Source organism: Globicephala melas, chromosome 6 (assembly GCF_963455315.2).
Source record: "Globicephala melas chromosome 6, mGloMel1.2, whole genome shotgun sequence".
In the NCBI taxonomy this organism is placed as follows: domain Eukaryota; kingdom Metazoa; phylum Chordata; class Mammalia; order Artiodactyla; family Delphinidae; genus Globicephala; species Globicephala melas.
This window is the reverse complement of record NC_083319.1, coordinates 47,898,993-48,043,171: the sequence shown is the minus strand read 5'-3', so window position 1 is coordinate 48,043,171 and position 144,179 is coordinate 47,898,993. Positions and strand designations below refer to the sequence as shown.

At 39.8% G+C, this 144,179-nt stretch overlaps 1 protein-coding gene across 2 annotated transcripts; it reads right to left on the bottom strand.

Moving 5' to 3' along the window:
• Positions 1-26,426: 26,426 nt before the first annotated feature.
• CEMIP2 (cell migration inducing hyaluronidase 2) lies at positions 26,427-107,295 on the bottom strand. 2 transcript variants are annotated; one of them, XM_030877012.3, is made up of 24 exons: positions 106,793-107,295; positions 90,477-90,819; positions 85,778-85,918; positions 84,611-85,172; positions 80,865-81,034; positions 76,911-77,099; positions 74,846-75,015; positions 73,573-73,782; positions 73,056-73,261; positions 72,846-72,915; positions 69,406-69,534; positions 67,116-67,204; positions 56,339-56,470; positions 54,859-54,894; positions 53,942-54,097; positions 51,221-51,398; positions 48,806-49,021; positions 45,136-45,344; positions 41,880-42,062; positions 38,897-39,116; positions 36,113-36,211; positions 32,736-32,890; positions 31,335-31,438; positions 26,427-30,981 (listed from the first exon to the last, which is right to left on the bottom strand). In XM_030877012.3, exons 2-24 carry the CDS (start codon positions 90,805-90,807, stop codon positions 30,785-30,787), a joined length of 4,152 nt encoding a protein of 1,383 aa, XP_030732872.1. In that variant the 5' UTR covers positions 90,808-90,819; positions 106,793-107,295; the 3' UTR covers positions 26,427-30,784. The 2 variants fall into 2 exon arrangements, with proteins under 2 accessions (XP_030732872.1, XP_030732877.1); XM_030877017.3 differs by lacking the exon at positions 90,477-90,819.
• Positions 107,296-144,179: the final 36,884 nt, after the last annotated feature.

The window sequence follows — 144,179 nt, the reverse complement described above, 5'->3', positions numbered from 1 at the left end:
TCAGGAGAAAGACAGGGAGAAGCTCAGGGAGGAATGCCTACTGACCTCTTTTTCCCTGATTAAATGCTGGAAGGTATCATCTGCTGAGAGTTTGGGTGCTGCTGAGGAAGGCTGGATACTGGGGAAGGTTTGGGTAGTTACTGTGGACAAGCCAGAGGCTGCTAATTGGAAATGTGCAGAAACATTACTGGACATTTGTATGTAAAAGATACTGCCGGCTTGAAGCTGCTAACAGCTGACTACTACCTATGGGCTCCTATTGCTGGAGTTCTTCATGTTTTCACAGCATCTATATGAATAAAATAGTTGATTTGGGGGGATGGGGGGAATGGGGAAGAATCTTCTGTGTGTAACTGGTTTATAATAATTATGTATATGAGGGAAAGAACACATTTTTTCCACATATTTTTTACCTATGTTCTATAACCTAAATAAAAATACATGACAGATTATCTTTTTAAAATCCAAGTATCCAAATATCCAAGTACTTACCACCTATATTGAACAAAAGTTATTTTTGCCATATTTTCACCATTTGTTTTAAGAAATAAACATGACGTGGTGGTTACCAGGGGCTGGGGAGTGGGGGAAATGGGGAGATACTGATCAAAAGGTAAAAACTTCCAGTTATAAGATTAACAAGTTCTGGGGATCTAATATACAGCATGGTGATTATAGCTAATAATACTGTATTATACACTTGAAACTTGCTTAGAGATCTTAAATTGTTCCACCACACACACAAAAAAAGGTAATTATGTGATAGGATGCAGGTGTTAGCTAATGCTAAGGTGGTAATCATTTTGCAAAATATAAGTCAAATCAACATACACATGTACACCTTAAACTTACACAATGTTATATGTCAACTATATCTCAATAAAGCTAAAAACGAAAGTAAGAAATATGACAGATATCATTGAAGACTCTTGTTACCTCTCACTTCCTCTCTCCCCAGAAATCACCAGATTCTTTGACTACCCTCCATGTTTTCATAATTTATCACCATGGCACATTATCTATAAGTAATATTGATATTTACTTGATACCACAGTTTCTGGTAAAAAAAACATATGGAATACATATGGCATTGTTTTGAAAGTTTTGTTTAAATAACTGTCATCTTACTGTACATATTCACCAATTTGCTTTTTTCACTTTACTTTTTGTTTTTGAGATTTACCATGTTAATACATGTAACTGGAAAATTAGATTCAGCATTACAGTTTTAAGTTAATGTTAGAAGCACTAATTTATCCTACTTGAAAAAAATCTTGTTGGGCTTCCCTGGTGGCGCAGTGGTTGAGAGTCCGCCAGCCGATGCAGGGGACACGGGTTTGTGCCCCGGTTCGGGAAGATCCCACATGCCACGGAGCGGCGAGGCCCGTGAACCATGGCCGCTGAGCCTGCGCGTCCGGAGCCTGTGCTCCGCAACGGGAAAGGCCACAACAGTGAGAGGCCCGCGTACCGCAAAAAAAAAAAAAAAAAAAAAAAAAAATCTTTTTGCAGGGAGGAAGGTTTTAATTACACTTTCCTAATTTAACTGAGCAGTTTTTATATACTGGTTGTATTAATTAAAACAAGAACAGAGCGACTAACATAGTTTATTTCTTTCAGTAATAAACGTAATTCTCTATTACAAATATTTGAACAAATGTAGTTTCTTAAACAGACTGTCTCAAGTTTACAAGTCAACAGTCTTTGGACAATAACTATTAAATAAACTTTTACATATTATAGGAAAGTTCTTTGCCCTTTTAAGTAAACAGACTTATGTAGAGACAATTCTATGATAACAAAATACAAAAAAAGAGTAGATTAATTTTAAAATATGATTACTGGAATGTAAATATTATTCAGCCTTCTGTGTTATCATTCTAATCTTCACAAAGAATAATGGCTAACCCAGTGCTTCGGATTCTCAAAATCACTTACGTCAATACATTTCATTGAAGTTTCTTATTTATCACTGAAACATTATAGTTTCTACTGTAGTATTAACTGATGCTGATTCAAGGTATTTGGGGTTAATAATGTTGTATAATATAAAACATTAAAGAATCTGTAGGTAGAATTTATCTCTGCATAGTACCAATTAATTCTAATTCTTTGGAGTACTCCATTTTATGAAAATCCTACATTTTTATCACTCCCTAGTGAAAGAATTAGGTTATTTCCAGCTTTTCATTATCACAAGCAATGCTTCCAGAACATTTATGCACACACCTCTGTACACACATACATGCAAGAGTTCCTCTGGGTTCCTCGTAAGCAAAACTGCTGGGTCACAGAGAATGTGCATCTTTACTTTGATATAACATGAGGATTATATCCTTACTAAATATAGTCAAATTGTTCTCTAAGGATTGTTATCAATGCACTCTCTCACCACCTTATGTGTGAGACTTCTGTCTTGTTTCTTCACTTTCCCCACTCACATTTAGAATTATGAGACTTTTAAGTTTTCACCTATCTGTTGGGTATGAATCCATGTCTTAATTTTGTATTCCCCTGGTTAGTCGTGAGACTAAGCACTTTTCACACGCTTACTTGGGCAAACTGCTTTACTTTTTTGTGAATTGCCTTCATATCCGTTGCAAATGTTCTCAGGTTTTGTCTTTTTGTTTGCAAAAGTTCTTAATATAGTCTGGACATAAACTCTTTTTCAATTCTATGTGTTGCAAAGACTGTCTTTCTGTCTATGGGTTTAGTTCTACCATTTTAACTTTTGCTTACCAATTTCTTTTTCCTCCTTATTCTCTTATGTTTTCTCCTAGCCTGCCTTCTGTTGTACTGTAATTTTTTAACCTATGATTTTAAAGTTATACATAGTTTCTATTCTATTATCGGTCACCCTTAATTTTTTGATCTACAGAGTCAGCTACATTATTTTTCTAATCAAGTCTGGAGGACAGGTTCTAAAAGTGTGGACTCCAGGCCAGCAGTACAGGCATCCTCTGGTAATTATTAGAAATGCAAATTCTCAGGTCTCACAGACCTAATGAATCAGAAACTCTGGGGATGGGACCTACAACCTGTGTGCACCAAGCGATTCTGATAGATGCCACAGTTTGAGAAACACTGGCCTAGAATTATTTAACATCTCTATCCACCTCCTAAACAACCAAAGTCTTCTTTTTCTACCCAATGAAAAGACCTTGACTCCCACTTCTGCCTCCACCCTCTTTCTTGGTATTCTTATCTAGAATTTTGACAGACAGAGAGAGAGAGAGAGAGAGAGAGAGAGAGGGAGGGAGGGAGTGTGTGAACAATGTCAATGGTTAATTAAAGATAACAGCACTTTAAGAATAAGTTTCTCTTATTTTTTGCATCTTGATCCTTGCATATGTGTTCATGGTTCTTTCATTGAACCATGTGGTAAATTAAGTGGTAAATTTTTCTAATGATGTCTGAAACTGTCTTTATAAGGTCCTTATTTTTGAGTCATAGCTTAACTGGATTTAGAATTCAATGTTTGCAGTTATTTGCTATCAGCACCTTGAAAACATCTGCTGTAATCTGGCATCTGTTGCAGATGAAGAGTCTGTTGTTCATCTATGGGTATTCATTAACAGGAATTCTGTTTTTCTCTCTTGTGGCTTTTAAGACCTTTCTCTTTATGCTTAGAGTTCTGCAATATTACCATCTTGGATCTACATGTGAACTTATTTCTATTTTTCCTTTTCATTATTCTTTGTGCTCTTTAAAATGTGAAGATTTGTGAATTTCTTTAAACTCTGAAATGTCTTCACTCTCCTTTGAATATTTTTTCACCGTCCCTTTTTTCTTTTGAACTTCCTATTGTATGTATGCTGACACCTCTCAATCTACATCTTCCAGGTCTCTTCCCTGCTTTTCCTATTTTTTCTCTTATTCTCTTTGTGCTGCATTCTTGTGGAATTGCTAATACAACTGTCCAGAGCACTATATTTTCTTCAACTGTGTCAGCCTAGAATATATTGTGTCTCTTATTCCACTGCCTACATTTGTCATGTACAAGATTTTTATTTCATATGCATCTTTTTGTTTCATTTCTGCCTGTATGAAAGTTTTTCTTTCATTTACTACTCTCATGATCCTAAACACATGTATCAAAAGACTTTTTCATATTAATCTATTATTTTAATTGTACCTAAAATGAATGTCTCAAATTGTTGGCTGTCCTTCTAAGACTAGATTTCTTCATATGTTTTAGAGTTTGTAGTTCAAGCTCATTTTGGTAAAATGTCTTTTTTTTCCTTCCTTTCCAGCCACTCCCAGGTATAGTCGCAAACAGCAACTGCTTCTCTTCCCCTATGTCTCTGATGGTATTGCAGATATTAAAGATTTGCCATTGTGTGGGGCTTGCCTCATTTTCAGGTTGTGAATGTGTACAAAGTATCTTTCTTTCCTGGGCACTAAGTTCACAGAAGTGACAGCCCTAAGGAGCTCTCCAGCCTCCTTTCTTAACCAGGAGAACCCCACTCAAGGTCCTAGTTTGAAGAAGCTTCTGCCTGCTTTCAGACATACCTCTCAGCATGGTCCAGCACTAATCCCCAATGATAGCTTTGTTGTTTGTTGTGCTTCTGGTACAGGGAAATGTTATTCTTTTTTATTAGTATATCTATTACTTTCATTTTCTCTTTTTAAACTGCTATATGTTTCAATCAAAGGTGGAACTTCAAAAAGTAAATTTATAATGCCTCCTTGACACACAAGATCCGACAAGGAATCTGCTTTGTTATCTTTTTAAGACCCAGTAAAGTATACAGAATGATGTGGACTTAAAGTCTCTGGTCCAGCGTGTAAAGAGTTTGAAAGTTGCCATACCATCCTAACAAGTAAAATGCTAAAGTAAAATAAAAATTGACAATTCTTCTTATATTTATCAGAGAAGTGAGGTCACAGGGCAAACCACTGCCCCCAAACTGGAGAGACAGACAGGTAGATACAAAGAAATCACAACTTAACCAGAGCAGAAACCCCACAGGAACCAATACCAGGGTAGGAAAACCTAAGCTGTAATTGAAAAATTGCTGGAGGCTCAGTCTGGACAAGTCTGAGAGTTAAACCTCCAAGGGGACCCAGTCATCAGGAGGGCCTGACACTTCTGTGAGTTCTACCTACCAGGTTCTCACAGTGAATATTGGAGAAAAATTCTCTCATGCTTCTAGGGAGGGGAAAGGGAGCCATTCTGAAATACTCTATTCTTTTCTTAACAAGGCTGCCCTCAGGAGAAACTATTTGACCAGAGCCTAACAAATTGGGAGAAGGGAAATATCCAACTCCAGCCTACTCTGGCTGTCCTGTCCCACCTATGGGGTAGAGCTGGGGAACTGAGAAGCCCTTGTGAAGTTCACAGTCCAGAGGCACAAGCTCACTAAAAGACTGAGACTTGGGCTTCACTGGTGGTGCAGTGGTTGAGAGTCCGCCTGCTGATGCGGGGGACACGGGTTCGTGCCCCGGTCTGGGAAGATCCCACATGCCGTGGAGCGGCTGGGCCCATGAGCCATGGCCGCTGAGCCTGCGCATCCGGAGCCTGTGCTCGGCAACGGGAGAGGCCACAACAGTGAGAGGCCCGCGTACCGCATTAAAAAAAAAAAAAAAAAAAGAACAGATGAGTAACATAAGCAGAGAGAGTTGATTCTAAGAAAGAATCAAAAATAAATGCTAGCAATCATAAACACTGTAACAGAAATGGAGAATGCCTCCAATTAGCTCATGAGTTGACTGGACATGGCTGAGGAAAAACAATCTCTGAGCTTGAGCATATGTCAATAGGAACTTCAAAATCTGAAGCAAAGAGAATAAAGACCAGAAAAAACAATAATAATATCCAAGGACTGCAGAACAACTACAAAAAGTAACATAAGTGGAATGGGAATACCAGAAGCAGAATAATGTATAATAATCAAGTTTGCATTTATATGACCAATCAAATTTCATCTTCTAAGCAGTTCTCTAGGAAGATAAGACAAGTACTCTCACTGTAATTCTTTGTGAAATTTCTTCATAACTAAATTATAAGCCATCCAAGAAAAGCATCCTTGAAGTCACATCTCATGCAGCAGGGACCAATATAGAAACTGTAAAGACCGTAAGTGTAAAGTAGTTTTCATAAGGTGTAAACAAGTGTCGGCAAACGCTCAGCATACACACCATGGCTGATCTAGGTAATTAATTGCTGTACTCTTCCCCACTGTGCCTCGGCAGTACCTCATGACCATTCTCAATGCAATGCACTGGGCAGTCACTTCCAATTTCCTGGAGTTAGCATGCAAAATGAATTCTGTTCACCAACATTTCTTAAGGTGTTTATGGGCAACTTCCTTCTATAAAACATTAATTGGTGAGAATAATAAGGTCAAGTGAATTTTAAAATACTGAATCAAAATTATACAAGTTTTTTTTTCTCAGACTTAACACTATACATTATAAATTTCTATTTTCTGAACTTCCTAAACCAGGAACAGCTCACAGAATTAGTGTTCCCTGAAACATACTTTGAGAAATAGGGCTCCAGGAATATTCATGGACATACTGTTTAGGGGAAGGTAGAAAAGTTTAGCGGTAGAGAAGGGATCGGCAAATTTTCTCTGTAAAATGCCAGATAGTAAATATTTGGGACTTCGCAGGCCAGATGGTCTCTGTCACAACCACTCACCTCTGCTGTAGTAGCAAAAAAGAAGCCATGCTCAACACTGACTGTACCCGTATTCCAATAAAACTTCATTTCGAAAAAGAGGCCTTTGGCTATAGTTTGCCAACCCCTACTATAGAGGAAAATGAAGATGCTTTGCCACAAAACATTCCTTCATTCAACAAATACTAACTGAGTGCCTACCATGTGTGTTCTAGGTCCATAAATATTGTTGGATGCCATAGTGTTTAGGGCACAGAGACTACAGAGTCCTGGAACCTTCATAGTTTACATTTACATGTGGTTTTTCACTTCACTTTTTTTTTTAATCAGTATTTTTAGTATCACCATTGCACAGAGGAGGACACTGAGAACTTCTTTTGGTGGCTGAGCCAGAGATGGCATCTAGGAATGGTAGGTGCATAGGCATACCCTCAGTATGGCATTTCTAAGTCACTTATGCTTCCTGTGTCAACTTGACATTGCCCCCAACTTATAGTGTAAGTCCTGAACTACTGAACCACAATAAAAACATGAAATATTAGCTTTTTCCTTAGGCAGCAGAAATCAATCCAAACCTGCAGTGTTTTATGTTCCAGGATGGGATAGATTCTTGAACTGCTCAAAGAAACTGATTGCATCTTTTTCCACATCCAACTCACTACTCCTCTAACTGAATTCAAAACCTGGCCAGAAGCAAGGAAAGATAGAGGCACCCTCTGCTTTTTTCAATGTTTTGTTTTGAAATCCTGATAGAAAAGCTTTATTTAGATATGGCTAGCCTGCAAACTTTCCAAACAAAGGCTTCACAGCTTGGTTCTTTTCCAGGTTCTGTTGACTCCTGTAAATCAAGTTAACTTCAGGCGTGTTTGGGCTTTGTTCAAATCACCAGCAGCCTCCACGTCCATGCCTGTTTCCCATGCCAGCTGTTTGGACTACAGCATTCAAATATCTGCTTCCCCCCGTTACACTCTGCCCTTCCTAAGAAAAGAGAACCCAAGAATATTCAAGCATTTAGCATCTGACAACTACAGAAGCAAGGAAAAGGAAGCAGTTTATAGTGAAAAGAGAGTTTGGCGCCCATGATCACTTTCTCAAGCTCTGTTCCACAATCTTTTCTAATTGTAACCTTTTTTAATAAATGCTAGCCTGTATTTGACAAAAGAAAACACTGATGTCCCCACAGCACTATATATCAAGTTGCTGATGTGACACAATTAGCATTATGTCCAGACATAGGACTCCAATTTTAAAAAGAGCTATGCTCCTTGAAATTCCTTAGGTTTGGCTGCCCTGCTGGCCACAGACCCAGCCACTGGAATGTTTAATAGAGCAAATGTTGCTCTCTGCCTAAGCCATTTGTTTCTTTTCCTAGGTTCCCTATGGAAATTTTCCTATGAAACAGATTTGAGAGACAGGATGAACAAAGAACCTCCTTTTGAACAATTGACTCCCATTCCCCCACCCCTAGTCACACCAGATGAAAGCAAAAAATGTTCTCAGATTGCACAAGTGAAATTTGGGCCTTACAGGACTTATAAAAGCTAGAAAAAGTGGGGGCCATTCTTCACTGGGTTCAAATGTCTGATCTACATGAAAGCAAATTTCTGGGATTCCCTTTCAGCTGCCATCATTCAGTATAGCTGGTTCCCAAATAAATGTACTGCTACTACATCTGCCTACACGGATTGTCACCACTCATAAACATCTGTAGATTTAACTCACACTAGGGCTCTGAAGAGTGGGAAATCAGGCATTAATTATTTCCATAAAACAAACCTACCTTGACCCAACAAGGGAAAAAAACAAAGCAAAGCAAAACGAAATGACAAGAGACAGGTGTGACTAATGGAAGGCAGAATACAGAGACAAGGGAGGGGGTTTGTTCTTGGAAATGTGTAATAGACAGTAACGAATGCCTGACCAGCTTTTAGAACCATGCCTTCTTTTAAAGCCATTGAACAAGGAGACCATTAGGCCAAGATGGTTCTAATGCTCTGGTGGCCTATAGAAGCAAACCAAATCTAAGCCTACATTTGCCTCAAGGTTACAAAATCAAAATGCTAAGGACAACCAATCACAAATGGCCAACTAGGCTTTAAGCTATAGCCAATCGGTAATTTCCTTACTTTGCTTCCACATTTTCTCTACGAAAGCCTCTCCCAGTTCCTGTCAGTGGAGCACTTCTAACCACTTCTGGTTTGGCACTGCTTGATTTAAATAATTATTTGCTCAAATAAACTCTTAAAATTTTTAATATGCCTCAGTTTATCTTATAACAGTTCTGATGTCAGAAGAGGGGACTAAAGAAGCTCCCCCACCCCACAGTGTCTACGGGGCAATGGGCAATGAGGCGGAGATACCTGCTGAGTCCCTTCAGCTTGCTGCTTTCTCGCTGCCTCTGGAGGTGGTGGGTAAGTCCCTTTCGGATCCTAACACCACGCTTTTTGCATTATGAGCTTTCGAACTTTATTTGACCGTTTCCTTTTCTGAACTGGGTCTGACTGAGAAATCAGGCTGAGTCTGGGGTCAGACTGAAACCTAGCAGGACTCTGCAGGGCCCTCCCAAGGACAAGTCCCTCCATGTCCCCAGCTTCTTATTTGCCCTTCCCAAGAAGCGAGGGAACACAGAAACAAAGGAAAAGGAGTCGAGCAAGAAAAGTAATGATAGCTTAAACAACAGTTCAGCAGTAAAACAGAGTCACAGGACACCTAGTTCATCCTCAAGGGATATACATAACCGTCTGACCCGTATCTTTGAGTAGTTCTGCAGAAACTAAGATCCCCATCCAGGTGGAGGATGGTGACTACATGCTGACCACAAGCACACAGACCCCAGACTAGTTGGAACCAGAAGGTTGATGATTAAGATTCCTGAAACATCACCTGTTACCTCACCAACAAGCAACCAGAAGAATGTCCATGAGCTGATCACACACCCTGCAACCCTTACCCCTAATGTCATCTTTAAAAACCCTTGCCTGAAAGTCATCAGGGAGTTCGGGTCTTTTGAGCATGAGATGCCCATTTCCCTTGCTTGGCAACCTGCAATAAATGCTGTACCTTCCTTCACTATAACCCAGTGTCAGTAGATTGACTTTGTTGCACATCCAATGAACAGACCCAAGCTCAGTTCAGTAACGGCAGTGGCTCTTGGTCTTGGTGTTAGGGGAAACATTGACTGAAACTGCCCACCCTGGCCAGGCAAAGACAGTAACAATTTGCATGAGTTACTTTACAACAGGAGCTCCTGGAAGGAACAGAGAACTAACAAGCCACCACCAACCAGAAGAATACAGGAAAGGTCAAAAAGAGAGACAAGACGCCGGTCCACATGTCCTAGCAACCACCAAGAATCCTCCTCACTGGAATCCATCTTGGCTTAGTGGTTGCACGCACCACCAGAAAGGACCCTGAGTCAGAATGATTGGCCAGAGACAACCCGAAAACTAATCCCATCACCATAAAACCCGAGACTGCAAGCCATGTGGCAGAGCAGTCCTCCTGGGTTCCCTTACCCTCGTGCTCTCCACCCGGGCGCCCCTTCCCAATAAAGTCTCTTGCTTTGTCAGTACGTGTGTCTCCTCGGACAATTCATTCTGAATGTTAGACAAGAGCCCACTCTCGGGCCCTGGAAGGGGTCCCCCTTCCTGCAACATTTCGAGGATAGTATCTTCAGTACTTCTTTGGGAAATGCCTCTTTCATTCATGAGGTTGTTCAACACTCCAGGTATATTAATTGTTTGTCCTGGCTTAAGTCTGACAAGATATTCAAAAAGATTTTTTTTTAAGTAGCTCTATAGCAAAAGTTAGCCAAATTGGAAACTGATATTCAGAACCTGAGAGGAAGTTCTTTTTTAGGCCTTCTCCCCTAAACTAAATGAAACTATGTACCCAGAGAGAAAGAAAAACATTCCGAAGACAAACAGCTCTAAATCTAGAACATAGGAATCTTTTGATTTCCATCTTAGTTGAAGCTCTCCCTTATATAAAAAAAGCAAATTAAAAATGATGTAGTTGAATGAATCAGTCAGCCTTGCTACCATTCAGGTTGCAATTCAATTCTTCGAGGAATTAAAAACAACTGTACTTGCCTTACAAATCTAGTCTTTACAAGAACATAAGTTGCCCACCTAACCTTTCTACTAATCCCAAAATCTCCCCTATTCACTTCAGAATTCTTGTAGGTATTTCAAAATTCTGGATTTAGGAAACAAAAGTCCTTCCTGGAGGAACCTGCATTCTTTCCCTGTGCCTTTGAGATGTAAATGTTCTATCCAGTCTTCTCTAGGAGCTGTGGAACATCTTTTTGATATGCAAATTTCAAGAGGTAATCCTTATCAGAAGGGAAGAAAAAGAAAAAATGGGGAAAGACTATTTGAAAACTAGACAAATGAAAAATCTTAACGAAAGCTGAAAGATCTCTGTTTTCATCTGTCTATATATTTGTGTCTGTGTACACATGTTATGGATGTGTTATATTTTTCTACCTCTGGATGGTATTGCCAAAACTAATTTACTGTTTTTGTTCTTTTAATTTTTGTTTTATATTGGAGTATAGCTGATTAACAATGTTGTATTAGTTTCAGGTGTATAGCAAAGTTATTCAGCTATACATGTATCTATTCTTTTTCAAGTTCTTTTCCCATCTAGGTTATTACAGAATATTGAGCAGAGTTCCCTGTGCTATACAGTAGGTCCTTGTTGGTTATCTATTTTAAATATAGCAGTGTGTACATGTCAATTCCAAACTCCCAATCTATCCCTCCCTGCAACCCTTCCCCACTGGTAACCATAAGTTCATTCTCTAAGTCTGTGAGTCTGTTTCTGTTAATTTTTAAAGAGCTCTATTTGTTAGGGAACCATCGAATGAAACCACCTGTCTCAGCCAGGTATGACAATAACCACTGGCAAGAGTTGTCTCACAAAGGAGGTCCCAATAAGGAACACAGGGCTGCCACTGACAACTAACCAGGAGAAATCATGAGGGACCAAAAGGAGGCAGGAGACCCCAGCCCATAATATGTCCTGCCAACCTTCTAGAAACCCTCACACTAGAATCCATCTTGGCTGAGAGATGCGCGTGCCACCAGGAATGACCCTTGAGTCAAATCAAACAAAGGCAAGATGACTGGCCAGAGACAACCCAGAAACTAACCCCATTACCATAAAACCTGAGACTGCGAGCCATGTGGCAGAGCAGTTCTCCTGGGTTCCCTTACCCTACTGCTCTCTGCCCGGGCACCCCTTCCCGATAAAGCCTTTTGCTTTGTCAGTACGTATGTCTCCTCGGACAATTCATTTCCAAGTGTTAGACAAGTGCCTACTCTCGGGCCATGGAAGGGGTCCCCCTTCCTGCAACTTATTTAATTGGCTTAAAGTCAAACAAATGCTACGTAAATTAAGTATGCTCTCAGAACTATAAACAGTAACCCAAACGTTTTTCAAGTGCATGTGATCTAGGATAATCTTCAGTAAATAAAAGCTAGTTTCAGTTTGTTGCTTTAATTAAAACAAGCATGTCTTCAGAATTACCAGCATTAAATTTAATGCAGACATGCAACTTTTATTCTCCCTGGATTTATTAGTCAAATAAGTTATCTGTTACAAAATTTGCCAGCAAGAAAATAACTTTTAAAAAGATGATAGTTAGCTCTTTAACATCTGGTAGAATTTTCTTGACTAATGTAAACATGATTGCTACGAACGTGTAAATCAAATAGATGTAAGTGGAGTAAAAGTTTATAAAACTTTTCAACAGTGATGAGATTTTATAAAATATGTCTACTTAAAAATAGTTTCTAAAGTCTTTTGGTAACTTGGAAGCTTAGCGTTTCACCAAGTTAAGTGATGGAAATTCACTGACTGTCTAGGTCATTTTCAAATAAGATAAAAATACTGAAACATTGATTAATCAATATAGGTTTATCTACTTCTGGCTCCCTATTACAGAAAAAAGAGTGGTTATAATTAAGTTTGAGGTTTATTTGAAAATTTTGATTACCTATTTCTGTAAAAATTTTAATTTGCATATTTCAGCAATTCTAAGGTACACTTCTTTTTTTTCAAATTTAATACATTGAACTTGGATTTTCTTACAATCCAAGGAGTTGCATTCACAATCCCTGCCAGCCAGGCAGCGTCACAACTGAGCTGTCATTGCTGGCATATGCCCCATTGGTCACAGTTGTTCATATGAATGTCATCACCTCTGTTGAGTTATATGCAATCTGGCACTACAGTACTGAATTTAACTGCTGTCTAAACGTTTTCAAAAATCTTTCACTACGATTCTGCATTTAAACAAAATGTTTGGAGAATGCAGAAAGGCTCAGAAACACAGCAGAGGAATATAAATTTGACATGAGTGAAACAAACAGTCTATTGTGTATGCAGAAAGACATGGAAACTAAGCAGAAAATATTCCTTGTAGGAAGAATGACCACGCTTCCATATTTTCTTATAAAGGAATAACTGAGTGCTTTATAGGAACTAAGAAAGAAGATGTTTACAAGTAGATAACGTCGTATTTCATTACTTAAATGTGTGCAAAGGACTAGCTGTCACAAGTCAGTGAATACCAATGGAAGAAGGAGAAATTGCCACACTCAGAAAAGCTGAGACATTTCAAAGCAATAATTGGCTTCTGAACCAATTCATATGGAGTTGTTCCTTTCTTTTTTAGTAGCACCTAAAATAATGGTGAGTCTTGCAATTATGGAATCCTAAAGTTGATGAACTATATCTTCATCATGGCTGAGTATCAAGTAAACCTTGATAAGAGTTTGAAGTAATATGTTGTACCGTACTTAGGACTCACGCACAGAATCTCTTCCTCTTCTTCAAGACCTCCAGGACTACAAACCCTCAGAGCCATAATACACACGTCCAATCTTGCAAACCATCTGAAGGGACAGTGTGCAAAGCATACCTATGCCTAGCCAGCTACATGGGGAATTGTGTGTTGCCTTTCATGCCTCAGGCCTAGCGAGCTTCTAGAAAACAGGTTCAAGTCATCAACCAGGTTTACTTACTTAATGCAAGAGATGAGTAGAACATATCCACCCCATAGCATAGCCTAAAAGTCAGCCTGGAAGAGCATTAGGTGCTACAAGTGAATTCCCCAACCTCACAAATCAGATTAATCACTCTTACTCCTGTGCAGAGAGTGGCGTAACTGGAAATATTATTCTAATACTGTTCCCCCTTGAGAAGTGGAGCACAAGTCTGCTATTAATTTTCTAGGACTACTATTAGAAATTACCACCAGTTTAGTGTCTTAAAACAACAGTAATCTGGCAGCGTGGGCGGAAAGAGGCAAGCAATTGGCGCAGCGCCAGAGCAAGTGGAGCGCTCAGGCCCGGAGGGCCGCGAGAAGGAGGAAGCTATGTCCAGCTCTGGCTCAGGTCTCCCGCGCGCCCAGACCCAGGGCCCTTGCATCACACCAAGGCCCGGCCACCAGTGCCCAGCTCAAAGGGTCGCAAGAGGGGACAGGGGAGGGCTGCTGGGTGACCCTAGTGGACAGGGCGACGTGTACAACTGGGAGGTGGCCATTTTCGGGCCCAACACCTACCACGAGGGCAGCTACTTCAAGGCGCGCCTCAAGTTTCCCGACTACTACCTAACTCCCGCAACCACCGCCGGACTTTCGTTTCCTGACCAAGGTGACATCTACAATGACATCTACAAGACGGTGACATGCGCGTCTCCAGGCTCCACACACCGTGTCAGGTGAGGAGCCCCGGGCGGGCAGCTGCCCTCAAAACACCGGAACCGCACCTGAGCCTCAAGACCACCCTCCTGCGGGTCACCTCCCTCCTCAAGAACCCGACACCTCCTCACCAGCTGTCATGATGTGCAGGAAGTGGAAAGAGAGCAAAGGCAAGGAGCCGGAGCACAGAGGCTGAATCATCCCGAAGCAAATCCTATGACCAAGATGGACGCGGAGCGCGGCGGCACGAAAGTCTCTGTCACGCCGGCGGTGAGCGGGGCGTGAAGACCAAGGCGCACGCGCACGCGCAGTCGCAGGAGGAGGCTTTGAGCTCTTACGCCCGCCCCCATGCTGCGAGGACCGCGAGGCCGAGGCCAGGCCCAAGGCTGCTAACGGCAGGATGAAGATGACTCCGCAACCAGGAGTCCTGACTCTGAGTCCTCCACCAAATAAACTTACAAGTTTTACCTAAAACAAACAAAACAACAAACAGAAATGTACTTTGAAAGTTCTAGAGTCCAGAAGTCCAAATCAAGGTGTCAGCAGCATTGGTACCTTCTGGAGGCTCTGAAAGAGAATCCATTCCTTACCTTTTTACTACTTTTTTCATGGTTGATAGCAATCCTTGGCATTCCTCAACTTGTAATTACATAACTCTAGTCCCTGCCGGCATCTTCACATGGCTTCCCCCTGTAACCCTGTGTCAAACCTCCCTCCCCTTTCTCCTACAAGGATACCAGTCATTGGATTCATAGCCTATCCTAAATCTTAGATAATCGCATCCCAAGATCTTTAATTTAATTACATCTGCAAAGATCCTATTTCAAAATAAGATCACATTCACAAGTCACAAAGACTTGGACAGATCTTTGGGGGGCATACTAAACAATCCTTATGGAAGCATGAGAACAGGATTCTCCCCCTACCTCTCTTTTATTCCAGGAACTGTGCCAGGTACCAGAGATCCATAAATTCCCTACTGCCAATGGCCTATTAGAATGGTCTCCTAATTTTTCTCCCAGCCTCAAGTCTAACTGATCTGTCAGATCTGAAACAAAATGAAGCAAGACAAAGAAACCCTATAATAGCAGAAACAGGCAAGATTTTGCTACAATAACCACTATATCTCAGTGTCTTATAACAACAAAGATTTGTATCTTATTCATGTCTGTGACAAATAGCTGAGGGTTTTCTTTATGTCATTCTCACTCAAGGACCAAGGTTCATGCTTCCATAAGACCTAAGGCAGGAAAAGACTCAATGGCAAATCAGATAGTGTCTCTTAAAGTTTCCGTGCAGATGTGGCATACATTAGTATTGGTCACAGTAAGTTATGTGGCCATGCCTAGATTCAAAGGCAGATGGGGAAGTACAATCCTAATATAGGCTTAGAATTGGGAAGAACTGAAAATATTTGGTGAATAGCTCAAATAACTACCATAATCATGCTACCGTTTAAATATTTTTAATGGATTTATCTCACCTACCAGCTCAAGTTTACACTCTTTAGTGTGGCATTCCAGGCTCTGTAGAGGGATCCCAATCTCGATTTTCAGCCTCATTTCTCCCTCCTTCACTGCCACATATATATGCTCCAGCTACACTAAATTTGACTACTCACAATTCCCTGCCATGCCATGCTCTCTCTAGTCTCCAGGCATTTGTTCACACTGTTCCCTTTACCTGGAACAACCTTTGCCTTAATTCATTCTCCAAGTTTTTTCTTAAAGGTGTCTTTCTCTTTGAAGCTGTCTCCTTAGGTAGAATTAATCCCTCCATCTGCGAACACATTTCATTTTTACTTATTTCATTCCTTCACTGATTTATTTACTCAAGAAGTAAATCATGTGCCAGGCACTGTGCTGCAATAAGAGAAAAGTACATAGCTCCAGTCCTGGAACAGTTATCATGTAGTGGGGGAGAAAGAAAAGTAACAGGCAATTACAACTCAAATTTGTACATGCCACTCTAGGAGAAGTATGAGGTGCTATGGGAACCCCTGGCACAGTGGCAGTTTCCCAGAGGATAGGATGGTTGAAATGAGATCAGAGGTATTATAGTTAGCCAAGAAAAGGAGTGGGGAGGAGAAAGATCTGGGTAGAGAGAAAAGCCTGTATGAAGCTCAAGAAGAGAGAACACATGGTGAGTTTGGAGAACTGAAAATATGTACTTAAAAAATACAGGGGAAATATGTGGCATACGCTGTAAAGCAAATTGAAGACCGAACCACAGTTCCTGAATTGGAGAACAAGTCAGTGCCTATTTCCTGCTTTTGTGATTCAACATGGGGATTGTTTCCTTAATTTAGCTTCCTTAACTTATCAATTTTTCTAAAAGAGATATTTCTCTTTGTCCCTTAATGCTACCTCCTATCATTATGTTTCCTTCTTTTTTCACTTTGCATTTTCTTGCTTAGTATTTTAGTAGTATTCTATTAATATTATTCAATATTAATATTGTTACATCAACTTTTTTGTATATAATTCTCTTTTCATTTTTAATCATTCCATATCATTTTGTGTAAGGCATACCTATAAATAGTTTATATTTTATTTTTTTAACCAGATTTTTTAATCCAGTATTAGAAAAGTGAGTTTAATCTGAGGCTATTTACTGTAATTATTGATATATTTGGATTTCTACCATCTTACTCTATATGTATATATTTTTTAATTTGGCTGCACCAGGCCTTAGTTGCGGCACGTGGGATCTTTGTTGCTGCATGCGGTATCTTTAGTTGAGACATGTGAACTCTTAGTTGCGGCATGTGTGATCTAGTTCCCTGACCAGGGATCGAACCCAGGCCCCCTGCATTGGGAGCATGGAGTCTTAGCCACTGGACCACCAGAGAAGTCCCTATGTCTTATTTTTTGCTATTTATTTCTACTTTTTTGCTATCTTTCATTAAATAGATTTCTCAAACTTCTTTCTTTTTGCTTTCCAGTTTGGAAGTTATGCATTTTGTGCTTTTTTTTTTTTTTTGCGGTACACGGGCCTCTCACTGTTGTGGCCTCTCCCGTTGCGGAGCACAGGCTCCGGACGCGCAGGCCCAGCGGCCATGGCTCACAAGCCCAACCGCTCCGCGGCATGCGGATCCTCCTGGACCGGGGCACGAACCCGTGTCCCCTCTATCTGCAGGCGGACTTTCAACCACTGCGCCACTAGGGAAGCCCCTGTGCTTATTTTTTTTAGCAAGCATTTATAATATGATGACAAAGCCAATCAGTATCTCTTTTCTCTACTGAAAAAAACAAAGACCTTAGCACATAATAACTTCCTCTGCCTCATAACTTCCAAGTTATTATGTGGTATTTTATTTCTAGTCTGTTTTCAAACACAAACACAAATACGGTTATGCTTGTTACTTTATGGAAAGTATTTTTTATAATTATATTCTATGTTTTACTGCTTCCTTTGTTTATCATCACTTCTTTTACCCCATAGCTTCACTCTACAATCATTTTTCTTTTTCCTGAAGTATAGTCCGCATGGCTATTTAGAGTACCACCCTCAGACCTAGGTATATGGCCCTGATGTCTGACCTAGCACTTTAAAGGGTCCCTCTGGCCCTCCATCCAGTGTGCCCATCTTTAAGAACTAAGGAATCCAGGAGCCGAAGAAGATATAGCCATCTGGGCACATGTACCTCTTGTTTTCTTCTGGACCATTTTCCAAAGATTCAGGACCCTGGAATTTCTTGCCTGCCTGGGTGGCAAATGTTAGGGGCAGACTTCTGGTCCCCATGGAACTTTAGCTCCTGCTCTTTGTTACTAGTTCCTTTCCAGTTTCCAATATGTATAAGTTTTCCAGTATTCATTTTGAGCTCAGCTGTGTGTGTATGTGGGGGGGGGGTGTATGAAAAATATGTTACTTAATAAATCTATATGTTCTGAGTAGAAGGATTGTGGAGGGCAAGGGGACACTGGACTTTGCAAGTGCTAAGTGCACTTCCTTAACCTTAATTTTAACATGTAAATTAAGTGTAAAATTTAAGTGAAGTAAAATTAATTGAAGCACATTGATTAATTTAAAAATTAAATTAAATTGCTATACATTAAGTAATCCTCTTACTGTGGCCCAAATCATACCTTGGACTAGGTATGATTAACTGTATGACTTAGGGCAAATTACTTTATCATTCTCAGCTTCGGTTTCTCTTTTCAAAAAGGAGATTGGTATGAGCTGCACATCATGACTTCCTTCCAAAGAGTACAGCATGGAAAGAGGGGACAAAGGGATAACTTTACAGCTGAAAAACCTGACAAACACTATTTCTACCAGGTGATCAAGGTTACCATCAAAGGTGATAACTAATGTTAATAATAGGCACTCTTGATACAACATGATGAGAATGGTACTTTACCTCTATGGTCTTCTTCTCCAAAACCGAATCTAATCATGAGAAAAATATCAGACTCCAATGAGGGACATTCTACAAAATACCTGACCAGCAACTCAAAACTATCAAAGTCATAAAAAAACAAAAAGTCTGAGAAACTGCTACAACCTGGAGGAGCCTAAGGAGACATGACTAATAAATTTAACGTAGTATCCTAGATGGGATTCTAGAACAGATAAAGGAATTAGTTAAAAACTAAGATAATCTGAATAAAATATGAACTTTATTTAACATATTAGTTCATTAATTATAGCAGATATACCATACTCATAGTGTAAGATGTTAATAATAGGGGAAACTAGATGTGGGGTATATGGGAACTCTCTTCACAAATTTTCTATAAATCTAAAACTATTCTAAAATTAAAAGTTCATTTTAAAAGATTTTTTAAAACCAATAAAAAAGGAAAAGATTGGATGAAATAATAAAGTATGAATGATAAAGCAATTTTAGCCTGAATATTGATATCAAAATATAAAATAAAAAATCTCCAAGGTTAGCAAGAATAGAAAGAAAACCTCTTGTTAGAGATAGGAAATTGGATGGTGCAACTTCAACAATGTTTGTATCCATAAATATTGTTATTGTTTCATATGTATCAATTTGTACCTTGTCTACCCAGCATTAGATGTACCTATACTGATACACTAAGACACAATTCATTCATTTTGACTGGAGTATGGTAGTCCCATGTATGAGTATACTATAATGTATTGATGCAGTCCCTCAATGATGAGCATTCACGTTCTTCCCAATTTTTCACCCATATAAGCACAGCAATAAATATCTCTGCACGCCTCCTTGCACATATGAACAAGAGATTCATAGGCACATATATAATTAGGATAGCATACACACAAAGCTATTAGATACTGCCAATTTGCTCTCCAGAGTGTTTGTACCTGTTTATATCCAGCCAACGTGTCCAAAAGCTTCATTTATCTGCATATTCATGAACGCTTTGAATAGTATTTCATTTTAATTGAATTCCCCTTAAATAATAATACAGTTAGACATCTTTACATACATGTATTTGCCTCAGATTTCCTGTTCTATGAGTTGGATATGATTAAAACCTGCCCATTTTTCCCTTGGTTTGCTTTTATTTTTCTTAAATGATTTAGAGAAGTTCTTAGGTTCTGGTTATACTTGTTAGAAATATCCTATCTGTTTACTGCTTATGCTATTTTATGTGGCGTGTCTCTTGACTGCTTATGGTAATTTTTGTCACACAATATTAGTAAATTGTAATCTAGTAGAATTCTTTTGTTTTTTAATGATTTGCATTTTTCATGTATTTAAGGTCATTCCAACGTCAAAATTATATTCTTCTATATTTTATCTAAATGTTTTATTTATTTATTTATTCTTTGGCCATGCCATACGACTTGCAGTATCAAACCCGGGCCCATGACAGTGAAAGCGCTGTCTCAACCACTGGACCGCCAGGGAATTTCCACTCTCTAAAAATTTTAACACTACTATTTTCCACATTTAAATATTCAATCTACGTGGACTCTTATTTTTCTTCATGGTATAAGGTAGGGATCTAACTGCATTTTTTTCTATGTGGAAAATCAACTTTTCTCACATTATTTATTGAATAGTTTATTCTTCACTCATTGATTGTAATGCCATCTTTGTTACAAATTTATTTCTGGGTTCTGTGATACATTCCACTGGTTATGTCGCTTATTTAAATGCAGACTTCTGGGTTTTAAGCAAAGATTCTAATTTAACCCATCCAGAACGGAACTCATGAATCCAGTTTTAACAGTAAACCCCATGGTTCTGATGGAAACGGCCCACAAAATGCATTTTAAGAAGGATAGGGCTTCCCTGGTGGCGTAGTGGTTCAGAGTCCGCCTGCCGATGCAGGGGACATGGGTTCGTGCCCCGGTCTGGGAAGATCCCACATGCCGCGGAGCAGCTAGGCCCGTGAGCCATGGCCGCTGAGCCTGCGCGTCCGGAGCCTGTGCTCCGCAACGGGAGAGGCCACAACAGTGAGAGGCCCGCGTACCACAAAAAAAAAAAAAGAAAAAAAAAAAAAAGAAGGATAATCCTGTACTTTGGGGAACAATAGAGAATGGCAGAATCCAGGACAGGGATTCCTTCCTCTTTATTTATTTTTAAATTAATTTATTTATATTTTATTTTTGGTTGTGTTGGGTCTTCATTGCTGCCCACGGGCTTTCTCTAGTTGCGGCGAGCGGGGACTATTCTTCATTGGGATGTGCAGGCTACTCAGCGCAGTTGCTTCTCTTGTTGCGGAGCATGGTCTCTACCACGCGGGCTTCAGTACTGCACCACACAGGCTCAGTAGTCGTGGCTCACGGGCTCCACAGGCTCAGTAGTTGTGGCGCACGGGCTTAGTTGCTCCGCGGCATGTGGTATCTTCCCGGACCAGGGCTCGAACCTGTGTCCCCTGCATTGGCAGGCAGGTTCTTAACCACTGTGCCACCAGGGAAGTCCTGATTCCTTCCTCTTTAAAACCTGTTCTTTTTCTATGTGGTATCTGAAACCTTTTCATAATTCAACAGCCCATTTCAAAGCAATTTGACTCACAGAAGTCTAATCAGAGGGAAAGGTTAAACCCTCTTTCCCTAGTTCTAAACTTAATACCAAGCAGGTGAGTATATCTAAATAGCTAACTTCCCCATGGTAATTAACCGTAGACTTACCTTCACCCTTGAACCACTGACAAAGGCTGTGTCCTTGACCAAGCTTGAATCAGGCTCCTTTAGGTCCTTTTTCTGATGAGGCCCCTGACCTTGGGCTCTGTCCTTGGTCTTTTTAATTCAGTTTTCACAAAACTCCAGTTTAGTGAAAACTCCCCATCCTTGATATCTAATCAAATTTCTCATCCCCCCTCCCTGTTCTCAGGTATCTTATTACCCTGGGCCACCTGCTGCAAAACTCCCTTCAAGCCAGCATCCCCCTACCCCTGCTGTTTTCTTAGTCATTTTACATCCACCAATCCCCACCCTGCTCCTTGGGTATAACTCCTCACTTTTCCTTGGTGTATTTGGAGTTGCACTCCATCTCACTCCCCTACTACAAAACTCCATTATAATAGCCCCCTTGAATAAAGTCTACCTTACCATCTTTAACAAGTGTCCTGAATATTTCTTCTTTAACACCACACTCACAAGTGTAATATTCTCTTTGTAGCTAGCCCTCACCAAAATGATGATATTGGTACAATGAATAAACTTTCAGACATATGAGAGCAACACACACACACACACACACACACACACACACACACACTCTAACAAGGAGGGCAGGATTTGTTTAAAATAGTATTATCTCACTAAGCAAACTCAGAAATTCAATGACTAGATAGATTCTACTGGCTCTGACTTGCTAACTTAAGTATGGAAATAGTTAATGGAAAAAGTTAAAGAAAGCCAGGGTGGAGTCATTCTTCTCCCTCATCATCCTTTACTTCCAAAGTTACTAATCTTTAAGTCTTTCATTGGTTACCCTCATGCTTCATATTCATCATTTACCTTCTGTAAACAGATAAAGGACCAAATAAAATTTAAAGGAACTCTCAGGTTATTTCAATCAAATAGGTAGCAACCATATAGGTATTAAGTTGATAAATTAGAAGTTGACTGTCCAAAATACCCAGCAATTATACTTGTCAGTAGATTTTAAATATATTTTAGATATCACATTAAAAATTTATAACTGAAATCAAATTAACTCATTGCAAGGAATTGGAAATAAGACACAGTAAGTATACATCATCAGTATAATAAAATCATACTCCCACCAGCAAAAAAAAATAATTGGGGGTTTGTAATTGACCTTTTTCCTCTGGATAAAACTGCACAGGAAGCCCCCAATCCTCATGATTCCTAATCTTGTTTATGTATCATCTATCCACTTGTATTCTTACTTAACCTTGCTGGCATATGCTTTCAATATAAAGCTGCAACAAAGGAAAGCTATAATTACCAAATCTCTTCCTTTCAGCTATTGAAATAAGGTGATTTACAGAAATGCAGGACACCATAAACAAAAGGGATTTTCCAGTGCTCACAGAGCACAGCTTCCAGGAAGATGCTGGAACAAACACACTTTTTTGCGGCCAAGCCCCTGGGCCTGGAATCCAAATGGATTATGTTTCAGAGCCAGGTAGAGTTACTCATCTAGTCTCCATGTTGAGAACATTGCTTAAGCAGGAGGAAAATCACAGTATTATTCATAACCTTCCTGAAGATGGTCAAAAGGGACTCTATTCAAATACAAGTGCTCATATCCTGTAGATGGTAGTGACTCCATTACCCAGGGAATGATTATCCAGTTTGTTAATTTTCCAGATTTGTAACTTCCTCCAGGCTTCAATGGAATCAGCCTCATATGTAGGTGAAGTATGTAGGAGGGCAAAATTGCCTTAAAAACTAACCAAATCAGATAAACAAAATTTCCAGCAACATATTACTTTTAGCATATGGGCACTGTGGGCAGATATTAAAATGGCCTTGCTGCCTGAGAGGGAATATGTTTCAGACAAGAGGACCAATCTGACTTTGAATTAGTTTACAAAGGGCTAGCTAAGGATGCTGCGGATTGGACATGGAACACGTGAGCGATGATGGGGAATGAAAGGTACAAAGAGGGCTGGGAACATGGTCTTGCCCAGTGTGACAAGGCTGCAGCAGTGGACCCTGGGCAGTGATGAGGAGGTGGGGGTGTGACTAGAAAGAAATGGGGTGCAGAAACATAGGAAGATTTGTTGCCAAAGGCACTCATTTTCCAAGTCCTCTAACTCAGCTTCAGCTCATCATATAAACCTTCACTCTGAACCATTTCATTGCATTGTTAGCATTTTTCCTACTTGGTAAGAAGGAAGAATGAAATGTGGGTAAAGTACCGAGAGAAAACCAGAAATGAGTTGTTTGCATTCCATGTTAAGTTTTCCCCAAAAGGAATTGGAAGAGGCAAACCATGAACTGCAGTTTTCCCTCACGAGAATGGAGAGCAGAAAACTGCACACACCAGCTGCAGAACAGGGTGCAGCCACATGTTTTCACTTCATAGTTGTCTTTCCACATTTCATAGCTTGAGTCCGTACACAGCTGTTTGCTGAGTTACGGTGCTAGTGCAAGGAAGGGCCTAAATGCAAACCTCATTCTGGATGCTCAAACCAATTCACTAAACAAGCACTGCCTGGCCTGAGGGCCTCTTTTCTAGATACAAACAACTTAGTAAGGGAAGTCTGTTAAAACTAGGAAAACTAGGGCAGGGGCTTTCATAGGGCATTCTCAGTGGTTCCCAAATCTCGCACTATCTCTGAAGTTTGTTTAAAAGATACAGATTCCCTATAGCAGAAACTAACACAACATTATAAATTAACTATACTCCAATAAAAATTAATTTAAAAAATAAATTCCCTAATCCTTAGCCCTCAAAAAAAAAAGACTAAATTAGAATACATGGTATAAGCAGATAAGGTAGGGGGTCCTGGGAGAAAGAGAACCAAGCATGGCTTTCTTGACATAAGAGAAGCCATTTTGGGCCTGTCATTTTGTGATCTGAGCCTGTCCACAAAGCTTGGCCTTGAACAGGTCTCAAAAATAATGAACTTAAGGGAACAAAAGAACTGTTATCAGGCAAGAGAAGTAACAACAGCAAAGCTAACAAATCAGTTGTAAAAACTCCCAGATTTGTTTCAATGGTGAAGACTAGCCTGAAGCACTTTCTTGAGTTGTTTTGCAGACATTAAACCCCTCTCAGGCACTCAACCTAGGTCAACTGGAACCTACAGGACCATGATGTTGACCTTCTCTGACCTTTGTGACTTCAATTAAAGCTGGGGACTCTTGTCAGCCGCCCAAGCCTCTTCATGAATATACATGTACCCTTAGTTTAAAACTTCCCCAATTTTGCTGTTGGAGGAGACACTGCTTTGGAAAAGATCCCCGGTGTTCTCCTTACTTGACTCAAGTAATAAAGCTTCCTTCTCCCATCTTTAGCTTGGTTGTGTCTTTTAGCTCAACACCCGGCAAGAGGCAAACCCAGTCTTCGGGTAACAAATTGCCTGGAAATCCGATTTTCTTTGTAAACAAAGCACCCAGGTTTGTTGGCTACTCTCATTTGATCCCTTTTGTAATTTTACAAAAGTATTAGTAGTCCCATTTTATATATGAGAAAGCTGAGGACCAGAAGTAGGAAACTACTTGAAGTAACACTGCTAGTAAAGAGCCTTAGGTGGCATCAGACAAAACACCCACCATACCTTCAGCAACGAACTGCATTAGACACTTCACTCTGTCTGGAATCTAACTACTCACTGAGCCATTTTCCTTAGAAGAAGACTGTTCACATGCACATTTTTGAAGGAAGCAACAAGTTCTGGCATGGTCTTTCCCTTGTGAGAACTCCCTCCTCCTCCAACCCATATGGAGCTAATGATGTTCCTTGCCTCCTGAGTTTGCAAAGCCGACATTCCCCCACATAGAAACCTATCTGGAAAAAAAAAAAAAAGAAAGAAAAGAAACCTATCTGGCCAAAGCCTTCCTCCCACAGGAACTAGGTGTTCTGATCAGTGCAAGCTGGTGGGAGAAAGTGGAAAAAGATAAACCTCCCATGCCCTCCCAGAGTGTACCACCCTCTTTCCTGGCAAGGACCAATTTCATTATCCCCCTAAAATCCACCCAGCCCCTCCCACCCCCTCCAAGAAGCTCATGTATTAAAAGGCTTTTGTGTACAAAGCAAATTGCTTATATAAAATAATTCATTCTACCTTAAAAAAAAGTAGACCTGCAATTGCCAATCAATACTTCGATAAATGTGAAATAACTAGGGTGAATGCAGTTCCATCCAAAAGCAAAGAAACTTATGTTGTTAGTCTGTGCAGCCTGATTGTGGCTTATTGTACATTTTCCTTTAAACTCCTTAAAATAATAAAAAGAACTCACAAGGATGGATGGGATTTCATTGTAGGAACAATTGTAGCCAAAGGAATAATTCAAACAGAATTTCAGACAGTGGAGAGATTTCATGGGCTCCAAACTTCTGCCCCAGAAACAGCCAGGTACTGTGTTGTGCACCAGATCCGCCCTGCATTAGTGACCAAAAGTTGTGGGGAAGACAGTGTAGATGGAGCTGTTCAAGTTAAAAAAAACAACATTCGCATTTGTTCAGATGTATTCTGTTAAAGAAGGAGAGAGATAACAGGGGCTTACTGCATGCTATGGGATTCTCAAATGTTACTGCTCATAAGAAACACCTGGGGAGCTTGTTATACCATTATATTTCCAGCTGCAATTCCCAGAGATGCCAATTCTCCGGTCTGAGTTGGGGCTTGGGATTCTGCATTTTCATCAAGTACCTCAGGTGATTCTCATGGAGGTTTTTCCCTTAACTTATTATTTTAAAAATTCTCAAGCCTTAGGAAGGTTCCAAGAACAGTACAATGAACACCAATATACCCTTCAGCAAGATCAAGGGTCAGCAAACTCTTTCAGTAAAGGAACACTGTTCAGGCATACATAAGAGATACTTCAGGTCTGGTTCCAGACCACTGTCATAAAGCAAATATCACAATGAAGCAAGTCACACAAATTTTTGGTTTCCCAGTACATGTTATGTTTACACTATACTGTAGTCTATTAAGTGTGCAATAGCATTGTCTAAAACAACAATGTACATTCCTTAATTTAAAAACTTTATTGCTAAAAAATGCTAATCAACATCTGAGCCTTCGGTGAGTAATCCTTTTGCAGTGGTTAACATCAAACATCATTGATCACAGATCATGATAACAAATATAATAAAAATGAAAAAGTTAGAAATATTGCAAGAATTACCAAAAAGTGAGACACAAAGTGAGTAAATGCTACTAGAAAAATGGCACCGATAGACTTGCTCCACGCAGCACTGCCCCAAACCTTCCATTTGTAAAAAACACCATATCTGGGAAACGCAATAAAGTGAAGCACAATAAAACAAGATACACCTGGAAATATTTTCAGCTTTGTAGGCCATACAGTCTCTGTGGCAACTACTTAAACCTGCCATTGCCATATGCGAGCCATAGTCAGTATGTAAGCAAATGAGCATGACTGTCCTCCAACTAGACTTTATTAATAGACACTGAAATTTAAATTTTACATAATTTTCTCATCATAACATATTACTCTTCTTTTGACTTTTTCCAATGTGTTATATTTGAAGATGCGAAACCACTCTTAGCTCAAAATTAGTATATAACCAGTCTGGGGGACAGGTTTGTCCTACAGGTCAGTTTGCCAATTCCTGACTTATCAATTTTGATTATAAAGTCTAAGCTTTTCTGAGGATGAATTTTAAATCTGTTATTGCTTTTCATATCCAGAATAATCACAATATCCATCTTAGAAAATTTTTAAAAATGTATCTGTGAAGTTGCCTTCTGACCCACTATTGGATTTTCAGGTATAACATTTTCACATCTTGCTGTGGCTAACATTTTTGGATGCCCTGTGGGACACAGTTCCTCATTTAGAAATCATCATAGTTCAATCAGTCATCTCTAATTTTATCACATAAAAATAAAGTGGTGTGTGCCCTTCCCTACAACACCAGTGCCTAATTAGCATCCTTTTTTCAGCTTCTCTCTCATACTGAAGATAAATATGAGTAAAAGACCTTCAATCTTCCAAATGATGCCAAGAGTCCAGCAAGATGTGAACAGCATTTTGCTATTTGTGAACAAGGGACTGGAGATGCCTTTTCTTGATTTTTTTTCCTCCCTGAATTTTTGTTGAAAATGAGCTCCAATCCAGAGTGTGTGCTCATATTTCTAAAAGACTGGGTTATTACCAAGTTAAGACCAACTACAGTGATACAATCTGTTACCCAGTTACTCCCATTCATGGTCTTCACTTCTAGGGGAATTTCTCAAGTTATTAAACATGAATTCATAAGTATCTGAAAGCCAAACAAGAATTCTGGAGGGTAAACTCCAACTCTGCATCATGAAATCAACAAACATTGTCACAATGGAATCTAAGTACTTACCTCTTAGGACCAAATGAAAAAACAAACAAACACGAATCAAGCACATTCCTGCTTATTGAAATGCCTTTCAACTGGACTTATCCAAACATTACTGCATCCCTTAAGGAATGAAAACTTAGTTACGTGAAGCATTCAAGTCTCTATCCATCACTTCATTGCCCAGCCCTCCTCCCAAACCAAGTACTCCATTTAATAGCATGAGGGTATGTTCTCTTCTGATCGAGCCAGAGAACAGAGAAGTCATAAATACCTCCTCCCCACACCCAGGTCTAAACATCAGTTTAGCGGCTGCTTTGGAGTCATATTCTACAAGACCGTGAGCCTGCCTTTCATCTTCTCACAAGCACTCTCTTCCAGCCTCTGAAGATAATATACGGCACACTGATTCAGGTGGAGAGGCAGAAATCTCACAGGAAAGACTTAAAACCCAGGTCTGTCGACATATGAGAAGGCCCTGCGTTTCTCATCAGCTGGCTGATTTGTGCACGGCCACATTTCTGGAGCTCAACCAATTGCCTCCCCTGATGGAAAATGCTTACGAACTTATAAATCATCTTTGAACACATTTTCTCAGTAAAAATAAAACAGATTGCTAGCTCCCAAGTGCTGAAACGTGGCTATCAACTTCGATAACCAATTTAACAATTTGAAACAATTAAGGACTAAAAATTCTATTTGAAAGTTCGATTAAAAGGAGACCATAGCGAAGTGCTTTGTTTAGGGCTGGGAATTTTGTAAGTAATATAGGAACCGCAAATAAAAAGAATAGATAATCTTAATTTTGTTTTCCTCACAAAAAAATTATAGACTGAAGTTAAACAGTGGGCCTATTATATGAGTGCAGTGGTTCTTAAACCTGGCTACATGTTATTAGCATCACCCAGAGCTTTAAAAAAAACTGCAATGCCCAAGCTGCACCCCACGCCAATTAAATATGAATGTAGGAGCTGGGGGGTGGGGCCCAGGACTTCACAGTTTTTAAAGCTCCTCAGGTGACTCCAATGTGCAGCCAACATTGAGAACCTCTCCATTGGCCTTATGAAGATTACTTATTAGTTTTACAAAATCTACTTAGTGGAGGACCATTTCCCTTCCTTATGTCTGCCCATAGGTTCTTTACAGCTGGGATAGGGAATAAAAAATGACAGATTAACTGATTGACTGCTTGCTAGATAAATAGAGTCACACACACATATAAAAAAATATACATGCACGCATATTTTTATTTATTTTACTTAGGCCCTGATCATTAGCATATAAAGCAGAAAAACTGAGTGCCTTAGAACGTACATATCCTCTCCAAATCTTTAAAGAGCCAAACTCTAAAAATCACACATAAAAGATATTGGTCATAAAACACACACACACACACACACACACACACACAAACTTTAATCACCTTGAGGAACGATGATCCAATAATATATTTAATAGGTAAGATTTCATTCATTGATATACAAAAAAAAAAAAACACCCCAAAACCTAAACTTTAAGACATGTGCCCTTAGCAAGAGCACTTACAGTTAGAAAGGTTTATCGGTAGCACTTTGAGGTAGCATATTTTATAAAGTAATAGAAGTCACAGAGCTGCTCTGCAGTTTCTCTTGGACAGAAAAGGACAGGCCATCAGCCATTGCTCTTGGTAGAGAAAAGTGAATTTGTCTGTACTCACTGCCAAAGTCAACCTGAACATACTCCCTCCCGTCTTGCCATGGCCATCCCTCCACTACACTTCATGCATTGTGGGTTTAGGAAAAGGTAAAGGCATTACAATGCTTCTTTCCTCTTGGTGTGGTGACATCCCAGGCTGTGGCAGCAATCTTTTTGCCACATGCAGTGCTCACTGGCAGGAGATGCATGCACCTAGGGGGAAGAAAAATATGGCATCACAGTGTCTTTTTTTAATTGGCTCTAACAATTTAGTTAAGAGTAACGGATTCCTCTAAGGCTAAAAAAACGTTTCTGAATATTCCCTCCATGATTCTGGCCCTTAAAAGGCTCTCCTTTTTTTCTCCCCCTGAGTACAATATTTTGTGGGTATCATTAAGCTTTCTGCAATTGTCCTGCCAGGTTGGTGAGCAGTAAGGCTTAAAAAAAAATCCACACACAAAAACAACAACAAAAAAAAACTGGGTGCAGGAGAAACTCCAAGAACAGACTTCCTTTGTGCAAGTTGAAACGACCCAAGTTTATAGTTCAGGAAAATGGCCTGCTTCTTTTTTAAAAAAATGTAAATACTTAGCTCAGCTCTGCATTTTAAATACAAATATACAGTCAAAACAGGCTAAAGATTAAAGCTGCAAAAATGGCCCCACCAACATCAGACCATGGTGCAGGTCAAATTTTTTCCCAATGGTCACAGATTAAAGGGATGTCTAACTCCTAAAAGCCCTTTGTCCCAATATATTCCATACTTCTTGTTTGAAAGTTGAACCCTTAGAAGGAATCAATATACAAATGAATAAAAATAGCACATGTCCAGGCAAAAAAGGGCATGAGCTGGGCCTGAGTTGCCACTTAAAACTCTACCATTCAGTATCATACCAAATCCTCAAAGGCTGCCTGGAACCAGGGCCCAAGGCATTCCTGAACATGCCAGCCACGCAGGTCAACTGCTGACCCAAAGTCAACAACACAACTGAGCATTAGACTTCAAGTATCCAAGGTGCTACAAGAGCTGGTCCTCTCAAGGACTCAGGCTGACTCTCAGAAGCCCCCTCCCTCCCCCAAGACATCCCATTGTACAAAAGGTGAAGCACTGCTTATGGTCACTACAAAACACAGGAGTGGGAGGTGAGGAATAAGAGAACTGATCTCTGAAATATACCAGCCTAACAAATACAAATAAATTCTTTAACATTTTGTACAACTAGAAGGTGCGTGAGCCCATATTCAAGCAATCACTTTAAATTCTTTCTTTTCTCCCCTTTCTGTATCAAACAGGAAAATAGTTCCGTTGGGTTAACAGTGTCATTTTAAAATGCCATAAATTAAATAAGTTAGTTCACATTTTTTCCCCCAGCTAAGTTATAGTTAGTCTCTAATGTGCTTTTGAAGTTTGCTTCAACAGCTCCAAGTCTCTTCGGCGGACCGTGCCAGCTCTGGGACAACCATATCCGTCCAGCTGCAAAGGTACGAATTGTTCAAGCAGCCCAAGGCCCTCTCTAGCAGGACTAGTAAACAGCTTAGTCCATGATGGTTTGAAGTTTCCACTGAATCCCAAAAATATGGTACTCCCTTAAAAAAAAGAAAAAGAAAAAGTTCAATTTGTACCTCTACTAGTTCCATGCAAGATAATGTGGGAGGTGAAGTGGAGGTGAGCAAAACAAAGATGGCTGTGAAACAAAAACAAAAAGAACTGTACTTCCTTACGTCAGAGAATGAACTCTCACCACCCACCTCTTGCCCCAAATAACAAGCCACGTCCCAACACACTTCCTCTACAACTGTCTCCTGATTTAGAAATTATTTTCATGATACCCACCCCAGCCAAACAAGCTCATGAAAACAGTCTGGTAGCTATACTCCACCGTAAAAATGCATATGTTGCTGGCCTCCTAAGAACTTCACAGAAGAATACAAATACAAACCTTTGTTATAAAGATTGGCTGGTTTGGCTAATCCCAGAGATACTAACGAATCTGAAATATTCAACTGCTTTATCTCTCCTCTTGTGCTCAACAGGACAATTGACCTGTGAAAGTTAGAAAATCAGAGCAAATTTCAGTAATTCAGCATGTATTTACTGAGTACCGTTCTGAACTAAATACAGTATAGAAATACTAGATAAAAGCAGAACTCAAAAAAACAAACAAGGGCTTCCCTGGTGGCACAGTGGTTGAGAGTCTGCCTGCCGATGCAGGGGACATGGGTTCATGCCCCGGTCAGGGAGGATCCCACATGCCGCGGAGCGGCTGGGCTCGTGAGCCATGGCTGCTGACCCTGCGTTTCCAGAGTCTGTGCTCCACAGCGGGAGAGGCCACAACAGTGAGAGGCCCTCGTACCACACACACAAAAAAAACCCCACATTCCTTTTCATCCCTGCTATTACAAGTGTCCCCTTCAATGCCCCACCTAGAGCTTATGTTGCTATTACAAGGGGTCTATAAATGTAGGGAAAGCAAAAGTCATTTAGGTCAGTGGACCTAGTGGATGGCTTGGGACACAGCTCTGTCATGGAACAAACTATTTTAACAGAGGAGGTTAGTTTTGTTAGTTTCAGATGCTCTATATACCTACTTAAGTTCTATTATCTACTTACTAAGTAAATGGATAAATGCCAATTCTAAAAAAAAAATGAAATAAAATCTGTTCTCCATGGTTTGGTTTAAATTGCTACTTTTATTGTGAGTATATCAACATACACATTCAGATCTTTTTGTGGATTTTCTCTTCTGATCTCTCTATCCTCTGCCACTACTACACCGGCTTATTTACTATGGCTTTACGGCTTATTTTAATACCTTTTGTGTCTGCCCAACAGAAAAAAAGGAAGATTTCTCTCCTGTGAACCTTTGTTCAGAGACTAACAAAGAAAAATGAATCAGACTAGGGCTCTTAAAAGAGAGACCACACACTCATTCACTTAAAAATCAATTTACTCCTGGGGAATTCCCTGGCAGTCCAGTGGTTAGGACTCCACACTTTCACTGCTGAAGGCGAGGGTTCGATCCCTGGTCAGGGAAATAAGATTCCGCAAGCCACATGGCGCAGCCAAATTAAAAAAAAAAAAAAAAAAAATCAATTTACTCCTTTCCAGTCACTTCCAAGTGACCCAGGTGACAACCTCCTATATCACAGTCATAGCACAATGCTGTCTGAGGGTTCATCAGTGGGAAAGATGGCTGTCTATAAAACTATCTATAAAATTGTTTTAGGAATCCTAAATACCCTAAAAGGGTAAAAGGGCAGGTAGACAAACCAAAGCTCAGAGTTAACCGGATGTCATCTTTAAGGTAACTTATCCCTCATACAGAGCAAGCTTCACCTACCTTGGAGGGATGCTTGTTTTTAAATACTCTTCCATGAGACTGACATCAGCAAAAGAGAAAACCTTTTTCTCCATCAACCGGAAGGGAACACTGCAGGCATCCACAACCAGGAGGAAGACGCCCTCACTTCGGAAGGTAAAGTCAGTGCCGTTGATCTGAGAATACAAAAACATCTGCGGTCATCACCATTTCGGCATTTCCAGGATGACTCGTCTTTCCAGCCCCTTTCCCTCTGTCTTCTAAACCCATGAATCAAATAATAATTCCCAAACTCAAACTGTATATTCCATTACTCTTCCTCTGCCAACATTTGAGATTGAGCCTGTGTTCTCACAGACTTTTGCCTTCACTGGTCTTTTCTGACTGGCTAAGTTGCTACAAGCAAGGCATGGCAGCCCACACTCAGCTGAGCAGGGTGACTCTCTCTGCAGGCTCACGGCCTTCATTCTTACACACGTAGTCTCTCAATGGGGTCAGAGCTTTCCAACTCAGTGATCGGGTGGCAGCCTCTATACTGCAGCTCAGATACTGTCACATTGGTTCAGGAAAAATACATGTATCTATATGAAATAGATATCTAGTCAGATAGATAGATAAATAGATAGCATGCTTTAACCCACATAAACCCCCCCATTATAGCTTAGATTTAGAACAACAGAGGAGCCAGATTGCTTCATCTCCTTTGTTCCATATATAGCTCTCCTTTAAAATCAAAATGGAAAAATGGTAATTTTACCAGGATTTAAGCCACAGGGTATTACTATATCTTGTTCACCATTACTGTGAACTGAAATTTCCAGTTGTCCTCTTTAAATTAATGGTTTGAGACCTTTTCAAGAAAAAGGAATTCCAGATACATCCAAATCTCATTAATTCCTCAACCAAAAAGGAAGGGAAAAAAACTTATTAGACTGAAAAATGATTTAACATTAATTTAAGTCATAGGCACTCTTTCTCTTTAAAATGTGTGAAATTATAAACTATGTTAAAAGCTAACAAAGGAGAAGGGCTTCCCTGGTGGCGCAGTGGTTGAGAATCCGCCTGCCGATGCAGGGGACACGGGTTCGTGCCCTGGAGCGGCTGGGCCTGTGAGCCATGGCCGCTGAGCCTGCGCGTCCAGAGCCTGTGCTCCGCAACGGGAGAGGCCCCCGTACTGCAAAAAAAAAAAAAAAAAGCTAACAAAGGAGAGATGCTCTCTTCACTACACCTGTCCTTCCTTGGAGAAGTTATACTTAAATTTTATTTCTAATCACTAATGATCTCATAGGAATACAAAATGGCTTTTTGCCTATATTTAAATAGCCCTGTCTAGAGAATAATTCCAGAAGTGCTTGACATAAAGTGCCATTTTATATTTAGAAAGACTGAAAGTGACTCACTTATTTTTAAAAATCTGGATACTTAGAACTGAGACACATTTGATAAAACATATACATAATGATCCCTAACACACCCAAACTGTCCCCTTGAAAAGTACCCCCCCCAGAAACCTGTTACTTAAAGGAAACACAAAATTTTCCGTAAAAATTAAAGCAAGGCCATGTCCAGCAAAGACTCTTCAGGTAATGCATGTGAAAAGTATTGGAGGTAAATGTGACAAAACACAGTCCTCTGTGATCTCTTTTAGGGTCCCAGGCACCCAGTGTGCAGCAATGGAGTCAAACAATGTCTACAGACCCAGAGGAATACCCTACCTGAGACAGTCTGGGCAAAACAATATCTTCTTTAATTATCTAGTGAGCTAGCAGAGCAGAGAGACTCAGCACCAACTTGCTTACCTTTGCAACTGACACCCATCAGATTCCACGCAAGTAGGCTGGGATGGGTTCCTCATACAGCTGACTGCATTGAGATGTTGAGCTAACAAACTTCATACCAATAAAATTACATCATGAACATACTACAAAATGAAGAAATGCTAATGCAGGGCAATAGGTATATATACTTGAGAAATCTTTGAGTTACATAGGGATCTTTCACTCTTTCTCTCTTTCTAATTGTGGTAAGAACACTAACATGAGATCCATCGTCAAACATTTTAAGTGAACAATATATTACTATTGACTACAGGGACAATGTTGTACAGCAGATTTTGAGAGTTTATGCATTTTACTCAACTGAAACTTTATGCCTTTTGATTAATAACTCCCCATTTCACGCCCCCCCCTTAAGTAGCAGTATTTTTAATTCAGGGTTGTTAAAAAGTTCTTAATTCAGAGTTAAGTTCTAGAGATGGATGGATAATGGATGCACAACAATATGAATGTATTTCATACCACTGAACTATATAAACTTACAAATAGTTAGGATGGTGAATTTTATGTTATGTGTATTTTAACACAATAAAAGAGATTGGGAAAGAAAAAAAAGAGTAAGATTTAATTTTGCTCACATATATGGGGATTTGTGAATGTGTTGTCCACCACTTAAAAAAAACCGATCTCCTAAGGAGACCACATGAGACTGAGCCCAGACCCTAGCTGGGTATCAGCTGGATGGCTAGATACCTCCTACCCAAAGAGCTCTTTATATAGATGCACTCGATTTTGGACAGGCCACATGCCTAGAGCTGGTTACCTTGCGGGCTAGCTTGGCTCTTAGCCCAAATTCCAGTATTGATATGAGGCTAAGGCTTTTAACTCCCATTAACCTACTTAAAAAAGACAACTAACACTTTGCATCTTCACTTTCTTCATCGGAAAAAAATGGGAACCAGGCAACTTCAAAATAAAATGCCGAGGAAATTTTAAAACCTTCACTTCCCATATTTTAAACAAATAACTGGGGAACTTCTTTTAAGCTTCAAAATCCAAGGTTAAAATTTCTGCATATTGATTATCTGTGACAATTTTTTTTTTTTTTTTTTTTTTTGCGGTACGCAGGCCTCTCACTGCTGCGGCCTCTCCCGCCGCGGAGCACAGGCTCCAGACGCGCAGGCTCAGTGGCCATGGCTCACGGGTCCAGCCGCTCCGCGGCATGCGGGACCCTCCTGGACCGGGGCACGAACCCACGTCCCCTGCATTGGCAGGTGGACTCCCAACCACTGCACCACCAGGGAAGCCCCTATGACCATTTTTTTAAACCAAAAACGCCTTGTCTCCTACAGAAAAGAAATCTGAATAATTACCTGAATAATTTTAACATTCGCCTAAAAGTAATCAATAAACATAATTGACTGAGAAAAAAATTTAATAAATTTATCTTATTTATTTAAAACGCAAATGTTTAGGAGGTATTTACACCTCTACTGTATTGCTCACCACTAATAATCAAAATGTGATTATAAACAAGTGAATGTTGCCAGAGAGAATTCATGTTACCAGGATAAAATGTAAAACTGAGAAGCTGAGGCAATGTACACACCAGATGGTACTCACAGAAATAACAGACAGGTCTCCACGCTGAGTCTCTGCTTGACTGGGTGACTGGAATTGCACAGGGAGGTAGCTTTTATGAGGATCACTTGTAAACACCACCTAAACAGGGAAGAAGTTCCATATCTATGTCAACTGCATCTTCCTCCAAAAAGATCCTTCAAAATAAACTCAACTATACCAAAGCCAGTGAGTAGGTTTTTGTTTTTATTTCTGTTTTCTCTGAACTTTCTGTACGTATTTCATGACCTGGAATTCTATCTTTTGATACAGGCTTTATACGAGAAGTGTATGTTCCTAACTTTCTGGAGCAATCTCAGTTTCAAATCATTGTAATCTTGTTAATAAAATCAGTTCTACAAATGACTACATAAATATGCTTTATATCTAAATCTTTGTAAACATTTCATGCAAAAACAGTCACAAATCTTTTCAAAGGTCCTTTTCAGACTAGTTATTCTGAATTGGGACTCAGTCACTCCAGGACTGAGGAAAGAAGTGTAGATGACAAGGACTACCCTGTTTAAAAACTTTCAGGGGTCTGTACATCACCAGGTCTAAATTCCTCCACCAGACCTGCAAAATGTTCCACGAATAGAGTCAAGTCTTATACACTCAGGACCCTATTTCCCACTATTCTATCACATTCAACATGCAGGGCAGTTCCCTCACTTTCCCACAAGCACTTTACCTCCTCTTCTGCTACCCTGCCTTTTCCAATGCTGTTCCCTTCCCAAGAACACCCTTCCCTTTTTCCTTCTACTCCAAATCACTGCCAGTCTCCAAACCCCAACACCCACCTCCTCCCTAAAGGCTGTCTTTTCATTCAAAAGCACTCTTAACTCTTCACACAATTTAGCACTTAAAAGCATATGCCCTGGGGAATTCCCTGGTGGTCCAGTGGTTAGGTCCAGCGTTTTCACTACCATGGCCCAGTTTCAATCCCTGGTCAGGGAACTAAGATCCCGCAGGTCACGCAGCATGGCCAAAAAAAAAAAAGTGTATGTCCTTATAAAGCGATGTCAACAAGAGCAAATAATCATGGCAAGAGCAGATAATCATGATATTAAGCACTCAGAAGCTGGACACTGCTTTGAAGTCTCAGGTCTGAAGTCAAAAAATTCATGTGAATTTTCCTACTTATTTCTAATACACATGTGTTTTTGACATTCAAAACAAAAATTCCCCTCAAATTTCCAAGTAAAAGTGATGTCCCCAGATGCTTCAAATACTTCTCAACTGCCAGGTCACTAGTCGATACAGCTTTAAGAAATGAATCCTGATCAATGTTTTAAGCCCAAAGAATAAAGAACGCTAAACGTCAATGCATGGAACCATTTAACAAGATAGGCCCAGAATAGTTCTGAAGATGATTAAATTATTTTATAAATTGTAGTAATTCTTATAATAATTATAAATTATTTGAAGTCTTTTCAGTAATGAAGGACTTTCTTAACAAATTCAACTTAAGAATTAGGCTGGAAAATTTACTTCCCCACAAAGACTATCTGAAAATTTCACTTTAACAGTCAAAACATTACATATGACAGGCAAGGATTCACGTAAACTTCTTCATGTACCTGGTTTATTTTTTGGTCTGTTCGTTGGTTGGTTGGTTTAGTTGAATTGGAGAATAGAGGTGGCTCAAGGGTATGAGCAACCAAGACTATGACAGTGAGTTGTCATCAGAAAAATACTTACAATATATCACGATAGGAAGCCTAAAACCCCCTTCCTTTCCCTGTTCTTACTGCCTCCAATGGACAGAAACAAGAAAAATTAGAAATAAAGAACCTGTGCAATGGAAGAATTTTTGTTTTCTCAAATCACTTATAATGATAAGAAATAAAGATTTAGAGGTTTTCTCCATATTAATAGCAAGCATTTCTGTGGCAATAAGGACTTTTTAAAAACTCCTCTAGGCCAGTGAAACTAAAATGTGAACATGTATCAGAATGATCTCCAGGGCTTGTTAAAGCACAGACTGCTAAGCCCCATCCCTGAAGTTTCTGATACAGTAGAACTGGGTAGGACTCAAGATTTAGAATTTTTCATAAGTTCCCAGGTGATGCTGATGCTGCTAGTCTGGGGACCACAAGTTGAGAACCATTCTTCTTGACCCATGTTTGTTTATATAGAGGTTAAAGATCAATTAGGGCAATATTAATTCTGTATTTCTTTTTCACCTGGAATTAGTCTGACTTCCTTCGGAAACCCCATGCCTGATTTTAGCTCATACTTTGGATTTACTTTCATTGCCATGTTTTCTCAAGATCTAGAAGGAGACCATCTCATTAAGAATATGTCACAAGAAGCATTTCACTTCTAGCCAAAGTCAGTTTGTACTTTTAATTACAGGTAAACATAATAGCACATGCTTCAAATTAATGGCTTTTCATCTTGAAGGAAACAATTTTCCTACAAGTGCCTTTTCTGAAGATAAATTTCACACTTCCAAGAAAACAAATTATTTTTTGATATCACTGACATGCAAACGAAATAGCGATACTGTAATGGAATCACATCTGAGAAAGAAAAGATGACAACCAATAAATCCACAATCATCCAGGGCAAACTGATATATCACAGGGGGAAGGTGGTTTTATTATAAATTTGGACTGGTTGCTTCTTATGAGCATCACATTCTAGAATGGGCCAAAATTCAGGGGAAACCATGCAATATTTATAAATTGGCAGCACAGATGTTTCAAAAAAAAAATGTGCTGATTGCACAGAACCTTTTGACTTTTTCTCCTGGACCACAGACCACTTTTATTCCCTGTTTACCTGATGGGTTCCGCAGCCCTGACAGAGTCCCTTGAGCATGGATGGCATCGGCTTGAGTGCTGATGGCTTTCTGTAATACTGGGGATACGCTTTGGCCATGCAGTTACTGATGTCTTTGGAGTCCGTTGCTGCCTGGATCTTGACTCTTTCGCATCCCTGAGATGAACAGTAACTGTGACCATCCCTGTGGCTTTTGGCTTTTAGATACAAAAACAGCAACCTGCACAAAACAGAAACCAGTCCAACAGATGTTAGATTAACTCTCAAAAACTTACAAAAATTCCTCAAATAAGCTCACGGCCAGAAGGGATATTCATCCAATAAATTAAAATTTTTTTAAAGAAAAATAAACTACAAAACCAATAAAGTTGTTTCTCTTTCCTTTCTACCCTCCTAGGGTTCTAAGTCAAATGCAATACCACTTTAGAAAATATTTTGATAACCTGATTCAGTCGTTATGGGCAGTATCAAAGTCAATTTCTGGTTTGAATTAGTTCAATTGGTAATTTAGGAGGATGGAATTTGGCTTGGCTCAAGAATTACTTGGAAAACTTTACACTTGAGTTTAGGATTTGGTAAATTAGTGTGGTTTATTCTTTTTTTTTTCTTTTGGTTTACAAATTGTTTTGGTTTAAGGCACAAAACTGGAATAATTAAAACACCAACTGTGAGACTTGTTTGGTTAAGGCCAAGATATGGTATCAAATCAATTCCTGTGATATTTACTAAGAGCAGATGGGCCTGGGGTCCTTCTGTCTGTACTTTGGCCAAAATCAAGCGAAATGAACAGTCCTACCCATTCTGAATTCTCCTCCTACTGCCAAGATGAATGGAAAAGCAAGTTCCAGGCAGTAGTCCAATGTCTGTCAGCAAACCTAGGCCTTCTAAACCAAAGGAAGTCAAGATTCTAAAAAGGACTTGATCAAATGCGATTGATTACTGGAGTTCAAGAGTTCACATTTTATTTATTTATTTGTTTGTTTATTTATTTATTTATAACAGTAAACTTTTATTGAGGACGTACAACATCCCAGGCCCTATGCTGAATGATTTGCATGAACTGTGTGCTCTTCAACCTCACAACCACCATATGATATAGCGTTTTTATTATTCCCAAATAACAGATAAGGAAACTGGGGCACAGAAATATTCACTAAATTGCCCAAGATCACACAATTAAGTAAGGCAGAATATTATATAAAGTCAGGCAATCAACTGCAATTCTCCAATTGCAGTCATGAAGAACCTTCTATTTATAAACTCAGCTCTGCTTGGCAAAGTAAGAACCAACAAAATAGAAGATCACCCTGGATCAGTAGAATTTCCTGGTAATAATTGCTTTCCCAGAGGGGGACCCACACTAGCTCAACTTTCAGAATTGAGGAAGGCAATGCAACATCTAAAGTGCCTGGTTTACTGAACCCTTACATGACAGCCCATAGCAGTCCTTTCTTTGGAGACATCACTCTTAAAGAGTTCACATTTTAATATGAGGTCAGTGAACAACACAAAGTTGTGATGAGGTGAAAATCAGCCACTGTTCCAACATCCAGTAATTTTAACATATATATAAGGAATGACAGGGACTTGATTAGGCATGGGACTTTTGATATATAATTTAAATCATCAAAATGAATAGAATTAAAAAAGAATTTGAACCTCAAAGGCTGAAGGACTCTAGAAATATCCAGATGAAGAAATACTTCCCATCCTTTTACATATCAATCATTAATTTGTGATCACCAGACTGTCCTTACAAATTTGGGCGTTCCATTTATTTTTGTGCAAAATCAACTGAGAATGTGGCAGTTCTATCATCTATAGAATAAAAGCCCAACTAGGTTGCTGAAGTTGAAATCAGAGATAATGATGATAAAAAAAAAGACTTAAGCTGATAACACTGGCTGCAGCACCAGCTCTGAAGGGCAAATGAGTTGCATCTTCTTCAAAGGTTAACAAGACACTTGACTGAACCCTAACCTCATTCCCCCACAGTCAATCTTGCCACCCTTCTCTCCAGTAGGAAATTTTGTCTTTCCCCAAACATGCCGTGCCATGTTCTTCATGCCTCCATGCATTTATCCACACTGTCCTTGGAACACCTTCCTCCTAGTCACTCCTCAAGAGTCAGCCCCAGTGTTATCTTCTTGGGTTGTCACTGGCCACCCAAGGCTGAACCTCTGGGTTACCTCAAAAGGCACACTATAGGACTTGCAGCATTTAAACCTTTCGCGCTCTGACTACTTGCTTTACATGCCCACATCCTTCAATGGACAGTGAATTTGCAGAAGAAATGTGCCTTATTTACATTAGTATCTTTATAGTACCTAGACAATGACATAGAGTAGAAATGCCAGGTTAAGGGATGGATAATGAAGGAGCATGCTACTTTCTGGAAGAGTACAGGAGAGAGAGCCTACCATAACCCAAAGGCTGAGAGACTGTAACTGGATAAAAGCAGACAAAGCCAACAGGACCCCAGGTGAACAGGATTAGAACTAAAAAGTGGAAAGATGCAGGCTAGAGAAAGTTGAAAGCAAATATGCCATGGTTACACAGTGATTTTTTTAAAACCCAAGGTCAACTTGAGAGATAGTCTTAAAGGAAGAGAAAAATGAGCTTTCACTAAAATATGAACTATATCATATGGAAATAATCATCTTTAGAGTCATTATGGAAAACACTATTTTAATTTTCAATTGGGCCTACTGGTTCTTTATTGACAAGGATAATTTCTCTTTCTAAATCGCCTTAATAGGTAAACAGCAAACATCTCACTCGATTCCTACTGCCAACTGTAATTATGAGTCATTCTAGTTCTCTTCTAAACCTCTAATGGTGATGAGCAGAGAATTACCCACATCAGCTGCTTTTCTAAGCAGCCGTCACATCACAATCTATTCTTAGTTACACTGAAGAACTAGTAATTTCACCACTAAAGAAAAACAGCAATAATTCTCATTCACTGGTTGCCCTGAATTACCCCGTGCTGGAGTCAAAATAGAATTTCCTCTCAGACTGTTTCCTCTGCAATTCCTCCAGCGAATGCAAGGGCTCATACTCTTCCATTTTGGATAATGAGCCATTATGCCGCTGTAGAAAGCCAAAGGTAACCTGAAAACTTGTGTTTGACGGATAGCAGAGCCCAACTCGAATCCAGTCATTCCTATAAAGGAGAGACAATAAAAACATGAATTCACATTTGAGCCAGTACATTTTGAGTATTACAGCATATGTAAATTTTAGCCATGGTCTTCTCCTTAAATTTCTGCTGTGTATGGAGCCACTAACAATGCAAGTCCTGAATCCTAACACACTAATGAATCATCGACTTTTACATGTTACCCAAATTCCGCTCCTCAATATATGTACAACAATGATATGGCTTATAAAAAATTCTTGGTTTCAACAGGACTTCAGGGAATGTGAAGAGAAGCTGGATAAAATGTACTTAGATACTGCAAGCAGATAATAAAATTGAGACAGTTGGGTATGGGTATACTAAGATGGAAGAAACACTAATAGCCTGATAGTGGAAGCGTACGCTGGTAAAATCTTTCCAAAGAATTTTTTAATTCATAAATATATTTTTATCTTTTATAATTACATTAGGATAAATTGTTAGTGGTAAATTTGCTAGAGATAAAGGTGTATGCATTTTTAAAGTCTTTGATGAATATTACCAAATTGCCATAGTGTTGTTTCTTACCTAATGTTCTAAGATATAAAATTAATACTTTTTGAAAACCATTAAGAATATTTTCCCCTTTTTTATCATTTCTTTTTTTGGCATTCTTTAAGTTATGGCAAAATATACATGTGGTAACATATAAAATTTACCATTTTAGACCTTTTTTCACTTTACAGTTTAGTGACATTAAGTACATTCACAAGGTTGTACAACCATCACCACTATCCATTTCCAGAACTTCTTAATCATTCAAAACAATTTTAAAACAATATGTAACAATGCCTTAAAATTGTTCACACAGATTTCATCCAGTAATCCCACTAAGAAATTAGAAATACAGACCAAAAATGTATAAGAAAAGATGCTCTATCCAGTATCATTTGTAATACCAAAAGGGGGAGAGGGGCAGGAGAAAAATAATCTAAATGTTCATAGGGGAAAGGAGTAGTTAAATAAATTTTGGCATATTTATATGCTCAGAGAACACTTGAGGGTGGAGAGACACGAGAACCCTATAAATGTTTATAATGCCTCAATTTGATTAGAAGAATTACAGGTTATTGTAATTTTTTAATGTTTTTCTGTATTTCCTTATTTTGTTTAATGCATAAGTACAGCTTTTATAACTTTTAAACTGTTATTTTCATAAGTGCCACTATGACAAAATCCATGACCTCTCTATAATTATATTAAATTTGGAAAAAAATTATCCATCTCCTCCTCTTGCCTCTGCCCATGATGTAACTTTTACAAACTTTTAGATAATTAAACAAGGAAAGTTGGACTGAATTTCAAGCCCATATAGAGTTTTGAAACTTCTGAGCTCATCCTTTTTTTCACTTTAAAATCTTTTTACTTTCTTAGTATTTATTCAAAAGTTATGCCTTGTATGTGCAGAACTCTGCATACCATTTGATTATAATACCTCACCTCAGATTCATAACCTGCCAGATATAACTTTTTGTATTGCGGATCACTCTTTCATATATCTCCTCCACCCTCTCTGACAATCGTTTGTTCCTTCATTGACTTCTAGGCAGCTCACTGATGGGGGTGACGATATCAGATTGGCTTTTAGAACCCACACCCTGGACACAATGTGGACCAAGGATTGAAGGTGGAGGGAGGTGGGGAGACCGAATAGGAGGCTGCTGCAGGGATCCAGGCAAGAGAGGCTAATGACCTAAACGCAGTCACAAGCAGTGACGGTGGAAAGAAGTGGAGAGATTTGAAAACATTAAGCACATAGGATCAACAGGGCTTGGCCACTGATAGGATGGAGAAATGAGAGAAAAGAAAGAGGAAAGGATGAGTCCTGAGATTTTTTTGGCTTGGTTGACTCAGTAAGTGAAGGTGCAATTGTCCAGCAAGGGCATAGAGAAGCAGCAGCCAGTGTTACAGGAAAATAGTAATGGTTCAGTTTAGAGCATGTGCCAGAGGCCTATCATCTCAGAATAAAAGCATCTACCATGATGTTCAGCCATCCTTGGAGGGGAATTCCTATACGTTCTATGTCCATCTCTGTTCATTCCAATTGGGTATTTTAAGAGAGTTCTGACGAGTCAGCCTTTATGAACCGTCAGGTGAACAAACCAATTTTTCAGGTACATATCTGAGCAGTTTCATGGAGTCCCATGGGTTAACCATCACACGTCTAGATAGTCCCAGCTCTTGTTTCTAGTCTCATCTTCTGTAACTTCCCCCACCTACGCTCCCATCACACTCAATCTATCAGTCCCTGAGCAGAACTAGCCCTTTCCCAACTCTGCTGCTTTTGTAACAAAACTGATCGTTTGTTATCACTTCTCAGTGCAGCCTGGCCCAACTCCCTTAGGCAGAATAGCTGCTCTTATCTTTTGTCCTTTAAAAAATAGTACTGGTTTATTTACTTAAATTTTGTTCTACCTGTATACTGTGAGCTCCTGAAGGGCAAGTACTTCTCTCAGTCATCTTTATATCAACTGGCACACAGTAAACGCTTAAATAAATTAATGTAAAAATAGAGCCCTTGATTGAAAGTAATATTATTAGAGCAGACAACTGAGAAATCAAGGGATAGAAAGGTGCTTTCACATTCTGGCAGGGATGGCAAATACCCGGCATTATCCATGCCACAGTTCTTCCACTTCTTGCCCATTGCTGACATGAATAATCAGTCATACTACTCTCCTCTGTCAAGTCTAAACTTGGCCTCAAAAATCTTTTTACTTTCTAGGTAACCGAGTGCTCAGTTGGAACACCAGATAAAATTTATTCCCATCCCAGCTACAGAGAATTAAAGTATTCAGCAGACGGTATTAAAACCTACCGTTAAATGGCTTTCTGCCCACAATTCCTTGACCATAGGGAAAAAGACATGCTTTTAATAGGACAGAGTTCAATTTATACAATCTCTTAATTCCATCAATATAACATATATAGCCTCCCCACAGGAGGAACAAAGTACATAAAGTTGAAGTTCTTTACTTGCTACAAAGGAGATAGGTTGTTTTTCTCCACTAAATTATTAATTGCCCAACTATTTGAAATAACAGTAATAGAAGCATACTTGTTGAAGTTTATGAGGTATAGAAAAGCAGTCTTCGGTGCTGGCCCATTCCAATGGATGGTGTAGCCCTTCTCCAGCATGATCACAGGCTGGTACTGTGGAAAGGTTGCCTTCTGGTTAATTCCCCGGAGCACCATAGGGTAGGCTGGATACTCATCTCGTGTGATGGTCATAGTCAGATTCTGAGTGCTCCATGTCTGCACATAGACCTTCAAAACATAATTAAGGATTAAAGGGAAGAGAATGAAAATTTAAATAGCTAAAGAAAACATATCTAGCACAAAGTCAAACGTCTCTACTTTCAAAAGAGAGATTCTATGATCCGTGCCAGACTGACTGAGTAGTAGCCAACTTCATCCTAAGCTCCACTTACAATGAAGCCTGCTTAAGCTGAAATAGTAAGAACAGACCATGTGTTCTGGTAGCCAAGATCTTCATCATCTCTTCCACAACAGGCCAGCTTATTCGTTAGAATATAAAACCTTTGTGGGTTTACATAGCCTGTCAAAGAAATCCCTCAATCTGAAGTACACACATACAAAAAATTAGTACATTAATGTGAAAACTGATACCCTCTAGTCAAATCTGAAAGACTTTCCTCTGAAATAAGAGATGGAAATTTAAAATATCTCAGAGCTTTGGCTTTCAATTTTCCATGACCTACATCAGCCCAAGAAGTCATTTTCCACCCATTAAAAAAAAAAAAAAAGTTATAAAGTGTTCTGCAAAAACTGGAAAAACATATTAAACTGAGGCAAATTTGAAAGCCCTGAATTTATTCCAGTGGCATTTGAGCCCCATACTGTGCCAAAACAAAATCTTCCCCAAATGCATCCTCCAAAGAACAAACCTCAGAACAATTTCCTAAAACAAATCAGTATCCTGTAACAGAATCCCCCAGAAGTATTAAAACATTTGCAGAATGTTGCATTTAATCCACGCTACTTCTCTATGTTTTCTGTTTCTCTGATTTCTGCAGTTTTATCCATATTGATTCCTCAATTATAAATTCTTTGAGCCAGAAAGTCTTCTTAACTCTCATTCATGTTTGACTATAGTACTCTTCTCTACTGACACCACTTAAAGATTAAAATAGAGATAGGAATTTATTGATTGTTTGATTGATTGATTGGTACGTGGGCCTCTCACTGTTGTGGCCTCTCCCATTGCAGAGCACAGGCTCCGGACATGCAGGCTCAGCGGCCATGGCTCACGGGCCCAGCTGCTCCGCGGCACGTGGGATCTTCCTGGACCGGGGCACGAACCCGTGTCCCCTACATCGGCAGGTGGACTCTCAACCCCTGCGCCACCAGGGAAGCCCAGGAAATACATATTTTGAGACTACATTTAAATATATATGCTTAATATATTATATTTATTTATTCTTTATTTAAATGTTTATATTTGATCTGTATTTCATTATATAATAGGTTAAAATATAATAGAATACACCCCCGCACCAAACACATACATATATATATATCCTGCCTTCTTCCAAATCCAAGAAGGATTTGAGGTGGCACATTCTCCTTATGTTACCACCTTTCTCCCTGAGCACCTTTACCCTTGGGTCAGCAAAGAGCAGACATCCCATTAAAATATATTTACAGGGCTTCCCTGGTGGCGCAGTGGTTGAGAGTCCGCCTGCCGATGCAGGGGACACGGGTTCGTGCCCCGGTCCGGGAGGATCCCACATGCCACGGAGCGGCTGGGCCCGTGAGCCATGGCCGCTGAGCCTGCGCATCCGGAGCCTGTGCTCCGCAACGGGAGAGGCCACAGCAGTGAGAGGCCCGCATACCGCAAAAAAAAAAAAAAAATATATATATATTTACAAATAGCTAAAGAATGATTATTCTATCTTGAGATCCAGTTGCTTCTATCTTTTGTTAAAAAAATACAGTATTATACATCATCCAAGAAATAACAAATGGCTACATATCTGGGCTCCCAGCCCAAATTCTCAGGAGAAAATTTCTGTCCTACCATTCCCAGAGCCGCCTGGGCAGTATTAGACACTTTTTTCTTTCTTCATCTTCAAATAAAAATAGAATTACTACTTTGCTTTTTAAGTTAGAAGTTATCAGGTTCACATTCTCAAATACCTTAGAAAATCCAAAGACTATATAGAGACATTTATAATAAAATATAAAGTTTTCATGAGTGAGCACATACCACTTTAAGACAGATACATGTACCTCTGAATACACATGGCTAGCAATTTAACTAAAACTGTAGCTACTAAAGAATTAAAAGCTTTTTATCTTCTAATTCTAGAATTTCTATATCTTCTTAGGCATTAATGAGTCAACTTAATTTTAGAGGGCAATTCTGGTTAAGAATAAAACGAATGGAAGAAGAAATCACATTTTCAACCACATTCTTCTTTATTTTACTATAATTATTTCTCCATCCTTTTCTTGTCCTTCCCAGAACTTAGGCAAGTATGACTCCTCTCGCTCCCATGGGGATGAGAAATCCCACAACAAAGACGCTAATACGCCATTAAAATAAACCAGAAAAAGCTCTCTAATCTTTACCCCTCTTAAGCCCTTTGTCTTGTCTATACCACTGAGCCACCAGGGAAGCCCCCCTCTATTCTTTTATCTCTCTTAACATCTATTATTAAATATGACCATGTAATTGTCTAAAATATGGAAATAAAATTCTGCTCTCTTCAAAATTCTGGGCAACTGGTACCTCCATTCTGCAATCTGTCATCCATCAAATACCACTATTAAAATCATCTTTGCAACTTAGAGCCCTGCTCTTCAAATAATACTAATTGCAGCAAGCACTTCACTATGTGCTAGGCCACGGGTGAAATGCTTTACCAATACTCGTGCATTCTATCCTCACAACAGCCACGTACGAGAGGATCTAATATTACCCTCACTGAGCAGAGGCACAGAGCAATTAATTAACTTATCCACCTCATATTTAAGGAAGTAACAAAGCCAGAATTCAAACCCATGCAATCTGGTTCTGGCATCTGTGCTCTTAACATACTACCTCCCTAATTATTCCATCCTCTTATACTGGGCATCCAGTTAATAAATTGCACACTAGCTTAATGTTTTCAAAGAAGTGTTTCCCAATCTATATCATCCCCTTCATATTTTCATAGACATTATATCATAATATAATTTGCAGAATTTCCTTGGATTCCTTCCTTGTCCACTCATTCCAATTCCTAGCTCTGTTTCTGAGAACATCTCACTTTCCGTGTGATCTATTGATATTCTGCCTCACAAGTCAGAGTCCCTAATTTAGAGATAAAATAGAGATAATAACCCTGAAAGCAAAGAGTGAAACACTCTCTCAGGGGACACAGCTGTAGCACAGCAAAAAAACCTGGTCTAGGAACTCAGGAAATATGGGTTCTCACCCCAACTACAATCCAACCATATTTAACCAAGAGCAAGTTATCTTACTTCTCTTGGGCTTACTTTTTCACTTTTAAATTGGTTTGGAGTGGGGGAACTTTAAATAAAATTCTGTGAGTCTGTGATTCCTAATGAATTTTTTTCTTTTTTTTCCCCTAAAGAACCCCCCCAAAAACCCATGCTTTGGAAAGTATCAATCATCCCGAAGAGCTGAAGAGTACTCCTCACAGAAGCAGTGCTGTCAGGAGCTGGTAAGGAATCAGGCATCACGATGTGCTCTGGCCTACCTGGGCATAGTTCCCACTGCACACCACTGCATTCCATTTGGTAACATTTACACAGCTTGGATGGCGGATCAGGTAGTTGTCAATTCTTCCCACGTAAACATCCTTGTATCCTGTCACAGAGCCATCAATGTCATGGAATATGGAGTTCTTATCACCATCTAGCTCACAATCTTCAAACCAGGGACCAGGCTTTCCAAAGAAGACATTGAGAGACACCTGAAAACAATGAAAAACAGGGACATCATAAAATGAGGGCTCCTGACATGTTAGCCAGCATTCCCTGCAAGGACCCAACTTCATATCCATTACAATTACTTTAAGGTTAAAGCAGTTCTGAGTCACAGCATAATTGTCAACCAACATTTTTGATTAATTATGACATGCACGGGGAAAAAAATTTCCCAAAGCCTTGTAGAGTTCAAGCAGCAAGCGTTCAATTTCATCTTCAGTGTTTTCCCTTTTTTTAACTTAAAAACTATTACCTATTCCCCAGATAAAACTAATCCATGGCAAGAGAAACTAGAATAGTTGTGGGAAGGGGAACTATGCAGTCATATGTATTTGTTAAAACTTATAAACTTTATACTTAAGATCTCTGCGTTTCCCTGTATGCAAACTATACCTCAATTAAATAAAAATCTATTATAAGTTCTATCTCCTGAGCTAATCATTTTATTTCACTCCAAATGCTTTAGTTAACTTGTTAATGACTCCTCCCACCAAAAAGTAAGTACAGTTCCAAACTAAAACACAATCTAAGTGTTGCCTTGGTATGGTTGCATGACTCACTACAACTTGTTGAAAAGTGTGTGTTATCTTCTCTCTCCTCAACGTAGACCAAGTCCAGCTCAGTAATTTTCATGTCGGGTAATGTTAATTCAATGCCCTTATCGAACACATAGTACACAGCTGCAAAGCAGGCTGCAGGTTACATGCTTTATTACCTTTAGCTGCTTCTTATTAGTGGTAAGTTATTAATGTTATTCAAGCCATGCAGATACACCTCTATAATGCTTTTATTGGGAAGTTTTAAAATCAGCTGAACATCTAAATGATAAGCAGCTCAATGGAAAATCAGTGATGTGTGGGACAAGTGGCTCTAAATTCTTAGTTCTAGGCTCTTTTCTCTTTTTCCTTATACCTCTTATGGTTAAATCTAAAAGAAGTATAGGGCATACTGTCCACCTCTTTAGGATTAACAAATATGACAGACCATTCCCTTTATGAATGGTTTCAGAGCATTGCCACATTAGAGAATTCTAGGCGGATGAAACACTAAACTTAAACAGCATGGATTCTCTTAGGCTGTTAGAACTCTAGAACTCTGCAACAAACGAAACATCTAAAAACTTTTTTTTTCAGTATGACCATGTCAGTGATCACCAAACTCTGTGCATGGGGAGAGCCACGTGGGCAGTAAGCGAACATCTAACCTCTACACTGGAGAGGTAATCCAAGAACCACCCTATTTATTTACGTGGGACCCTATCCACAGTGTAGCTCTTCCTCTTCCCCTGGAGTTATGTGGCCTAGAAGAGAAGCAGTCAACCAAGCTGACAACCCAGCTTGCACGTGGGCCTCTGTTCCATGCCTCAGCTATTCATGAAAACCACATATAGACTTTGGTAAACTATCTTAAGTTCTCTTTAAACTGGGCAACCACAGAGTTTGCCTGTGGACGTGAATGAGAGAACTACGAGCCACTTTCCAATTGTGGCTGTGTCTGTGGGAGCAGAAAGCAATACGGTCTGAGGCTCAATCTCTACACCACTGTCATCTTAGAAGTGGAAAGATGGGGCGAGGCTGGGAGTAATAATCAGATTGTCCTGTGTTTTAATGGTAAAGAGGGTACTGACGAAACTACTAAGAAAACTATTTCTGTGGCCTACGGCACTGTAAACAATTATCTCTAAGTCTTCTTTGCAATCTTCATAAAACCCTTCCAATAGTTCATATAAGAAATAACCTCATTTGTTTCATATCACCCCACTATTCCTCTTCTTTCCCAATCTTTTATCCTCTAGTTCCCCAGAAGAATAGACCCCAGGAAAGTAAAATACCAGGTAAAACCCAAATCTCTTCATGGATTATTATACTGAATTTCAACAAATTATATGTCCTCTTGTTCCTATGAAATTCTACAATTCCCATCCCTGTGTCATCACTTTAAGTCATTTTCCCTTTGAAGATATCACCAGAATATCAGAAATACCCCAGGTCACATGGGACTTCTGTTCTCACCTTGAACTCAGCAGGACAGAGTACCTGGAATTAGGAGTTGCTCTTGCATAGATTTCTCCTCCCAATCGTAAAAACTCAGTGCGAACCCTTCGTTTGTGTTTTCGTCTTTGGAAATGTGCCATCCCTCCTCTACCCACCATACTCACTGTGTAGGAACCATGAGAACATACTTACATGTGGACCAAACTTCACAAGGGAGATGTTATTCCTGGGGGTTATCTGCCAAGAATTCTTCATGAGGAAGCCAATAGCACTGGTATGCCTATCTGGAGTTGGCACATATTGTTTGAAAGTGCACCTGGTGACATGAATGGGCCCATCATAGATCTGAAAGCCTCTAATTGGGAATGTCCTGTTGAGATACAAGATTTTGTTTAATGCATATGGGCCCGTCCCTTTAACAGCACTTCACTTGCGTACTTGTTTTATAAATACTGTTGAATATCCCATATACACCAAGCACAATCCTAGGATACAGTGGTAACCAAGCAAGATCTCCAATCAAATGAAACCTACACTGCAGTGAGAAAGGCAAACAGAAAAACAATGGACAATTTCAGATAATAAGTGCTTGAAGAAAGTAAAGACATAGTAATACAATAGACTGGGTAGAAGAGAGATGCTATTTTGGATAGAATGGAGGCTTGTCTAAAAAGGTGACTTGGCTTCCTTGAATCAACTCGGTTAAGATCTTTTCTTTGATAACTCATACATTTTAGCTTTAGTTCCAAAATTTCTAGCATGAGAACAAAAGACAAATCTGTGCTTAAACAGAGAGAACCTCCTTTCAAGCCACTAGATGATAGTAAGGAGAAATGATATGCTTAAAAGTACAAAAGTGTAAGTCTGCAAGGCTTACTATGTCAAAGGGGATGGCTAGATTGAGAAATTCGTTTTATTCATTTTACTCCTTTCTGTTCCAACACAAACTCCTTAACCTACTAATCATATATTATTAACCGTAATTAATGTACAAAACCCATAATATTCTGGATCCCTTAGGTTTTTCCCCTATTACACTCTTAATGGCATTGCAGAGGACTTCTATAGCAACTAATTAGTTTACAGCTTGGTGGTGTTTTACAATAAAAACATAGATGCTAGCAAGCAAATCAAATAGCCTACTTAAAAATCTATGCCTCTAGACATATATACACTACCAAACGTAAAATAGATAGCTAGTGGGAAGCAGCCGCATAGCACAGGGAGATCAGCTCGGTGCTCTGTGACCACCTAGAGGGGTGGGATAGGGAGGGTGGGAGGGAGGGAGATGCAAGAGGGAAGAGATATGGGAACATATGTATATGTATAACTGATTCACTTTGTTATAAAGCAGAAACTAACACACCATTGTAAAGCAATAATACTCCAATAAAGATGTAAAAAAAAAAAAAATCTATGCCTCCTGATGTTTTTCCAAGGATACATCACAAAACGGTCCTCTGCCATAGAAAAGGTTGTAAAGATACAGTAAAATAAAAACTGGATCCATTGACCAACTAGGAATCTTCATTTCAAAAATTCCTCCTTGGCAAAGAAGCAACAGCATTTTGAAATAAAACTAAAGGCCAGTGTAAAATAAAAATAATGGAATTGAATTGGCCACCACTTTTACTGCAGCCCATACCCAACTAATACAGCCTTTTTTCTTTAATTTACATATTAGAAGAGGCAGCTTTAGCCTAATTGTAAAGAGCAGAGCACTGAAGCCAAACTAACAGGGTTCGAGTCCCACCTTAGCTATTTTTAGTAAGTTACTCACTTATGAAGCAGGATGATGACAGCACCTACCTCACTGGGCTTTGCAAGGATTAACTGAATAATAAAGTATTTTAGAACAGGGCCTGATACATCATAAGCATTTAATAAATGTTTGCCATTAAAAATCCATGAAGTTCCTTTCCTAGTGGCTTCCACGGTCTAACAGGAGGTCTACACATAGCATAGCATATAGTAAAGACGTTCAATATTTCCCAACAACAAACACAGGCGAGAGGAGCCAAGCATAGGCTGCCCTTTGCCAGAAGCTAGTTAAGCCCTTTGGCCAACACTCATTACCTGTCCCCCAAAGCCAACTATGTTTGCCCCAACCCCCTGACCTGTCCTAGCCCAATATCCAGACACAGGGTATAGCTTTAAGGGAATTGATGTTTCATAAATTCTGACATTAGCTCCAATGTAAGGCCTTTAGAACACTAGTTTTTCTCTACCTGGTTTTCCTGCGAGTAAAATGACACCTCCAAACTGTGTCTCAGAACTGAGGTACAGATTAATTAGGTAATAGTTCCCTAAAAGTTCTGAAGAATCTTTCTAGTACTAAGTACTATTTTAATGCCTGTGATTATTTTGGAAGAAAACATGCCAAAAGTCTACCCCCATAACCTTTCAACATCTGAAACACTGTTAATTATACACCTGTGGTTAGGTTTTGAGTCAGCTTTGGCATCTATCATCTCATTTTCTAGGACTCTTTTCAATAGGTAATTTCCTTTTTCCAGTGGCTATTTCTGAAAACTAACATCACATATTGAGGGAAAACCGACTCAATGGCCATAGTTTATGGTTTGGCAGTTCTCTCAAGAAAGAAAAAAAAAAAAGATTACCAGCTTATATAAGGCCTTATACAGGAAGGATAAACAAGATAGGTTCCTTCATTATAAAATTGATAATGAAATCTATAAAGTGTTTAATAGTTAACGCTCCAGAATTCCAGAGAATACATACAATAGTAATAGCAATAATAACAACAAGAATAATAGTTTTAATAATAATAAGGTCGGAAAAGTGTCACAGTGGGAACCAATCGATACAGGATTATTACAGAAACTTTTGTAAGGGGGTTAGGTTTTCATTTATTGTTTAAATTTAACACTCCTCTGATAAAGCAATGCTCACCTGTTCCTGGGTAACGTCCGAGGCTTCTGGTCTATTCCTCCAGTGCCTACATACTTGTTCTGACCACCCTGAAATCCGTAATTCCTGCTCTCCCCAATAAAGAGAGATTCAGATACCTCTTGGCTGGAACCTTCATCACTTGGGAAGCTTCCGTCACTGTTAAAATGAGAATAATCATTAACCACACATCTCTAGGAAATTTAAATTGACCCTCAAATGAAGGCAAGCTATAACTTTAAAAACCTAAAAATTTTCAAAGTAGCCAGTAGCTTTTTCTGATACATATTAGTGAGTCACCAAAAGGTGCCTCAAAATTGAACATACCTCTTATAAATTAATATGTGCTTGGCAAATTAGATTTAAACAAATGAGATTTAATTTACAGGAACAACTAATTTTTTCAGTCCCAAGCAACAATACTGCAAATGAGGAGAATAAACTTGCCCTGTACAATAATTAGAGGACAAGCATGTTTAAGACGGCAATGAGAATAACTGTTATCTGGAGAAAAATATATAACATAAAAAGTTTCATTCTTAAAGACCACTGTGAAATTAGACCAACTTCTAAGAAAGAAAATATTTAATCTGCTCCCAACTTTTACTCCCTTCCTCTTTATTCCCCTGTTTTTTAAGATCTTTAATCTAAAGATCAAGTGTTTTCTTTTAAGCAAAAAACATGGTGGGCCTACCCTTCTGTGTAATTCCAGCTAGATTCATCTCCTACTTTGGTATAAATTCAATTAATCAATAAAAATGTATTTTTGGCCCTCAAGTGGCATCAGGAAGTGAGTGCTAATTTTTTTAATGTTAATAAATGATATAACATTCTTGTGTTATCAAAAAATATATATCATGGTTATTCTACCTTACAGCTTTAAAATAATCAGGTAAGTATTTTTAAAAGTAATTACAAACCTGGCAAAGGTCAGTCCTATTCCATTATCTGCAAATCTATAAGAAAAAAGAGAATGAGGGAACATTTTAATTTATCACATCATATAAGAAGAGGTAATTCGCTCAAAATATTTAATTGTCATAAAATCCAGGAAGTTCCAGTAATGTTTACTGTCCAAGACTACACAAAAATTTCACTTTCCAATAATGAAAAGCATAGGCTCCACAGTGAAGGCACCTGGTTCCAATCTCAGCTTTGCCTATTACTAGCTGTGTGACCTTGGGCAAGTTATTCAACCTGTTTGCCCCTCAGTTTTCTCACCTAAAGGTTGAAATAATAATATAAGCTTCCTCATAGGATACTTGAAAGCATTAAAATGCTAATTAGTGTCAACCATTTAGAACAGTGTCTGGCACAGAGTAAGCAGCAGGTGTTAGCTATAATTATAATTTTTATCATTATACTTGGCCCCCATATCTTTGGGTTCTGCACCCACAGATTCAACCAACTGTGGATCAGAAATATTAAACAAAAAATTCTGGAAAATTCCAAAAAGCAACACTTACATTTGTCCAGTGCTGGCAACTATTTACATAGCGTTTACATTGCATTTACAACTATTTAGATAGCATTTACATTGTCTTGGATATAATAAGTAATAGAGATGATTTAAAGTATACAGGAGGATGTGTGTAGGTTATATGCAAATACTATGCCATTTTACATAAGGAACTTGAGCATCAGGATTTTGGTACCCATGGGGAGTCCCGGAACCAATCCCCCACGGATACCAAGGAACGACTAATTTTTAATAGTTAGATCATGGTATTCTCTTCAAAACTTTTCAACATTAATACCCAAGCTATTTCTACAGATTTTATACAATATCCATTTTTTTCATGATAAAAGTCAGAGATGATGGTAAAATGCCAAGCAGCTAATGTCAGTACCAGCCAGAAAAAAACATTTTTCTAGACTCCTGAACACCAAATCTTACCTCAACATACATCAGACTTCTCCTAAAATCATACAAATGGAAAAGAAGTGAGATGCTTACTGCCTCAAGTCATGTTAACATAAGTCAACAGACTTATTAAGGGAGAATTCAAAACTTTTGTTTTGAATGGCAGTGGAAGAGCATCAGGAAACTGAGTTTCCAAAAGGAAGGAAAAAAATGCAGGTAGTTTCAAAATCTTTATTTAGCGCTCTGACATAGACCATGTTTGTTACATAAAGTTAAAGTCCCAGTTTCTGTTTAATCTCATCAAAAAGCTCTCATGTCACCAGACAAGTTCAGTTCCAATAAAAGCAGCAGAATGAGACGATTCCAGACATTTGCAGTCAGTTAATGCTGGCATATTTCCTCAGAGCTTTTCTATTAGTAATGATACTATGATTCCAGAAACCCCACTGTACTTTCAGTCTACTGGGTTTTTTAAAAAGCCTTAAAAAGTAAATACATCAGTGTCATCAGATAATAATTTCATAGACAATACCCACGCTGAATTCTGAACAACAATGTCTCCTCCTCTGACCCAAGCTCCGTTATCATTATTTTTAAAAGCAATGAGCCTGTCAATTAAAGCAGCAACACGTGGCTTTTCAGGGTCTGCATCCTGATGAGGCCGAAACCTTGGGGTTAGGAGGAAAAAAAAAAAAAAAGGACTTTTAAAAAGAGTAATGAAAAGGCAATGTAAATAAGCTACTTACGATTATAAACTTAAGTGTCAAAAAGCAGAATTTAACTTTGAACAAAACTAAACTAAAAAAAAAAACTCCTTAAGACACAACTTAATTATTTACATTTCAAATATTGAAAAAAATACAAATTTGCAGAGAACCGCTTTCATATTTCAGTTTATTTTTAATCAATATATATTATAAAAGGGACATTACAGAACACTCTAAGCACTGAAACCATTTCAAAAATAAACAGAAAAACCTCAGACCAGGAAATACAGCATGTTTTCACAAATTCTCAAGCTACATGATATTAATATAAACTTACTGAGTAAATTAATCATATATTTCAACATACATATATGTGAAGCAGAGTATTATTTGAGTTGTGTGCTGGTGAAATGCTTTAGATAGAGAGAAAACTGGATTCAATATCTTTAAAAAGCCTAAATTTTAAATAGATTATACTTATGGAATATTACTCAGCCATAAAAAAGAATGAAATTCTGCCATTTGCAACGTGGATGGTCCTAAAGGGTATTCTACTTAATGAAATAAGTCAGACAGAGAAAGACAAATACTCTATATTATCACTTATAAGTGTAACCTAAAAAATAAAACAAACAAATGAATATAACAAAACAGAAACAGACTCACAGACACAGAGAACAAACTACTAGTTACCAGTGAGGAGAGAGTAGATGGGGGGGCAACATAAGGGTATGGGATTAAGACATACAAACTACTATGTATGAAATAAATAAGCAACAAGGATATATTGTACAGCACAGGGAAATCTAGCTATTCTTTTATATAACTTTAAATGGAGTATAATCTATAAAAATATTGAATCACTATGTTGTACACCTGAAACTAATATTGTAAATCTACTATAATAAAAAATATAAAGAAAAAATGTATCAGCACTTAAAAAAAGATTGTATTTCATTGACTTATTAATTATAAAGACTGAATGTTACTTTTTCTTTCTTGTCCTTGTAAAATATTTACAAGGACCTTATTGAAAAGGCAAAAAAAAATTGGTATCAAAAACTGTTAACCAGGGGCTTCCCTGGTGGCACAGTTGTTGAGAGTCCCCCTGCTAATGCAGGGGACACGGGTTTGTGCCCCAGTACGGGAAGATCCCACATGCCACGGAGCGGATGGGCCCGTGAGCCATGGCCGCTGAGCCTGTGAGTCCGGAGCCTGTGCTCCACAACGGGAGAGGCCACAACAGTGGGAGGCCCGCGTACCACAAAAAAAAAAAACTGTTAACCAGGGAGATTGGTTCAAGATGGCAGAGTAGAAGGACGTGCGCTCACTCCCTCCTGCGAGAGCAACGGAATCACAACTAACTGCTGAACAATCAATGACAGGAAGACAATGGAACTTACCAAAAAAGATACCCCACATCCAAAGACAAACGAGAGGCCACAATGATACGGCAGGAAGGGCTCAATCTCAAGAAAATCAAATCCTATAACTGCTGGGTGGTTGACTCAAAAACTGGAGTACACTTATACCACAGAAGTCCACCCACTGGAGTGAAGGTTCTGAGTCCCACGTCATGCTTCCCAAGCTGGAGGGCTGGCAACGGGAGGAGGAATTCCTAGAGAATCAGACTTTGAAGCCTAGCGCGATTTGACTGCAGGACTTTGACAGGACTGGGAGAAACAGTGACTCCACTCTTGGCGGGCACACACAAAGTAGTGTGCGCACCAGGACCCAGGGGAAGGAGCAGTGACCCCATAGGAGACTGAACCAGACCTACCTGCTAGGGTTGGAGGGTCTCCTGCAGAGGCAGGGGGTGGCTGTGGCTCACCGTGGGGACAAGCACACTGGCAGCAAAAGTTCTGGGAAGTACTCCTTGGCGTGAGCCCTCCCAGAGTCTGCCATTAGCCCGGGTAGGGTTTAGTGTTGGGTTGCCTCCGGCCAAACAACGAACAGGGAGGGAACCCAGCTCCACCCATCAGCAGACAAGCAGATTAAAGTTTTACTGAACTGTACCCACCAGAGCAACACCCAGCTCTACCCACCACCAGTCCCTCGCATCAGGAAACTTGCACAAGCCTCTTAGATAGCCTCATCCACCAGAGGGCAGACAGCAGAAGCAAGAAGAACTACAATTCTGCAGCCTGTGGAACGAAAACCACATTCACAGAAACAGGGACAAAATGAAAAGGCAGAGGACTGTGTAACAGATGAAGGAACAAGATAAAACCCCAGAAAACAACTAAATGAAGTGGAGATATGCAACCTTCTAGAAAAAGAATTCAGAATAATGATAGTGAAGATGATCCAGGACCTCAGAAAAAGAATGGAGGCAAAGATATAGAAGATGCAAGAAATGTTTAACAAAGACCTAGAAGAATTAAAGAACAAACAACTAGAAGAATTAAAGAACAAACAAACAGAGATGAACAATACAACAACTGAAATGGAAAATACACTGGAAGGAATCAGTAGCAGAATAACTGAGGCAGAAGAACGCATAAGTGACCTGGAAGACAGAATGGTGGAATTCACTGCCATGGAACAGAATAAAGAAAAAAGAATGAAAAGAAATGAAGACAGCCTAAGAGACCTCTGGGACAATATTAAACGCAACAACATTCACATAATACGGGTCCCAACACGGGAAGACAGAGAGAAAGGACGTGAGAAAATATTTGAAGAGATTATAGTTGAAAACTTCCATAACATGGGAAAGGAAATAGCCACCCAAGTCCAGGAAGCGCAGAGAACCCCACGCAGGACAAACCCAAGGAGAAACACAATGAGACACACAGTAATCAAATTCACAAAAATTAAAGAAAAAGAAAAATTACTGAAAGCAACAAGGGAGAAACAACAAATAACATACAAGGGAACTCCCATAAGGTTAACAGCTGATTTCTCAGCAGAAACTCTACAAGCCAGAAGGGAGTGGCATGATATATTTAAAGTGATGAAAGGGAAGAAACTACAACCAAGATTACTCAACCTGGTGAGGATCTCATTCAGATTTGAAGGAGAAATCAAAAGCTTTACAGACAAGCAAAAGCTAAGAGAATTCAGCAACACCAAACCAGCTCTACAACAAATGCTAAAGGAACTTCTCTAAGTGGGAAACACAAGAGAAGAAAAGAACCTACAAAAACAAACCCAAAACAATTAAGAAAATGCTAATAGGAACATACATATCGATAATTACCTTAAACGTGAATGGATTAAACGTTCCAACCAAAAGACACAGGCTCGCTGAATAGATACAAAAACAAGATCCATATATATGCTGTCTACAAGAGACCCACTTCAGACCTAGGGACACATACAACTGAAAGTGAGGAGATGGAAAAAGAAATCCATGCAAATGGAAATCAAAAGAAAGCTGGAGTAGCAATACTCATATCAGATAAAATAGACTTTAAAATAAAAAATGTTACAAGAGACAAGGAAGGACACTACATAATGATCAAGAGATCAATCCAAGAAGAAGATATAACAATTATAAATATATATGCACCCAACATAGGAGCACCTCAATACATAAGGCAACTGCTAACTGCTATAAAACAGGAAATGGACAGTAACACAATAATAGTGGGGACATTAACACCTCACTTACACCAATGGATGGATCATCCAAACAGAAAATTAATAAGGAGATAGAAGCTTTAAGTGACACAACAGACCAGATAGATTTAATTGATATTTATAGGATATTCCATCCAAAAACAGCAGATTACACTTTCTTCTCAAGTGCACATGGAACATTCTCCAGGACAGATCACACCTTGGGTCACAAATCAAGCCTCAGTAAATTTAAGAAAATTGAAATCATATCAAGCACCTTTTCTGACCACAACACTATGAAATTAGAAATCAATTACAGGGGAAAAAAATGTAAAAAACACAAACACATGGAGGATAAACAGTATGTTACTATATAACCAAGAGATCACTGAAGAAATCAAAGAGGAAATCAAAAAATACCTAGAGACAAACTACAATGAAAACACGATGATCCAAAACTTATGGGATGCAGCAGTTCTAAGAGGGAAGTTTATAGCAATACAAGCCTACCTCAAGAAACAAGAAAAATCTCAAATAAACAACCTAACCTTACACCTAAAGGAACTAGAGAGAGATGAACAAACAAAACCCAAAGTTTGTAGAAGGAAAGAAATCATAAAGATCAGAGCAGAAATAAACGAAGTAGAAAAAAAGAAAACAATAGCAAGGATCAATAAAACTAGAACGTGGTTCTTTGAGAAGATAAACAAACTTGATAAACCATTAGCCAGATTCATCAAGAGGGAGAGGGCTCAAGTCAAAAAAATTAGAAATGAAAAAGGAGAAGTTACAAGACGTCACAGAAATACAAAGCATCCTAAGAGACTACTATAAGCAACTCTATGCCAATAAAATGGACAACCTCAAAGAAATGGACAAATTCTTAGAAAAGCATAACCTTCCAAGACTGAACCAGGTAGAAACAGAAAATATGAACAGACCAATCACAAGTAATGAAATTGAAACTGTGATTAAAAATCTTCCAAAAAAAAAAAAAAAACTTCCAACAAACAAAAGTCCAGGACCAGATGGCTTCACAGGTGAATTCTATCAAACATTTAGAGAATAGATAACACCAATTCTTCTCAAACTCTTTCAAGAAATTGCAGAGGAAGGAACACTCCCAAACTCATTCTATGAGGCCACCATCACCCTGATACCAAAAACAGACAAAGATACTACAAGAAAACAAAATGACAGACCAATATCACTGATGAATATAGATGCAAAAATCCTCAACAAAATACTAGCAAAGAGAATCCAATAACACATTAAAAGGATCATGCACCATGATCAACTGAGATTTATCCCAGGGATGCAAGGATTCTTCAATATACGCAAATCAATCAATGTGATACACCATATTAACAAATTGAAGAAGAAAAATCATATGATCATCTCAATAGATACAGAAAAAGCTTTTGACAAAATTCAACACCCATTTATGGTAAAAACTCTCCAGAAAGTGGGCACAGAGGGAATCTACCTCAACATAATAAAGGCCATATAAGACAAAGCCACGACAAACATCATTCTCAATGGTGAAAAACTGAAAGCATCTCCTCTGAGATCAGGAACAAGACAAGGATGTCCACTCTCACCACTATTATTCAACATAGCACAGTAATCAGAGAAGAAAAAGAAATAAAAGGAATATAAGTTGGAAAAGAAGTAAAACTGTCACTGTTTGCAGATGACATAGAGAATCCTAAAGATGCTACCAGAAACTACTAGAGCTAATCAATGAATTTGGTAAAGTAGCAGGATACAAATTTAATGCAGAAATCTCTTGCATTCCTACACACTAATGATGAAAAATCTGAAAGAGAAATTAAGGAAACACTCCCATTTACCACTGCAACAAAAAGAATAAAATACTGAGGAGTAAACCTACCTAGGGAGACAAAAGATGTGTATGCAGAAAACTATAAGACACTGATGAAAAAAATTAAAGACGATACAAACTGATGAAGAGATATACCATGTTCTTGGATTGGAAGAATCAACATTGTGAAAATGACTATACTACCCAAAGCAATCTACAGATTCAATGCAATCCCCATCAAATTAAATGGCATTTTTTATAGAACTAGAACAAAAAATCTTAAAATTTGTATGGAGACACAAAAGACCCTGAATAGCCAAAGCAGTTTTGAGGAAAAAAAATGGAGCTGGAGGAATCAGACTCCCTTATTTCATACTATACTACAAAGCTACAGTAATCAAGACAATATGGTACTGGCACAAAAACAGAAATACAGATCAATGGAACAGAATAGAAAGCCCAGAGATAAACCCATGCACCTATGGTCAACTAATCTATGACAAAGGAGTCAAGGATATACAATGGAAAAAAGACAGTCTCTTCAATAAGTGGTGCTGGGAAAATTGGATAGCTACATGTAAAAGAATGAAATTAGAATACTCCCTAACACCATACACAAAAATAAACTCAAAATGGATTAGAGACCTAAATGTAAGACTAGACACTGTAAAACTCGTAGAGAAAAACATAGGAAGAACACTCTGACATAAATCACAGCAAGATCTTTTTTGATCCACCTCCTAGAGTAATGGAAATAAAAACAAAAATAAACAAATGGGACCTAATCAAACTTAAAAGCTTTTGCAAAGCAAAGGAAACTACAAACAAGATGAAAAGACAACCCTTAGAATGGGAGAAATATCTGCAAACGAATCACCAAAGGATTAATCTCCAAAATATATAAACAGCTCATACAGCTCAATATTAAAAAAACAAACAACCCAATCAAAAAAATGGGCAGAAGATGTAAATAGACATTTCTCCAAAGAAGACACACAGATGGCCAAGAAGCACATGAAAAACTGTTCAACATCACTATTAGAGAAATGGAAATCAAAACTACAATGAGGTATCACCTCACACCATTTAGAATGGGCATCATCAGAAAATCTACAAACAACAAATGCTGGAGATGGTGCGGAGAAAAGGGAACACTCTTGCACTGTTGGTGGCAGTGTAAATTGATACAGCCACTATGGAGAACAGTACGGAGGTTCCTTAAAAAACTAAAAATAGAATTACCATATGACCCAGCAATCCCGCTACTGGACATACACCCAGAGAAAACCATAATTCAAAAAGACACATGCACCCCAATGTTCATCACAGCACTATTTACAATAGCCAGGTCATGGAAGCAACCTAAAAGCCATCAACAGACAAATGGATAAAGAAGTTGTGGTACATATATACAATGGAATATTACTCAGCCATGAAAAGGAACGAAAGTGGGTCATTTGTAGAGAGGTGGATGCATCTAGAGACTGTCATACAGAGTGAAGTAAGTCAGAAAGAGAAAAACAAATATTGTATATTAACGCATTCTTGTGGAACCTAGAAAAATGGTGCAGATGAACTGGTTTGCAGGGTAGAAACTGATACACAGATGTAGAGAACAAACGTATGGACACCAAGGGGGGAAAGCGGTGGGGGTGTGTGTGTGTGATGAATTGGGAGATTGGGATTGACATGTATACACTGATGTATATAAAATGGATAACTAATAAGAACCTGCTGTATAAAAAAATAAAATAAAATTCAAAACTTTTTTCTTAAAAAAACCCCAGAAAACCCTGTTTACCAGAAATTCCCTGGCAGTTCAGTGGTTAGCACTCCGCACTTCCACTGCAGGGGGCACGGGTTCAATCCCTGGTCAGGGAAGTAAGATCCCACATGCTATGCAGCATGGCAACCCCCCCACCAAAAAAACAACAAAAAAACCTCTGTCAACTGTAACAACTCAAATAATTCCATAAGGCCACCTAATTTTTAAAAAGATCATTTCTATCATAATCTTACAGAGCTGGGCAGGTGGGGAGAGAAAAAACTACACAGCTTTACAAAAACCATTTCAGCCAGTTGAGATTTTCAATCATACGTGAAAGAAACATCATTTGCACAAACATCACTATGAAAGTTGCTGGCACATGGTAGGTGCTCATCAAATATGTATGGTTTGAGAAGCAGCTATGCCCAGAAGACAGCAAGTGCAAAGGTCCTTAGGCATGAGTGAGCTTAGCATATTCAAAGGACAATAAGCAGATTGGCTGGTAAGTACGAACCAAGAGGGAGAGGATAGACAGGAAGGCATGTGCCAGGCAAGGGTGTGGTTCTTTATTCTAAATGCAAAGGTAAAAGTAGAATGGTGGTTGCCAGGGGCTGGAGGGAGGAGGAAATGGCGAAGTGATAGTCAAAGGGGCACAAAAGGTTTAGTTATGTAAGATAAATAAAGTCTAGAGATCTACTCTACAGCATAGTGTCTATAGCTAAAAATACTGTATTGTATACTTAAAATTTGCTGAGAGTAGATCTTCAGGTAAGTGATCTTTCCACAAAAAATTTAATTTTTTTTAATTAAAAAAATAATGACCATAAAGGAGGTAGAAGGAAACTTTGGCAGGTGATGGATAAGTCTATGCCCTTGAGAGTTCATGGGTGTGTACTTATCTCCAAACTTACCGAGTTCTATACATTATATATGCACAGCTTTTTACATGTCAATCATACCTCAATAAAGCAGGTGGATAAACAAATAAGTGTGATGGAAAGTCTTCAGAAACATGGAGTCAGGGCAGTGATATAACCAGATTTCACTTTTTAACTGGTCACTAGCTGCTACTTGGTGAAAGGATAATGGAGAACGAATGGTAAGGAGACCAATCTAGAAAGCGCTACATCCACCCTTAGATTGTGTACATAAGCCCTTACACTAAATGGCTCTGACCTAAGGGGTAAAAAGTCTGACTCTGAGCCATCACCCACTCTTCTGGCATTGTAGTTGCTGCCAAACAGCTTTGCAGTCATCACATAATATCAAGCAGATGGAAGAGTTCTGGTAAGGAAACTACACAATGTTCTAAAAGAAAGCCAAAAAGAAAAAAAAAAAAAAGTACAGTAAAGCAACATCTGATTTTCTGCTGTAGCCATCTCATTTTTTCTGAAATTTCTATCCATATAAATCACTGACCACTTGCTCAGATAACCTTTATTTTTCATCCTCTTTCCCACTTGGTATGTAGAAAATGCAGTTAATTTTCTATCACCTTCATGTATAAGCCTTCAGCACACTTCCCAACTCTCCCTTAATTGTCCTCTGCACTTGTTGGTTCTCATGCTCTTTTACCCTTTTAGATGAAATTTCCCAATCTTAAACTGGGAGCTTTCTGGATTTAAAATATCCCATCTTTGGATTCCTGTAATTTCATATCTTGAAGACACAAGGAAAGGCTCATCTGATTAACTATTAGGTCAACTTCCCCTTTGTTGAACAGACTAAATATCTTCTGGATCCCATGAGTCTGATGTTTAATTCATGGGCTGGCTTATTACTCATTTGTGTTTGAGTTTTATCATTTTTACTCATGTCTGAACTGCATGAATGCATGAGGGCATATCTTATACATTAGTTCATACAAAATTAAATGTATATACTAGCTGTCAAATGTCTTGTTACTCCTCTCCTATAATCAGTTCTTTTCAATAACAACTTCCAAATGGAGTCTAATTCCTTACCAATATGTATGTATTTATAAACTAGTAACAAAAGTAACAGAGAGCAGAGGAAAGAATACCATTATCATAATATCATACACTCACACACGGTAAAGAACTTCTTAGGCCACTATGAACAAGTTGTTTTATTGTCAAGTATAATGAAAATATCAATAGATTCTGAAATATATTTTCTCATCCATCCATTTATACACACACATGTAATTTTTTAAGGCAGATAAGAGAGTCAATTGTGCTGTGTATAAAGATTTTTCTGTTAATACTAACTTAGCAAAGTACACATTATTAGTTCTACCAGTTATAACAAACTCTTTTAAAAAGCAGCAGCAATCTTCTAGCAAAGATTTGTTTTGTCAGTTAATATTCTCTTTTTGGTTCATAATTTGTTGTCATCTGTATGCTCCTTTTTCATCTCAAGTTTATCTCCTCTTTTTCCATGTCATACCTTGCCCAGCTATTAGGTGTCCAGTACCTTCCTTGTGTTTTATTTAAACAATGCCCACAATTTCTCCACTTGTCAAATGTTTTCTGATCATTGCTTTACTATATTTCAGGCTCAACTTGCCCTTTAACAATGACTAATTTTACTTACTTATTTGCCCAGTTTTCTCCTGACCTTTATTACTGTGTCACAAGGATTCTTTACTAACCTCCATTGTGACTCCTACTTTATTCCCTTGTGAACAATAGCGCCTGTCATCCTTTTCGTAAGTAACTGTCAACAGAGCCTATTAAATCTAGAACCCTTTCAGATCCTTTAGTTGGTCAATCAACTTGAAGTATAGAAAAATAACATGTACACAGCTTCTACTGAATATGACCTTAAGTTGCCATCTTTTCCAGAAAATTTTGTTTCCATTGGAGATATTTTATTTATTTTGGCTCATACACAGCATGTAAAAAAAAAACTTTGTTGAAATGCTGATCCATATCCTAACCACATTTTGTGGTTATAAAGGAGAGTAACACATAGCCCAGCTATGATATGAATCTGAGACTACGAAGAACTGAACCAGAACTAGCTTAATCATCAAGTTTGAGACTTTTCCCTTTGAAATAGATTTAACGCGACATTCCACTTTGACCACTAACAATAAATTATATATGCCTTGGTTTTCAGGGATTATATTAAAACATCTTAGCTTAACTTGTTTTTCAATGAATCATGTTCTACTTTTGGCCAAATTCTGAACCCTTTTTCAACATATCTCTCTTCTTTTTCTTTCTCTTTCTACAACTCTCTCTAACATCAATTTACAACTGTCAAAAAGAGAAAAAGCATCAATTTCTTTGGCATCTCAATAAGATGAAAAGCCCAGCCACAGGACCTAGAACAGCAAAATAAATGTTTTTCCAAAACCCTCCTACAAACCCTGAAAACTTCAGTTTAAACATGTTACTGGAGAAAGAGCGCAACAGCTTAACTCAGAAAGTTTTACTTTGGCAAGATATGGCTTGAGCGTGATTTAAAAGGACCAGTTCTACCTTGCACTGTTATCCAAACAGAGGTACTCCCTTGGGTCAGCAGCACTAGCATTGGTTGTTTTGACACCTTTGTCAATAAATAAGCCAGCCTGGAAAATATAATAATGGACTGAAATGAATATGAATCCCAAGTTATAACTATATATATAATGATTCATGAAATAAGTTTTAGCTTATCACATCTACCAAAAAAGGAGGGAGAAGGGAATAAACAGCCAAGCAAAGGTATTACAAAAAGAGCTACTTTACTGTATTTTTTTAATACTTTTACTCATTCGGTCATTCAGCAAACATTTATTTAGTGCCCACCTTAGGGTAGGCACGAAGCATTATACGTCAACCAGAAAACTATGGTCTTTGCTGTTACTGACACATAAACTAGCAGGAAGACATGCAATGAAATAAACAATTACCATCCAATATGATAAGCATATAACAAAGGAAGTAGATGATGCTTTGGCAGCACATAAGAAAAGCACCAAGATAAGACCTTTTGTGAAGGTAAGAGAGAGAGAATTCAGGGAATGTCTCCAAAAAGAAGTGACATCCTAAAGCTGAAACTTAAAGGAACTAACCACACAGAACAGGTCAGGGATGAAGGGCAGGGAGTGGGTGGGAAACAGTTGAAGAACCCAGCGGAAAGTACTCAAGGGAATCATTTGTACAAAACATCTGGGGATGAGAGAAAGCATGGCACATCTGAGGGAAAAAAATCTTAGCTGGACTAACAGGAAATGTATAGAGGGAGGAAAGGTAAGGAAGAAGACTAAAGAGAAGCAAATGCCAGATGGTGCAGAGTTGATACGCTAAAGAGTCAAGACAATGGGACGTTTAATAAAGGCAATGGAATCAAGTGCATTTTAAGAAAGAATACTGTGGCTACAAGATGGATAATGAATTAGAAAGGGGCAAAAAGAGAGATAAGAGAAAAAATAGGAGCTGACTACAGTAATCCAGAAGAGAAATAAAGGTGATCTAGACTCGTGACAGTAGTAACAGGTAAAATAGAGTGAGAATTCTTTACTAGGTAGAATTGATACCATTTGTAATTAATAAAATGTCTAAGGATAAGGGAAAGGAAACAAACAATAAAGGTTCATATATTTCTAGTCTGGGCAATTAAGTGGCTAATGGTTCCATTCACTGAAACGAAGACACAGAAATGGGTCTGGGGACAAAAATAAGGATTTTCGTGTTGAACACATTTTACTTATGTGTCCCTGAGACACCCAGCAGGCTGGATGTCTGATATCACTCTGGATAGTCAGTCCCAAATTTAATAAGTTAAAACCTAATAATCCACTCATTATTTAGATCTAATACCTTTTATTTTAAATTGATACAGTAGATTACTACATGTCCTCATGGTATATGACATTTAAAAAATTAATTAGAATAAGGTGTTTTTTGTAATACCACTTATAATTAGAAAATTTTGAGGATTTCTGCTTTGAAGTGCTGCTTTCAACAGTTACTAGCCTTAATCAACTATTCAGTTCATAAAAACCACAATTCTTTCTAAGTTTTTTCCCCTCTCAAGTCTTCATCAAGTGATTCTAAGCTCTTCAAAGTACATCACACTTAGGTTTTTAAAGGATCCTCTGAGTATCATAAATGGAAAGTATTAATTCAACTTTGATGGGCACATCAGAGTAAAGAATCTGGGCATTGTATCACATGATGAAAATATCAAGATGCCTTGGGAGCATAAAATGAACCAGATGCATTTATCACCAGGGAGGTGGGGACAAGTGCCAAATATCATGAAAGTTAGAGTTCTTAAATGGCCTTTCGTCTCCTTGACCTATATATCATTTTAAATTGGGTCAAATATTCTTAAACAATATTTCACTATTTACATAACTAGTATTAAGTGTCCAATAGGATACCCTATTAGCACTGAGAAGAGAGAAAATATGCTTTTTAAGCTCCAGAAGCATATAATACACTAATGTGTACATCCTTAGAAACATGTAATGATATTAAAGATTGGAAAGAAGGCAAGGGGAGGGAAGGAAGAGGATGAGGATTCATAGGTCAAGTCCATTATTATAATTATTCAGATTGCATGTACATGTGTGCCGTAGCATATATTCCTATGTGTGTATAAACAGAAAGCTGTCTATACATCCTGAATGTGGCAAGGTTAGGAGTCTGCTTATTTAATCACAAATTACTTTCTCTGATGACAAGTTCTACCTAATATTAACATTTCTCAGTTGTAATCACAGTAGTCCATCCTTTACCCTGCAAATCGTTATATACTGATTGTTAAAATTTAGGAACCTACCTTAAAACTTGAATGGACCCTGTTGTTATAAAATATTCCCAATGGAGTGAGTTCTGGTTTTGCTAAGAGCTGCAATCCACTGGATTCCCCCGTAGGTTCCTTGTGGAATAAATACCATATTCCAGCATCCTATAATTAAAAGGGCAAGATTATTAAAAAGCCTCCTTTTATAAAGCCACTCTATGAAACACTCTCACATAACCTAAGCATTTCACAAACAAGTTTCATCTTTTTAACACTAATTATTCATTGGTTCAGGTTCAGAATTGACTCTAAGAGTTGTGCACTCATCTAGTACACTCAAAGCAGTATATCAGGCTTAAAAAAAAAAAAGGCATATTTAACTTTGCTTGTAAGATGGGACGAAAGATAGAATTGGCTGATACCAAAATTTATTTTCGAAGTAACTTTCCCATCATTATCTACTATAAAAACTCATGCAGCCAGGACATGGAAGCAACCTAAATGTCCATCAATAGAGGAATGGATAAAGAAGATGTGGTATGTACATACACACACACACACACACACACACACAATGGAATATTACTCAGCAATGAAAAAGAACAAAATAATGCCATTTGTAGCAACATGGCTGGACCTAGAGATTGTTATACTGAGTGAAGTAAGTCAGACACAGAAAGACAAATATCATATGATATCACTTATACGTGGAACCTAAAAAAAAGAGTACAAATGAAGTTATTTACAAAACTGAAGTAGAGTCACGGATGTATTTGGTTGGCCAAAAAGTTCATTTGGCCAATCCAATAGAAAAGAAACTTTTGGTTACCAGGGGATAACGGGTGGGGGGTGGGGGGACAGGGATAAACTGGGACATTGGGACTGATATATACACACTACTATATATAAAATAGATAACTAATAAGAACCTGCTGTATAGCACAGGGAACTCTACTCAGTTCTCTGTAATGGCCTATATGGGAAAATAATCTAAAAAAAAAAAGAGCGGTTATATGTACATGTATAACTGATTCACCTGAAATTAATACAACATTGTAAATCAACTATACTCTAATAAAAAAATTTTTTAAATCAAAGTATTAAATAACAGCTGGGGAAAAAAAAAAAAAGTCATACAGAACTAGAACCAAATCCTCCCTTCCCTTCCATGTGACCAGGACAGCACAGCCTTTTAGCAATATGGGTTTTTTTCTGTTTACCTCCAAACCTGATCAATAGATGAGTCATACCTATTAAACAACTATCCATCACTGACTTCTTTCAAACAACTCCAGTGCCCTTCTTGTCCCGAGGCAAATTTTTGCCAAACAGAAAAAACCACCACACACATGAATCAGGATGCTGTCTCAGGCTAGGTCCTGTCTGTTCAACTTCAGTGTTACTTACCTTAACCAAAGCAGCAGAACAGTTTGAAAATTTCTGACACTCAAAATGAGATATAAAAATCGAAATGAAATGTTCTTAATCTCTGTGATAATTTTTTATTTTACAATTTAATTAAAAATCAGCCCAATGTGAAGGACAACTTCACATGAAGGAACTCTGATTAAACAGATTGTTAAAACTCAAATATATAGTCCAAAAGTATGGTATCAATTCAAATTTAGCAAACATTTATTTAGTGCCAGGTCTCAAAGAATTCATACTCTAATGGGAAATACAGAGAGAACTAAAATATAATATATGTAATAAGTACTATATTAGTTGTAACGAAGTCCTTTAGGAGCATAGAGATATGAATTGTGGAAAACATATCACCAAAACGAATGCAATATGTGGCATTTTTCCATGATAAAACTTTACAGATGGGTCTTAGTAAAACAAACTACTCTGAAAAATGTGTTTGCCACCTCTATTCTTTTGGGCACAAAACAGACTTGGAGGGCTGTGAAGAAGGCTCCATACCATAGCCCTATAAACTGAGGGCAGAGTAAACCCTCCCAAGACGCAATGGAGTTTCAGGTTGGGGGATAGAAAAAGCGGGATAAGGAGGTAGCAGCTGTTTCCTGTTAAAACTCTGTGGTGTCAAAACAGGCAAAGGGAGCTTTGTAAAACGCAGTGGAAAGGTACCAAGAAGAAAGGGTTTGATTTACTTTGGGAGGAAAACCCTTGCCAAAACATGAGCTTTACTGGAACAATTTTTCTAGAGAGAAAAAAAGAACTCATAGAATGCAAAGGACGAAGAACACACAGGAGATGGAAAAGATAGAGACCTGCTTTCTGCTTTTCTCACATGAGGCCTAATAAGGATGTCTGGCAACCTCACCTTACATTTTTCATGGACTATTTGCAATTTGCTTTGATCTTCTACCCATGACTTCTGAAAACAGCTGAAAGGAAGCTCTGCTCTGACTGTTGATTTGTAATGTAATAGATCACAAGATGATCAGGGGTAAGACTGCACATCAAACCCTTGGTCACCTTTACCCAAAATCTCATCTTCCAATCAGAAACTCTCAACACAAATCCCGTATGGGCTCAACAAATATTTGATGAAAAATGAATGAATAGAAGCCTGAAATGATTGAATGTCCAGGTCTCTGCTCTGTCAAATAAGAATTTTATGTTTTATGTTTTTAAGAAAAATCACAGATGTGAGTTCTACCATCACCCAGTGATACCTGTTTTCTGGTTATCTTGAAGAAATACTCCCTTCAACTATTTTTTATTTCATCCTGGAAAACAATGCTAGGTATTTCTTTCCTTTTTAAATGTTAATAGCCATGATGTATATATATGAATATTCAGGTTTTGCTACAAAGCTCATATTTCTGTGCTATAGTTTTCAGCACAGATATACTCATAATAGTATCATGTCTTAAAGATTCATTTTTATGTTATAAATTAGCAGCTCTAAAAACACACAATTACAAATGTAAATTTCTCCAAGCTTATCCAGGAGACATTTCTGTCATCCAAAAACAGTTCATTTATTCTCTTAAGTTATCCCTGTGTATGTGTATGTGAAACAATTTAAGGCACACAATTGAGTCCTTGCTTTATCAAAGAGATGAAATCCCTAAGTGTATACAATCCCTGTATTTAACAAAAGGATGTGCCCCTTTGACCAGAATGACCATTGTCATAATATTCTACAGAATAATCCACTCTCATAAGGCTTTCTTTGCTCATTAATATATGACTGAAATAGGGAAGCCAGAAAGATCGTACATAATACACTAAAAATACACTCTGGAAATGGCATGATAACCCTAGATATGAGCCCACCTCTTTTCTGGCATTTAGCACCTGTCTTACTACACTCAAACACTAACTGGCACAAATGATTTAGAAAAAATAGAAGAACCATCTCAACTATAGCCTGCTCTCAATGAAATAAGCTGTACCAGAAAGCAAGGTGCTTGAGTTAGATTACCACAAACTACCTTGCATATATATAAACCAGAATACTTACAAACTTAAATACAAAAAAACTGAAGCACTTTATTATTTACCTGTGAGCCTGCAGCTGCATTATTAATCAGATTATTGTTGGGATGAGCAATCCAGAAAGTTGAAACAGCCCTGAAAGGCATTTTTTAAGGTTATTTAAACATTCATCAGGAAAATTCGCACCTATTAAAAACCTCCCCCAAAACATCTTCCCCAAAAGCCAACAGCCCTTGACCATCACAAGTGAGTTTTTCACTCCGCCAATTACTCACATACAGTCAGTGGCAGGCACGGGGATGTAATTTCCAAACACTTTTTCCCGCATGGTGGTACACATGGAGTTATTCCTATCAGTGGGAAGTAGGGTGCCTGGTTTGGTGAGGAGTCCCAGATTGTGGAACAAAGTGTTTCTCTGTTCAATACCATCTTCCAAAAAGAAACAATGACCTAGTGTGTCAAATCCGATGGTGTCTTTTATCTGCAGAAATACAAGTGTATGATGTCACTGGTAACAAGATTGACTGCGGTTTAAGCGACAAGTGCTATTCATGAGGCATGCTCAGTACAAAAGCAAAAACAAGTTTTGATCTTAGCTGATGGGGCAAAGTCAAATGTCAGGGTTCATTGATCTCTTAAAAGAACAGAGAAAAACAGCAGAACTCTCAGTAAAGCACGATAGAGTAAGACATGTGGTATAACAGCTTACTTATATAAAATTGAGAAGTCATGAGAATGAAGGAGAGTTAACTGTTTCCATAATATGCATCAACATAATGTGAGGCTACTTACCAGCAAGCCATTTGTCCCATGCACAGTGATGCACCTTGAGAAGCTGTGATGAATAGATAGGCCGTCCACAAACGTTGCATGTCTGTACCCTCCTTTATAATCCACGTCTCCACACAGGTGAAAATGAACAGGATACCGCCCCAGGTGCTGCTGACCCATGTGTTTCAATTCCACATGAGAAAGATGGACTGAAGTAAAATTTTTCTTTATCTGTAAGATAACCAAAATCAAACTAATACGTAAGCAAAGTAGCTTCAGCAAAGTAGCTCAGAATAGCAAAGCAGCAAAAAATATTGTTTTAACAGAAAATATCTGAAGGAGACTAGACTAGACTGTTTTCCTGGATCATAATTTAGCAAATGCTTCTTTACATAAGTGAATGCTTTGAAGAGCAATAAAAATAGCCTCTCATTAGGAATAAAGGAGATGTAACAAGGAAAACTACAGAAATGGTTTCTGTATATATGTTTGGGTTTGTTCAAATATTTTGGCCATTTCCAGTCTTGTCTTATTCTTTCATTTCTATAATCTCCACCAGAGTTTGATAAATAATTATTTCTAAATCCTCCCTCAATGTTTTAGCTAGCACATACTGTTGTTTACTTGAGTCCTTTTTAAAAACGCCTCTGTTGTTCCACCACTGGAGCGATCTCAATATTTACAAACACTGGATTTTTTATCACACTACTAAAAACAAAGAAATGACACTGACCAACATTTTAGAAATCAGTGCAATAGAAATGTAGCCAACAATAATAGCCTACTCAATGCACAAAAACTGATTTTAAGACACATGTAGCCAAAATGCAGCCCAGGAATCCAATACATTAGTACATAGAGCAATGCTTAGCACACAGTAAGTGTTTAGTACTTTTACAGAGTAAAAATCTGCATACAAAAAATATCTTTACAGAAACATATTTTGAATGTGTACTGCTTACCGTTTCATAATATGTTTTTTTTAAAAAAAACTGATTCTTTCAGAGATTGCATGCATGATACTGAGATTGTTTCTTTGTCTGTATAATTGGTTCTTCCCAATGTAAATTGATTTAATCCTTCACAGGACAATTAAATGGTTTAACTATAGGTCCAGATCAACTAAATAAAGATATAACCTTATCTTTTAATCATCTAAAATCTCATTGTTATTGGATAAAGAAATAAAATATGATTTCAATAGCCATAAAGATCTCATTCCAAAACTTGAAGTTTTTTCAACATGCACTTAGCAGCCAGGGTTTCAAAGAGTTCATTAAATGCTTTTGCCTACCATGACATGTCCCCCAAAGGTATCATAATCAAAGAATTGGCACTGGTTTTCAGCGTAGCATGAGTCTTCCATTTCTCCTCGGATTACAATATTCTGGGTAAGAATTCCAACCTCAGCTCTCATGTCTACACCATCTATAATCTCACCCATGTGCAGGAACTGAGGCGTTTCTGGTTGATGAGAGCAAAGCAAAAATAACATTAGAACAATGAAAACATAAAACTTATGTCAAAAAGATAGTCCTCTTTTTTCTGTAACTCCAAGACATTATTAAAATTTATTGTTTTCTTCCATTCTTCAATACCTCAGAACCACAGAATCCCAGGAAGTAAAGATTTTAAGGATTATATAGTCTAATCCCCCACTCAATGCCTTAACCCTCACTACCAACTATCAAATCCACACACAGAGACCTTACTCCTCCCTGAAGTAGTTCAGTCCTCTCTTGAACAGCACCAATAATCCAGAATCTAACTAAGAATCCATGCTGTCTCTCTCTCTCTGCTTCCTGTCCATGTGCTCTTGTTCTACTCCCTTGAGGACAACACATGAAGACCCAGATGCATGTTGGCTCTAGGAAAACGAATGGTTCTGTACATGTTGATAACAGAGTGTCAAGTTGTTTTTGCTTCTACTTCAAAGCTAAAGTAATCTGCATTTGGACATTAACAGTACAGAAATAACCATCTTTCCCTTCCCACTTCTTATTGTAATATTATTATGCACTTTTAAATTCCCACATTTATTGGAAGCTTAGAAACACTTTAATAATGAGTTTTTATCTGATCTTTACTATAAAAACTCAGGAAGGAAAAATACAAATAAATCAAGGAGTTGAGATTATGGAGACTCATTATCACGTAGACTTGTTAACAAGAGTGGGAATTTCCAAATGAAATTAATGCCAGACCGTATCATGGTTTTTCAGCTTTTTGTTTTCTGCTTATGCCCTGTATTGTCAGGAAAGAAAAGTATAACACTGAATGAAACAAGAAAAAATTGCTAAGTGGGCCAATCCCATTTTTTTCTAAAGCAAAAAATTTTCCTTTAACCTTCAAAGCTCTAAATTACCCACTGAGTACTTATTAAATAGTTACTATAAATTATTTTGTTTTGTTTTTATTTTGTTTTGTATCATAAATGTATAATTTTTATTACAGAAGCAAGGAAATATAATGAGTGAAATGCACAATGAATCCCATAATTGAGGCAATGAAGGAAGAAGCTTTGCCTATTACCAGGCTCAAAATAAGTACCTGGTAAATGTCAGTCATCCTTTATAAACACTGCTTACAGTAAGAATCTTATTGTACATTGCTCTTTCTCAAAAAATATATTATTCAAGATTATGACAGGAAATGTAGTTTTATGAAAATACCTTTTTTTTTTTTTTTTTTTTTTTTTGCGGTACGCGGGCCTCTCACTGTTGTGGCCTCTCCCATTGCGGGATGCGCAGGCTTAGCGGCCATGGCTCACGAGCCTAGTCGCTCCGCAGCATGTGGGATCTTCCCGGACCGGGGCACAAACCCATGTCCCCTGCATCGGCAGGCGGACTCTCAACCACTGCGCCACCAGGGAAGCCCTGAAAATACCTTTTTGGTTCCATTTTAAATATATTAGTGAGATCTACTTTTTGCCAAGAAAGTAGACACTCAAAAACCATGAGTTTCATTTTTTTTAATTAAAAAAAGAAAGACTTCTATTAAAAAATGAATCTGGTTTACTATTATTTAATAGTGGAAAATTAATAAGAAAGAAGTTGGAAAGGATCTTGGAAAAAAAAAATCAATCCATCTATTCTGCATCTTTTTTTTTTTTTTAACATAGAAACTGGCACAAAAACACTGATTTGCCTATAACACATCATTAACAGCAACATTATTGCTCAATGACTACTTTTATCTAACATCCTCTGGGACTCTTGTGTTCAAAGCACCCCACTACTAAGAACTTCAATATTGATGAAGATGATGATGATGATGACGACTGAAGGAAAAACAAAGAATTCCAGGAGTCATATCTCAAAAAGAGTGTTTCCCAAGAAGCCTTCTGAGCAGTCTGATACCTTTGACTTTGACCTGGAAGCGGTTGCACTTGGGACAGGGGAGAAGAGTGAACTCCTCTGCTTGGTACATGGAATAGTCCGTGCTTGCGACCACAATCTGATCTCCGGGTTTCCAGCTACTAACGTCATCCAGCAGATGAAGTTTCACTCCATCCACGACCTCTACCCGGAAACCTGAAAGAGAAACACCTAAACCAAAAAGCAAGAAAGAAAGTGATTTTATTTTTCTAAAATCAACCCCCTCACTGATTCACAAATCAAAAGTTAAAATAAACACAAGTCAGCAATGCTTCAATTTGATCCATGCACAGGATGAAACAGGACATTAGCACATATGTAATCTTAATAGTAAGAATAAAAGCTTGCCTTAGGCAATCTCTCATTTCTGTGCCTTTGCTCATCCTTTAGTCTTTATCTACAGTGTCCTTCCACTCTTAATTCATCAACCAAGATACTATTCATCTGATAAAGTTCAGGCGAACCTTTAAGTACTTCCCAAACATCCTTGCTGGAAGTAACCTTTATGTCCGGTATTCTCATTCTGATATTCTCTCTGGTATGATTCGTATCATTCCAATGGGAAGACAGCTCACCTCCTTGGAAGCTACATCAGTAAAGGCAGCAAAGTACATGCATCTGTGTATTCACTGCTCTGTCTCATAGTGCAGACTCATAAATGTCTACTGAAGGGATGAGTATTCCCACTATTATCTGCAATGTGACCTAAAGGCCACATGATAGTGCCCCAGTCCAACTCAGCTCCTTTCCTGGGATAACGTCAGGCTTGCAATCCAGGGACTACTAATTACTGATCTCTCCTAATAGCAGATGAAAACTGAAAAGTTGATCCAGCATCTCCATAACTTATACTCTTTAACATGCAACCAAGTGTAGAAGTGTTTCCTACTTCTAAACTGTCCATGATATAATCTGTCATGGTTTAAAAATTGATTTAATGCAAATGAATATGGAATAGATAGAAGCTATGAAAAATATGGAAATGTGGGAAAACACCACATTTCAAAGATATCTGTTTACTAACTGTACTTCACTATCATCCTTCTAATTAACTGGCAAACTACTCTGGGGCTACTTTAAGACACTGTCTCTAAGAGTCGATGATAGGAGTAAAAAAAACTCATTTACTCAAGTTAGGGGAATAAAAAAGAGGGAAATTTAGGCAAGGCACAAAGAGTAACACAAATATCCTTACAGTCTTGAGGATACCCTGATAAAACCTAACCTGAGCAAGTCTTGAATTCTGCTCCTTTAGACTCTGATCCACCATGTTTTCCTGTTTCTACAAAGCACCAAAAAAAAAAAAAAAAAGAACCTAATAAATGTAAAGTGTTTTTTTATGTGTTTCTTGCATATAAATACTAAAGCCTATAATGGAATTTTGTCTAAATAATAATAATAACTCTAACAATAATGATAGCTAACAACTGTGCAATTTCACATACATAATAACTTTTCATCAAAACAACTTTGAGATATAGGAACTATTATATGCATTAAAGATAAAGAAAGCAAAGGTCAAGGAGTCTGACTGACAGCTGAAAAATGATAGAGCCCACAAATGAATGCTAATTTAATTCCAGAGTCCAATTTCCTAAAGTCTATATCATTCTGCCTTCCCAAGAATCAAAACAGGCAAGTTAAAAGCAAAGGTAAACAAAAAACTCATAGTAGCAATGACAATCACTACCCAAAATTTCAGATTTTACCAAAAAGAATTATCTAAAAAAAGAGCAACTAAGAAACATTAATTTTTTCATATAAAATTTCAATAATGCTTTTAAAAAAAGATTTCTAGGGCTTCCCTGGTGGCACAGTGCTTGAGAGTCCGCCTGCTGATGCAGGGGACACAGGTTCGTGCCCCAGTCCGGGAAGATCCCACATGCCGTGGAGCGGCTGGGCCCATGAGCCATGGCCGCTGAGCCTGTGCGTCCGGAGCCTGTGCTCCGCAACGGGAGAGGCCACAACAGTGAGAGGCCCGCGTACCGCAAAAAAAAAAAAAAAAAAAAAAAAAAAGATTTCTAGATCAATAAGTTTTGGCTTAAAAGACCATCAGAATTTGTTTCTGTTTAAAAAAAAAAAAGCTAGGTTACATGGAAAAAATCTGTATTGTTCGATTATTCCTCACTTTTTTCTGGCTGTAGAAGAAAATCCTACCTGAGATATCTCCTATTAGCACTACTGAATAGGAAGTATGAAAGGATGTAAGTTTTATCCTCCTTTCTTCCTGGAGAGAATTTCTACCTCTTCCAGAAAATAGGAGCCACTGAGAACATAGAACACAAACAATATCCTATAGTAGATAGCTAGAATGTACCCTCTTCCAGAAGAGAGGAGTCATTGGCAATGTGGAAATGAAAGCAAAATTTCCCACAAAGGAAATGTTGACTCAAGGTTTGTCAGTGTTATCCTCTGCCTGGAGTCTTCCTGGAAGCAGTTCCACTAAACTCTTCATGCAGGTCCAAATTCCTGCTTAGAAATACTCCTCATCTACCTATGCTTTTTGCCAGAGGCAACCAGGACGTGGTCAAAAGAGCAGTAGTCTTGCAGGCAGAAAGCTGAGGCATGATTCCAGCTTCCTTATCCATAATAGAAACCATCTCCTCACCTCAGACTCAGACGGCTGCTTAGATGGAACATGTGAAAGTCCCTGTTACATACCAGGAACTCTGTTTTAAAGCAAAAGACTTTCTCTCTTTAATTACAAGGACACAAAATACACCCAGGTCATGTTTGCATTATTGTTAAAATAGCTAACCTTTATTTAGTGCTTACTATATACACTGTGCTAAAAAACTTCATATTCTTCACATTTGATACTCACAGCAGCTCTATGTGGTAGTTCCCATTATTATCCCCATTTTTCAGATGAGGAAACTGAGGGTTAGGAAGTTAAAGTCACATGCCCATCATCATATAGTAAGTAAAAGAGCTGGGATATGAACCCAGGCATTCTGTCTCAAAAAATCCATTTCAGTGAATACTTTGCTACAATGCTGCTCAAAACAGAGTTATAAGCTCAATCTAAACTAAACCTTTCTGGCTAATTACAGATGTAATAAAGCACTTTTTAATGACTCATTTCACATTAATTTTGGTATAATATTGGGTTGGAAAAGAAAGCTGGTGGGCAAGCACAGACAGAAGGCTGCCTATCTACCTGGAGCCAAAAAAATGTAGCAGCAAAGTCGGTAAGTACAGAAATTCTGCAGCGAACATCCTTAAGAGAAAAAATCAGAGCATCAGTGCTAGACATGATAGTTCTTCTGAAAGGTGGATTATAATTTTTAAAATGTGCTGAAGAAAAAGTAAAGACCTAAGGTAACTTTACAATACATTATTTAAGGAGAGGAAAGCAGGTTAAAATAAAATGAACACTAGGGGAGGCAACATAGATTGAAGAGTGCTAATTAACTCTGAATGATAGGGTTAAACATTAATTTTAACTGTACTTTTCTGTGTTTTCCAATTTGTCCATAAGATAAATGTAGTAGCTGGATTATCAAGGAAAAATTGCTAAGAAAATGAGTAATTTGTTTATACAGCATGTGTTCAAAGGTAATATTTGCCGACACGTCTATATAACAAGAAAATCTAAAGTACAAGATCATTTCACTGTCACAGAACATAACTTAAGACAGCTCACCCGATCACATCCAGATTGGTTCAATTGGTACCAAATCCAGGAAGCAAATCCATTAACTACACCATATGACTCAAGAATGAAGAACAAAAGTCCAATTGGGGGTGCCTAAACTAGATCATTTTCTAGTCCAGAAAAAACCCTTGAGTCTAAAAGATTACGTACAGTAGGGAAACTATAGGTTTCATCTTTAACCAGTTGAGAAATCTAAACAGTCATTTGAATACACTTAAAAAAAAATCTGTCACAATACTTACCAATGTCTTACAAGAGTATAAACTGTACTCGCCTACCTTCAATCCATTCACTATAAGCTGTCACAGAGAACTTCTGACCATCCACAGTATAAAATTCTCTTTGGGCAAGAGCCTTTCCTCCACTACTATGATTCTCATAGTTTCTCACAGATTCATTGCAAGAAGTACTTCCACCATCAATGACACCAACCAAAGCCCAAGCTTGCCTAGAAGGAAAATAAGCAGGTGCATTTGATTATTTGTCATGGTACTGACCAAATTCCCCAACACAGATGTTATGACAGGTGCTGTTAATTCATTTTTTCATTTTTGTCAATCCCTCCACCTCTTTTTCCATATGTGGTTGCAAGTCCAAACTTGACTGAAATAACTGACATCACAGAAGAAAATGCACCTGAATTTTAAATCCTTGTTTGTCCAGCTCTGTAACAGGTGAAACACTGATGACTATGACTTCAATTAAGCACTGACTTCCTTCCTCAATGCATACCCATTTCATTCCTGTATCATTCTGGGCACAAACCCATTTCTTTTTAAATTATTACCTGGTCTCTTTTCCACTATCCTCTCTGCTTTGTTCTCAAATCTAGCTGCATAATAGAATCACGTGGAGCTTTAGGAATATATCCATGCTTAGACCCAGCCCACACTGATGCAAACAACATCTCTACAGGTGGGGCCTGGCATTAGTCTGTTTTTAAAGTTCCCCAGATGCCACGACTGTGCAGCCACACTGGAGAACCACTGAGTTAGAACAGTGGTTCTCAAACTTTGTAGGCATCAGAATCATCTGGAGGGCTTGTTAAATCAGATTGCTGGGCCCCATCTTCTGACTGTTTGAGGCTGGGCCATAGAATTTGCATTTATGACAAATTCCCAAGTGATGCTGATGCTGCTGGTCTAGGAACCACACTGAGAACCTCTGAGTCACAGGTCAGAGGTTAGAGCCGTAGGTATCAACCTTAACTGCACAAATTGCAGGGGGGCGCGTGTCCTAGCCTTCAGAGATCCTGAGGTAAATCATGTAGGGTGGGCCCTGGGCGTGGGATTTTTTTAAGATCTCATGTATGCAAACAAGGCTGAGCACCACTGGATTATTGGTTTCTTAATATTCTTAAATTAAATCTGTAGAATCACTCTCCAATAGATTTAAAATTTTACATGCTTTATAACTATTTGTTGAAAGCAGTATGTTTGAAAAACACCATTTTATTTCTGTGATACTGTGATAAACATCCCAGGGACTTTGCTCAAGCTTGTGGCAAAATCAATCAAAAAAAAAAAAAAGAACAAAGATAAAAAGTCAGAAAATTTGCCTTAAGACTCCTGGTTTCAAACATGAAAAGAAAAATGTCAACTTCCTACTGTAGAAAAAAAAAAATGCCAAATGTAATCTATGCTAGACAGATGGCTGGATACTCACAGATGAAAGTTAATCAGAGCATGCCTACAACCTTACAAATTCTACACCCACCCCTGCGTGGATTAGCTACTCTTTGGCCGACTGTGCTTTATAGCTCTATTTATATTCCTTGATACAGCAGAAAGAATCAAACGAAGAATGTCTCCATTTATTATCTCCTGTGTGAGAGGGAAGAGGAAGAATATCAGAGGCTTCCTTTATTTACCAGAACTGCCTCAGCAACTATAAAACAATGTTCTATTCTATTGATATTATCTCCAAAACACTCCTACTTCCCTCCTCCACTTGAGGAAAATTTCAGCGTGCCAGAACATTATCTTCAAAGGGGCATGTTTATGTACCCTGGAGATAATGTCAATGCAATGGAATGTTGGCAAAGGATCACAACTCTAATTCCTCCATCAAATCAGCAGCAATATTTCTAAATTCTAAAGGGAATTTAGAAACAGTAGGGAGAGGAACCCAAAAAGAGTCAAACAAAATATTCATAGCTAATGAACACACTAAACCTAGAACAATAATGACATAAAGTTGTAATCTCCGGTATTACTGGATAGTGAAACAAAGTAGGTGTCTGACTTTGAACAGACCACACTTCCATTCATAGGTCTATAAATTATAGAAATATGTGCACATGAGCATGAAGGGATGGATAAAAGAACACTCAGAGAAGCACATTTTATGAGAGGTCCGAACTGGACAACCACCCAGATGTCCAGCAGTAAATACACTGTGCTATACTCATACAATAGAAAATAAACAACGATGAAAATAAGCCACCCTGCATGCACCAACATAAACGACACTCAATAACGAGGTTGAGCAAAGAAGCCAGACACAAAATATAACATATTGTCTGCTTCCATTTATATGAAGTTCAAAGACAGGCAAACCTGAACTTTACTGTTCTCCACAAATCCAGGGGAGTGGTTTACCTCTGGTGAACAGAGGGAGTGGTCAGTGAACAGGATGGGATAGGATGGGGGCTTCCAGGACACTGGCAACGTTCTCTTTCTTGAACTGGGTGGTCGCTACCCCGATATCACATGGTGATAAGTCATTAAACTCTATATTCTTGTTTTTAGCACTTTTCTGTATATGTATAATATTTAATTAAACCACCACCACCACCACCACCCCAAAAGAAACTACCTCTAAGCCCTCCTTCTCTACAGCCTACACAGTATACTCCTAAACTTCCCTCGGGCTTCTCACCTTTGGGGAGCCTCCAAGGCTCCTTCTATTTGCACTCCCATCATACCCTGTAGCTGCACTAAGTTTCTCACTGTATGATCCCCTTCTACTTAGGTCTCTGTTTATCCACCAGATTAAAAGAGGACTCTGAGACAGTGTCCTTTCATCTAAGCATCTATGGGCACCCGGCGCTTAGAATCCCCTAAGTATTCCCTGGGTGAGTAAAAAGCATTTTAAGAACATTACAGATGCTTTTTCTTCACTAATTTTTGTCTTCTTAACTTTCTCTACAATTTCTATAGATAATATTCCATTCCAACACTGACCAAAGAAAAAATAATAACTAGACCAACCAACCATCAAAGGAAAATAATAATAACTAGATCATTTCAACATGGGAGTTTTGAAGTCTTCTTACTTTTCACTGCAGATATTCCCTGACTTTATTGTGAACAGTAAGCAGAATTAAAACTTGTTTTTTTTTTAAATTAAATGTTGAGCCAGCTGCTTCCCCAGAACCCAGAACTGCATTAGGAAATCATGATTAACTAGACTATGGCACAAGAACACAAGAATAAACTGTAGGGATGAATCCTACTATCTGGATGAACCTCGTAGCCCTCCAACTTGTGCTTCCTCACATGTGCCAGGGCCCCAGAGGCCTGTGCCCATCAAACAAGCAGACTCAAATTAAAGGATTAAAAAAAAAAAAAAAAGAAAAAGAAAATTGTGCATGTTCCACCCCATCTCAATCTTTTCAGACAACTTTTCCACCTTAGCACGGAATTGGGCCCTAACCTTTCAACTCATAAGGTACCTCCAATTAGCCTGAGTTTCATATGATCTTCAGAAGATAATAAAAGAAGGAAATCAATCTCCTTAAACTGCCTGATTGCTTTCAGTACGTTTCTGTTCTTAATTTTTCACAAGCCCAACGCTAAGGTTCACAAAGTGCTTCATAAACCAAAGCCAAGAAAAGAACTTTGTAAACCGTCTTCTGTCCTCCAGTTCAAAGCAAGAGGCAACGAGACTTCCAAATGGTAGTGGCCATTCTGGCCCCTGAAGTCAGACTGTGAAGTATTTTGTTTCTTTCTCCCGCTCTCCTCTCACACAGACAGACGCTAATACATAGCAGGAAGGAAAGTAGAGAGATATGTGTGCCCACCTGTAGCCCAGTCCTTGGATCAGCTTACTTCCCAGCCGGTCCTGGATCATTTGTATGGTTCCTTGTAAGAGGCTTTTGACTGCTGAATCTCCAACAGCTATGGCAACAATCCGTCCTGGATCCTGGTCTCTCAGGAATTTCTGAAGTCGCCTACTTTCATTGTGGTATTCGTGGGTATCAAACCTCTCGATTTCCAAAATTTTGGCTGTGTCTTGGTCAATGACCCTCACATTGAGGCCCCTGGAAAAGTCCTTTTCAAAGGCATGGGAGCCAAAGGTCAAGCCTGAGGAATTCAGAGTTCTCACCAACAGCGTCCATGATGCCTTCTGTGCCCCATGTAATTCCAGTGTCCCGCCGGCTTCCACACCAATAAATTTTTTGCCAAATGTTGGCATACTTTCACCTTCATCTGACTTGCCATACAAGGCAATTGTCGCTTTGGATTTATAGCGGCAATTTTCTGCTCCAATATGAAGCGCCCCACCATCCTTGATCAGGATGTAACGAGTCCGCAAAGTAATATTTCTGGATCCATCTTTATCGTCCCCAAATACAAGCAGTCCTGCAGGGAATAACACACTAGGTAAGCCAACTTCTAAAACATCTTTCTGAGGTACAGAGAAATAAATTTCATCTTAAGAGGGGAAAAAAGCACTTCCGCAGTTAAGTTGGGAAAAAGAATTTACTAGAAGTCTGCTTAGAAAATTGAACCTGTTTTCAAAACATATTAAAGGAAGAAATGGAGAGTTCATATCTCAACACCCTAAAGATGCCCATGTGTATGAATTTCAATCCATTCACTTTAAAGGTACATCATTTCTAGAAAAATATGTAAGACTCTACAAATCTGAATCTCATTTTCACATATGTTAATCCACATTAACTCTCTCATCACTGTTCATAGTTGTAACGAAGATTTAGCTATGAGAGATGACCTTCTGGAACTATTTCCTTTTCTATAAATCAAGGGTCTTGACTTGAGTGATTTCTACAGCCCTTCCAGCTCTTGAATTCTACTGTTCTACCTTAGGAACTTTTCCTGTCTCCATGGTTAGAGTGACACCACATCCTAAAAGCTAAGAATAGTTTTCTACATAAAGAACATCAAACGTTGCCCTGCAGTAAAGAGCAACCTTGCTGTTCCCATAGACAGGGACTGCTACTTACCTCCATCCTTAATGACTATAGAGTTCACCGTGGCATCTGAGGTCAGGCGGAACATATCTCCCTCCTTGATAACAACTTGTTTTGCAGAATCTTGTCCTGGATCCCAGTTCCTGAGACGAGGGTTTTGATCTGGGCAATTCTCTATAAAACAATGCAACGTCGATATCCCATTAACCAACAATATGCAAAAATACCTTTAGCCAAATCCAAGTACTACCATCATTTATTGCAACCTGCAAGTAATGGGCTGACATATTTTAATTTCCTTCCATAAGGATGGAAGTTCCATCCATCCCACCAAGCAGAGATGTGTCAAATCCTTTACTTCCTCAACGCATAAAAAAGGTTTCACCACAGGGCTTCCCTGGTGGCACAGTGGTCGAGAGTCCGCCTGCCGATGCAGGGGACACGGGCTCGTGTCCCGGTCCGGGAAGATCCCACATGCCGCGGAGCGGCTGGGCCCGTGAGCCATGGTCGCTGGGCCTGCGCGTCCGGAGGCTGTGCTCTGCGGCGGGAGAGGCTGCAACAGTGAGAGGCCCGCGTACCGCAGGAAAAAAAAAAAAAAAAAAAGGTTTCACCACAAAACCAAGTCGCTATACACTAGTTTGGGTCAGAGTCCACAAGGTGAAAACAGAGTTCGCCTGAACTATCTACTCTGGAAATAAATCAACAGTAAGAGGCAAAACTCTTGATTGTTCTTGGACCCACTGTAGAAAGCCATTTTAGAAAAGAAACTATGTTCACAACACACTGATAAATAAAAAATAGAAATTGCTAACTAATATGTATATTAGGTCTTCCCAGGTTCCTTCCTATGCACAGTGAATCATAAAGTAGGTGATAATAGCAATTCTTTCATTCCAAAGGCAGCCGCTGATAAACATCACTATCTTCAGACATATACACTTTCCCAACAAAGCTTCAAGAGGCAAATGGCCAAAGACATGACTTCTCATTTTCAGAGATGAGGAAACGGCAGATTAGAGAAGCCAAACCCTAGATTACTCAGCAAGTTGAGTGATATGGAAGTTCCCCTTTAAGAAATGAGGTTTACTTTCCTTGTAGCGTTTCTTTACTAGAATTATAATTTTCCTCTTGAGGGACTTCCCTGGTGGTATAGTGGGTAACACTTCGTGCTCCCAATGCAGGAGGACGGGGTTCGATCCCTAGTAGGGAAACTAGATCCCACATGCATGCCACAACTTAAGAAGTCCGCACGCAACTAAGACCTGGCACAGCCGAAATAAATAAATAAATATTTTTTTAAAAAAACAGATGTGGGGCTTCCCTGGTGGCGCAGTGGTTGAGTCCGCCTGCCGATGCAGGGGACACGGGTTCTATGCCCCAGTCCGCGAAGATCCCACATGCCGCGGAGCAGCTGGGCCCGTGAGCCATGGCCGCTGAGCTTGTGCGTCCGGAGCCTGTGCTCCACAACGGGAGAGGCCACCACAGCGGTGAGAGGACCGCGCACAGCAAAAAAAAAAAAAAAAAACAGATGTGTATAGTGTACATAATATGTTAGTAACGTGTAAGATATGTTAAAAAAAAAAAAAAAGGACTTCCCTGGTGGCACAGTGGTTAAGAATCCACCTGCCAATGTAGGGGACACGGGTTTGAGCCCTGGTCCAGGAAGATCCCACATGCCGCGGAGCAACTAAACCCGTGTGCCACAACTACTGAGCCTGCACTCTAGAGCCTGTGAGCCACAACTACTGAGCCCATGCACCACAACTACTGAAGCTCGTGTGCTGCAACTACTGAAGCCCGCGCGCCTAGAGACCGTGCTCCACAACGAGAAACCACCGCAACGAGAAGCCTGCTCACCCCAACGAAGAGTAGCCCCCACTCGCCGCAGCTAGAGAAAGCCCACATGCAGCAACAAAGACCCAACGCAGCCAAAAATAAATAAATTAATCTTAAAAAAAAAATAAAAAATAAATGGAGTGTTTACAAAAAAAGAATTTGCCTCTTGAATAGATGATGATGAAAACATAAAAGTATTTTGCATTGCCACAGCTGTTTAATGCATGAGACATTTAGTTTCTGATATAATTTGGAAGAAAAGAGAGGGGAAAAAATCACACCAATTTTGACCAACTAATGACCAGGTAGTTATTGAGGATCAATTTGTCCACTCTGGACTAGATAGTGTAAAATTTATAAAGTATATAATTTATAAAATTTAGAATGAGCTCACAGCCCTCGGAGCATATAACCTAGCTTGGGAGAAAAAGCCGCCATGTATGAAATAATACTGAACAATGTGGTAGTTACTTTAGATGAAAAAGAGCTCAGAGAAAGGAGGGGTGGGGCTAGAGTAACCGAGGCAGCTTCAATGGAGCAGATGACACTAGACATAGATCCTCAAAGGGTAGACAGTATTTAAATAAGAGGAGCATGAAGGGGAGATAAGAATACTAGTGATGCAAATACCCCTTACTATCCAAGTCCATTTGGTTGCTCATTTAGAATAGCAAGATACAGCCTACATTTAAACTAAGCCAAGATAAGAATGGACAGGATATGCTTGCAAATCATATGAAGGCGGAAGGTATATGTTGGGGGATAATATGAGAAAAAGTAGAGACACTGGGTACATCACAAAGATATAATTTTTTATAGGAAGAAAATTGTGATTCCTCATTTTGAACTTGCACACCACTAATGCAAGCATCTATTTCTAAGCATTCATGTTGGCTCATGCTTTCTCTTTGAGGAGATAATAACCACTACAGTTAAAATTAGTCCCACTAGTTAAGACCTTGGCAATTATTTCATGGAATTAGTTTTTCTCCTAGGAGTTTCATAATCATTGATATTTAATTCTGATAAATCAATGATCATCACTATTATACTAAGAATAATCCTTAAACTTTTATTCCCATCGAAGAAACAAAAAACGTCTTGAATTCGTTCTGACTTAATACTGAGGATTTCTTGAGCTTTTCTTCTACCTCCCTCTCTACCCATAAAACATTTAGCTGGAATGCTCCATGATATCATAAGCAAATGTAGGCCCCAGGTAACAAGCACTGTACCCAGCTACAGAAGGAAATCCAGAAGGAATCTAAGTCTCAAAAGATCTAGAGCCTACTATAATAGTTATATAATTCCTCTTAATTGTTTATAATTATTCCCCAGGAAAGCATGCCTCATTAGAAATTTTTTATCACCAAAAATTCCAGTCTGTTTTTTTCCAGTAAACTACACTTAATGAGAAAATATATAGTCTGCAGAAAGCATCAAAAAACTAGCTTAGCTAGTTCCACCTTCTCAGCTACCCATTTGTTGAGCAGTGGATGCATTATCAAAGTTACATAACAGCAATAACCACAGTGAGGCTGATCCTGAAATATTTCAGCATACCACATCTTTCCACTGATATTCTGCCCTTACACTGCCAAAATGTGAAACTAAACGATGTTGATTCAAGGAACCACATCAGCAATTCAATGTCTTAGCTAGAATATGAAAACATCAATTAAAGCCACAGATTTCAGCTCTGATTTTCCAAAATCTAGCATCCCTTTACTGAAGATTACTTGGAACGAATGAATCAACAGCAGTGAATTTGGTTATTTCTCTGGAGAAAAGGGGAAAGAAAGTCAATGCTACGTGCAATGGAAAGCAATGTTGCAAGTTCTTTATGTGGTCTACTGGCTTGGCCAACAAAGATGTTGAATGAACATCTCTCTTACTTTAGGTCTATTTTCTTAGAAGTATTGACATTACCTCCTCCCAAAACCTTAAAGTCTATAAGACCCCTAAATCACCCATGAAAACTAAATAAACTAATATTTCTAAGTCTTATAACTGGTAAAATGCTTCTCAAACATTATACCCATTTAAGGAGGCACTAATTCAACAAAAATCTGTTGCAGACTATAAAAAGAAAATGCAGACCAGTATGGTACCAATCCAGTGGCCTGGTCTGCTTTTTCCACAGTGCTGAGCCCTTTGATTTTCGGAGAGACGGATAGGGTATATTATGAGGTCATTCTTCATTGGTACTATATTGAGGCTGACTGACAATAAACTTTTCAAAATCATTCAAAGTACTGCTATATTACCAACTTGAAAAGCAAAGGCCATTTAAGAAATTAAAATCTCCCTAAATGATGTTTAACTATGAAGACAAGTGTATCAGAACTTATACCTACTAATGGATCTTCTTCTTTAAGGATATGCCTTGTTCCTCAAAAATATTGGAAGCTTCTCTTTTGGAGCTGTCTCCTCAACTGGTTTCAAATGGCAGAACACAAAACGTATCACTTTCACTTATTTTTCAATTAAATATACTTTATCACTGCATTTAGTAATTTTTATTACTAAAAACTTGTGTCAGTCTGAAAATCATACCTACCACAAAAGATGAAATTGTGCTACCACAGGATTTCAAAAAAGACTCTTAAAATTACTATTTTGAAAAGAAATGCTCTAAGAAAGTCTTGAGCCCTGGGACAAAGTGGGAAAATGGAAAGGAAGAGCAGTCCTTTAATTTTGTCATTTCCAGTGGATTCCTTTAACAATTGCTCTCATTCATAAGAAGATACACCTCATATTATCTAATTATATATTAGTAAGCTAGAGCCAAGTTAAAGTAACAAAAGACTTTTCAGAATTTATTCTACTCTTTCCTTCCCTTCTTTCTTCTCCTAGAATGGGATCTGTATGCACACATGCACACATACGCACTTACCATCTGGAGCATATTTTGAGGATATTCCTAAAATGACTGCAAGTGCAACAAAAAATGAAAAACTAGTAATAGCAAAGCAAATGAAAGTATTTTTGTGCCTCTTCTGCTTTCGGCTTTCTCTCTGGGCTTGTTGTTCCTCAGATGAGAAAGCAAAGGTGGCCCGGGCTTCCGGTCTGGTAGAGGTAAATTTGGCTGAAGCTTGGCTCTTTGGAGGAGGAGGGGGACGCAGTGGGACAACCTTCCCTGGAACATAGCCAGATGAGCGATGGCTGTTTCCATTCTGAGGTTGCAGGAAAGCAGGGGAGTGGCCCCTGGAGTTAGTGGCATGCATGATATACTGTCACTGTGAAAAGAAAAGAAAATTAAGGCTCAGAAATGTGAGAATTGTAATGGCTTTTTTTTAGTATTGTGGTAAAATATACATAACATGAAGCTTATCATTTTAACCATTTTTAAACGTAAAATCAGTGGCATTAAGCACATTCACAATGTTGTACAACCATTACAACCATCCATTTCCACAACATTTGCATCATCCCAAACAGAAACTCTATAGCCATTAGGCAATAACATTCCCCACTTCGCCCCAGTCCCTGGTAACCACTGTAATGACTTTTTGAAAATATCAAGTCAGCTTACATCCTGGTATAATAAACTATGTCAACAATCACCTCCACTAATTGTCTTCTAATGCCATGGCTCTTCCACACTGCACATTATAATAAGCCACTAACGTTAATGCCCAGTGCCACACTCCCAAAATTAAGTCAGGAGCCCAGCATCTGTATCTTTTAAATGCCCCCCAAGTGACAGTAATGAGCATCTAGTTTGAGAGCCACTGTTCTGTGGCAACTGTTCTCAATTGTGCATAAGAATCACCAGGGAATCTTGTTAAAAATGTAGATTCCCAGGCTTTCCACCCCAGTGATTCTGGCTCAATTGGTGGAAAGAGTGCCCTGGAGTTCACATTTTTAAAATGTACCTTGGTGACACTGAAGCAGGTGGTCACACCTTGAGTATCATTACTGTAAAAATCTCTTCAAATTGAAGTTAGAGTCCATGTGTCATATGAGAACCATAAGGTGGCCCTAACAAGTTCCAGGAGGCAAGCATGCATGTTTAGGTGTCTAACTTTTCCACAAAATTTATCTCCTTGTAAAGCAACTGAACTATTTTTAACCATGTTATCACTTAACAGACTGTGAATTCATTTAATGAGAAACTCTACATTATTCCTTTAAATCCTCAAATTTTGTTTAAAAAATAGTAGCATTCAAAGATTATGGTTAAGATGATTTCAAAAAATAGCTAACATTCATAGAGCACTTTACTGCCAGGCCCTGTTCTAAACACCTTATGTGTGTTAACTCATCTAATACGTTTAATTTGTCGTATTCATCTAACACGACACATCTATGAGTAGGTGCCATTATCCCCATTTTACATATGAGAAAACTGAGGACTAGAAAAGTTGATTCACTAGTTTACAGAGAACCAGGACTTGAACCCAAGAATTTTGAATCTAGAATTCAGGCTCTTAACAGTTACACTCATGTGTCTTCCAAAACAATTGAGAGGCAATAATTTCAAAGAATCAATTCTGCAAGGGTATAACAAGAACTGTGTTGAGTCTGAAAGGGCACCTTAATATTCTCAGAACTTCTTCATGCAGAAGTTTACCAGACTCTACATGATTCTTTCTTATCTAAGAGAAGCTGACATACACACAAAACGGCAGTCCTTTTTACTTTCTATATTCTTTATAGTAAGCATTTACCAGTTTTCGAATAAAAGAATAAGTTTTGAATGAAACCTTACTCTGTAACTTTGCCAAGTTAAAGAAAGAAAGGTAGGGAGGGAGAAAAAGAGAGAGAATGGAAGGAGGGAGGGAGGGAGGGAGGGAAAGAAGCGCTGTCATTTAATGTTCTTATTGCAGCAACTGTGAATAAATAAGAAACATGATGTTCATTACTTCCCTTCCTTAACAACTGCAGCATCTCAGAGTCACCTGACTTCATTCAATACTCTTATAATTAATCCCACTCACCTTCTGCCAAAACAACAAAAAAGGGTACTTCCAAACTACTCTAAATTACAGCAAATCCATTAAACACAAAATGTGGCCATTAAGGAAGCCACAAATAAGTGTTCCCAGGACCCAAACGACCTGGAAATTAATGGGGACAGAAAGGGAATCTAATCAGGAATTGATGCTGATTTTACATGGGGCAAAGAACTTTCTCAGAGTGTGTCTGTCAAAAACACTTGCTTTGTGGGGTTTGATTTCTGAACAAAAGTAATTATTTAGATGAAGCTTAAGCTCTATGACAAAGGGAGAACAACATGATCGAAGGTGCTGTTGAAGAAACTGCTGTATGTGTCAAGCAGCCGACCAAAATAATAGATACATCCTGCTGGAACAAATGAGAGAGTATGACAAAGACCCCTTTATGATCATCTATTAACGAAGAAAGGACTAAACTAGATACTCTTGAGTGCCAGGCTCACCAGGGTGAGAGGGGAATCAGACTATAATCTCCTCTGAAAGGGAGTAGAAATCTTTTGTTTGAAGCTGAAATCACTTGATACTTTATTGTTTCAGGGTGAGAAAGGTTGTTATTACTTAACAGCCGGGGGGCCCCTTTTGTGGGAGATAATGTCTCCAGATGTACCCAAAGCAACAGAAAAAAAGGCAGTGAGAGCCTAAATGAAGTCACCATCCCACTGGGAAAAATATTTGTCTTCACATTCACAAAATGGTATCCTAACATGAAAATTCAGATGGTGTCTGCCACAAACTAACATGACCAATAAATCAATGGTAATCATGGTATGTTTTCCCCAGGACCCTTCTGCAAAACTGTATATATTTTTTTCTACATATTATGAGTCCATTAGCTCTATTTTACTGAAAAACATGTAAATACATAAGCAACAAATACAATCACTATTTTCCTAAGTAACACATTACTGAAACTATGTTAGAATAAATTTACAAGAAAATAATAATATGCAGATTTTCCTCACAATTTATTACAATTTTTAAATAAGACACAAATACATTGCTTTAGGATTTCACTTTACATTTAAGAGCTTGCTTTAGTAGTATTATAAATCAATTACTTTAAAATATATTGATTGCTAGCTAGATTTCAATTATTCATGGGGAAAAATTGTCATTTCACTCATTCAATAAGCACTTGCGAGCTCTTACTGTCATTAGAGAATTGTGGTAGGGACTATGGGGGATAAAGATAAAAGATATACAGCATCCCCAAGAAATGCAATTCCTAAATTCAATTTTATTATTTATTTATTTTTAATTATTCCAAGTATTTATTTTAACAGTATTTGTGTCAATGAAATAGTATAAAAAGTTAAACAATATTATACGTAGAGTCCTAAATTCAATTTTAAATCACTTGCTTGAAGGAAGAGTGAAATTGACCAAGGAAATATCATGAAATACTGTGATAGGTTCCCAGGCTGTTCAGTCCATAAGGTTGTTACTACTGGTAGCCATTAGTTTGAACATTAGTTTATGTTCCCAAGAACAACAGAGAAACCTAATAGAGGAAAGAGGATGAAGAGTTTCCCCTGGCTTTCAAGCTTTATTCAAGGCTAGCATTAGGTGTCATTTTAAAATTTTTACTACAGATGGAAGTTTTTACTTAATATACTGTTAATTTGTTTATATCACCTGTCATTTTTTAAAGGGCTGTATTTCTAGTGGAAATCACATAGTATACAGAAGGAACACACCAGTATTTTAAGATATATTTTAAGAGTTATTTTGGACTGTGCTAAACCCCTAAACACAAACAATCCAAAATGAGGAATAACCCAAGTCATTCATATCAAATTTGGAAATACACTCTACAAAGCTTTTGGAGCATAATTTTTGGTATTTAGATGTTCCTTAGAAGAATTATCTTGTGAGTATTTATTTCCTGGATGATTAAAAACCTAGTAGCCCAAAAGGCTTGGTAATAATTAATTTGAAAATAAAATCACGCAATTAAAAATTTTCACCAGGAATTTAGGCAAAATTTAAAGTAGATATGAAAGAAATGACTAAAAGTATGAAAAAATCATATCAACTTAAAGATATGCAAATACTGAAAAAAGGGGTAGCGTTCAAAACCTAGTACTTTTGTCAAATTCTCAGTTGCCCTCACACAAAAAAATACTTTAAAATTTTGTGGTTATTTTAAATAAAATTCTTCTCTTGGATAAAAAGAGTGTATAAACTCAAACAGTAACTGTGGGAGGGGCTTACAGTTGGTAAGAGTATTCAATTAATTAATTTGATTATAAATTACAATAATCACAGAAAGTAATTTATTTTGAAATTTCAACAACATTAAAGGAGATCATAGCTGGGTTTTTTTGACCTACTAAAAAGGGGCATGATTTTAAGAAAACTGAGATAGTCTCCTATAAAGTTTTCAAATACTGTGCTATTTCATCCATGAAGGCTTCTCAGGATTCCACAATAAGTTCCCTGCCTGTTCTTCCCTGTAGTCTGTTTAAAACTCTTATTGAATCACCTTGCTGTCTGCCTTATGTTTCGGTTAATGTAAGTACGTGTCCATCTCCTGCAGTTGACCAAAAGCCTCTTGAGAGCAGGGACAACACCTTACTCTTCTTGGTATTCTCACAGGAACTTACACCCAGTAGGAACTCAGTAAGTGCTTACTGAACTTAGAACTTACTGTTTTCCTCTCACGCGCGCGTGCGCGCGAGCTCTCTCTCTCTCCCTCTCCCTCTCTCTCTCTCTCTCTCTCCCCCTCTCTCTCTCTCGCTCTCTCTCTCGCTCTCTAGCTCTCTCTCTCTCGCTCTCTGTCACACACACACACACACACACACACACACACACACACACACACCCCACACACACACACAGAGACTGGAATTTCCCATTTACTCCTTTTTCAACATCCTTGAGGCTCTGGGAAATTTGTTTAATTTCTATATTAGTTACCCTAATTTGGGAAAAATGGAGAACATTTACTACTTCAAGCAAAAAAGTCAACGCATTAATTTTTACAAAATGCTAATATGCAATCTAGTGGGTGACTAAAAGTTATTAATAACAACTGCAAATAGAAATTCTAAAGATACAGAACAGCAAACCATCTAGACAAGCTCAACTTTTCACAATATTTGTAAGTTTTAACCACACACTATGAAATGCAGTAGGTACTTTGGAAAAAGGAGATGTTCCATTCCACTTTATATTGTTATGCTGACAGCAAATAAATGCTATGATCAAAGGTAAAGTCTTCTCAATACAGAGATAGTGGCAATTAATTCAAAACTCCTAAGAACCCTTTAAAAGGGTTGAGTTTTCATTTTCTTTCTACTGCTGAGCTACAAATACAGAAGGCCAATTGCCTACCACAAGTGCTTATCACTTACACAGTGGTTGAGGACACTTGCCCTATAGCGCAAAATCATCCAGCCCCTCCAACCCAATGTAGGGGTGTCCCACAGCCCATTGCTATGCCATGCATATTGGCCCCATCATACTGAACACCTAATGAAAATGCAATACTTTTGACTTATTTAAGCCCTTTTAAATCCTGCCTACACTTGGTATAAAAACTTATTTCTGAATGGAAAATTCAGGCTTGTAGGAACACTCAAGAAACTGGCATGATCTCCTCCAGTTTATCTTTCTTTGATCAAGGACATAATTCTTGAAACAGTATCCAACCTAAAGGTCAGTTCTACAAATTAGTCTACTTTCTGAGTGTTTCGGTACAACTGGCCAAAACCTGGCTAAGGAAACTTTTCCTTTTATTAAGACTTTAGTAGGTCTTTGTAACACACTGACTGGTATGCTCAGTCACAGCAAAAATAAAAGTAAATTATGCCAGGAAAGAGAGGTGTTCGCGAATTATCATGAAAACAAATGATAATTTTGTTTATAATTACTAGTAATCACGACCTAACAAAATTCTTAACCAGCTCCTAATGGCCTTGAACTTTCAATTAATGGTTCTAACTTCCAATCTCCTATTTTTAAGAGAAGAACAAGAGAGAATAACATCAAGGTGATTTTCAGGTTTGGGTTTTTTTTGTGTGTGGGGGGGAGTAGGAGGTAGGATGTTTCATCTAGTTTTGTTTTAGATTCAGATTATGTCTGTAGTTGATAAACAATGAGCTCAACAACTCAATCATACAAAACTATGCAGTAAGAAACAAACTTAAAGTTGACTTTTAGGATCTTCAATTTCACAAACTGTCAAATATTTAAGTGTGATCAATATTCTCATATAAAGATTTTCAAATGCAAAGGATAAAACAAAGAGAGTTTCGGAGAGGGGGAATTCTCTTATACATAGTTTAGCAGAATATACTTTATTACATATTCTATTCCCAGACCAAACAAGATAAAACACATTTTTCTACAACAATGACTGCAAAGGAATTCAGCATAAATGCTAGGTCTATTCCTATAGCTATTTGAGAGAAAATAGACAGATGGTGGGGAAAAAAATAAGTTCACTTTCATTCAGAGATCTGCTTGGTTTTGTGTAAGCAGACTCGCAAAGAAATGAATACTCTGAGACTTCTAAACAGGACAGTGCCTTCACACTGTCACATTCACACATTCTCCATTATTACCCAGCGCTTGTCATAGCCCTTCTGTCTTTGTCCTTCAACTCTCCAAATCAGAATGAGTCACTAGCCCCTGCAACTGTCTGGCACATTCCCAAGAAATAAGACACTTTGCAGAGTTAGTTTACCTGCATTGATTCCTGCTCATTTCACTAAGCTGATCTCACTGAGGCCAATGTTCAGAAATAGAAGGGGAATGCACCAACCTTGAACCATAAACAGCTCCCTATGAAGTAAAAGGATAAGGTACTGAGACACTTTAATGCTAATCTTCCACCTTCTTTTCGCCACTTGGTCAATTTAGACACATATGATGAATGATATACTCAAAAGTTAACCTAGTATTATATATAAACACCAATATGCACCTGACTTCCAGTTTGGTACCGTATATTGTTCACATTATCTCCCCCCTCAAAAGGAAATAACTCTCTCAATACACACTAACTCTATTAAACCACAATACCGAGAAATCACAAGGAATATTTCAAACATATAGTCCTAAAAAGACTAAATTTACTAGAAAGAAAATTTTTTCCCACTAAGCATTTGAGTTGGAATAATTATTATTTAAAGTTAGAAGACATTTTTTTCCCTGCTTAGAAATTCACTTTTCATTTAATCTATACTCTCTTTGCTAGAAAACTATAGCCAGGAAACAGTAAATCCCTGGAAAACAAAAATTAACTATAAATACTAAGAGTTTGCTTTCCTGGAAAACAACGAAACAATATATGCTCATGGGTCTGTATTTAAGGATTTCAGATTAGCAAATTAGCTACAACTTCACTAAAGTGTATATATCCTTGGCAAATTCTATTGGAATCTCCTGTTAAAATATGGTCCATCAAAACAGAGTCTTTATTTATAATATCTAATGCCCAAAGTAAACCCAGTGAACACTTTCCCACTTTAAAGTAAGTGACCTTTAAGAAATAGTTTAATTCATTATTTTACTCCTCTCACTTATGCAAGGTACAGGAGGCAGATGTCTGATTTTTCTGCCACCAAATATACTCATTAATCCTGTCTTTTTTCAGATCCGTCCATGAAAAGCAATGCTTGACCCTAAAGCCAAGATGGCTGATAGAGCGAAAAGGCTGCAGAACATTATCCCGGGAAACAAAAGAGAAACAAAAGGGGCAAAAATACAGATCTACAGACCAAGGCGGGTAGAAAGGGTAACAACTGAACAATATCTCACATTCCTCGCCCAATCAAAAATAAAATTTTTAAAAAACAGCAAAGTACATAGGCCTCTGGGTAGAAGTAAAGAACTAAAGGATAAGCAAAACTAGAGCATGATTGTTCTTCAACTTGGAAAATTGGAGAGAGGAGAGGGTCATTTTACCTACCAGTTCTCTGCTCTTCACTTCTGTTTCCTTTCTTCCGACTATTATTCCTCAGATTCCTTTTTCTCCTTAATTCTTTCTACTGAAAGCTGTTCTTTTTTCTCCCCTCCCTCTCAAGGGTCTTTAGACCATCCCCCTTCGCCCTTTTTCCCCACTGGCTGGGAGGACACAGCAAAGAGACTCCCAACCTGCTGACAGTGACGGATGGCTGTGCAGAGGCACACAATGGCAGACGGAGGCATGTCATCAGCCTTGCAGCTGGCCTTCGAAAGAAAGAACCAAAGCCTAAGTCTGACCTGAGGGAGGCTGATTTAATTAAGGTCATAGCAAAGGGCAGAGCTGCCTGTGGGCTACATTCTCTGCCGAGCGCCAGGGACAAAGCTTTAAGATGCTTTTCCAGAAGAAAAATTCAAGAAAGTCATGTTGGTAGAATGTTGAAAGGTGGGGAAAAAAGAAAAGACAACAGAGATGTGTTTGATAAATCAGTACAGGTGTACCAAAAGTTTATGATCCAGTGACATACAGACATCAAAATGCAATGACAGTAGGAAACATATACCAAGTATGTTTTGACATGCCTTTCAAACTAAGAAATATTCCAGATGAATAATGAGATGCCCAGACTGAAGTGATCCAGGCTACTCAATCCAACATCAAAGCAAAGTTTCCATTAATGGCAGGTGCAGGATCAGAATCCAAATGTATATATATTTTTTAACCTACAACACATAGTCTATTTTTCATACAGTATATTTAAGAGAAAAGCCTTACCAAACAGGGAATGCGTTCAGGTTTGGGGATTGCTTATGAGACAAGGATTTTGCTAGATGATTGGGACCCAGCGATGCAAAAAATATACATGATCTCCACCTTCAAGAAGCGCATAGCCTAGCGTTGAGGGGGTGGGTGTCAGACGATGACACAGGTAAACAAGTAGTTACAATATATGTTGAGGCAAAGACACTAGGCTGGTGTGTCTAAAGGGGTGATAGCCTGGTTTTATTAAATCCCAAACTTACTTACCCAAATGTATACCATCAGACTACTACTAATATCTTCCTTTGCATGTGTGAACTAAAATCTACCACTGAACTCTGCCCCTAAAATGACAACACACTGGGCTTCCCCGGTGGCACAGTAGTTGAGAGTCCGCCTGCCGAGGCAGGGGACATGAGTTCGTGCCCTGGTCCAGGAAGATCCCACATGCCGTGGAGCGGCTGGGCCCGTGAGCCATGGCCACTGAGCCTGAGCGTCTGGAGCCTGTGCTCCGCAACGGGAGAGGCCACAACAGTGAGAGGCCTGCGTACCACAAAAAAAAAATGACAACACACTGTCCAACAATAACCAATATAGGGAGAAAACAACAAACTCAGGATGTCTTTCGTATGCTCCAGAAGGCTGGCTGGCAGGTGTCACTTGCAGATGAGTTCCTGAGTTCCTGGCCAAAATACAAAAAAATCACAGCCCCTGTCCTCCTAGGGCTTGTGAAACCTAGGCCTACCATAGGGACCATATACACCCCATCCACGGTCTCCTTGACATTTGTCAAATTCAGGGGTACCAGAGAGTCAAAAGGCAGGACCCCCAGTGAACGAGCAATTACTCAGCACCAGAGCAGAGGCTGGACTTTGCATGGCTGAACAGGGATAGAATACTGCCAGCAGTAGCAGGACAGGTAAACAGGGGCTGAGTAATGAGCTCAAGTGATGAGGACTAAAGCACAAACAGGGAGCAAGAAGAAATACTTTAAGGCTAAAGCCAAGTTCAGACGACATGGTAACCAGGCAGCCGGGGAAGGTTATCCATGAACTGACCATATATTGTGAAGGGGGGCCATATGGTAAGGACAGGCACTTGGACAAACAGCAACTAATATCCATCAAAAGATGTCATTAATCATGCAGATAAGATGATTTCTCTCTCATTTGGCCTTTTCACCTATACCTTCATACACAGCCCACTTGCTACCAAATTGCTAGCTTCTCAACATTACTAGCACTTCAATCTGTCTGAGTATATGGCATTGGATGGCTGGGGAATGGCTATCACCAAGCACCTATTGAACAATTAAAGCCATATCTTTTGCATTAATGAAGTATAATATTTTTTAAATCCTCATACAACGTTGACTTTATAGTGGTGGCACTGGTGGTATTAAAAACAATGGTATGTATGTGGGGGTTTTTTAGCCACAATTTTTAAAAAAATAACTCATTTTTCTAATTTATTCTGTAACCGGAATCAGGCATTTGTCCTTGTGCTAAACTTAATCTTTCCAATCTCTTAAGTGTTAATAATGAATTTTCCAACCTCGTTGTATATTGAAAAACAAAAAAACAAACAAAAAACCTCACTCATTCTTAAGGGAAGTGAGTCACCATTAGCAGAGACCATTATGATAAGAGAAGGCTTGCAGTCTCCAAGCACAAGCCAGTAATTAGGCAAGAGCCCCCAAGTCAATAATAATTTCACTCTTCGGAGAGACTTAGTAATCAGACATGACATCTAGTTTGTGGTGAATATGCATATGTTTTAAGATACTAACATCAAACTCAAAGTCAATGAGGACAATTCTTTTCTCAGTTCCTCAATATGGATTGTCTTAAACTGCAACCTTTTCAGGCAAAAACAATGTTCCAGTCGCACTTCTATGCAATGTTAAAGTCATTTTTAGGGCTTCCCTGGTGGCGTAGTGGTTGAGAGTCTGCCTGCCAATGCAGGGGCACGGGTTCGTGCCCCGGTCCAGGAAGATTCCACATGCCGCGGATTCCACATGCCATGGGCCTGTGAGCCACGGCCGCTGAGCCTGTGTGTCCGGAGCCTGTGCACCGCAACGGGAGACGCCCCAACAGTGAGAGGCCCACGTACCGCAAAAAAAAAAAAAAAGTCATCTTTAAAATACATTAAAGCTAAGACCGCCACAAGCTCTCCCAGGCAAACTTTTCATAATATAAAATCTTATCGAACGTTGCCAAAGTTTTACTTATTGTCCAAACTAAGATGAGGCCCTGATAAAGTAAATAAAGCGAAAGGTTTATCACTTGTCACCATGTAATGAAAATAAATATCTTGTTACAAGTCTGGTTAGTCTAATAATAACAATTTCAGAGCAGATTTGCCTACTAGATCAAAGGACTGATTTGCTGGGAGATAGCAATTCTAAGTTTTAAGTCATACACAGCTTTGAGTCTGTTTCACTTTTTGTAAAGAGACATTTTAATAAAGACCCTATGCCTCACACATCTTTGTATCATTCACAGCAACTTGCACAGTGCCTTGTACATCTTGGGAATGTAACAAAATATTTGCTGGGCATAGTTTCTAACAACCAGCATTAAAGGCTTCCCAAAACAAGTACAGGAAAAACAAAAGAACATGCAAACCTATTTCTAATATGCTTTTATCATATGTTTCACAACACAAATCTGAGTAATGTTTCTTACTTAGAAGAACTTGCTTCTTTTAAAAAATGTGCACTTTGACAATATTTTAAATTAGTAGACTATTTATAGAAAATGCAAGTAAAGTTAACGTTACTTTTACACTTAGTTCCTTATCTGACAAACTTATTACAAGTAGCTTGACCCCACTCTGTGCACCATATCACATCCAGATTCCCCCAAACAAAACAGAAGGTACAGTGTCTGCCTTAAACTTGGGCGCAGTGGATTTCTAAGCCAGAATGCAATTATTTCACTATTAAAACATTAAAATAACTAAATTGCTAACAAAACCAAAGAGTAACAAATTAGAGTATATTGGAGAAAAAAATATGCTGGCTGGAAATTAGGGACAAAGGGGTTCTTGTCCCTGCTCAGCCATTAATTTACTACATGACCTTACCTAATTAGTTAGCCTCTCTGGGTCTCAACTTCCTCATTTTAATATTATTTTTGAGGCCCATTCAAACTGCATATTAAGATTCAGCATGTGTAACTGTCCTGCGAACTGATTTACAGTCATATCACCCTTCCCCCCAAAAGTCACATTTAACATGGCAGTTTTAAATACTGAGTATGGATTTCTATCAAAGGCAATTTATTAAAATGTCAGATGAGCTGAAGTCCATTTCAAGCAGAGAATTAAGGCAAGTATATTAAAGCAAGTACTGCTTACAGATTCAAGTTTCATCTAGACAGCAGCTGTTGCTATTGAGAGCACAGCCTTTCTTTAATAGTGTAGTTGAAAAATTACACCTCTATACAAATGGAGAAAACTATTAAGGGTGATTTTCATGGTCTCAAAAACGCAGATGTATAGTTTTTCTTGTCCTTTCTTTTTCCTTTTCTATATTCATTTTGTTAGGATCAAGACAAACAGAAGGACTAGCCTGACTTGGGAGGGAGGGAGGAGAGTACGGACATTACAGTACAGACCCAGACAAGCCCCTCTCAATTGATGTACTGTACTAGACAGCCCATCCTTCTAATTAGCGTTCACAACCCAAACGCGATGAAAAGATTTCCTATGGCTGAGATGAAGATGCCTGAACAAGTGAGACTCACCATATGACAACAGCTGAAGACTTGCACTCAAGATGGGATTCAGCACACTCAGGAAAGGGCCAATAAAATAGAAATCTGTGACTGAGACCAATTAGACTAAGTTATAAACTGTATCTATTTACAGCTTTTAAAAAGAACATATTTTGAAAGTACCAAACAGCATTAGCTTGTATGGTACTTTATCATATACACAGCAAATTAAATCAAAGTTAATCCTCAAAGAATTCCATAAAGTTATTTTACAGATGAAGAAACAATATGTGAAGAATGTGGGGATCTGCCCAATAAGCAAATGGTTAACAATTGTCAGAGCTTTGTTTTAAACTCAATTCTGACTTCAAGTCCTCCAATCTTTACATTTCAAAATGGTACGTCTAACACCAGTTTTCAGTCCCTACTATTACGTCTGATTTAGTAAATTTTACTTTTCACTAAATTGCTTCCCCCTCCCATTCCCAATCTGATCCTCCTCTGGGTTCTTAAAGCATTCTATGCATAATTCTCCAAACACTTATTGGGCTTTCTAATTGTTCATTTCCTTTTGTACCTGAATAGACTCATTTCTTCAACAGCAGAGATTGTTTTATCTTTCTTTATAGATGGAAGCCACCAGGTTATCTTTGCTCCTTGTTTTTTGTGGGTTTTTTTTTTTGGCCTCGAGGCATGTGGGACCTTAGTTCCCTGACCAGGGATCGAACAGGCGCCCCCAGCACTGGCAGCGAGGAGTCTTAACCACTGGACCCCCAGGGAAGTCCCTATCTTTGCTCCTTGTGACCTCTGGAATTTCAACCAATTCATCCAACTCCCTCTCCCTACCAAAAAGAACACTCCACAAAGAGAGTGGGCAATCAGATTGTTTCCAGAAAGCCTGACACACAATAGGTGATTAATAATTGTTAGCTGAAGGGATGGTGGGTGGGTGGATGATGCAATACTCATAAATATTTTACAGCACTTTACAAGGTACACATTTACATACAGCAACCCATGTGAGTAAAACTGTTAACTTGACAATGGTACTTTAAATTTTCTCTTTCTGACATGTGGTTCATCATTCTCAATTTCAGAAACTTGCCCAGAGGCACATAGCTAGTAAGTAGTAACTTTTCAAATTCAGAAATGGCCCACAAGACTACCTTTCTCTCTGCTTTGTTTCCTCTTCATTTCCAAGATAGCTGGTTGAGAACAGGCTTGATTATTTCTATTAGAACATGAATGAGGTGTTGCCCCATTCTGGTTTCCTGTTGTGAAAGTTTCCTGACTTTTGAAAATTTGAGGCGTTATAGGCCAAATCAAGGAAAGAGACTCATGGGACTTCCCTAGTGGCGCAGTGGTTAAGAATCTGCCTGCCAATGCTGAGGGTTCGAGCCCTGGTCCAGGAAGATCCCACATGCCGCCCAGCAACTAAGCCCGTGCGCCACAACTACTGAGCCTGCGCTCTAGAACCCACGAGCCACAACTACTAAGCTTGCGGTCTGCAACTACTGAAGCCTCAGCGCCTAGAGCCCATGCTCCGCAGCAAGAGAAGCCACCGCAATGAGAAGCCCGCGCACCATAACGAAGAATAGCCCCCATTCGCCTAGACCCCGCTCGCCGCAACTAGAGAAAGCCCGCGTGCAGCAACCAAGACCCAATGCAGCCAAAATTAATAAACATAAAAAACCCAATAATCCTTAAAAAAAAAAGAGACTTTTACTCAATTAGCTGTGACAAAGGAAATCTAAACAAGTACCATGTAAGAATTCACTGATTCAATTTTCCTGTCCACACACACACACACACACACACACACACACAGTGCCCAGTCCTCCCCTTGCTTGCTCATTCACAGACTGTTAAAGGGAAACAGGTGATGACTCAGAGTTCACTTCTAACCTTACTTTTCTGGGCCTGTAAACACATTCAGATAAGACAGCGTCAGGTGGACTGAACTGAAAACCACAAGACTTCCAGTTACACACACACACACACACACACACACACATATCCTGTAGTGCAGGTACACAGAAAATTGAGAGGAGTGGTTTTAATGTAAAGGATAAAGCATCAAAAGGTGCTAGCCAATGTTTACTAAGCAGAGGAAGTGCACTACCTTCTGCTTTGCCCAGAAATGCACACTCAAAAGAACCCTTTGCATAGCTAATCAAAGACACAACCAAAGTATGATGCCCAGACCAATTCTGAAAACAGCAAGTTTCCTTCAAGGGTCAAACAAACATTAATAGTTCCTTTCTAGACAACCAAAGAACCATAAGGCTAAATATTTTAAATGTATTTGTTTTTATTTTATTTTTTTAACATCTTTATTGGAGTATAATTGCTTTACAATGCTGTGTTAGTTTCTACTTTATAACAAAGTGAATCAGCTACGCATATACAAAAACCCGATATCCCCTCCCTCTTGCGTCTCCCTCCCAACCTCCCTATCCCACCCCTACCCTCTAGGTGGTCACAAAGCACCGAGCTGATCTCCCAGTGCGAAGCAACAGCTTCCCACTAGCTAGCTATTTTACATTCGGTAGTGTATATATGTCAATTCTACTCTTACTTCGTCCCAGCTTACCCCTCCCCCTCCCGGTGTCCTCAAGTGCATTCTCTATGTCTGCGTCTTTATTCCTGTCCTGCCCATAGGTTCATCAGAACCTAAATGTATTTGTTTTTAAAACAGAGACATTTCCAACAGGTAACCCTGGCTGCTTTGAGGACTCAAGTCTTCACTCAGCTCAGGTGAAACCTCCCTCCATCCCCCTTCCTCTAAATTCTTCTCACTTTGTACTGGGAAGAGCTCACGAAGATAGTATCTGCACACTCTCAACACGCGTAATTATGCAACATCGCATCACAGTCACACTGAAACAAGGGGAGTGAACACAAGCCAGTGAGTGGCTCCTGTGCGGAATGAAAGTTCTTAAAATTATTAAGCACTCTATCCTTAACCCTTACTGCTGATGAAAGGAGACATATATCAAAGTCTGTTTTCCTAACCTAATGCGGAGAATTTAAGTGAGCGGCTTCCGCTCCACGGGAAATCTGGGGACACAAATCAACCCTCAGCAGACAGCATCCAGGGACGTCAGAACCTTGGTTTTATTACAAGGGGTGTAGCAACCAGCATTAACCGCAGCACTTAGGGGTCCTCACAGAGCCGGACCCCCTTCCTTTGCCAAGACCTCCCAACTTTGCAGAGGAAAGCTGGAAGTGGGGGCCAGTGCTAAGCCTTTCCCCAGCTTTAAAGAAAGCTGCACGAGACCTTAAAGAGTCGCCTTACCTTAACTAAAAGAAACTGGGGTGGGAGACGGGGGGGGCTCCAACCCAGGGTAATAAAGAGACAAAGATCACCCCCAAACGCGTACGCGCGCGCTCACTGAAGCCGAAACTCTGCAATGCACATTCCACCAACCTTTCTCTGTAGTCGGCTTCCTGTGGGGTTTATTCCCCCAAGCCAGCCCTCTCCAGAAAGTTTAAGACTGTTCACACCGACTTTCAAAGGTCCATTGTTTGGTTCCCCGTAAAAGCAATGAAAAGAGCGAGGGAGAGAAAGAAATCAAGATGTGGTTCCCAAAGACCCTTTCTTCTTATGGACAGGACTTACTCGGAGGAGTCTTGTTACTCCTAATCCAAAGAGGAGAAAGGCGGCGCGCGGTGGGAGGGGGGGAGGGTGCTGTGGGAGGCGGGAGGATTTTGCCGTTTCAATAGAAATGCCCCAATGCCTGACTGCCGGGAGCCGGGAAGGAGCGGAGGACCATGGTCCGCGTCCTGGCAGTGGCCCCCAGCGGGCAGCAAGGGAGGCAGAGAGGAGGGGGCGGGGGCTGGTGACCCCGTTGCTTCTTACCTTCCCCTCCCCCGCTTAGCGTCGGCTAATTCAGGTGCCTACACAGCAGTCCAAAGACACAGAGCCGAGCTCCTGGCGTCCCAGGGTCTGGATCTTCCCTCCATGGTCAGGGAGCCCCTCCAGCCCCGGCCTGCCGCCGCTGCCGCTTTTACGCAACTGGCAGCCGCAGCCTCTGCCAGGAGGTGAAACACTCTCCTCCCGGGAATGACGCGCACTTCCCTCCGCCTCCGCCTCCTCCAGTCCCGAGCCTCAGGGGCAAGGGCCTCAGCTTGCTCTCTCCGGAGCAGCTACTCCGCCGTCTCCGTTCCTTCCCCTCCGGGAGGAAGAGGAGGAGAATCGTGGCCCAGGCGGCTCGGGCCGAAGCGGACGCGCGACAGTGAAGTGGGGGGCGGCCGCGCGGGGCAAAGCGGGGTTCCGGGAGTCCCGCCTGTCCCTGGTCGGCGGGCGCCGCGGCTCGCTTGGGTCGCGCTCAGCCTCCGCCGCCCAGACAAGCAACCCGGCTCTGCGGGGCCGAGGGCTGCTGATTGGGCGCTCGGGCAGGCGAGACGAAGAAGGCGGGGGGAGAGGAGGAGCCTGTGGCCGGAGGAGGCGGTGACCGCGCAGGGCTCCTCCCGCTGCCCCAGCTCAGGGCGAGCTGCGAACATCGGGGCTCAGCGCCTCTCGCTGCGGCGCCCAGGAACAGCACCTGACCGCCCGGTTGCCGGAGAAGGCCCCCCAAGCAGCGCCTCCACGCTGCGGCACCCATCAACCCCAGGTTGAGCCTAACCCAGAGCCCCCATAACCTCCCAGCTGAGCTTGACTCTGCACCTTCATCACTTCCCGGCTGAGCCTGACACTGCGCCCATCACTCCAAGGCTGACCTGGACATTATACCCCTGTCACCTCCCGAGGGAGCCTGACTTTGCGCCCCAACATCTCACGGCTGAGCCAAACTGCGCCCCATCATCCCCGAAAGGACTTCCACAACTCCCGAAATTTTTCTGTGCGTTCGGCCACCGCACTACGGCTGCCCCCACCTGGCCAATCACCGGCGCTGGTTTCTTAGCCTTTTCGGGAGAACTGCCTGCTCTCGACTCAGGACAGCTCCTCTGGCAGCGTAGAGCGGTCCCAGCATCCCGCTCTCACGCCAGAATAAATATACCTACGTCTCCCCACGCCCCCTGCCCGCGCCACTCTGGAGTGGCTGCCACTTGCAGGAGTGGCGCTGCAGGCCACTCCCCCGCCCACCCCAACTGCGATGTACCTCTCTATGGACACCCACACTAGGGCTGGAATAGCCTGGCCGCCACCACAGCTGGAGCTGCTCTCACCGAGGGAAAGCTTGGCTCCCGCTGAGGGCGCGGCCGGGGCTTTATCACTCAGACCTACGAGGTCCCGGGCTAGTGACAGCAGCAGGACTGCCAAATCCAGGCTGTCGCCATCCGCCACTTAATCCAGAATTGGAAGTTTTCCCGCTAGGGAGCTCTTTCAGGGAATACTGTACAGATAGACTGTTCAGTTTTCAGGGTTGCTCTTTTCTTTTTTCTCCACCCTTTTAAAAAAACCTCAGTCATGCAACCATGACACACCCAGCAGGCGGGAAGGGTAATTCCCTATTTCGAGGGTTTTGGTTCAGGACTTTGCTGGAATCAATGTTTCTAAATCTTGGCTGATAAAATTCCTGTGGGACACTTTGAAAATTTTAGATTGCCAAACCTCACACCATCTACGGAATTAGAGATGCTGGGAATATGCAAGTTTGAGAAACAGTGCTAGAGTGCATCCCAGAATTAAATAAAACCTTGGAAAGATGCCTCTAAAACAGCAACACTGTCTAGTGCTGAGACCTTAAAGAAACCACCCAACCCTGGGAGCCACTGTCCCCTCTGGGAGAGGGAGGAATGTTCTTAAAATAAGGCAGATGGTTTTGAACCACAAACTGGGGGGAACAAAGGACTATTTTAGTAATCTAAAGGTGAGATGTCCAGGACCATGCCTTGTAAGGACAGGACAGGAACTGTGTGACCCTGTGTGGTAGGCTAAAAAATAGTCCCCCTAAGATATCAGATCTTCATCACTAGAACCTGGAAATGTCCCCTTACAAAGAAACAGGGCCCATGCAGATTAAATTAAGGATCTTGAGTTGAGGAGATTTTCCTGGGTTTTCAGGGTGGCCCTAGCTGCAATCACATGTACCCTTATAAAAGGAAGGCAGAGAGGAAAAGGCAATGTGTCCGGGAAGGCAGGGATTGGAGTGATGCAGTCAAGGAATGCCAGCAGCCACCAGAAGCTGGAAGAGGCAAGAAAGGATTCTCCCCTAGAGCCTCCAGAGGGACAGCAGTCCTGCTCACACCTTGATTTCAGACTTCTGGCCTCCAGGAGCCTGAGAGAATAAATTTCTCTTGTCTTAAGCCACCAAGTCTGTGGTAATGTGTTAGAGCAGCCACAGGAAACAAATATACCCTGTGACCTGTGCAGTGCCAACTTTATGTTAAAAGGCCCATTTTCTTAAGCTTTATTATGTGCCAGGCACTTTGCTTAGAGTTGGGACATCTCATTTAATCCTCCCAATAATTACTATTCCAATTTTAGAGATGAGGATACTGGGACTCAAAGTTTAAGGAGCCTGCCAAGTTCACACAGCAAGAGCCTATTGGAATAAAGTCAGCCAACAACTCAAACATCAAAAATAACAATTAAAAGTTCACATAAACTATTTTAATGAAAGTTTTGGTTTTAAAGAGATCTTACTTCCATAACCTATATCTATTGCCAAAACCAAAGCAAATGGATGTTGCTAGTAGGGGAGACTGTGCATGTGGGAGAAGGGCAGGGGATATAGGGGAACTCTCTGCACCTTCTGCTTTTTGTTGTGCACCTAATACAGCTCTAAATAAGTTCTATTAACAACAATAACAACCAAAAGAGGGGGACTGAATCTTTGTGTAAGCTACCTTTGAGAATTTTAAAACTTTTGTTCTTAGATATTTATCCAGAACATGGAAAATCAAAGGTCCTTTAAAAACGAAAGGCGCATGGTTTCGAAACTAACATGAAAGGAAGTTACAAAGGAGACAAAGTGAGAGGTCACAGAATGGAATTAATGTTGTCACCAATTGGGTCCCCAGGGAAGCAGGCTCTGAGACAGAGTGATGGGACGGTCATTAAGGAATGCCCATGGGGTTGACACCTGTGGAGGGAGGGACAGGAAGCAGGATGGGACAGAAGGAGAAGTGGAGCTTCAGTGTAAACCCAACAACAGGCTCAGCAGACCTCCCCTAGAGGCCCTGCAGCTAGCCTGACTCATCAGAGTTTTGGGCCTACATGGCTGGACCTTTATATCGCTTCCTGAATTAGTCATTGGATGTGGTACATTCTGGGAAGTAGTACGACTTTGGGAAGGTGACTCAGCAACTGAGGCAGTCCCTGAGAGGGCCAGCTGTCAACAGCACTCAGAGCTGAGTAGCATGTCCTCCCTTGAAGGCAGATCTGGCTGGCGAACTCCATGTTACCCACTCACACCGCAGGTGACACCCTCACCCTCACCATTGTGCTGTCTTTTCCATATGAGGAGGGAAGGCCCCAGGCTGGGTGGGATGCTCATAGGATATTTTTTGATTCCTGGTGGTGGCAGTGCTCACACTTTTGAGGCAGGATAGCACACTGACTAAGACCCGAGTCCCTTCGGTCAGATTGCCTGGGTTAGAAGCAGACTGCATAGCTCACTTGCCATATAACTTTGAACAAGATGCCTCTAAGCCTCAGTTGTTTTATTTAAAAATGGGAATAATAATAGTACCTAGCCCACAGAGTCATTATGAGAATTAAATATGGTAATCCTGTAAGGCAGGCGTCCCCAACCCCGGGTCCACGGCCTGGTGGGAACTGGGCCGCACAGCAGGAGGTGAGTGGCGGGCTAGCGAGTGAAGCTTCACCTGCCGCTCCGCGCCGCTCCCGACCCCTCGCCTTACCGCGTGAACCATCCCGCCGCCCGCCACCCCCCACTCCACTCCACCGCCCTCCCCTAGAAAACTCGCCTTCCATGAAACCAGTCCCTGGTGCCAAAAACGTTGGGGACCGCTGCTCTAAGGGCCTTAGCTGCACACCTCATAAGTGTTCAGCAAATTGCATTACGGGTGCCTCAGGTCATCTCTTCTTTAGCCCTCCGTAATTCACTAAATTGGAAAATATATCAGGTTACACTCACAACCTGGGGACAGGAAACTGAATGCTCTTTGGATCCAGGTTGGAGGTGAAGGCCATGAGATACATAGAATGAGCATTACCTAAAGGAAACTAGAATTTTCTTTTTAATGGTGAGAAACTACAGCCAGACTCCAAACATGTCTTATTCTTGCAAACCTCTCTGGTTCTGTATGTGCTTCCCTTTCCCAATCTCTCTGAAATGCCAGTTCTCCCATTCTGTACCTTGGCTGGCCCAACACTTTACCACACTTGCCACTGTCCTTTTTGTCCCCTAAGCTGTATCAAATGTCACCCTCTCTGTGAACGTTCTAGGGTCACCATTTGGGGCTTCCCCTCAGCTTCAATGGCTCTGCACACACATCTGCTACAACCATTACCACACGGCACTGTGATTATTAAACAGGTCTTACCACCAGCTATTCCCATCCTGCCCACTCCCTCATAGCTGGTGAATTGGGGACCTGAAGATTCAGAGATTCACTCATTAAAAGTGAACTTCATTCATTTTTAAATCCTCAGGGCCTAGCACTGTTGTTGAGTGACACTGCTTACTGACTGGATGACAAAGGAGTTCACAGAGCCCTTCGAGAGAGGGCAGAGGACAAAATACCATGATTTGGAAAGCGTTTGTGCACCTCCATGCTCAGCATTTTAGTGCCTCTGCTTGCTTTGCATTTTCCAGCTCCCCCTTTTAAGACAGAACCTTGCTTGACTATCACCCACTCTTTCCCTTCTGTTTTCCCCCAAGCTGTAGAAAGTAATTCCTACGGTGTTTCATTCTGAGGGTCTGAACAGATCGTTTTTAAATCATGTTTTTCTATTCATACTTGCTCCCAGTTACATTTGGTAGAGGGTGTGGAAATGATTCTCCAGGTGATTAATGCTTCACTAGGAAGGTGTTGAAATGCTGTTTGCCATCCTCACATTACTTAAAAGTCTTAGAGGAACTTTCCCCCTCAGTGACCCAGTGCAACAACATTACAGAATGTTAGTGTGAACTTTCTCTTCTGTGGTACAGCTGAGTGTCTACAAAACCATCTTTCCTTTCTTTATGTCCTTCCATCCAGCTAACCTCATTCTCACACTTCATCAGCTTGTTATGAGGACTGTACATATTTCCAGTTCAACTCTCTGGATACTTGCTTTAAAGTATGATGTAAGCAATTCTGATATAGCTAAAATTCTGACACAGTCATTTCAGAGAAAGGAAAAAAATATTTATTTTATTTTAAGCCTCTAAATTCTGTTAATTAATTAGGAATTCATTGTCTTTTCTTTTTCCTGTTAAATAACTTGACATTTTACTCTGAAAAAAGTGATATCCCATCCTGATTTCTACCTTCAAATTTTGTACAAAACCCTCTTAAGTTATATACCCTTAGTATTTTTCTGTTTTAAGGACCTTTATAGGCATCTTTTTTTTTTTTTTTGCAGTACGCGGGCCTCTCACTGTTGTGGCCTCTCCCGTTGTGGAGCACAGGCTCCGGACGCGCAGGCTCAGCGGCCATGGCTCACGGGTCCAGCCGCTCCGCAGCACGTGGGATCTTCCCGGACCGGGGCACAAACCTGTGTCCCCTGCATCAGCAGGTGGACTCTCAACCGCTGCGCCACCAGGGAAGCCCAACAGGCATCTTTATATAAATTATATTGCTTTGCTGCTGGCACCCAAACCCAAGAACTAGAAGGGACATTTCCCCAGTCGTCTTATTTCACAATTGAGGACACTGTTCCTAATGTTCCTAAGAAGAGAAATGAGTAGCCTGAGGTCACTCAGCTAGAATGAAGTTGCTACTACAAGAGTTGCTACCGTCGGTTTTGATTAAGATTTTCTTATATGATGCCTAAGATATATACAATATTGCCACCACTATCTTACGTTTGCTGTATGGGGATTGCAAGATATATGTAAACTGAAAAAACACATATGAGAAATGTAGCATCTTTTAATTATATTCACACACAGATGTGTACTGATAGATTTTAAAGAGTGAATTTGTATAAGAATTGAGAAAGCTGGTTATGTACATAGATTTTAATTTGAAATAATGCCAGTATCCTGATATCATGCATTATCTCCTGGGTTTTATCCCTTCTTTCCTGTTCCTTCCTTCCAGGCAACCAGCAAAGAAGCATAAACTCACTCTATTTTAAAAGATTAAGAATCCTGTGAACTCTTCAAAGGAGCATAATTAGAAAGAAAAAGCAAAATCAGGAGTACCTTATCTGCATAAATTTATAGCTACCAAATTCCCCAAAGTATATTGCATAAAAGCTCTCTGCATTTTCCATAGATATTATTAAAGACTAAGTAAACTACAAGAAAAACAAAAAAATCCCTGTAGTCTCAGGGCCACCAGGATGACAAAAGACCTCTTCAGGAAACTTGAAATCACCAGTGATTTGAAAATCCATAGTTAACAACTTGGATTTTCAGAAGTTACCATCAGTCCTGCTCAATTCAACAAATCCCTTTTGTAACATTTCTACATTCCTCGCTAAAGAAATGAGAGACTATTTCGAAAGATAATCAAGATTACTTGAGGGCTTCCCTGGTGGCGCAGTGGTTACGAATCCGCTTGCCAATGCAGGGGACACGGGCTTGAGCCCTGGTCCAGGAAGATCCCACACGCTGAGGAGCAACTAAGCCCGTGCGCCACAACTACTGAGCCTGCACTCTAGAGCCCGCGAGCCACAACTACTGAAGCCTGCGCCTAGAGCTCATGCTCCACAACAAGAGAAGCCCCCGCAATGAGAAGCCCGCGCACCACAATGAAGAGTAGTCCCCGCTTGACGCAACTAAAGAAAAGCCCACGTGCAGAAACGAAGACCTAATGCAGCCAAAAATTAATTAATTAATTAATTTTAAAAGATTACTTGAGATAGTATAAACTAACAAAAGTCATCAAATATACCCCAAGTTTCTAAGAGTACAATGGAAAAATGACAAAAATGACAGAAGTAGAAAAATCTGATTTTATGTTCCATTCAGATGTAAGAATTTACCACACTTAAAGGTGTGTCAGTTTAAAGACGGAGACATTGTCTTCAGAAAACCACTGTTAAAATGTACAAGGTGCTTAAAAATGGAGGAAGGAATTTCAACCCACTCCCTGGTCACATCACCACAGGGTCTTTTGTAAAATGAGCTGAACATAGCTTAGAAAACTCAGAGCTCAGTTATTTATTCAACAAATACTTCTTATTGGCCTGTGTGCCAAACACTGAGAGATTCTGGAAGAGAACAAGGTATCAGACACCAGTGCACTTCAGTACATATTCCTCTCACTAATAGAAGGAAACAGACAAGTAAATCAATAAGCAAATGATAATATAGGTTGTGATAAACTCTCTAAAGGAGATAAACAAAATTATGAATAATGAGTGGTATAGAAGTTACATCGGAAGTCCTCAATGAACCACACCTCCCAGTATTCATGTCCTTGGAAGTCCCCTCGCATGATGACTCTCAACTTGGCCACGTGACTTGCTTTGGCCAACGCAACAATGGAAAAGTGATGTCAGAAGGGGCTTCAAAAGCGCTTCACAAGTTGTTGGAGGTGGGGTAGGGTAGGAGGTATTTAAGATAATACGGTCACGGAATACAGTGAACCTTGGAACGACACAGGTTTAAACTGCATGGATCCAGTTATAGGTGGATTTTTTTTCAATAAATACATACTGCAGTACTACATGATCCAAGATTGGTTGAATCTACGGATGTGGAACCTTGGCATACTGAGGGTCGACTGCAAAGTTATACCAGAATTTTCAACTGCATATAGGGTGAGCACCCCTAACCTCCAAATTATTCAAGGGTCAACTGAACACAGGAAGTGATAGTTAAACTGAGATCTAAAGGATGTTAACCCTAAGAACAGAAATTTCAGAAGGGGGACTTCCCTGGTGGCGCAGTGGTTGGGAGTCTGCCGGCCAAGGCAGGGGACATGGGTTTGGGCCCTGGTCCGGGAAGATCCCACATGCCACAGAGCAGCTGAGACCGTGTGCCACAGCTACTGAGTCTGCGCTTTGGGGCCTGTGGGCCACAACTACTGTAGCCCGTGAGCCTACATCCCATGCTCCACAACAAGAGAGGCCACCGTCATGAGGGGCCCGTGCACCACAGCAGAGAGTGGCCCCTACTCGCTGCAGCTAGAGAAAGCCCGCGCACAGCAATGAAGACCCAAGGCTGCAAAAAATGAATGAATAAATAAATTAATTTTTTAAAAAAAAATAAATTTCAGGGGCTTCCCTGGTGGCGCAGTGGTTGAGAGTCCACCTGCTGATGCAGGGGACACGGGTTCGTGCCCCGGTCTGGGAAGATCCCACATGCTGCGGAGCGGCTGGGCCCGTGGGCCCGTGGGCCATGGCGCTGAGCCTGCGTGTCCGGAGCCTGTGCTCCACAACGCGAGAGGCCACAATAGCGGGAGGCCACAACAGGGAGAGGCCCGCGTACCGCAAAAAAAAAAAAAAAAAGAAATTTCAGAAGGAAGATTACTTATAATGGTGAAAAAGGAAGGACCAGGACAGGCTTAGCCTTAAGGAGCAGGGAATCTAGGCTTTGGAATATTATGGACTCAGGAGAGGCCAATGGCAAATGCTTTGCATAACCTCTCCTTGGACTGGCCTTATCCAGATACGAAATAAATCAAAAGTAGTCATTAAGGTCCAAGAATTTTCTGGACAGATTCTTCACTTTATATAGAAATGTAGAAAACTGCTTAGCTGAATATAAGCAACAGTTTTAAGAAGGCCTGGCAGCTTTCACTTTTTTTTTTTTTTCTGTACGCGGGCCTCTCACTGTTGTGGCCTCTCCCATTGGGAGCATAGGCTCGGGACGCACAGGCTCAGTGGCCATGGCTCACGGGCCCAGCCGCTCCGTGGCATGTGGGATCTTCCCAGACCGGGGCACGAATCCGTGTCCCCTGCATCGGCAGCCGGACTCTCAACCACTGAGCCACCAGGGAAGCCCCAGCTTTCACTTTTGTGTCCTTGGTATCCCTGAGCTGCCAGGTAAAAATCTGCCTACCCCGCTGGAGAAACCACACACAGAGAGTGTTGTACCTTCACCTTCTCTTTATACCGAGAGACCATGTGTAGGGAAGAGGACCAGAGATGATCTTAGAGAGAAAAGAGCCAGCCACCTCACTATCCCAGCTGAGGTCAGCCCCACCTGCCACACCAAACACATACAGCCATATGAGCGACCACTGGCAAGAACAGCAGAGGAACTGCCCAGCTGAGTGCAATCCAGATCTCAGAATCACAAGCAAATCAAATAGTTGTTGTTTTAAGCCATTAAGTTTGTTGTTATGCAGTAATAAGAAAACCCTCAACCAGTGGTTCTTGACTAAGGGGAATTTTGTCCCCCATAGATATTTGGCAACGTCTGGAAGCAATTTTGGTTGCCACACTGGAGGGAGAGGTACTACAGGCATCCAGTGGGTAGAGGCCAGGCCTGCTGCTAAACATCCTGCAATGCACAGAGTAAGAATTATCTGGCCCAACATGTCAATAATGCCCAAGTTGAGAAACTATGACCTAAACAAGGGTACATGCACTTATGATTTTGATAGGTAATTGTCAAACAGTATTTCATAGAAGCTATGCCAATGTATTTTTCCAAGAGCAATGTATGAGAATACCTATTTTCCTATTACCCCACCAGCAAAATATATTACCAGATATACGTAGATATAAATACAGACATAGATAGAAATATGTACCCATCTTTACCATAGGAAAAATGTCATAACTTTAACATATATTTACCTAATAATAACCAAGGATTAGTACACACATACAAGAGCCATTTGTAGTTCCTTTTCTGCAACTTGTCTGTTCATAACCTTTGCTCATTTTTCTCCTGGGCTGTTTTCCTTATTCTCATTAATTTGTAAAAGCTCTATAAGTATTAAGGAAATTATCCTTTTGTTTGTTATTTTTAGTTGAAACTATGGTTTCCCAGTTTAGCAGACTGATTTAGAAATGGTAAATAGCTAAAAACCAAGCTATACCAAAAAACACACTTAAGTGAAAAAGTACGTTTGTAAGCTTCAATTTGAACCAGTGCAAAGAAACTAACAAATGATGTGTTGAGGAAAGAAAAGTACTATTTGCTGCCAAGAACCACACAATGGGGTACAGAGGGAACCAGCACACGTGAGTAGGGGGCTGAATGGATGGATTGCTGCAATCAGGGAAGAAGGGAGCCTCCTTTGAGGCTAGACTGTGAACCCGAGAGACTGCATTTCAAACTGTAGGCAATTATTTAAAATACTAGATGATACCACAGGTCAAAAATCAGGCTCCAAGTTCAGTCTCAGCTCCACTTCACCTTCTGGACCATTTGACTCTTGTCCCTCTCTCAGTCCTTCCTGATATAAAAACGGCTACCAACCAGGGAGCCTTAAACAAGGGTCTGGAGTCACACTGTTTCAGATCCTTAGCAATATCACTTACTTGCTGTTTGACTTTGGACAAGTTACTTAAGCTCTCTGTGCCCGTTTCCTTATCTGTAAAATAGGAATAATCTCCTACCCCCACCCCCTTCACAGAGCTGTTATGACAGTAAATGAGATAATAAATGTGAGGCATTTAGAAGAGTACCTGGTACATGTAGGCATACAGTTAAGGTTATTTAATGCTATTAATACGCACTAATACACACACATACTTACTCTATTTCAGATAAGTAACACAATATCTCAAAATTTCAGTCACCTGCATTTCTCCAAAGAAGACATACAGATTGTCAACAAACACATGAAAGGATGCTCAACATCACTAGAGAAATGCAAATCAAAACTACAATGAGGTATCACCTCACATGGTCAGAATGGCCATCATCAAAAAATCTACAAACAATAAACGCTGGAGAGGGTGTGGAGAAAAGGGAACCCTCTTGCACTGTTGGTGGAAATGTAAATTGATACAGCCACTATGGAGAACAGTATGGAGGTTCCTTACAAAACTAAAAATAGAACTACCATATGACCCAGCAATCCCACTACTGGGCATATACTCCGAGAAAACCATAATTTACGAAGAGTCATGTGGGCTTCTCTGGTGGCGCAGTGGTTAAGAATCTGCCTGCCCATGCAGGTGACACGGGTTTGAGCCCTGGTCCGGGAAGATCCCACATGCTAAGGAGCAACTAAGCCCGTGCGCCACAACTACTGAGCCTGTTCTCTAGAGCCCGCGAGGCACAACTACTGAGCCCATGTGCCACAACTACTTAAGCCCGTGCACCTACGGCCTGTGCTCTGCAACAAGAGAAGCCACCACAATGAGAAGCCCATGCACTTCAACAAAGAGTAGCCCCCGCTCGCCACAACTAGAGAGAAAGCCCGCGTGCAGCAACAAAGACCCAATGCAGCCAAAAATAAATAAATAAATAAAATCTTGAAAAAAACCAAGAGTCATGTACCACAATGTTCATTGCAGCCCTCTTCACAATACCCAGGACATGGAACAACCTAAGTGTCCATCGAAAGATGAATGGATAAAGATGTGGCACATATATACAATGGAATATTACTCAGCCATAAAAAGGAACGAAATTGGGTCATTTGTAATGAGGTGGATGGACCTGGAGGCTGTCATACAGAGTGAAGTAAGTCAGAAAGAGAAAAACAAATACCGTGTGCTAACACATATATATGGAATCTAAAAAAAAAAAACAAAAAAATGGTTCTGAAGAACCTAGGGGCAAGACAGGAATAAAGATGCAGACATAGAGAATGGACTTGAGGACACAGGGAGGGGGAAGGGTAAGCTGGGACAAACTGAGAGAGTGGCATGGACATATATACACTACCAAATGTAAAATAGATAGCTAGTGGGAAGCAGTCGCATAGCACAGGGAGATCAGCTCGGTGCTTTGTGCCCACCTAGAGGGCTGGGATAGGGAGGGTGGGAGGGAGACGCAAGAGGGAGGAGATATGGGGATATATATATATATATGTATGGCTGATTCACTTTGTTATACAGCAGAAACTAACACACCATTGTAAAGCAATTATACTCCAATAAAGATGTTAAAAATAAATAAATACTTTAAAAAAATTTTCAGTTACCTGTTGTGGATATATTATCTTCATTTCACAAATAAGGAAACTGAGGCTAGGAGAAAGTAAATAAGACCCATTTTTTTCATCACCTTTAGGTCACCTGCCAATATTAAAGAAAGTAGTATCTTTACAAAGAAAGCTTGGAGAAAAAAATCTTAGTTACACAGGCAACTGGAAAACCATCTTCAAGTATATGAAGGATTATTGTGAGGACCAGAAATTAACCTTGTTCTGTTACTCCAGAGGGCAGAAGTTATACATCAATAGGTAGAAAGTCAAGGGATGCAGAATATGGTCCAGTCTTATGAAGAAATTGCTGTTTTTACTTTCCATTGTATCCTTAGTCCCTAGCTCAGGGGGTTGGCAACAGCTCTCAGCTCTCAATAAATATTTGTTGAATAAATAAATGAATTAAATAATAAGAGTTATCCAAAATGAAACAGGCTGCCTCAGGAGCACTCCATCCTGGCCATGTGTAAGAAGAGGCTACAGCTAAGCAGCTGATGGACAGTTAGACTAAATGCCTGTTGGTACCTAATTATTCTAGCTGAGTCTTCAGGAAGAAAAACGATGCTAGTGAAAATGCAGAAAGAGAAGTTCTTCTCAGAGCTACTAGGGGACTGACTTCTGACCTTAAAACTATCTGTACTACAGGAGAAACTAACTTGAAAAGGGATTCTTGTCAAGTATTTCTCTATCTGGTGAGTCATTGTCTTTGTGAACACATGTGACCAGGGGCAAGACTATGCTACTGATATTTTATACAGGTAAAACCTAGTAGAGAAGAATGTTGTAAGCAGCCTACCTCAGCAAGGGAAAAAAAAAAAAAAAAAAGAGGGAAAGAATGGTTCAAACATATAAAGTATTAATAGAAATTAACAATAATAATCCCTATCATTTGAGAACTTACTATGTGCCAACCACTGTGAAAAACCAAAGTCTCAGTGGGAAAAGGGCAGTTACCTTCCAATAATTAAAGATATTGGAGCCTAAGAGGCCCAAGTTCAAATTCTGACAGGATCATTTAATCATTGTTTGACTCTGGGCAAATTTCTCAAATCCCCTGTGCTTCAGTTTTGTCACGTGTAAATCAATAAAATGAGAATAAATAATTCCACAGGGTAACAACACAATATATCCAAAAAATCTACCATAGGACCCAGTATATTTTTGGCGCTCCCTTTCTCTTCCTACTCCCACAATATAAGGAGCTTGTACATGATAGTTGGAATAGACCAATGATTAAATGGCTCGCTTCATGAGCTAGGGAGTTCTCCATCCCTGGAGCTGTTTATGCAGAGGCTGGACAGGTACGTGAAAATTGCAACACATATAATGCTTCCTATGAGCCAGGAACTGCTGTGTGTGTTTTACGGATATAGATAGACAGATATAGATACAGATATAGATATAGATAGATATGAAGACAGAGATATATAGATACATTCTGCTGATCTTCATACAAGAACGCTGGGTAAATACTATTATTATCCATACTTTATAGATGAGGGAACTAAGACAGAGCAGTTAAGTAATTTGTATGAGATGATACAACTAGTAGGTGCCAGGAGTTTGAACCCAGGGAGTCTTGCTCTTAACCATTTCACTGAGTGTACATAAGCAATAGTATGAAGGACATTTGACTATTAACTGAGTGGGTGATGGCATCAATGACCTTGACGTTCCTTCCAGCACAGAGATTCCAAGAGCTCCTAATCTTAGCACGGTGTGAACAGCTAAAGGGATTCAACCTGGATAGACAGAAGAGACAAATTTAAAACGGGAAGCAATATATGCCCACACGTGGTGCGGCCAAAGGCAGCCTCTATCTCCCAAGCTCAGAAGAGCACTTCATTCACTCTGGCTCAAGCCTAAAAAACACTTGGCTTTACAAGGCAGGACAGTGAATCAAGGATGTTTCCTAAAGCCAGACCCTAGGTGCTACCCGTGTGACAGGACGACCAGTCATCCTTGCATCCTTTTGCACTTTCATTCACGCAGGAAATAACACTGTCAGCATTGCTGTGGTTCCGGCCTGCGCTGAGGGGCGCTGACGCACACAGGGCGGAAAGGGAGTAGGTGAGAAGGTGAGAGAGCAGGTGGTTTGTGCCCACACGTTTCAGCTGGTCATGGAGCTCTGCCTGCTCCGGGCCTCGGGCCTTTCTTTCGGCCCCGGGCCTTGTCTGCCGGCTGCTTATACAAGGCTCAGGCTGTTTGGAGGGGGGCATATTTGAAACTATGGTTTGAAAAGTTATTTCCATGGACTTAGGTTTGGGGTTTGGATTCTGAAGGAAACAGGAGGATTAATTGGTCGTAAAAGAACTTTTCTCCCTTTGCTCCCCTCTGCCTGTGGCAGTGTGTAGACTTATGTCTCATGCTAACTCTCAAGTTAAAAAGCCATTCTTCTGGAGAAAATGATAATAATAATGCTGACTTACATGTGCATGCTAGTAAAAAGAATGCTTTCACAGACTCGGTCTTGTTTGATCCTCATGACACACCTATGGAATAGACATGACAAGGATTATCATCCCCATTATATAGATGAGAAAAGTGAGGTTCAAGGAGCCTGTAAATACTATTCAAAACAGTATTCAGTTTGTCTCTAAGAAATCGGGGGCTTCCCTGGTGGCACAGTGGTTGAGAGTCCGCCTGCCAATGCAGGGGACACGGGTTCGTGCCCCAGTCCGGGAAGATCCCACATGCCGTGGAGTGGCTGGGCCCGTGAGCCATGGCCGCTGAGCCTGCACGTCCGGAGCCTGTGCTCCACAATGGGAGAGGCCACAACAGTGAGAGGCCCATGTACCAAAAAATAATAATAATACTAAATAAATAAATAAAAACATCACCTATTTTTTTTAATTAAATATTTCTGGGGACTTCCCTGGTGGTCCAGTGGGTAAGACTCCATGCTCCCAGCGCAGGGGGCCCGGGTTTGATCCCTGGTGGGGGAACTAGGTCCCACATGCATGCAGCAACTGAGAATCCGCATGCCGCAACTACAACCCGGCCCAGCCTAAATTGATTAATTAATTAAATAATAAAATAAATAAATGTTTTTAAAAATTCAATACTTTGGTATGATTAGCCCATATTGTATACAAAGACTCAGCCTTATTCAAACTCCTTATTTAACAACCCCCCCCCAAAGATTATATTTGCTGGACACAAGAGGAAAAAAGTTACAACCCAGAGCAAAGAGGGAGACAGTTATAGATTAAAAGAGACTTAAAATACACAATAAGCAAGTGTAATGTGTGGTCCTTGATTGGATTCTGATTTGAACGAATCAGTGAAAGACACATCTGGGAGTAAATGGGAAAATTTGAATATGGACTAGAAATTAGGTGACATTTATTGCTAATTTTCTTAGGTGTGTTAATGGTGTTGTAGTTATAAAGAACATTTTTCTTATTTTTAGAGCTTCCCACTGAAGGATCAGGCATGAAATGTCATGACATCTTTCAAAAAGTTAACAAAAAATAATAATGAAGCATATGTGACAGTATATTGACAATTGTTCACTCTAGGTTACAGATTTATAGGTGTTTATCTCACTAATTCTATTTTTCTATGGACTTAAATTTTCACAGTAAGTTAAAGAAAAACTGTTGAGGAAAACAGTGACTCATTCTTCCTTTTACATGTAAACATCTTTGTCTTTTTTAAATTTTTTTTGTATTTTTAACTTTTCCTTGGCTTCCTTTCAGTGTATAAAAAATTTTGTGACACGTAAATGGAGGAAAAGGCCTGACCTCACATTTGACTGAAATTTTACAGCTATAACTGTCTTTGGTCACATTCCACCCTGCATCACTCCAGATTACAAATGGGAGCCCAATACATAGACTGTGAAAAAGATTTCTCAGAAAAGAAAAAAAAAAGATGCTCTAAAGTTTTTTGGGTTTTTTTTACTTTTTGCTTTTCATTTTGAAATCATTTCAAACTTACAGGAGTTGCAAGAATATTAGGAACTCCTGTGTATTCTTCACTTACATTCATCAATTGTTAACACTTTCCCACATTTGCTCATCTCTCTATCTACACAGTTAAATGTATTTTCTCTGAATCATTTGAAAATAAAGGAGACCTTCAAGATGGTGGAAGAGTAAGAAGTGGAGGTCACCTTTCTCGCCACAAATACATCAAAAATACATCTACATGTGGAACAACTCTTACAGAACACTTACTGAACACTGGCAGAAGACCTCAGACCTCCTAAAAGGCAAGAATATCCCCACGTACCTGCGTAGGGCAAAAGAAAAAAGAATAAACAGAGACAAAAGAATAAGGACGGGACCTGCACCAGCGGGAGGGAGCCGTGAAGGAGGAAAGGTTTCCACACACTAGGAAGCCCCTTCACTGGTGGAGACGGTGGGGTTGGCTAGAGGGAAGCTTCAGAGCCACGGGGAGAGCACAGCAACAGGGGTGCAGAGGGCAAAGCAGAGAGATTTCCGCACAGAGGATTGGTGCCGACCAGCACTCACCAGCCCAAGAGGCTTGTCTGCTCACCCGCCAGGGCGGGCGGGGGCTGGGAGCTGAGGCTCGGGCTTCGGTCAGAGCGCAGGGAGAGGACTGGGGTTGGCGGCATGAACACAGCCTGCAGAGGGTTAGTGCACCACGGCTAGCCGGGAGGGAGTCAGAGGAAAAGTCTGGACCTGCTGAAAAGGCAAGAGACCACTGTTTTGGGGTGCGCGAGGAGAGGGGATTCCTTCCCCGTGTGCCCACAGAAGGCAGAGCATCACCTAAGCAAGCTCCAGAGACAGGCTCAGGCCGTGCCTATCAGCTTGGACCCCAGGAACGGGCATGAAACGTTAACGCTGCTGCTGCTGCCACCAACAATCCTGTGTGCAAGCACAGGTCACTATCCACACACACACACACACATACATACACACACACACACACACACACACACACACCCCCTCCAGGAGCCTGTGCAGCCTGTCACTGCCAGGGTCTGGATATCCAGGGACGACTTCCCCAGGAGAACACATGGTGCCTCAGGCTGTTGCAATGTCACATCAGCCTCTGCCACCGCAGGCTCACCCCACATTCTAATTATGACTACCGTACCCTTCCCTCCCCCCACCGCCTGAATGAGCAAGAGAGCCCAAATCAGCCGCTGCTTTAACCCCCTCCTGTCTGGGCAGGGAACAAACACCTGAGGGCGACCTACACGCAGAGGTGGAGCCAAAACCAAAGCTGAATCCCAGGAGCTGTGCAAACAAAGAAGAGAAAGGGAAATTTCTCCATGCAGCCTCAGGAGCAGCAGATTATATCCCCACAATCAACTTGATGTACCCTGCATCTGTGGAATACCTGAATCGCCAACAAATGCTCCGAAAATTGAGGCAGTGGCCATTGGGAGCAACTATAGACTTGGGGTTTGCTTTCTGCATCTGATTTGTTTCTGAGTTTTATGTTTATCTTAGTTTAGTTTTTAGTGCTTGTTATCATTGGTGGATTTGTTTATTGGTTTGGTTGCTATCTTCCTTTTTATTTTTTTATTTTATTATTTATTTATTTTTAATTTTAAATTTTTTTTCCTTTTTTCTCTTTTCGTGAGTGTGTATGTGTATCTTTCTTTGTGTGATTTTGTCTGTTTAGGTTTGCTTTTACCATTTGTCCAAGGGTTCTGTTTGTTTTTTTGTTTGTTTGTTTTCTTTTTATGAGTGTGTGTGTGTATGTTTCTTTGTGTGATTTTGTCTGTTTAGTTTTGCTTTTACCATTTGGTTTGGGGTTCCATCCATTCTTTTTTTTTTTTCTTCCTTTTCTTCCAAGCCATGTGGCTGGCAGGGACTCTGTGCTCCAGCTGGGTGTCAGGCCTGAGCCATTTATGTGGGAGAACCAATTCCAGGACATTGGTACACCAGACAACTCCCGGCCCCACGTAATATCAATAGGCAAGAGCTCTCCCAGAGATCTCCTTCTCAACACTAAGACCCAGCTCAACTAACGGCCAGTAAGCTCCAATGCTGGATGCCCCATGCCAAACAACTAGCAAGACAGGAACACAACCCCACCCATTAGCAGAGAGGTTGTTTAAAGTCATACTAAGTTCACAGACACCTCAAAACATACCACCGGATGCAGCCCTGCCCACCAAAAGTACAAGATCCAGCTCCACCCACTAGAACACAGGCACCAGTCCCCTCCACCAGGAAGCCAACACAAGCCACTGAACCAACCTCACCTACTGGGGGCAGACACCAAAAATAACAGGAACTACGAACATGCAGGCTGTGAAAAGCAGACCCCAAACACAGTAAATTAAACAAAATGAGAACACAGAGAAATATGCAGCAGATGAATGGCCAAGGTAAAAACTCACCAGACCAAACAAATGAAGAGGAAATAGGCAGTCTACCTGAAAAAGAATTCACAGTAATGATAGTAAAGATGATCCAAAATCTTGGAAATAGAATGGAGAAAATACAAGAAATGTTTAACAAGGACCTAGAAGAACTAAAGAGCAAACAAACAATGATGAGCAACACAATAAATGAAATTTAAAATTCTCTAGAAGGAATCAATAGCAGAATAACTGAGGCAGAAGAACGGATAAGTGACCTGAAAGATAAAATAGTGGAAATATCTGTGGCGGAGCAGAATAAAAAAAAAAGAATGAAAAGAATTGAGGACAGTCTCAGAGACCTCTGGGAAAACGCTAAACGCACCAACATTAAAATTATAGGGGTCCCAGAAGAAGAAGAGAAAAAGAAAGGGTTTGAGAAAATATTTGAAGAGATTATAGTTGAAAACTTCCCTAACATGGGAAAGAAAATAGTCAATCAAGTCCAGGAAGCCCAGAGAGTCCCATACAGGATAAATCCAAGGAGAAACACACCAAGACATATATTAATCAAACCATCAAAAATTAAATACAAAGAAAAAATATTAAAAGCAGCAAGGGAAAAGCAACAAATAACACACAAGGGACTCCTCATAAGGTTAACAGCTGATCTTTCAGCAGAAGCTCTGCAGGCCAGAAGGCAGTGGCAGGGCATATTTAAAGTGATGAAAGGGAAAAACCTACAACCAAGATTACTCTACGCAGCAAGGATTTCATTCAGTTTCGATGAAGAAATTAAAAACTTTACAGACAAGCAAAAGTTAAGAGAATCCAGCATCACAAAACCAGCTTTACAACAAATGCTAAAGGAACTTTTCTAGGCAGGAAATGCAAGAGAAGGAAAAGATCTACAAAAACAAACACAAAACAATTAAGAAAAGGGTAATAGGAACATACATATCGATAATTACCTTAAATGTAAATGGATTAAAGGCTCCAGGCAAAAGACACAGAATGGCTGAATAGATACAAAAACAAGACCTGTATATATGCTGCCTACAAGAGACCCACATCAGACCTAGGGACATATACAGACTGAAAGTGAGTGGATGGAAAAAGGTATTCCATGCAAACGGAAATCAAAAGAAAGCTGGAGTAGCAATATTCATATCAGACAAAAGAGACTTTAAAACAAAGACTGTTACAAGAGACAAGGACACTACATAATGATCAATGGATCAGTTCAAGAGGAAGATATAACAGGGCTTCCCTGATGGCGCAGTGGTTAAGAATCTGCCTGCCAATGAAGGGGAAACAGGTTCGAGCCCTGGTTCAGGAAGATCCCACATGCCACGGAGCAACTGGGCCTGTGCACCACAACTACTGAGCCTGCACTCTCGAGCCCACGAGTTACAACTACTGAGCTCTTGCACTGCAACTATTGAAGCCCGTGAGCCCTAGAGCCCATGCTCTGCAACACGAGAAGCCACTGCATGGAGAGGCCCGTGCACTGAAACAAGGAGTGGCCCCCACTCGATCAACTAGAGAAAGCCCATGCAGAGCAATGAAGACCCAGCGCAGATAAAAATTAATTAATTAATTATTTTTTTAAAAAAAGAAGATATAACAATTGTAAATATTTATGCACCCAACATAGGAGCACCTCAATACATAAGGCAAATGCTAACAGCCATAAAAGAGGGAATTGACGGTAACACAATCATAGTACAGGACTTTAACACCCCACTTTCACCAATGGACAGGTCATCCAAAATGAAAATAAATAAGGAAACACAAGCTTTAAATGATACATTAAACAAGATGGGCTTAATTGATATTTAAAGTGCATTCCATCCAAAAACAACAGAATACACTTTCTTCTCAAGTGCTCATGGAACATTCTCCAGAATAGATCATAATGTGGGTCACAAATCAAGCCTTTGGTAAATTTAAGAAAATTGAAATCGTATCAAGTATCTTTTCTGACCACAATGCTATGAGACTAGATATCAATTACAGGAAAAAACTTGTAAAATATACAAACACATGGAAGCTAAACAATATGCTACTAAATAACCAAGAGGTCACTGAAGAAATCAAAGAGGAAATCAAAAAATACCTAGAAACAAATGACAATGAAAACATGACAGCCCAAAACCTATGGGATGCAGCAAAAGCAGTTCTAAGAGGGAAGTTTACAGCAATACAATCCTACCTCATGAAACAAGAAAAATCTCAAATAAACAACCTAACCTTACACCTAAAGCAATTAGAGAAAGAAGAACAAAAAACCCCCAAAGTTAGCAGAAGGAAAGAAATCATAAAGATCAGATCAGAAATAAGTGAAAAAGAAATGAAGGAAATGATAGCAAAGATCAATAAAATTAAAAGCTGGTTTCTGAGAAAATAAACAAAATTGATAAACCATTTGTCAGACTCATCAAAAAAAAAAAAAGGAGAAGACTCAAATCAACAGAATTAGAAATGAAAAAGGAAAAGTAACAACGGACACTGCAGAAATACAAAGGATCATGAGAGATTACTATAAGCAACTATATGCCAATAAAATGAACAACCTGGAAGAAATGGACAAATTCTTAGAAATGTACAACCTTCCAAGACTGGACCAGGAAGAAACAGAAAATATGAACAGACCAATCACAAGTAATGAAATTGAAACTGTGATTAAAAATCTTCCAACAGGGCTTCCCTGGTGGCGCAGTGGTTGAGAGTCCGCCTGCCGATGCAGGGGACACAGGTTCGTGCCCCGGTCCGGAAAGATCCCACATGCCGCGGAGCGGCTGGGCCCGTGAGCCATGGCCGCTGAGCCTGTGCGCCTGGTGCCTGTGCTCCGCAACGGGAGAGGCCACAACAGTGAGAGGCCCGCGTACCACAAAAAAAAAAGAAGAAGAAGAAGAAAAAATCTTCCAACAAACAAAAGCCCAGGATCAGATGGCTTCACAGGCGAATTCTATCAAACATTTAGAGAAGAGCTAACACCTATCCTTCTCAAACTCTTCCAAAATATAGCAGAGGGAGGAACACTCCCAAACTCATTCTACGAGGCCACCATCACCCTGATACCAAAGCCAGACAAAGATGTCACAAAGAAAGAAAACTACAGGCCAATATCACTGATGAACATAGATACAAAAATCCTCAACAAAATACTAGCAAACAGGATCCAACACACATTAAAAGGACCATACACCATGATCAAGTGGGATTTACCCCAGGAATGCAAGGATTCTGCAATATACGCAAATCAATCAATGTGATACACCATATTAACAAGTTGAAGGATAAAAACTATATGATAATTTCAATAGATGCAGAAAAAGCTTTTGATAAAATTCAACACCCATTTATGATAAAAACTCTCCAGAAAGTAGGCATAGAGGGAATCTACCTCAACATAATAAAGGCCATATATGACACACCTACAGCCAACATCGTTCTCAATGGTGAAAAGCTGAAAGCATTTCCTCTAAGATCAGGAACAAGACAAGGCTGCCCACTCTCACCACTATTAGTCAACATAGTTTTGGAAGTTTTAGCCTCAGCAATCAGAGAAGAAAAAGAAATAAAAGGACTCCAAATCGGAAAAGAAGAAGTAAAACTGTCACTGTTTGCAGATGACATGATACTATACATAGAGAATCCTAAAGATGCTACCAGAAAACTACTAGAGCTAATCAATGATTTGGTAAAGTCACAGGACACAAAATTAACGCACAGAAATCTCTTGCATTCGTATACACTACTGATGAAACATCCGAAAGAGAAATTAAGGAAATACTCCCGTTTACCATTGCAGGAAAAAGAATAAAATACGTAGGAATAAACCTACCTAAGGAGACAAAAGACCTGTATGTAGAAAACTATAAGACACTGATGAAAGAAATAAAAGATGATACAAACTGATGAAGAGATATACCATGTTCTTGGATTGGAAGAATCAACATTGTGAAAATGACTATACTACCCAAAGCAATCTACAGATTCAATGCAATCCCTATCAAACTACCACTGGCATTTTTCACAGAACTAGAACAAAAAATCGCACAATTTGTATGGAAACACAAAAGACCCTGAATAGCCAAAGCAATATTGAGAAAGGAAAACAGAGCTCGAGGAATCAGGCTCCCTGACTTCAGACTATACTACAAAGCTACAGTAATCAAGACAGTATGGTACTGGCACAAAAACAGAAATATAGATCAATGTGAACAGGATAGAAAGCTCAGAGGTAAACCCACGCACATATGGTCACCTTATCTTTGATAAAGGATGCAAGAATATACAGTGGAGAAAAGACAGCCTCTTCAATAAGTGGTGCTGGGAAAACTGGACAGCTACATGGAAAAGAATGAAATTAGAACACTTCCTAACACCATACATAAAAATAAACTCAAAATGGATTAAAGACCTAAATGTAAGGCCAGACACTATAATACTCTTAGAGGAAAACACAGGCAAAACACTCCATGACATAAATCACAGCAAGATCCTTTTTGACCCACCTCCTAGAGAAATGGAAATAAAAACAAAAATAAACAAATGGGACCTAATGAAACTTAAAAGCTTTTGCACAGCAAAGGAAAGCATAAACAGGATGAAAAGACAACCCTCAGAATGGGAGAAAGTATTTGCAAATGAAGCAACTGACAAAGGATTAATCTCCAAAATACACAAGAAACTCATGCTGCTCAATATCAAAAAAACAAACAACCCAATCCAAAAATGGGCAGAAGGCCTAAATAAACATTTCTCCAAAGAAGATATACAGACTGCCAACAAACACATGAAAGAATTCTCAACATCACTAATCATTAGAGAAATGCAAAGCAAAACCACAATGCAGTATCACCTCACACTTATCAGAATGGCCATCATCAAAAATCTACAGACAATAAATGCCGGAGAGGGTGTGGAGAGAAGGGGACCCGCTTTCAGTGTTGCTGGGAATGTAAACTGAAACAGCCACTCTGGAGAACAGTATGGAAGTTCCTTAAAAAACTAAAAATAGAGCTACCATATGACCCAGCAATCCCACTCCTGGGCATATACCCTGAGAAAACCATAATTCAAAAAGAGACATGTGGGCTTCCCTGGTGGCACAGTGGCTGAGAGTCCTCTTGCCGATGCAGGGGACGCGGGTTCATGCCCCGGTCTGGGAGGATTCCACGTACCGTGGAGTGGCTGGGCCCGTGAGCCATGGTGGCTGGGCCTGCGCGTCCGGAGCCTGTGCTCCACAACGGGGGAGGCCGCGGTGGTGAGAGGCCCACGTACCGCAAAAAAAAAAAAAAAAAAAGAGACATGTGGGCTTCCTTCGTGGTGCAGTGGTTGAGAGTCCGCCTGCCGATGCAGGGGACACAGGTTCGTGCCCCGGTCTGGGAAGATCCCACATGCCACAGAGCGGCTAGGCCCGTGAGCCATGGCCACTGAGCCTGCGCATCCAGAGCCTGTGCTCCGCAACGGGAGAGGCCACAACAGTGAGAGTGCCGCATACTGCAAAAAAAAATAAAAAGAGAGAGAGAGAGACATGTACCACAATTTTCACTGCAGCACTATTTACAATAGCCAGGACATGGAAGCAACCTAATTGTCCATCAACAGATAAATGGATAAAGAAGGTGTGGCATGTATATACAATGGAATACTACTCAGTATTGAGTAGGAATTGAGTTATTTGTAGTGAGGTGGATGGACCTAGAGTCTGTCATACAGAGTGAAGTACGTCAGAAAGAGAAAAACAAATACTGTATGCCAACACATATATACGGAATCTAAAAAAAAATGGTTCTGATGAACCTAGGGGCAGGACAGGAATAAAGACACAGACGTAGAGAATGGACTTGAGGACACGGGGAGGGAGAAGGGTAAGCTGGGACTAAGTGAGAGAGTAGCATTGACATATGTACACTACCAAATGTAAAATAGCTAGTGGGAAGCAGCTGCATAGTACAGGGAGATCAGCTCAGCACTTTGTGACCACCTAGAGGGCTGGGATAGGGAGGGTGGGTGGGAGGCACAAGACTGAGGGGATATGGGCATACATGTATACACATAGCTGATTCACTTTGTTACACTGCTTTACATTGTAAAGCAATTATAGTCCAATAGAGATGTCTAAAAAAAAAGAAAAGAAATGGCAAACATCATTCCCTTTTACTCCTATATACTTCATTGTGTATCTCATGGAAACAGAGACTTTTCATAACAACAACATAATGATCAAATTCAGAAATTTTAGCATACACAGTCTGTTTTCTAACTTTGCCAGTTAGCCAAACAATGTCACATACAGAATTTCCCCCCATTGGAATCCAAGATCCAATCCAGGATCATCCATAGCCTTTGCTTGCCATGTTGCTTTAGTTTCTCCTATTCTGGAGCAGTCCCTTGCCTTTTTCTCTCTTTCAGGATGTGAACAATGAAGAGTATAGGCGAGTTGTTTTGTATAATCTCCCTTTATTTAGGCAAAAAAAGTAATAATTCTCTTTAACTATAATAATGAGTATTTTATCAATTCAACCTCTCTCTTCCCCCAAGAAAAGCTAGAATTATATTTATAGAGGAGAAAGTTTTAACTGTTAAACCTTGAAAGTATATATAATGAGCATTATTCACCAGCAGAAGGTTCAGAAGACTCCACTGGTGAATAAGATTAGTTAAATAAATTTACATGGCAATTTCAGGTTTAAACTAGGCCAAAAGATACCTGGTGACTGTAACAATTCAGCACTAAAACACACTACTAAGTGAATCTCTAGTGATCTCTAAAGGGGTTTCTTTTCTTTTAATTGAATTAATTTTAATTGTTTTACTTTTAAAAATAGCATAAATATTTCCTTATCTGGGATGTGTAAGAAATGTTTATAGAAAAGCAAGAAATCAAATTATAACTTAAGATAATCTTTCAGAATTTGAATTCTTAGAACCTTAGCGATCTTCAAGTTCTTGTTTTACAGAAAAAGAGACCAAAACCCAAACTATATCCTACAGAAATAATCAGATAAGTGCACATGGGTGTTTTACAAGGATGTTCATCCAGCACTGTTTTGAATAAGGAGAATGGGGAAAAGGAAATGATCTAAATGTCCATCAATAGGAGGTCGGTTTTTAAAATTGTTTAGGCAATACATTAGATTCTGTGTAGCCATTAAATAATAATGGAAATATGTATTTAATGAAAGATGGCCATCATATATGAAATGGAAAAGCAAACTGTAAAATAACATATGTAGTATAATCTATTTTTGTAAAAGTAAACGTGTATATGTGTGTGTGAGAGTTGAAAAAGTCTGGAAATAAATACACCAGAATATCACTAGAAATAGCCTCTAGGTAAGACTAGAATTGATTTCAATTGACATTTTCATACTTAGTAAAGCGTGAATTTTTGTATCAATTATTACTTCACTAAACAGGAAAAATAAAGTTATTTTCATTGCAGGAAAGAGCAGGTAACTTTTTTTGATTTTCGCTTTTACTGGTGAACATTAACCACCCCCAAAAGTGTGTTGAACAATGTTATGAAATTGTTATTGGAGGCATTATTCTTAATGTCCAAGATCAGAATTGCAGTAAAGATAGCAGGGAAGAAAGCCATACCAACAGTGTATTTGAAAATGGAATTATGTCACTGGGATTAGAATCTGAAGAGAAAACAGAATGTATCTCTCTCATTTGAGTATGATATGCTGTGGGGAATTTTTTGGAGGGATGGATAGAAGGAAGGAAGGATGGATGGATGAACGGAAGGATGATGGTTGGATGGACTTCAATATGTATAAACGTGCATGACCTATCATTCCATAAAAAACTGGAGGTGGCTGGGAGGAGAGATGGACTGCTAGATTTGATCTTAGGCTTTCATCCTTTAGTATTTACAGCCAACTTTTACAGTAACTATATATTTTTTGTGTTATTATACTCTCTTATGGAAGAAAAGGGAGAAATTCAGGCCTCTGCTACTCCTCAAGCCCCTGCCCAATCAATAGTCCTATATTGGCAACAAAGATGGATGAAGACACAGTGAACGGTGCTAACTGTCATGATTTGAGGAGTTCTTAATCTCTGTAGGAGGTGTTGGGTCTCCTTTAAAATCCAGAAAAATGCACACACAATTCTGACTCAACTTCAGGAGATTCTTGAGTCCCCAGAATCTCATCCATTAATTTCACTGAGGTTCAGCAACTCCATATTAAGAACCTCTGAACTAAGTTGTAGCAGGAGATGATTAGACCTGATGATGACAGGCAGAACTGACTGTAAAAGCTTTGGGGGTCAAGCTCATGTGTTTCTATTTGGAATCTTGGCTGCTTTAAATGTAGCCGAAGCAACTGGAACTTAAAATTAAAAAGGAAGAAAATGGAAGTTTATATATTTTTCTAATTAATATTTTGAGTTCAAACAATGCCTTTCAGAATAAATAATTCACCATAGTCCCAAGTGGTGAATTAAGGACAAGAGTTCATGATTCCTTACAAAGAAAAAGAAAGAAAACTGAGGATGCATTCATTTATTCAACAAATCTATATTGAGTTCCCACGATATGCCAGGCCTTGTTCCAGGAGCTGGAGACATAGCAAAATAGACAAAGTGCCTGCCACGTGGACTAGCTTTTTTGTTGAGGTGGGGGAGGGAGACAATAAACAAGCAAATAAATAATTACATGCTATAGTGTCATACTGTAATAAGTGCCAGAAAGAAAAATGCAGCAAAAGAAAGCTAGCAATGGGGAGGCTGTTTGGCAGAGGGCAGTTAGGGAAGGCTGAGAAAGACACACTTGAACAGGTGCCAGAATGGAGTGAAGGAGCGAGCCATGCAAGCGTCTGGGGAGTTTTCCAGGAAAACAGAACAGGAAATGCAAAGGCCCTGAAGAAGGAATGTGCTCCATGTGTCTGAGAAACAGCTATGAGGCCACTGTAGTTGGAGGGAGGTGAATAAGGGAGAGAGTGGTGGGAGGTTCGGGAGGCATCCTGGAGTCTGAGGCCACAGGAGGGACTCTTGAGTTGTCTTCTAAGAGTTGTGGGAAGCTACCAGAAGGTTTTCAGGAGGGCAGTATCATACCTGACTTATAGTTTATGATGGGTCATTCCAGCTGCTATGTGGAAAAGAGACAGTAGGAGGATGAGTGTGAAAGCAGAGGAGAGGAAAGAGAATGCTTTCGTTCCATTCCCACATGGTACCCAGAGGTTTTTGTTGGCCCTGGAAAGAAAACATAGGTACAAAGATTATCAGTATCAAACTGCACCCTTTATACCAGTTCATTCTACCCAGTATGTCACCAGCATCCAGTTGGTGGGTCCTGGAAATGAGACAGCAATCACCTACCTAACATAGCTGTGATATAATAAGAAATAATAATAATAATTTATTTAAATAAATAATAATAATTTATTAATAAATAATAATTTATTTCTTATAATAAGAAATAAATATTTGGTCTTTGGCCAGTTCCTGGCATAGGATTCCTAAAAACCCTTAGAATTTCATAAATGATGAGAATGAGTGTCTTTTTTTATGTTAATGGCTTTGGGGCGGAAAAACCTAAGGGTGGGGGCTGCTAGCCTGGAGAACCAACCATGTGATTAGAGGATTGAAACTTTAAATCCCACCCTCCCTGACTTGGGGAAGGGAAGAGGGGCTGCAGTTTGAATCAATCATCAATGGCCAATGCTTTAATCAACCATGTCTATGTAATGAAGCCTCCATAAAAACAGACAGGGTTCAGAGAGCTTCCAGGTTGGTGAACATATGGAGATATGGAGAGAGTGGTGAGCTCAGGGGAGAGCATGGAAGCTCTGAACACTTTCCCCACACCTCCCCTATGCATTCCTTCCATCTGGCTGTTCCTGACATATCCTTGTTTATAATAAACTAGTAACCTAGTAAGTAAAATGTTTCTCTGAGTTCTGTGAAGCCCTCTCGCAAATTAATCCAAACTAAGATGGGGGTTGTGGGAACCTTCGATCTATAGCTGGCCGGTCAGAAGCCCAGGTGGCAAACTGGAGTTGCCAGCAGTTTGAAGTGGGGTGTGGAGGGAAGTCTTGTAGGACTGAGCCCTTAACCTGTGGGATATGACAGTATCTATAGGTAGATAGTGTCAGCATGAGTTGAATTGCAGGGCGCCCATGTCAGCACGTCTGAAAAGTGCTTGGTGATATGTGGGAAACCACCTCCTGACACTGGTTTCCAGAATTGGTACCAGAATACTATTAGCGCTTATCTTCTTTATGCAAATAATTGCTTGTCTTTTCCTCAGTCTTCCCACTGGGAGGTAGATATGGTAGCTAAGACATAGTAGCCAAAGCCCCGGACTTGGGATCAAAAGACCTGGGTCCAACACTCCATAGGACCTGTATAGATTGGGTAAGTCCTCAGATTCTTCATCTGTAAGATGAGGATCATGCTAGCTTCTTCACAGAGCGGTTGTGAGAAGTAAAATTCAAAAATGTTTTTGAAAGGGCTTTGTGAATCCTATGCAAATATAAGGAATTATTTTAAAAAACTTACTCCCCTCCAATTCAATCTTAACCCAGCTCAGACCTAGCAGCCACTAAAAGAAGGAAGTGACAAAACAAAGAAATGGTTCTCCCACTACTCTCTTGGACTCATCTCTTGGAGATGGGGGATGGGGTGCGGGGAGGAGGTGTTGGAGGGCAGGCTAGGATTTTGCAGAGTAAGGACAAAGAGAAGAGAAAAGAGAAGTGAATGGAAGAGAGAGAGGTTTGGAGGCAGTGCATGAAGAAAAGTGAGTCTGTGTAGCAGACAAGCACTGCTCAAATCCTCCTTCAAGTCTTGTAATCAGCAGACAGCATCCAATTATCAGTCCCTCAGGGTCTGCCTTAGCTGCAGAGAGCCACCTCATCCAGGGGTTCCTGGGGCAGCATGCATCTGGTGACTGATAGACAAGTGTTATAAAGGCCTACCCATTTTGGCCCACTGATGGAAAAATATGACAGGCAAATTCACACCAACATTGCCAGCTGAGCTGCTGGAAACATTGTCAGGCCTACATCACAGATAAATTTCTCCCGCTGCTTCTCCTTCCTTACAAAAGTGTTGACTCCAACAAATATCTTGCAACCCAAACTCTATCTCAGCATCTGCTTCTGGAGAACCTGGACTGCATCAGGACGGAGTCTGAAAGAGCACATGATAAGATTGGGTTTACAGCCAGATCATTCTGCCCAGACTGGAGATAAGGACTCCATCAGTGAAGCACAGATAATCTCTGTCATAAACTTTCACTGGTGGTGAATTGAGAAGGTGGATCTGTGAAAGGGAATGCACTAGCAGGTGTGATGAATCAGGCATTTGAGACATATGGAGGAAATAGAAGCTATAAGGAAAACAATATTGGATAGCTATTGCTAAGGACCACTGTTGTGCTACAGAAAAACAAGGAATAACTGAAGGTAAGAAACAAGGAATTGGGGAGACGCAAGAGGGAAGAGATATGGGAACATATGTATATGTATAACTGATTCACTTTGCCATAAAGCAGAAACTAACACACCATTGTAAAGTAATTATACCCCAATAAAGATGTTAAAAAATAAAATAAAATAAAATAAAATAAAAATTTAAAAGAAAAAGAAACAAGGAATTGAAAGCCAGATGTGAAAGGAGGAGGGTCTCTTTGGTTGCAGAGAAGTTCTCATCTTCTGCAGCTGGAAAATAGAGAAAGTCAAGGTCCAAGCCTAGGTCTTAATGGAATGGCTGAACTTCAGAGATGATTAAAAGCCTAATCAAGGAAACTCTGTTATGCTAAGGTCAGAGCCCTGTTTGGGGAACTAGGGACTCTGACACATGGGCTGGGACATCTGGGCAAACACCCCCAAAGATTTTGATTCCTTAGATTTCTTTGAACTTTCTGAAGCTGCAGATGTTGGCCATATCTCCTTATTAAGAAACAAACAATATTGCATCTTAGGACCTAAAGGATTTAGGGATTGTGGTCCTTATCACATCTCCATTAATTCACTGGTCTGTCACCTGCAGAATGGATCTAGTAGGATGATTGTAGACTACTGATAGTAGTCTAATCACAGATGCCAGGCCAGATGTGATATTTTTGATAGAGGAGATTAATATGGCCTCAGGAATACAGACTGAAGAGGACCCATCAGTAGATTTTGGTAGACACTTCTGTTGGACACATATACCCAGCAACATCAGTTGTAAGCATAAATGATGATCTAGCTTGACTTCTGAGACAAGTCTCGACCTTTGAGGTCTAAACCAATAAAACCCCACTTTGGGATAGTAACTGAGCCAGCAGCTGAAGTCTCTTTCTTCCTCCAGTCTGGAAGAATATCAAAATATCTTTGCATGGATCAAGCTTGTATGCTTGATCATTTTTATATTACTTTCATAAATACTCCTGTCTGCATTCTACTTCACATTTGGCTGTGGTTACCAAGTATCTGTAACCCTTAAATTTCTAGACAGTATCGTACTTTCCCTAGAAAGCCATATTCCAGCAAACTTGTGCTATAGTGTGTACCACCTGTACATACATTGTATAGGATATGTGTAAATATCCTCCCAAAACCCACTATTTTTAAGCACTTAGGAAACATTTCTATGTAAATTATTGTAAACTTTTTCAATAGTTGGGACAATGGCAATTTAAAAATTGACTTTGATTTTGCAAATACGTTCTTTTCTCTCAATCAGAAAAGATGAACCAGAAACAGTTTGAGTTCACACGTAGTAGACAAAAATATATATTTTCAGTTTTCCTCCATGGATATATTAATTCTCCTTCTGTCACAATATAGTCCAAAGAGATCTGGACCACCTGGGTATCCCACAGAACATCACATTGATCCATTACACTGGTAGCAATGTGTTGATTGGACTGGATGAGTAAGAAATGGCTAGCACTTCAGAGAACTTGCTAAGATATATGTGTTCCAGGGAATGAAAGAGAAACCCTGTGAAGATTCAGGGCTTGCCTTATCTATAAAATTTAAAGGAGCCCAATAGAAAGGGGTATGCTAGGATACCCCTCCAAAGTAAAAGATTAATTATTGTGGGACATCTCTGGTGGTCCATTGGTAAAGAATCTGCCTCCCAATGCAGGAGATGTGGGTTTGATCCCTGGTCCCTGGGGAAATAAGACCCCACATACCGTGGGGCAACTAAGCCCACACACCACAACTACTGAGCTCGTGTGCCTCAACTAGAGAGAGAGAACCCACACACCACAACTATAGAGAAACATGGTGCTGCAACAAAGATCCCGCATGCCACAACTAAGACCCAACTCAGCCAAAATAAAAATAAATAAATAAAATAAAAATAAATATTAAAAAAAAAGATTAATTATTGCATACTGGGGCTTCCCTGGTGGCACAGTGGTTGAGAGTCCGCCTGCCGATGCAGGGGACACGGGTTCGTGCCCCGGTCCGGGAAGATCCCACATGTCGCGGAGCGGCTGGGCCCGTGAGCCATGGCCGCTGAGCCTGCGCGTCCAGAACCTGTGCTCCACAATGGGAGAGGCCACAACAGTGAGAGGCCCGCATACCGCAAAAAAAAAAAAAAAAAAAAATTATTGCATATTATCTCCTACCATGAAGAAGGCAGCACAATGCCTGCTGGGCCTCTTTGGGTTCTGAAGGCAACACATTCCACACCTAGAGGTATGGCTTTGGCCCATGTATAGGATGACCCAATAGGCTGCCAGCCTTAAGTGAGGCCCAGAGCAGGAAAAAGCTCTGCATCAAATCTGAGCGGTGGTGCTAGCAGCCCTATTGCTGGGCCATGTGATTCATCAGATCCTAGGGTGTCAAAAATACAGGGATGAGTTTAGAGCAAGTCCCAGTGGAGAATCCCAGCACAGGCTATCCTCACAGAGTACAGAGTACAGTGCTGTGAAGCTGGTCGTCAAGCTGTGCCTTCAGCAGGCTATTCCAACACTGCCTCAGTGTAGCAGCTTCTGAGTGGCATGGTAGGTGATAGGACGATGGTCAGGGACCCACTCCCACATCTCCTTTGCTGTAAAGTGAGTCCCTGGTCTGATAAAAAGTTACGTGCGATCCCATACCAGTGAGTTAAACACTTTGAAAGCCCTCAGAGAGTTGTTCTATCTGAGGCCCAGAATGCAGGAAAAGGCAAACCCATACCCAGAATATGTCTACTCCTGAGGATGAACTGCTGGCCCTTCCAGGATAAAAGGTGCCCAGTATAGTCAATTTCTTCTTCAGTCTCTGTTGCTAGCAGGTGGACATTCAGCAGTGGCAGTCTTGGTAAATGGGAATCAACAATGCTTGTTCCCTGCATGGTTTCCATCCCCACTACTACAGCCACTTGATTCATGTATCCATCATGGCAGCACTGAGGTAGCTGATGACAGGGGCTGGCTGTCAGTCAACTGGCCAGGTCATTTTGTCTATTTGGTTGTTTAGTGTCTCTTCTGTAGATTTTTCTCTGGTAGATGTTAACATTTGATGCATTTCATGCCCACTCCTGTGTCTATCCACATGCCTCTACTCCAGACCTCCTTGTCTACAAACTTCCAATCTTATTTAACCTTCCATCCAGACCACTGGCCAACTGGCCATGCTATTTGCCACTGCCCATGAATTCATATATATTTTAAATTCAGGTTACTTCTCTTTCCATACAAAATGGATGACCAAGTGCACTACTCAACACTCTACCCACTGGAGGATCTTCCGTTTCCATTGTCTTTCAAGGCCACCTCTGAGGGGACTGTAGAGAAGCCACTGTCCATTTCCAGCTTGCATTTGCATTCAGAATGGACCCATCTGCAAAGCAAACCCAGACTATTTTCTCCTCCTTCAGTTGGTCATGCACAATCCCCCACACAGCTACGTGTGTGAGCTGAGGAGGGGCACTGGAGCGACAGTGGGAGGTACCATGTGTCTGCGGTACTGTTCATGCAGCTTAGTTGTGCCCTCTGGTCCTGCTTATGCTCAGTCCTGGATGTAGCACCTTTTAAAATCATGGATTGCTTATCTTATGACTTGGTTGATCGGCCGCAGCTCATGATGGGATGTTTCATTGCCTGGTCACTTGGTGACCACTGACAGGCTTTCTGTCTCTACTAGAGCCTTAAAGCATGGCAGGAGTACTTTTTCAAAGGGATGTGATTCTCTACCGCAGATAGCATGGCCTTGCTACCAATTCCCAAGGCCCTGAATTATGATTCTCGCACTGGGGCTTGCCACAAAAACCATACAGCATCTTTTCTCACCACTGATACCTCCAACACCGTGGGGTCTGCAGGATCATATGGCCCAAGTGACAGGGTTGCTCACACCTCAGCCTGGACCTGCTGTAAAGTGCTTTCTTGCACAAGGCCCCACACACACCTGGCAGTCTTTCATGTCACTGAGCATATGAGCTGCAGCAGTAACCAAAACATACATATGGCTTCAAGCTTTCATCTATTTTTGATAAACATGAGAGTGAAGGTGGTTGAAAGCCGGGGGACCCAGCAGAAGAACTTCAATTTGCATGTAGGGACCTAACCAGAGTAAGTAAAAACTATAGAATACAACCCCAAAGCCACCTAGGACCTTTTCTTCCTGAGGCATGCAAAAATCAAACTTTCTAGTTGATTAGCCAGGTGTGAGAGTTCTACCTTGACAAGAAAAAAGTACATCCTGTTGTCTTCATTTCTTGATCTCAAATGGGCTCTTGTCACACACTAATACATTACAATCCTTTAAACGGGGAAGTGGCTAGGACAAATTATTTTCTCAAAGGCTCAGAATGGTATAATGCTTGTTCCTCCCCACTCCCCTTCCCCCAACACACAAAAGATATCTGAGAATATACCTGGCTGTTATGTGTAAGTTTTCATTGACTCAAGTCTAGTAGAAGGGCCTAAGCAGTATATAGCATTGTTCTATTATAAATAAAAGCTCAGTACTTATTTTTAATTATTTTAAGGGAATTCACTTTGAAAAGTGTTCAGAAAGTTCAAGGGTAGTTAGTGCCATTTTTCTGTCCCATGTCCTTTAGCATAAGAGTCAAATCTACCAGGTTATCACAAGATAAATAATACTCCTAGCTATCATTTTTTATTATTTATTATTATTTATTACCATAATATAATGTTAAGTATAATTACATTTAATAATTGGAAAAATCTAGTAAAGGAGGATGTGTGAGGGGTCCACAAGGCCACTCCCAATTTCAGCAATTTGCTAGCAGGATTCACAAACTCAGCTTATAGTCATATTCATGGCTATGATTTATTATAGTAAAGAGATACAAGGAGAAATCAGCAAAGGGAAAAGGTGCTTGGGGTGAAGTTTGGAGGAAACCACAAGCTTTCAAGGGTCCTCTCCTAGTAGAGTCACACAGGACTCCGCAATGAGTTGTGACAACACATGTAATATGGTATCTACCAGGGCAGCTCATTAGAGACTTGGTGCCCAGAATTTTTATTGGGGCTATTCATACAGGCACTCTCTGCCCAGCATGTACGAAAATTCCAGACTCTGGAAGGAAAACAGGCGTCCAGCATAAACCATATCATTTGCACAAACAGTTAAAGCAAAGTGAGCCACTGTTGGAAGAGAATGGTGGAAGCACCCTCCCCAAATCCAATTTCCCAGGTACCAACCAACGGCCAGCCTTGCAAGCAGGCCTTTCAAAGGATAGATTTCTTGGGACTTCTATGTCTTTCTACACTACATCTTTTAACTCTTTTCTGTATACCGGCACTATTATCTTTTTCTTTTTTTTTTTTTTTCTTTTTGGCCACACCACACGGCACGTGGGATCTTAGTTCCAACCAAGGATTGAACCCCCACCCCCTGCAGTGGAAGTGTGGAGTCCTAACCACTGGACCGCCAGGGAAGTCCCTATTATCCTTTTTAAAATATATTTTGTATTTTCAAACTTTATATTTTTATATGCTATTTTACTTATATATTTATTTTAAATATTTATATTTTATTTTTATACTTATATATATTATCCATTTTTAAAAAGAACGCAGAACAAACTCAAATAGGTTAAATATCTTGCTCAACACCGTACAGGTCATATATGGCAAAGCCAATATTCAAACCACAGTATGTCTGCCTCCAAAAGCCATACAGTTCACTAGGTTGTAATATCTCAAATCATAGCATCCAACACGTAAACTGTGTGTCTTTTTACATAGTAAGATTAACTTACATACATTCTTCTTCATAGGTTCTTCTATGAATAAATTCTTTTTTTAATTAATTAATTTATTTATTTTTGGCTGCATTGGGTCCTCACTGCTGCGTATGGGCCCTCTCCAGTCGCGGCGAAAGGGGGCCACCCTTCCCCGCGGTGGACGGGCTTCTCATTGCAGTGGCCTCTCCCGCCGCGGAGCATGGACTCTAGGCACGCGTGCCCCAGCAGCCGTGGCTCGCGGGCTCCAGAGCTCAGGCTCAGCACCTGTGGCGCATGGGCCCAGCTGCTCCGTGGCACGCGGGATCCTCCCGGACCAGGGCTCAAACCCACGTCCCCTGCACTGGCAGGCGGACTCCCAACCACTGCGGCACCAGGGAAGCCCCTAATAAATTCTTTCACTGATAATTATGCCTGCTACAAATTTATAGATGGAAAGAAGAAAGGAAACAGGTTTTAATATCAGTATTTCTCATTTCTAAAAGATGTATGGGGACTTCTGGTTTCAGATCCTGCACGTAAGAAGCCTGGAAGTTGCTACTTTATCTTAACAAGTAAAAAAAGCTAAACAAACTGTAAATCAACAACTCTTCTCAGATTCATTAGAGAAGTGAAGCCACAGGGCAAACCACTGCTTTCCAAATTGTAGAGACCAATAGGTGGATACAAAGAATTATAACTTACCAGAGCAGAAACCTCTGTGGGAACCAGTGCCAGGGTAGGGAAACCTGAACAGTAATTGACAAATTGCTGGAAGCTCAATGTGGACAAGTCTGAGAGATAAAAACTCCAGAGAACCTAGTCATCAGGAGGACAGCACACTTTTATAAGTTTTACCTACTGGAACTCTACCAGGGTCTCCACTGGCAGGGGAGGGGAAAGGAACCCATTTTGAAATATACCAGATCACTGTGTTCTTCTTAACAGGTCTGCCTTCAGGAGTGACTCTTTGACCAGACCCTAATCTCCTGGGATTTTATCAGACTAGAGGGCCCAGAAATAAACCCGTATTAATCTATTGGGAGGGCCAAAAAGTTCATTCATTTAGTGAATACGTTGCTCAATAAAGTTCTTCATGAAAATGAAAAATGTCTTTTATTTTTACTTAAAATCAAACAAATGTTTTGGCCAACCCAATAGTCATGGAACTATAAGGGATTAGCAGATACAAACTACTATGTATAAAATAGATAAACAACAAGGTCCGATTGTATAGCACAGGGAACTATATTCAATATCCTGCAATAAAGCATAATGGAAAAGAATATGAAAAAGAATATATATATACATATGTATAATTGAATCATTTTGCTGTACACCAGAAACTAACACAACATTGTAAATCAACTATACTTCAATTAAAAAAATATATATATATATATATATACACATATAGTTCACTGATTTTTGACAAAGGGGCAAAAGCAGTACAATGGAGCAAAGATAGGCTTTTCAACAAATAGTGCTGAAACAACTAGACATCCACATGTAAAAAAGTGAATCCAGATACAGACTTTATACCCATCACAAAAATAAACTCAAAATGGATCACAGACCTAATGTAAAACACAAAACTATAAAACTCCTAGAAGATAACATAGGAGAAAATCTAGATGACCATGGATTTGGCAATGACTTTTTAATGCACATCAAAGACATGAATCATGAAAGAAATAAT

Excerpts from the sequence above, each read along its gene's own strand:
- CEMIP2 (XM_030877012.3), bottom strand. The coding sequence starts at position 90,807 with ATGCATGCCACTAACTCCAGGGGCCACTCCCCTGCTTTCCTGCAACCT. Across the intron at positions 67,205-69,405 it reads GGGTCCATTCAAGTTTTAAG|GCTGGCTTATTTATTGACAA; the intron begins GTAGGTTCCTAA and ends TATATTTTCCAG. Across the intron at positions 54,098-54,858 it reads ATAGGACTGACCTTTGCCAG|TGACGGAAGCTTCCCAAGTG; the intron begins GTTTGTAATTAC and ends TCATTTTAACAG.